Consider the following 137685-nt stretch of genomic DNA (forward strand, 5'->3'; position numbering starts at 1 on the left):
GATGGAAACGTGATGCAGTCCGTCACACACCTGAGGCTTGGGAGACGTTGGACCTTTCAACAGGACAATGATCCCAAGCATACCTCCAAGTCCACTAGAGCATGGTTGCAGAGGAAAGGCTGGAACATTTTGGAGTGGCCATCGCAGTCACCAGACTTAAATCCGATTGAGAACCTCTGGTGGGACTTAAAGAAAGCAGTTGCAGTGCGCAAGCCTAAGAATGTGACTGAACTGGAGGCCTTTGCCCATGAAGAATGGGCGAAGATACCCGTAGATCGCTGCAAGACACTTGTGTCAAGCTATGCTTCACGTTTAAAAGCTGTTATAACTGTAAAAGGATGCTGTACTAAGTACTAAGATTGAATGTCACTTGGGGGTTGAATAAAACTGATAATGCTGTGAGCACAGAAAAGACATTTGTGGTTATTTCATTATAACTGTTATGTTATATTTGTCTGACCTACAAGTGCCTCTTTAATGTAAATGTAAGCAAGATGACTGAATGATCAAAAGCAATGTCAAACTGGCCAAAACACTCAATTTCAGTGGGGGTTGAATAATTTTGGCCACAACTGTATATATATATATATATCTTTTTTTTTTAAGATAGTGGGCAAAGCCAACAAACAATTCTTTCATGTCCCTATACCCAGCTCTTCATCCAAAAATTATGATTAATAGCCTCAGATGAAGCAGTTTACTTTCATTAGCATACAGCTGTTTCAGGCTTATTGACCCTCATCAATGAAAGGTTTGGAGTAAATACCACTATTTACTATGGCTTAGTCAATAGTATAGCACTGGAGGGGATCACTTGACAGTTAAATCTACCAGAATGCGCTAACCTAGGCATGTGCGTACTGTGTATTTACCTGAAAGGACCACTTTTGTTTTTTAAGTAATCTGATGTTCAAATGCTGATGCACAAGCCTTCATCATTTACATGAGTACAGTATATTCGGATGAATGCTTCACCCTCAGTTCCCCGGGTGCAGGAAAATGACAGGGATTTTATGCAAAAGGACTTTGCAGCCTTTAGACATCCATGTGCATGAGACCAAAGATACTAGTGTTGGAAGCTAATGTTTTCCTTTAAAATGTCTGGACAATCAGTACACATTGTAAATAGATGTAATACAATAATAGAAAATAAAAGAGTAAGTTCACATTTTCACAAAAAAATGAAAAGATGAACTAACTCCTTACATCCCCCCCATCCCCACTGCACTTACCTCCATTGATAATTAGCAGCTGGTGCAGTGGTCCAGGGAGTTGGAAGCCATGATCGTCTTCCGAAATGGATCATAGTGATTGGTCACGTATTAGTGTTGCACATACGGTAAATAATTAAACTGTGCGAAGGATGGGCCGGTTGAAACCAGAAGTGTTTTATTAGGAATGGCTGTAACAAACACAGAAAACCCTTAATTACATGTGACTGGATATGTTCACTGTAATCACTGGCCTCTATACCTTACTAAATATTTCCATATATTTTCATATACTTGAATAAACATCTTTAATTGCAATACTGAATATCTAAACCTCTGCAGATATGCTAGTGACCTATTCTGCATAACAATAGCGTATTACAATAGAGAAATCACATTCCCTGTATCTTAGCGCCAAATCACATAGCTGCAATATATATTCACATTTATGCTACAAGTAATCTGATTGCATAATAGTAACAGCGACATTTACTGACCACCAGGGCACATGTTAAGTCATTTTGGCCTATTTATCATGTTAAACAGCCTCCTGCTTACCTGTAACAAACACAGAAAACCCTTAATTACATGTGACTGGATATGTTCACTGTAATCACTGTCCTGTAGGAAATAAAGTGTTAGACTTTTAGTTCCTACTTCTGTGTCTTCCTATTATCACAGGAAATAGTTCTGCCCTCTTGTGATGGTACAATAAAAATGCAATCACTAGTATCTTCTATTGACAAAGATAGATTACTGTTATATTAGGTATTAGGCTTTGGATTTTAATTTTATGGGGCTGCCTATTTTCTACACCTCTTACACTCTTCCCCACAAATTTGTTATGTCGTCCCTGACATACGTAGAATTTATTTAAGAAAACATTCTTTTACTTGTCTAGTAGTAACCATAGGAAGCCAATGGTAAGTAGTAACCAAGTTACTTGAGGAAACATCCTCCCAGTGACATCTACTCCCTATTACATCACAGCTTCCCACCAGGCCCACAGCGCTATAGTACCTGGCAAGATATAGTTGCGTGTAACCAACTATTTAGTAAAACCCCTTTCTATACATATTTGTATAGGTTACTAAGTTTAGACAAAGGTGATGAGAAACTAGGGAACATTTTATTACTTTTATACCTTTTTATATCATAATGGCGGAATACCCATTGTACATCAACAATGCAGCATAACGTTGCCATCTACTGCTCTGTACTTTTATCGGCCGACTCTGTCTCTTTGTAACATCTAGTTCCCTCACCTAAAACTGTTTCTGCTTGACCTACAATATCTGCAGTACAAATGCAATTATATTTTTCCTTACTTGAACCAACAGAAAAGTAACATATAATTATTCTGGTTTTGGTAATTAACTTTGGTATAGTGTCCCAAATAGTAAACAGTGGATCAATAAACATAATCACTTCTACCAACTTCTATAGTCTTCAGCAAAACATTCTGAACTTAAATACCAGCTAGAGTCAACAGGTAATGTAGGAATACTGTCTATAACCTGTATAGATGAAACTCTGGTAACACTACTGGGTTGACCTAAAGTGTCATATGTCAAAATCTTTGGTTGTCTCCTGTTCCTGTAGGGTTGTATTCTACATTGAGGAAGTGAATCTGAAAGGTCCTCATTCTCCTCTACATCACTTTCAACAAGTTGTTCTGTGTTCTCTGTTGCTGGGCATTCTTCTTCTATACCTCCAAATGCATACTCAGTTTGTTCAATTTGATCTATAGGCTCAGTCTCTCTGACTCCTTCTAAATCATACTCACTTACTTTCAGCTGACGTGGGTAGAACTCATTAGCTTCTGGATTTAGCTCTGTACTTTCCTCTGAGTGGTAATGCTGGGTGACTGGGATGAAAGATCTCCAGTTTCTTTGTTCGTGATCTGATTCATTTTCTGATTCTCCCTCAGATATCTGTGTAGGTTGTTGAGTTGTATTTCGATCCTTCACTTGCTTTCTTGCATTGGTTCTTTTGGGTATCTGTTGACCTTGGTCACTAGGTAGATAATCACATGGCAATAGTAAGTTGCGATGTAAAATCCTTGTTCGGCCTTTTCCAGTTTCTGGTTTGATTTCATACACTGGACTGTCTGCACACTTCTTTTTAATAACAACATGTATGGTATCTTTCCAAAATGATCTCAATTTTCCTGGACCTCCTCTTTCGGTAAGATTTCTGACTAGAACTTTGCTACCTGGTAGAAGTTCAGCTCCATGAATTTTCTTGTCATAGTGTTCTTTTCCTCTCTGTGCAGCTTGAGTAGCTATTTTTGAAGCAACCTTATAGGCCTCGGACATTCTATCTGTCCATATGTTCACATATTCAGAGTAGGTCTTGTATTTTTCAGTTACTGGAGTGTCAAACATACTATCAATGGGTAATCTTGGAGACCTTCCAAACAGTAGAAAGAATGGAGATTGTCCTGTAGCTTCACTTCGAGTACAATTATATGCATGGACTACCTTTGCTAGTGAATTTTTCCAGTCCTTTTTGGAATTTAGTGACAGGGTACGAAGCATTGATAGCAGGGTACGATTAAATCTTTCAAGTTGCCCATTACCTTCTGGGTGATATGGCGTTGTGTGAGAATTTTGGATGTGGCAGTGCTTCCCTAATGTCAAAAACAAGTGATTTTCAAACTCTCTACCCATATCATGGTGAATTCTGGTAGGAAATCCGAATTTCAAGACAAAATCATTGAATATTTTGTCAGCAACAGTTTTTGCGGACTTGTTCTTGGTTGCATATGCCTGAGCAAATCTTGTAAAATGATCTATTACCACTAAGATATACTCATATGCACCTTTACATTTCTCGAGATGAAGAAAGTCAATGGAGACCATCTCAAAAGGATAAGTTGTTACAATATTGTTCAACGGGGCTCGAACAAGCTTATTTGGCCATTTGTCTTTCAGACAAGTACATTGACGTGTGATATAATGCTCAGTGTCCCTTTGCATATGTGGCCAAAAGAATCTTTCTCTGATTAAATTTACAGTCCTTTCTACTCCTAAGTGTCCCATCTCTTCATGTAACTCCTTCCATACTAAGTGATGGTACAACTTGGGCAACACTAGTTGAGAACCAGATGATGTTTTCCGTCTCAAAATGTTATTGTCGTCGAGGTAGAGTTTGGTCCATTGTTTCATAAGTATGAAAAGATCAACAGGTTCACCTTGTCGTTCCTGTTTGGATGGAAACTTGTTTTGGCTTTTGTACTTCCATACATTTCCAATCACAGAGTCTTCCTTCTGTGCTGTTCTTATTGTCTCTTTTGGTATTTGAGTTACCTTCTTTGGTGCTGCATCGGTTGTATTGGCAATCGTCATTGGACATAGCCAAGGTATCCTTTCTATTTGATGTGCTTGAATTGCTTGGGTTATGCAAGTGATGACTTTGGGGTCTACTGCTTGTGAACATTGTTGCATGTATTGTTCAGGACTCAATGGCATACGAGAAAGTACATCTGCATCAGCATTCCTTCTCCCAGGACGATATTTAATAGTGAAGTTGAAGTCAGCTAGTTCTGCAACCCATCGATGTCCTGTAGCGTTCAATTTTGCTGTAGTGAGGACATAGGTTAGTGGATTGTTGTCAGTATATACAACAAATGATGGACAGTAATATAGGTAATCTCGGAATCTATCACATATTGCCCACTTCATTGCTAGAAACTCGAGCTTCCCTGAATGCATGTGGTAGTTTTTCTCAGCAGGTGTGAGAGTTCTAGACCCATAAGCAATCACCTTTAGTTTCTCCTCTTGCTCTTGGTATAATACGGCTCCTAGTCCTTCTTGTGAGGCATCACAGTGAAGAACAAAGGGTTTGGAATAATCGGGGTAACACATAACTGGAGGATGATTTAACACTTCAATGAGCTGGTTCAGTACTATCTGATGATGGTCAGTCCAGGCTATAGACTGATAGGATGGAAGTTGACCTTTTGACTTTGGGATTGGTCTCCTCCTCTTCTTTGTCTGGTTATCTGGTGTTGAGGTTGTGGTAGGTGTCAAACCTGCTGACAATAGTTCATAGAGAGGTTTGGCAATTCTGGAGACGTTTTGAACATAAGGGCGATAGTAGGAAATAAATCCTAATAGTTTCCTGAGTTCTCCGACAGTCTTTGGTTGGTTGTTTCTTAAGGCAAGAACAGGTGCTGTGTCAGCCGGGTCCATAGAGTGGCCTTCTTTTGACACAATCTTGCCCAGGAATCTGACTTTATTTTGAAAAAGTTCACACTTCCTGGCTGTTAACTTGATTCCGTGTTGTTGGTAACGTTGGAGTACTGACCGGACATGCTCCACATGCTCCTGGAATGATTTACTATGAACAAGGTTGTCATCTAAGTATGGCAGGCAAATCTCATCTCTCAGTCCTATTAAACATGTCTCCATACTGCGTTGGAATTCGGCTGGTGCAGAGCTCAGACCAAAGGGTATTCGGATCCATTCATACAAACCCCAAGGTGTAATGAATGCTGTCAATGGTCTACTGGCTTCTTCCATAAATCCTTGATGGTATGCTTTCCCCTGGTCTAGCACAGAAAACCATGAACTTCCCCCTAGACTGTCCAGCATGTCTTGGATTCTAGGAATTGGATGACGGTCAGGAATGGACTTCTGGTTCAACTCTCTATAATCGCAACACAGTCTTAAACTGCCATCTTTCTTTCTTACGCACACAATGGGTGAGGAATATGATGATTTTGATTCTGCAATCCATCCTCGATTTATCAGATCCTGCAGATATTCCTTAACTTCTTGGTGCAGTGGTTTCGGCACAGACATGTACGTTCTCGTGACTGGTGTACTGTCTTTGAGACGAATCTGTAACTGTAAAGAAGGAATACATCCTACATCAGAGTCATCTTTGGCAAAAGCATTGCATTCTTCCCTTAGCATTTCTTTGACGATTTGTTGATCTTCAGGAGGGAGGTGTTTCAAAGGCACTGGTGGGTCCCAGCACTTCTGTTTGTCATCCCCCACCCACGGATAAGTCTCATTTGGATTTCCAATTTTCCCTTTTGGTCCTACCTTGAGTGTCTGTGGTTCAGAGGTCACCGAATTAGTAAACACATTTGCTGATTGTTTCAATTGTACTTGAGCCGGATATGTTGTTTTTATGGGCTCTACACCTCCAATCTTTGTTTGGCCTGGTAACACAATGTCCCGTTTAGTTGTATTCCAAACTGGAATGGTCAGTTTAGAGAACTGTCCTCTTTGAAATGAGACTAGTGTCTCACTAATATGCAGTCCATCCGGCAGGTGATAAGCCTCACTCGGTGTAAACAAAACTGTCTGAGCCTGCAAGGACGGTTTGGTGTGAGCACTACACCGGATGTATGTTACAGTATTTGCAGGGATTCTTTGGTTCTTAGTACCAGTCTTTACGATAGCACCACTGGTTTCCCTACAGTTGGCTTGTAGTAAGCTTACAAGGACTTCTGCTTTGGGGTTTGGCAGTTCCAAAGCTGTTCTTAATATGTCCACAAAACCTGGGATAACTTTCTTCTCATCAGCAACTGTCTCTTTGAATGTTTCTTCAATTATATTATAGCCGATAATTGGCTTCTCAGCCACTTTCTCCTCCTCAGAGACTACTAGTGGTACTAATACCTGTTTGGTAGTATTACTGCTCGATGTAAGCTGAAAGGTTACCTCAATCCAACCTGAGAACGGAATCTCTGTCTCATTGGCTGCTTTCCCTTGGAGTACCCCTAGTCCCAGCAGTTCTTCAAACGATCGGAGCACAGTGTGTGGCAGTACTCGCTGTCTCCAGCCCTCATTGATAATGCTAACCTGAGAGCCAGTATCCCATAAGGCCTGGACAGGAGTGTTGTCTATTTCACAGTTCACAAGGCATCTCTTTCCAATAAGACCCAGTAGCTTGTTGTGCTTTTTCAAAGTGATGCCATTCACATTGGTTGGCAATTTTTCAGCTGTCGGGGATAGTCTTTGAGCAGGGCAGGTTGGCGTTTTCCTCCAGTAGTCTGCGTTTAACTTTCCAGCCAGGGCTCTGATGGTAGCTTGGGGACTGGTTTCTTTACTACTGAGATGATTTGCACTTTGGGACGCAGGTTTGGTTCTGGCACAGGTTATTGTCGGTCCCTTAACAGCAACCTTCTCCCGTTTAACTGATTTTGTTTGGCCGCTCTGCATTGTCTCGCCCTATGTCCAGCTCGACCACAGTTAAAGCAATGGTCGCATGCAGTTCTCTGATCAGTCTTTTCACAAGATTGACAAGTCCCTGTCCTTCGTCCAAAAGTTGTTCTAGGTCCTCCAAAGCCATGCTGTTGTCGAGTTCTCGAATCTTGGAGAAGTGCTTTCATATCGAATATTTCTTGTTGCAACTGTATTACTATCTTTTCAAGGTCAAAGTTACTCTTTGAAGGCTGTTGGATTGCCAGACTACTTGTTTGTGATGGAAGCAAAGGGAGGGTGCCTGGTACCTGAGAACAATGGAGGATGTTGGCCTGGCACTCTCTTCCCTTCGTCAGGTTATTGTGCTCAGATTTCTTTTGTTTCTGCTCCCTTTCCATCTCCATGTTTGTAGCCTCATTCATCTTCTCTATGAGCAACTCATCTGAGACTGTAGGATCGTCCAAATGTTGTTTTAGTTGGAACTTGATATGGCCACTTCTCAGTCCGGTGCCCACTGACCTTAAGAATTTCTTTTGTATAAATTCAGTGCCAAAGTGTTCATCTGAACCTTCCCCTTGTGTAATGAACAGCAAACGGTCTTTCAATGCAATGGCCCTAAATAGGAAGTTCTGGGGAGTCTCTTTACTATTCTGTGATATATTGATCAATTGTTGGTATAGTTTGGAAGCATTTTCCTCTTTATAATGGCTTTTTAGGATTCTCTTGAGTGGCACTAGGGTCAGTCCACTCTTCAGCTCTAGCATGCCTCTGAGACGTGACCCAGGACTAATGGCATTCACCACAGCTTCCACAAGCTCTGACTCGGGATATCCCTTTTGCAGTCCCATGTCAATCTGGTGCATGAGGTTGGTATAGGACAGCTTATCTTTCTGTTCCTTTTCACCTATCTGGCCAGCAATTTGAAAGTCCTTTCTGATTGTAACTTCTGGCAAGTTAGTATGGGAAAGTCTCTGAGCAACTAGATTAGGGTCTTGATTTGCAGGACTTCCTTTTGAGTCTTTGTCTTTAGTGCTAAGTTCTTTCATCTGTCCCTCTATCATCTTGGCCGTTCTTGAAGTTTTTCCTGTATACTGTAGTTGTCAGGGATCTCCTCGATCCCCGCCGCGATGGTCCCGGCGCAGGCGCAGTGCACCGCTCTGTGCAGGGACACGGGCACTAGGTCCGGGCCGGCTGCGGCGTTCGAGTTCGCGCATGCGCAGTAGAAGCCGCGGCCGCCCGCTGGGCACCAATGGCAGCGCAGGGCGGGATATTTAAATGGCCCTGAGCTGTCATTCAGTACCTTCTGGTCTTTCCTGCATCCTGTATCCTGCGAACCTGTACCCTGTAAGTTTTTGACCCGGATTGTACCTGACCTTGCTGCTTTCTCCTATTCTGACCCTTGCTTTGCCTGACCTCTCTCCTGAATGCCCCCTATTGGATTTGACCTGCTGTTGCTGACCTGGCGTGTGACCCGACCATTCTATGCCCACTGCCTTGTACCTTGCCGTCCTCTCTGTTACCGACCCGGCCCGTCTGACCTTGCTCATCCATCCATCCATCCATCCCTTGCAGTGGGGTCTTCTGACCTCCTCATACCAGACTCTTCCCCGTGGGAGCCTTTGGCGCATACCACTACCACTGACGGACGCACCCAGTAGCCACGACCTGGTCTCGGGGGGCTCCAAGTCCATCCCCACCATCAGGGGCCCTGGTGAACAAGCACCCTGGGACTTAGACTCCGTGCGCTGGGGACGCCTATTCAGTGGAGTGCTAGTGGTACCGCCAGGCGGTCCCTTACACTAGTATTGCTGTTTCAAATCCTTTAACTGTTGTTCTGCTTGAGGGTCTTTGCCACCATCGCTTGGTGCTTCTATGTTATCTCTCTTCTCTAACTCACCAATGAATTTGTTAGTTGCCTGCAGAAATTGTGTCACCACTTCTTCACTTTCAGTCTCTACCAGTTCATCTAACACCTCATTCACTATCCGCATGTAATGGCGCCGGGTTTTTCCTTTTGCCATACTTGCTTCGGAGGCCTTTATAAACTGGCAAGTCTCCATGAGATCATCGACTGTCATGTGAATCAGGTGTTCACTGATTTCGTCTTGCAACTTTTCGATATCCATACTCCTAATGTTTTTCTGTAATTTCACCACGGACAGCGTAGTCACTCCTTTTCACTTCTGGACCTTTTGGCGTTCCTTTCACCCGGCCCCACGTTGGGCGCCAATTTTGTTGCACATACGGTAAATAATTAAACTGTGCGAAGGATGGGTCGGGTGAAACCAGAAGTGTTTTATTAGGAATGGCTGTAACAAACACAGAAAACCCTTAATTACATGTGACTGGATATGTTCACTGTAATCACTGGCCTCTATACCTTACTAAATATTTCCATATATTTTCATATACTTGAATAAACATCTTTAATTGCAATACTGAATATCTAGACCTCTGCAGATATGCTAGTGACCTATTCTGCATTAGAATAGCGTATTACAATAGAGAAATCACATTCCCTGTATCTTAGCGCCAAATCACATAGCTGCAATATATATTCACATTTATGCTACAAGTAATCTGATTGCATAATAGTAACAGCGACATTTACTGACCACCAGGGCACATGTTAAGTCATTTTGGCCTATTTATCATGTTAAACAGCCTCCTGCTTACCTGTAACAAACACAGAAAACCCTTAATTACATGTGACTGGATATGTTCACTGTAATCACTGTCCTGTAGGAAACAAAGTGTTAGACTTTTAGTTCCTACTTCTGTGTCTTCCTATTATCACAGGAAGTAGTTCTGCCCTCTTGTGATGGTACAATAAAAATGCAATCACTAGTATCTTCTATTGACAAAGATAGATTACTGTTATATTAGGTATTAGGCTTTGGATTTTAATTTTATGGTGCTGCCTATTTTCTACACCTCTTACACTCTTCCTCACAAATTTGTTATGTCGTCCCTGACATACGTAGAATTTATTTAAGAAAACATTCTTTTACTTGTCTAGTAGTAACCATAGGAAGCCAATGGTAAGTAGTAACCAAGTTACTTGAGGAAACATCCTCCCTGTGACATCTACTCCCTATTACATCACAGCTTCCCACCAGGCCCACAGCGCTATAGTACCTGGCAAGATATAGTTGCGTGTAACCAACTATTTAGTAAAACCCCTTTCTATACATATTTGTATAGGTTACTAAGTTTAGACAAAGGTGATGAGAAACTAGGGAACATTTTATTACTTTTATACCTTTTTATATCATAATGGCGGAATACCCATTGTACATCAACAATGCAGCATAACGTTGCCATCTACTGCTCTGTACTTTTATCGGCCGACTCTGTCTCTTTGTAACATCTAGTTCCCTCACCTAAAACTGTTTCTGCTTGACCTACAATATCTGCAGTACAAATGCAATTATATTTTTCCTTACTTGAACCAACAGAAAAGTAACATATAATTATTCTGGTTTTGGTAATTAACTTTGGTATAGTGTCCCAAATAGTAAACAGTGGATCAATAAACATAATCACTTCTACCAACTTCTATAGTCTTCAGCAAAACATTCTGAACTTAAATACCAGCTAGAGTCAACAGGTAATGTAGGAATACTGAAAAATATAGATAAACAGCGCAAACATAGACCTCTATATCAAATCAACATACAAAGTGCAAACATATATAAAAAATTAATTAATAATTAATTAGATTAATAGTGAAGTCCATCAAAATTAATAAACCAAAGTTCAAAAAATCTCAAAAATATATTTTGTGCAAAAAGAAATTTTCAAATTCTTCTTCTATTAAAAAGAGACTTCCACCTTCCACCCGTGAAAACCAACATCAAATGCACTCACCAGATTTAGGTGAATGAAACGCCTTTAAGGAATTTATGGGCTCCTAAAACCTCTCTCGTATCCACTCTGTAGGAATCCTCACCTCCAGCATAGGCTCCACCATCCGACCAGCTTCTTTCCAGATGAACAGTAGATGTAAGGCAACCTCCCACGGAATCTCACATCACAGCTCCAGGTTACAGCAGAAGCTCCACAGAGACCACACATCTACAGATCCCAAAAAATGGCCGCTGGAACGCACCGCTCAGCGTGCGTTCCACTCACCGGAAGTGACGTCAGACGTAAGGATTAACAACCGGAAATGCGTCAACGCGTTTCGCCCCTCCCATCGGGCGTTCTCAAGATGTTCATTTCCTGTCTGAAGCTCCTTTACATACCCAACAGGGACCCACCCCTCCGTTCCCCTTACGTCTGACGTCACTTCCGGTGAGTGGAACGCACGCTGAGCGGTGCGTTCCAGCGGCCATTTTTTGGGATCTGTAGATGTGTGGTCTCTGTGGAGCTTCTTCTGTAACCTGGAGCTGTGATGTGAGATTCCGTGGGAGGTTGCCTTACATCTACTGTTCATCTGGAAAGAAGCTGGTCCTAATAAATATGCCTTTTTAAAGTGATTTTAATGTGAGTGGCCTTAATCCTTTTAAAGTGATTTTAATGTGAGTGGCCTTAATCCTTGATTTCACTTATGAATGGTGTTTTGCAATATTACACTATCTGAGATTTTTTCTCCCTGGTCGGATGGTGGAGCCTATGCTGGAGGTGAGGATTCCTACAGAGTGGATACGAGAGAGGTTTTAGGAGCCCATAAATTCCTTAAAGGCGTTTCATTCACCTAAATCTGGTGAGTGCATTTGATGTTGGTTTTCACGGGTGGAAGGTGGAAGTCTCTTTTTAATAGAAGAAGAATTTGAAAATTTCTTTTTGCACAAAATATATTTTTGAGATTTTTTGAACTTTGGTTTATTAATTTTGATGGACTTCACTATTAATCTAATTAATTATTAATTAATTTTTTATATATGTTTGCACTTTGTATGTTGATTTGATATAGAGGTCTATGTTTGCGCTGTTTATCTATATTTTTCACAATTTGTGTTGACCACATTGCACAGCAGCAGGATAGAACCTGAAGTAGGGTTTTCACTTGGCGCAGGAAGAATTTTTAGTAATGTAGGAATACTGTCTATAACCTGTATAGATGAAACTCTGGTAACACTACTGGGTTGACCTAAAGTGTCATATGTCAAAATCTTTGGTTGTCTCCTGTTCCTGTAGGGTTGTATTCTACATTGAGGAAGTGAATCTGAAAGGTCCTCATTCTCCTCTACATCACTTTCAACAAGTTGTTCTGTGTTCTCTGTTGCTGGGCATTCTTCTTCTATACCTCCAAATGCATACTCAGTTTGTTCAATTTGATCTATAGGCTCAGTCTCCCTGACTCCTTCTAAATCATACTCTCTTACTTTCAGCTGACGTGGGTAGAACTCATTAGCTTCTGGATTTAGCTCTGTACTTTCCTCTGAGTGATAATGCTGGGTGACTGGGATGAAAGATCTCCAGTTTCTTTGTTCGTGATCTGATTCATTTTCTGATTCTCCCTCAGATATCTGTGTAGGTTGTTGAGTTGTATTTCGATCCTTCACTTGCTTTCTTGCATTGGTTCTTTTGGGTATCTGTTGACCTTGGTCACTAGGTAGATAATCACATGGCAATAGTAAGTTGCGATGTAAAATCCTTGTTCGGCCTTTTCCAGTTTCTGGTTTGATTTCATACACTGGACTGTCTGCACACTTCTTTTTAATAACAACATGTATGGTATCTTCCCAAAATGATCTCAATTTTCCTGGACCTCCTCTTTCGGTAAGATTTCTGACTAGAACTTTGCTACCTGGTAGAAGTTCAGCTCCATGAATTTTCTTGTCATAGTGTTCTTTTCCTCTCTGTGCAGCTTGAGTAGCTATTTTTGAAGCAACCTTATAGGCCTCGGACATTCTATCTGTCCATATGTTCACATATTCAGAGTAGGTCTTGTATTTTTCAGTTACTGGAGTGTCAAACATACTATCAATGGGTAATCTTGGAGACCTTCCAAACAGTAGAAAGAATGGAGATTGTCCTGTAGCTTCACTTCGAGTACAATTATATGCATGGACTACCTTTGCTAGTGAATTTTTCCAGTCCTTTTTGGAATTTGGTGACAGGGTACGAAGCATTGATAGCAGGGTACGATTAAATCTTTCAACTTGCCCATTACCTTCTGGGTGATATGGTGTTGTGTGAGAATTTTGGATGTGGCAGTGCTTCCCTAATGTCAAAAACAAGTGATTTTCAAACTCTCTACCCATATCATGGTGAATTCTGGTAGGAAATCCGAATTTCAAGACAAAATCATTGAATATTTTGTCAGCAACAGTTTTTGCGGACTTGTTCTTGGTTGCATATGCCTGAGCAAATCTTGTAAAATGATCTATTACCACTAAGATATACTCATATCCACCTTTACATTTCTCGAGATGAAGAAAGTCAATGGAGACCATCTCAAAAGGATAAGTTGTTACAATATTGTTCAACGGGGCTCGAACAAGCTTATTTGGCCGTTTGTCTTTCAGACAAGTACATTGACGTGTGATTTCCCTTTGCATATGTGGCCGAAAGAATCTTTCTCATCTCTTCATGTAACTCCTTCCATACTAAGTGATGGTACAACTTGGGCAACACTAGTTGAGAACCAGATGATGTTTTCCGTCTCAAAATGTTATTGTCGTCGAGGTAGAGTTTGGTCCATTGTTTCATAAGTATGAAAAGATCAACAGGTTCACCTTGTCGTTCCTGTTTGGATGGAAACTTGTTTTGGCTTTTGTACTTCCATACTTTTCCAATCACAGAGTCTTCCTTCTGTGCGGTTCTTATTGTCTCTTTTGGTATTTGAGTTACCTTCTTTGGTGCTGCATCGGTTGTATTGGCAATCGTCATTGGACATAGCCAAGGTATCCTTTCTTTTTGATGTGCTTGAATTATCACAGGAAGTAGTTCTGCCCTCTTGTGATGGTACAATAAAAATGCAATCACTAGTATCTTCTATTGACAAAGATAGATTACTGTTATATTAGGTATTAGGCTTTGGATTTTAATTTTATGGGGCTGCCTATTTTCTACACCTCTTACATTAGCACATGATCGCTTTGACTGGAATCACTCTGGTCCATCTTGGTGTCCCTATGGAAAGAAAGAAAAGAAGAGAGCAGCTTTTAAATCCCCATAGCGCTGCACCAGCTGCATGGGCAATGACAGCCACAGAGGCAAATGCAGAGGGAACTGGGGGGTGGGGAGGGTGTAGGATGTTAGTTCACCTTTTCATTTTTGTGACAAGGTGAACTTACATTTTAAAGTGTTACAAAACTCAGGACTCTGCATTCACTACATTTGGTCTCCCACAGCACACACAACATGGAAATGCAATTATTGTACTCGATATAAACAGTTAAATACCTTTTCTCATCAGAAGTTAGAGCAGTCTGGTAACTTCTGTGTCCAGCACTAGCTAAAGCTGGTAGGAGGAGTTTTCCTTTCTGCTCTAGGAGGATGCAGAACCCCTGACCTCTGTCAGGACAGTGCTGATTGGCCCTGTGCTGATCACATGCACTCTCTAAAAGAAAAAAAAACCCTCTCTAGCAATACACACCAAACTGAGCCTATGGTTCAGTCTGTCTTATCAGGAGATAAGAGGTGGTCGATTGAAAAAGGGGAGCAACAGAGAAGACAGGATCAAACAGCCTTTTTACACAGTGCAGAAGATTAACCCTTTAGGTTCCACACTGAGTATAACAAGCATGCTTTACTGCATATACAGAATGATTTTACTGTTGCAGGTTTTAGTAAAAACACAGCATGGCAAAAACAAAAGTATGACATGAACAAGATCACTACTGAGACTTTCTGGAAGGTGGCAGCGTATGTAGACATCATCCAGCCTAGTATCTTTCTATACAGCCAGTGCCACAGACATTGCTAAGATATACTTTTGGGGGTGAAACATTCTCCTCTATTTTGTTCCATCATACAATGCTCTTGGATTCTGAATTTACTCCATTACTGCTATTATGATAACCTTAGAGGTTACTCTATTTTAGATAGGATACAGAACATTCTAGTGTCACCGAGTGGTTTTTATTCTCATCATATTTACCTTTTGAAGAGAATGAATTTGATAACATTTGATCAGTGGGTCATATACAATATCTGAATTGAGATTTGTGTTTCCATAGCAACGTGGCATGTAATAAAATGTCATTTGTGAAGAATGTTTAAAGAGAAGAAATGTCTCTGGCTTTTAAGAAGCCTTGGTGTCTGTGAAACAAAAGCAGATCCCTTCCCCGGCTACAGCTGCCTGTTCTTATCAACCTGGAACGGACGCTGCATCTCATTCCCACCAAAGTCTTCCACAATTACCAGTGTTGCAAATGGATTACTCAGTGCGAAGCTGTAGTGCACATTGCTTCCAGTTGTGAATAGTTTTACCTTTCGGATGCTAAATGCAATTATGCAAATTTGAATCAGAACCAACTTGAGTACAAAGAGACTGTTCTATACTAAAGTTCAAGTATTTTTTTTATATTTTTCTTGAGTTTTTTGTGAACTTCAAACAAATCTGCATAAAAGAATTCAGTGGATTGTTTTACTTTATTTAGTAGTGTAGCGCTCACCCCGAAGGAGCCACTGGAATTAACGGGCACTTCTGTCCTTACTCCAGTGATGAACCATATATATATTGGATCCACAGCACACCAGTACACCTTGTGGGAGGTTTTATAACAGGTTTAATAAGACAGATAAAACTCTGCAAATAGACTGCAAATTAACTTGGAAAATAGCAGTTAAATGCACTGAATACACAAACCTTCTATAATTGGCACAATAACATCAATAAAGACAATATTGATGTATATACCGGTATAGCTATAGATCAGTATTAACCCCCTGCAACTACAGCAACAATATTTCCCCAGCTAAACTGACATCTCTTTAGGCTCAGTCCCAAATTCACTTGTATGCTGTGGGATTGAAACACTGTATGAGTCTATGTGTTGCATAGGCCTGTGGTAGTGAATAGGTGGAGCGCTCTTAAGGACTGACATGTCACTGGTTAGCAGTTGCTCACCACATCCAAGAAGAACAGTCTCCAGGGTTTAACTCCTTGAAGGGATGATAAATGGGGCTCTCTCTCTCTGACTAGAGTTTAATGTTGTCAATTGTCAGTGCGGCACAATCTCTGAGGTGCCTCACCTGGGATAGTCACATGCCTCCTCTGCGATTTTCCAAGACTCTGACCTCTCTCTCTGCGGTGGGAGATTTAGTTGCTGTCAGTAACTGCCGTCGCTGGTGATTGGTACCTATGATCACAATTGCGGCTGACTTCAGCTGCTGTAGATAGCCGTTGTCCTTAGCAACTGCTGCCAATCTGGAAACAGTGTCAGTGTACTTCAACAGTAGGGGCTGCAGACTAGCTCCCACATGTCCACTGCAAAGGCACATGTGGCTCACCAACCCATCTCTCTTCCTGGGTGCCCCGGGAGCAAAAAACTTGCTCCCTCTTCCTTGCAAAGCATCCTGGTCACTGTAGTCCTGTGCAGCATAAGGTTACATTGTCTGCCTCTGTGGTGAAACTACAACTCCCACCAACAGTACTGCTGAGAGCTGAGCCAATCAAACTCTTTCTGACAGCATGCAGTCTTAAAGGGGAAACAGTTCTTTAAAAGGCAAACAGCAATGGCCCAGCTAAGTAGAATTCTTAGTATAAAGACAGAAACCTGTGAATACAATTATTCATAGTTGTAGGCTGCAGTGTTATTATTATTATTATTATTATTAAGTTGTGGCCCAAATCAATTACCAGCCATAAATGTTACAGATGCCAACAATTAAAAAAAAATTCCAGTGACACCTTGTATTGCTGTGCATCAAGCAAGCAATTAAAGGCAGAAAATGTACTTTAATTGGGCAAAGGCTATTAATTTTAAATGGGCATGGTTCTACAAGACGCATGTTGTTAACCTACTCTTATACTTTAACTACTTGACCTCTGGAAGGTTTTACCCCCTTCATGGCCAGGCCATTTTTTGCTATTCAGCACTGTGTTACTATAACTGGCAATTGCTTGGCCATGCAACACTGTACCCAAATGAAATTTATATAATTTATTCACACAAATAGAGTTTTCTTTTGGCACTATTTACCACTGGGTTTTTTAACACTGGTTTATTTACCACTGGGTTTTTTTTCTATTTTTTTATTATATAAATGAAAAAAGACCAAAAATTTAAAAAAAATATATTTTCTACTTTCTGTTATAAAACATATCTAATAAAATCAAATTTCTTCATACATTTAGGCCAAAATGTATTCTGCTACATGTCTTTAGCAAATTAAAAATCCCAATAAGTGTATATTAATTGTTTGTGTTAAAATTATAGAGTCTACAAACTATGATGTATCTACTAGAATTTACACAGATATAAACGCTATACTTGTAATGGCAGTGATCAGCGAATTATAGTTTGACTTTGATAGTGTGGCAGGCAATCTGGATGCTGGCTGGGAGGGACAGCGAGTGACACTGAAGTCACTAGTGACACCAATACAGTGATCAAATATAATACCACACACTGTAGTAATGACACTGGCTAGGAAGGGGTTAACATCAAGGGGCAAGGCAATCAAGGCGTTAACTGTGTGTCTAACAAGTGTAATATGTGCTGTTTTTATTCACAGATCTGCTTTACAGGGAGAAAAAACAGCCAGATCGCTGTTCTTAGTACAGAGTTCTGACAAACTCACAGCACAGGTCAGCAGGGGGCGCATGCAAGAAAGGCAGCAATGTACAGATACGTTACCTAGGCTGTGCTGCCTGCCTGCAGTAAATGTGGGCAGATGGCAAGCAGCTAATTAAACATTTATAAGAGAGCTCTAGTTATGGGGTTATAGTAGTGGTCTCCACACCTTCTAAACAAAGGGTCAGATTACTACCCTCAGACTTTAGGATGGCTGGACAGAGGACAGTGAAAGTAGAAAATTCCCCAGCATGGGACTAGACAATGTCTCAGGACTGGTGGTCAGTGGGAGCGAAAACTGACATTGTTTGTGGTCATTAGATGGAGGAATAGTGCCTCATCATTGGTATTAATTGCAGGAATAGTAAGTGCCCCATCCTAGGTGTCAGTGGGGAGAATAGTGCCTAATCATTTCTCTCAATAGGAGGAATTATGTCTCATTGCTGGTGCCAGTGAGAGAAATAGTGACTCAACATTAGTGTCAGTGGAAAGAAAAATGTCCAATCATTGGTATCAGTGGAAGGAAAAGTGCTCCATTATTGGCATCAGTGGGAGGAATGCTTTGCCACTGTTCATGTCAGTGGGAGGAATGATGCCTCCTTGTTGGGGTCAGTGGGAGGAATAGTGTCTTGTATAAATTGGAAGAATGGTACCTTGTATCAGTGGGAAGAACATTGTCCCAAGGGCCACATACAGACAAGACAAGCATTGCATTCGACCTGCGGGCCACAGTTTGGAGGCAACTGGGCTAGAAAAAAAAAACAAAAGTAAACAACAACAACAAAACAGTGTAATAACAGTAAAATTACAAACAATGCAAACACACCTCTCAAGCTTTTAAGGCAGCATTCACACTTTAGATGAGCATCTTTGGTTGCTTTATAAGCTTTTTTTTTCTTTTAAAGTGTCATTAAAGAATATAATTACCCCAACATTTCATATTCCTTATATGCCTGTACTACTTGTGTGATGAAATAGTCTGTTTGCTTTGTATTGATTCCTTTTTGTGAAATACCCAGTAAATCTGCATGTTTTCTGGGTCTGCCGGAAGAACAGCCTGCCTGTCCTACAGTGATCAGGCTTGTGCTGACACCCCCCCTGCATAGCTATTCACTAGGAAGGTTTGTGTACTGCTCTTTCTCCACCTCATCTCTTTAAACCCTTATATAGCTGAGCACAGAGGTCACATGATCACGTATAAAAAAAAAAAAAAAGGTATTTAAAAAATATATACATAAAGGAATACTTTGAAAACACATCAGATCTCAATGGGGAAGAATATCATGCTGGATATCTATACTGATATGGACTGGGTAATGTGTTAGGAACGTAAGGATGTCCCATCGTTTGATGGAAATGAAAATTATCAACCTACAGAGGAATAAATTCAAAGACACCCCGAAAACAAAGTGAAAAAATGATGCAGCAGGCTAGTCCATTTTGCTGAAATTTTATTGCAGCAACTCAAAATGGTACTCAGTAGTTTGTATGGCCCCCATGTGCTTGATTTCATGCTTGACAACATTGGGTCATGCTCCTAATGAGACGACGATAGATGGTGTCCGGGGGTATTTCCTCCCAGATCTGGACCAGGGTATCACTGAGCTCCTGGACAGTCTGAGGTGCAACGTGGTGGCGTAGGATGGACCAAAACATAATATCTCAGAGGTGTTCTATTGGATTTAGGTCCGGCGAGTGTGGAGGCCATTCAATGGTATCAATTCCTTCATCCTCCATGAACTGCCTTCACACTCTTGCCCCATGAGACCAGGCATTGTCGTACACCAGGAAAAATCCAGGACCCACTGCACCAGTGTAGGGTCTGAAAATGAGTCCAAGGATTTCATCCTGATACCTAATAGCAGTCAGGGTCCATTGTCTAGCCTATGGAGGTCTGTGCATCCCTCCATGGAAATGCCTCCCCAGACCATCACTGACCCACCACTAAAAAGGTCATGCTGAGCGATGTTACAGGCAGCATAACATTCTCCATGGCTTCTGCAGACCCTTCCTTGTCTGTCACATGTGCTCAGGGTGAACCTGCTCTCATCTGTGAAAAGCACAGGGCACCAGTGGCAGATGTGTCAATTCTGGTGTTCAATGGCAAATGCCAATCGAGCTCTATGGTGCTGGGCAGTGAGCACAGGGCCCAGTAGAGGATATCAGGCCCACAAGCCACCCTCATGAAGTCTGTTTCTGATTGTTTGGTCAGAGACATTCACACCAGTAGCTTGCTGGAGATAATTTTGTAGGGCTCTGGCAGTACTCATCCTGTTCCACCTCTTGCACAAAGGGGAAGATGCTGGGCCTGCTGATGGGTTAAGGACCTTCTATAGCCCTGTTTAGCTCTCCTAGAGTAACTGCCTGTCTCCTGGAATCTCCTCCATGCTCTTGAGACTGTGCTGGGAGACACAGCAAACCTTCTGGCATTGGCACTTACTGATGTGCCATCCTAGAGGAGTTGGACTGCCTATGAAACCTCTGTAGGGTCCGGTATCGGCTCATGCTACCAGTAGTGACAGTGACCCTAGCCAAATGCAAAATTTGTGAAAACACACACACCTCACTCAGGAATGGCTCTCTGAGTCCCAGGCCACGAGCAGCTCCTTGCTCCAGCCCTGCCTTATTTATACAACCTGTTGGTGGTCATCAGCAGAGCACAAAATCCGGTTCGGAACCACCTCTGCCATTTTTGCCCCAAAAGCCCAGAGTGGACTCCATCTTAAACTTCAAAGTATGATCACATGCGAGGTGACACATAGCATCAATCAATAACCTCGCCGTTCGTACTGTCACAATATATATACACACATATACACTGTATATATGACGTTTTGCCTTCTGTTCCTATTTTAAAATGAATGAGTTGTATTACAAGGTGTTGGGCACCATCTTTCCAAAACAGAGGACATGGATGTCTGTCTTCTTTACCAGAGTACCATCTTGGAGCATACATCTTCAAATCTCAAAATAGTATCACACGGGGATAGAATTAATAACTTTTTATTTTTTGTGGATCCACACCTTAGGGAAATTCCCTGACCATATTGTGGTTGCTATTTTGGACTTGTTGGGTGCTAAATTGCAGGATCCTTCTCCCCTTCTTTCCTTCTCAGTTTTCTTTTAGTTGAGAGACTATAAGGAAAGGGGTATACATTTAGAATAGTTTTATACTATGTTGTTGGTTGTTGTTAGTAAGGGTTCACATATGCTTTAAACTCAAAACCACGTAATACTGCATTATAAATACTATCCTTTAATCACTATATAACATTCACTTCCTCCTTTGTTCCAGTCTAGTTTGCCCACGTGACTGCTGAGTCATATTTTGGGCACATACTTAGGGATCAGAGCCAAGCTCCTCACTCTCTCCTCCTCCATGTCATTGTGTCCCTAGTCATATGCAGGGTGGGTCTATCAGGGGTAATTGATAAAGGCATCACCTCCCTGTTAGCTTCCTCACATAATACACAATATACTGTACACAGGCTGGAGGTGGCATGTCTACTGCTGTGATTGGCACCACCTTATCCAGATTTACTGAAAAGTGTGAAAAAGAAAGTCAATCATATAAAACCCTGCTTTCACTATGTTCCTAAAATAATACACAGATGTTTTAAAAAGGAGATTTCTATCACAGTTAAAACACTTTATTGATATTTATTATGTATTTTTAATTTTAATAACAAAAGTGTATTTTTTTACTGTGTCATGTGACTACTACAGAGCCAATCAGAACTCTGCAGGCACAGGAAGAGAGTTTAGACTTCCTTATAGTACTTATTTTGAAAACGTCATTGCATTGAAAGATGCTTCTCCCACAGATTTTCCCTGAAGACGGGAACAAACTGGGAGAGATCATGTGACCCCAGAAAAACACAGCACATATAAGGTATACAAAGCCAAAAGCTCTGTTTTTTTTTTCTTAGTAGCATACAGGATGGTTTACATCTCTATTGGGTTATTTATTGCCTATATCCTGCTGGGGAAATTTCTCTTCACTTTCTGTCCTGGAGATGCAACAGGAAGGGAAACTCTCATATGTGAATAGAATTCTCATCTTAAAGTGGTTGTACGGGCTGAAAGTTTTTTACCTTTATGCATGAACATAAAAAACCTTTTGTGTGCTGTTCCCCCCTCTCAGCCCCCCCAATACATACCTGGGCCTAATCTCAATCCAGTACTGGGCATGAGAGCAGCAGCTCTCCTGAGTCTCTCCCTAGTCATTGGCTTCCGCTGCTGTCATTTACAGCCATTGAAGAGGGAGTAGGGGGTGGGGCTGAGAAGCGCTCTGTGTGTCTTATGGAAACCAAGAGCAGGGCACGGGAGCGAGCATGCACGAGTGTCCCCAGAGCAAGCGGTTGCTCTGGAAGCACTCGGCTATGAGTGTTGGCTGGAGACCCGAGAAGAATAGGATTGGGGCTGCTCTGTGCAAAACCATTACACAGAGCAGGTAAGTATGACATATTTGCTTTTTTTTCTCAATTGTACCTTTACAATCACTTTAACAAATGTCCCAACTCAAGGATTTTCCTTCATGTCTCCATATGGTGACAACTCTACAATTTTGGATTTCCCAACAGTTTCTGTCTTAGTGACAATGGACACCTTGACAAATATAGGGCTGAATCTCCCAAGCAGGGTTACAGATAGGGCTGGTGCTTCTACTAGGCAGCTTCCTACGGTGCACTGCTACCTAGGGGTGCCGGGGAGCAGCACAGGCCGGCACTCTCTCTCTGTGGGATGCTGCAACATCATGATTGATCCTTCAGCTGAGGGGAGGGGTGGCAGAGGAAGATGCCGGGTGTCTGGGGCCAGTGTAGCAGCTGAGCTGCAGTTCCTTTCAGTGTTCCTCTCAGACTCAGTCCCTTACTGCAAGCCGGATGGCAGCTGCTGATCACTGTGGAGGTCCAACCCTTCTCTTCCCATACATCAGCGGAGGCGGAGCTGCGCCTGCAGAGGAAGGGCATGCTGGACTCTGATGTCTTGTGTCTGTGTGAGTGTGACCCGGCTGGATGGCCAGCCATCACTTGTGCAATGTGTCAGTGAGTGATGACATCATCACGATCCCACAGCCTGCTCTTCTAGTGCCTGCTTATCTCTGTCAGTGTTGGCGGTTGTGTGTTGTATCGGATCTGTCACAATGTGGGATTGCTCAGTTCAAGTGATATCTCTGTGTGCATGGGCTGAGCTGCCTGCTGTCACAGTGTTTTTTCTCCCCTTATTGCCTGGGTAATTCCAGCATGGGATCTGTCAGAGTATGGATCCATCATCCTCCACTCACTGCAATTGTCACCCTGTCACCCTGTCACCCTGTCAGCCATCTGTGACACTGATTTTGTCTTTTATGTGCTGGTGGCATCTTATGGCACTTATTTTTGCAAATTGAAAGGAATTTAGCAGTTTCATGTTTTGCTGATTTAATATTTTCTACTTTTTTTGGGGGGGGCGCAAGTAGCTGGTCTTGCCTAAATATAAAAATAGTCTAGCACCGGCCCTGGTCACATGCATCAATAAAAAAAAACAGGCAGGGGTTCCAAGCACTCCCCACTCTATCCTAAACTTAAAAAACAAAACAAAAAAACTAAAAATTACCTATGTATACACTTTAGGTATGTATTTCATTTAATCTAGAACAAGTGCTGTTTTTCTGTTGATATTCTTCTTTTTATGAAGGAACAAAGAGCGTTAGACAAGAAGCTTCTGGGTACACCGTGCAAACCTTGGTGATTTACAGTCCTGGGCCGTGCCCAAGTGGTGAGCTTACCTAATATCTCTTCATTCGGTCTTGCATCTGTTTACTGGCTGCAGCTGCCAACCCCTTGTGGAACAGACAGTAACAAGGATTGATTGTGGTTTGAACAATGAGACTGAGACACTCAAGTTCCACTGTAACTGGATAATGTCTTCAGACAAAGGGAATCATTTATTGCCAGCGCCTACCAGCCAAAATCTAAAACATGACAGAAAAGCTAAATGGACTCTCTCCCTCGTGTGTGTTAAAAAATAAACTTTGACTGGAGCAAAATATTTACCAAACATGAATTCTTCCTAAAGTGCTATTCATCATGTCTTAATAGGGTGTCTCTTTTGCAAAATAATTAGCAGAAGTGCACTTTCCAGAAAATGTAGGACAATGGCAGCTAATTAAATGAGACATTTTATCCAAACTCGTTTGTTATGTAGCAGACCCTATACATTCCTCTAAGTGTCTTGGTAATAGGCACAGCCAGAATATTAATGGATATTATCATCCAACTAATTGAAGTAGATTGAATTGTATGTATATAGCACAAAGGTAATGTTGACATTGTGGTTTGCCTATTGGCATAGAAACAATTGAGTACTGTCCGTGATACTTTTTTTATTTGCACTAACATACAATTTTGAGGACAAGCTTTCCGAGTATGTCCCCTTCTTCAAGGTCCAAGCAGTACTATTACAAATCACAAAGTTTAAGCAGAATGTTAGAAGGGATTGAGAAAAAAAAAAGGCTACAGATAAGATACATCAAAAGCGAGGGGGGGAGGGGGGATACTACACTCACACAGAGGGGGTCAAGCTTTAGCTAATAGATAGTCATAAAACTGTTGGATAATGGTTGAGGAATCCCATGTCCAAGTTAAGGCCGTTATCTCTTGTGTCAAATAGAATTATCATTCTTAGTTCAAATGTTTTTCTTTCCTGGATGGATTTGAATTTTCCTTTCAGAACTAAAATATTGAGGTCTTCCATATTGTGGCCTGGTTGTGTGAAATGGTGTCCTACAGGTGTGCAGAGGTCATCTTCTTTATGTTCCTTGATGGTATGTCTGTGCAAATTCATCCTTGTTTGCAACTTCTGTCCTGTTTCGCCAACATAAGATCCTTTGCTGCATTTTCTGCACTGGATAAGGTACACAACATTACTGGAGGTGCAGCTGTATGATCCGGAAATATTGAAGATTCAATAAAAAGATGCAAATAAAAAAAGTATCACGGACAGTACTCAATTGTTTCTGTCGCAAATGCGCTAATACGGCTACAATCACCTCAAGCCTATTGGCATACAAATCTTTAAATACTGGTATATTTTTTTATGGATCTAAACCTGCAAGCGCCTGTTCAGGTACACACTTTTGTTCACCTCATTTCAGTGCTGCTGCAAAGCAATAGAAGTAAAGCTGGCCATATATTCAAATGCTGTAGTCAGACTTGCAGAAATAATCCAACCACTTACAACACGTTCTGCATGCATGCATGATCTAAGTATGCTTATGCAGGCAACTAAACCAGCAACAGCAAAATGATCACCGGAAAAAAAAATCAAATACAGTCAATCACCTTCCCTTATGACAGTAGTTGGCTGACAATATACAAGTTACATAGACACGGTAGCCATACTGGTAATCATTAAAGCGGTATTAAACACAAACATTTGTTTTATTGTAGCTTACCAGTTCTTAGATTTGGTGGCTGCACTAGTTTTCTTTTCTAGGCTTTCTTTCTTTTATTTTCACCTGGTGATCCTGCCAGTAAGTCTGTTGTATTTCAATAGAACAAGTTGTCCTGCAGAGTTAGCAGTTAGAAAGTTGAGGCAAATCATTTAATACTGACAGTGGTACCTTAAATGTTTAGCTTTTAGTCACTTGTATAAAACATTTATCCCATAAGAAAAAAAAAACTGTTGCTGTAACTGCTTATAAAGTGTTAGCTGGAGTTCATCTAGAGCAGGGGTCTCCAAACTTTCTGAACAAAGGGCCGGTTTACGGTCATTCAGACTTTGAGGGAGCTGGACTGTGGCCAGTGTGAGTAGAAAATGCCCTGGCGTCAATGGGAATAAACAATGCCTCATTATTGGTATTAGTGGGAGGAATAGTGATCCATTGTTGGTAGTAGGGGAAAAATAGTGCCCCCTCATTGGTATCAGGGAAAAGAATAGTGCCCCATTGTTGGTATGAGGGAAAAGAATAGTGCCCCATTATTGGTGTCAGTGGGAAGAATAGTTCCATACCATGGTGTCACTGAGAGGAATAGTGCCCCGTCATTGGTGTCAGTTGTAGGCATAGTCCCCTATTGTTGGTATCAGTAACAGCAAATATGCCCCATTATTGGTGTCATTAGAATGAATAGTGCCTTGTATCAGTGGGTGCAATAGTGCCACAAGAATATAATTTTAAAAAATATATTGTTAAAAATACATATTTTTTAAATATATTCTTCAGATTTTTTTAACATATAAAAAAGTCATTTTAACATATATTGTTACATATATTTGTAAATGCATTCCAAAAATGAAGATTTGTATTTTTAAAGACATACAGTATATTTGAAATGTATTTTTAAAAATATTTTTCATATATTTTGTAATACAAATGCATTTCAACATGCAGCATATAAATATATATATATTTATTGAAATAAATTTTTAAATATATTGGATATGGCCAAAATTATAGTTTTTCAAATATATGGCAATATATTTCAGAAGAATATTTTTTAAATATATTTCAAATATATTTTTATTTCATATGGGTAGGCACTCTAATACAGGAGGTGTGTTAGAGGGTGGATCACCAGATGACAACAGAGGGGAAAAAGCCTAAAAAAAGAGAAAACTATTACAATTTTTGGCTTTGGGTTTTATACTCTTTCAACTTGTTCAACTGAGGTGAGGGAAATCAATTTATCTAAACTATTAAGTGAACTAAATAGACTTCTCTGAATCATCATTTTTATTAAGAGCACTTGGTAAAACCTTTAGGAGATACCGTATTTTTCGCACCATAAGACGCACTTTTTTCCCCCCAAAAAAGGGGGGAAAATGTCAGTGCGTCTTATGGAGCGAATATGGAGCGCCGGTCCGGTATTTCCACTGCCGCCGTGTCAGAATACCGGGCCGGCCGCTCAGCTCTACAGCGGGACCTTATAGAGATGACTGCTGACCTTTGGGGAGAGGGGGAGCGGGTACCTGAATTTGACAGATACTCGCTCCCACTTCCGTGGAGTTGTTCTTTCATCTTACCTGTTCCTCTATCCAGCGGCGCGGTCTTCCCGGCTTCTGTAGTGTGGGCATGACAGCCGGGTGACAAGTGCGCATGCGCAGGAAGCGGTGCTTTTTGTGAATGGTAAGGCGGCACCTGGGACACATGACCGATCCCAGAAGCCGCCGGACCAATCACAAAGCGCAAGTGCTTCTCGCTCATGCGCACTGGGCACCCGGCTGTCATGCCGAGCGCCATTACAGAAGCCGGGAAGACAGCGCGCGGCTGGATAGATGAACGGGTAAGATGAAAGAACAACTCCGCGGAAGTGGGAGCGCGTACCTGTCAAATTCAGGTACCCGCTCCCCCCCTCCCCCCCTCCCCAAAGGTCAGCAGTCATCCCCTGTACTATCCACAGTCTCTGGTCATCCCTGTGCTGTCCGCAGTCTCTGGTCATCCCTGTGCTGTCCGCAGTCTCTGGTCATCCCTGTACTGTGTCCGCAGTCTCTGGTCATCCCTGTACTGTGTCCGCAGTCTCTGGTCATCCCTGTACTGTGTCCGCAGTCTCTGGTCATCCCCTGTACTGTGTCCGCAGTCTCTGGTCATCCCCTGCACTGTGTCCGCAGTCTCTGGTCATCTCCTGTACTGTGTCCGCAGTCTCTGGTCATCCCTGTACTGTGTCCGCAGTCTCTGGTCATCGCCTGCACTGTGTCCGCAGTCTCTGGTCATCTCCTGCACTGTGTCCGCAGTCTCTGGTCATCTCCTGTACTGTGGCCGCAGTCTCTGGTCATCCCCTGAACTGTGTCCGCAGTCTCTGGTCATCTCCTGTACTGTGTCCGCAGTCTCTGGTCATCTCCTGTACTATGTCTGCAGTCCATTAGTTCAGAATTTTTTTTTCCTGTTTTCTGCCTCTAAAACCTAGGTGCGTCTTATGGTCAGGTGCGTCTTATGGAGCGAAAAATACGGTAATTATACACTGGTAGATTTTCATAGTAGCGTTCAAAAGAAATACCTTTGATAATGCCATCAGAGACATGATGACAATGCTTCAAAAGTCTTGCTTTCAAGGCAGAGGTTGGTGTGCGGTGGGGTCCAGCTGAGATCAGTACAGTGATGTCGCGCCAATCTCAGCCCATCACACTGTTTCTTTTTTTTATTAAATTGATTCAGGTGTCACACAGAAATCTCATAATGCTACAGTGCGAGGCAGTGGATTGGCTTGCACTGTGCTGCATTGAAAAAAAGTGCTGCATGAAATACTGTTTCTCAAAGCACACTGCCTGCACACCAATGCAGTGGTGTGAACCGGGCAGATAGGAAGTGAAGGCATTTTGGCTTGTCTTGTGGTGGGACTGTGCTGGAATAGCTGCCCAATGCAGGCCCCTTGCATTTTTGCTGGGCAGAAAAAAAATGCAAAAAAAGCAAAATGCGGCAGACACGCACTAGCATACATTTCAGCAGATTCTCCATTGAAATCTATTGTAGTAAAAATGCTGCTTTTTGCTTTTAAAAAAAGTCTCTGACCCTTTCTAAAGACGTAGTAGCTTAAAAAAGCATAGATGTGAACTTGTTCCATAGGAAACCATGTTAAATGGACTGTACTGCATTTCTGCAAAAAGCACTAAAAAATTTTGTTCAGTAGAAAACTGCTCTTTCGATTTTTTTTTCATCCTGGTCAAAAGTATTTTCTAGAGTTGATCTTATTAACTATTAGAAAATGAAAGGGATGTGCCAAAATCGAATATTTTCTAACTAAATAATGGCCCTCTTTAGAGCTGCAGATGGAGATTATTGATCAATGCTGTTTTTTTTGCATTTCAAAGGAGCACACTTCAATTGCATGCGTTCAAACACAAACTGCAGAACAGATTGCATTGGATATGCTTTCCCTGCAGTGTTAACAGATCTCAATAGCTGCATCCAAAGAGATACAAAGTGAAATGCAGCGTCAGGATGGTCATCCAAACTAAGATGACACAAGCCTGCTACTACTATAGTATCTCTTGGACAGAGAGAATAGCGCAGTAGCTGACTTCTTTTGTTGTGGGTCCGTGTTTTGTGAATGACGGTGTTCCTCTCCAGTTTGCTGTCTTTAACAATAACACAAACAGGCAACTACTACTGTAGTCTCTCTCCACTGAATAGCTGGCAGCTCAGTCTTTCCTTTCATTACAATGATGGGGGTTGTGCACTGTCAGTCAGAACTAATTGGGTATTCATCTGTTTGTGAGCAGCGTGGTTGGAGAGTAGCGGGGGAAAGCTGTTGATTATGATAGCTCAACACTAGAGATGAGCGAATCGAAATAGCCGAAGTGGAATTCGAGTCGAATATCGGAAAAATTTCGATTCGCGCCGAATCCGAAAAATAGCCTAATTCGGACGCGCGAATCGAAATTTTTCCGAAAATGGCGGCTGACATGTGCGGCGACGGAGCGGGGATGTCTGGGAAGGCGCGCAGACAAGGCGCGCTGACCCATAATGCATTCCTCAACGACATGTGATCGCATCAGCCAATCAGCAGCCAGCCAGCTAGCACTGTGTAATGGTCGAGCTATAAATAGCGGCCATTTTGGAATTCTTCATTTGCCTGCAGTCATTGAACAGAGGCAGACCGCTCTGTATTAGGGACAGGGACAGAGTTAGGGCCACAGAAACGATACTTGGGGACAGAGAAACGATACTTAGGGACAGAGAACTATTACTCAGGGACACAGAATTGTTAATTAGGGCCACAGAATCGTTACTTAGGGACAAAGAAACGCTAGTTAGGGCCACAGAATTCATACTCAGGGACAGACAGAATTGTTACTGAGTGCCAGAGAATTGTTACTTAGGGCCACAGAAACGTTATTAGGGCCACAGAATTGTTACTCAGGGACAGACAGAATTGTTACTGAGTGCCAGAGAATTGTTACTTAGGGCCACAGAAACGTTATTAGGGCCACAGAATTGTTACTCAGGGACAGACAGAATTGTTACTGAGTGCCAGATAATTGTTACTTAGGGCCACAGAAACGTTATTAGGGCCACAGAATTGTTACTCAGGGACAGACAGAATTGTTACTGAGTGCCAGAGAATTGTTACTTAGGGCCACAGAAACTTTAGTTAGGGCCACAGAATTGTTACTCAGGGACAGACACAGAATTGTTACTGAGGGCCACAGAACTGTTACTTAGGGCCACAGAATTGTTACTCGCACAGACACAGAATTGTTACTCGCACAGACACAGAATTGTTACTGAGGGCCACAGAACTGTTACTTAGGGCCACAGAATTGTTACTCGCACAGACACAGAATTGTTACACAGGGACACAGAACTGTTACTGAGGGCCACAGAACCGTTACTTAGGGCCACAGAATTGTTACTCGCACAGACACAGAATTGTTACTCGCACAGACACAGAATTGTTACTCAGGGACACAGAACTGTTACTGAGGGCCACAGAACTGTTACTTAGGGCCACAGAATTGTTACTCGCACAGACACAGAATTGTTACTCGCACAGACACAGAATTGTTACTGAGGGCCACAGAACTGTTACTTGGGGCCACAGAAACATTAATCAGGGACACAGAATTGTTACTTAGGGCCACAGAATTGTTACTCGCACAGACACAGAATTGTTACTCGCACAGACACAGAATTGTTACTGAGGGCCACAGAACTGTTACTTGGGGCCACAGAAACGTTAATCAGGGACACAGAATTGTTACTGAGGGCCACAGAACTGTTACTTAGGGCCACAGAATTGTTACTCGCACAGACACAGAATTGTTACTCAGGGACACAGAATTGTTACTCAGGGACACATAATCGTTTAATTAAAGAGTATGTCAGACAACATGCAGAGGAGTGGCAGAGGAGGCAATGTTTTAGGAGCGAGCAGACGTGGCAGCAGAGGAAGGGGTCGAGGCAGCACTATTCGCAGCCAGAGGCCAGTGCTCCCGGTGTCATCCAGCGGTCGTGTCTCCACCGACAACCCTGCCGTCATCGATTGGTTGGCTCAGTCGTCTTCCTCTTCCCAGGTCACCTCTGACACCTACAGCCAACGGTCGGTGGGTACGTCAGACACAACCGTTAGTTGACATGGCCCGGGACCAAGCCCACTGAAATCACGTGTCCTCTACCTGCCCCTGTCCTTTGGTGTTCCCTCACCAAGCGAAGTATCGCATGCTGTGGGCTCAGCCCCACTGTACAGTGAGGAAGAGCTAACAGAGGGCGGTCAGGAACGGGGGGAGACATCCGCCTTTTCAGCAGCCAGGCGAAGAAGTAGTGGCGAGGAGAGTGGCCCGGTAGCCGGTCTAGAGACAGGTCTGTCTCCTGACCCAGACGCAGCCGAGGGGGCTAGTAGTGAGGCGGAGACCCTACTTGATGATGAGGAGGTTGATCGCACTTGGCAGCCTCGTCGTCATCAGGCAATTTCTTCCGCATCATCAGGAGAAGAGGGTGGCAGCTTGGCAGTGAGCGAAACAGTCGGTGGGTTGCCCAGGAGACAGCAGCAGGGTCGCAGCAGTGTCAGTGGAAGCAGTGTCAGTGGAGCCAAACGGCCACGGAGTAGAGCACCAGCTCCACTGCAGCCTACCACCACGGCCAGTAGTGGTGCCGGTGTGCACGGAGGAAGCAGCAGTCAGCCAGTGAGGAGTATCGGGGGCAAAGTTTCCTACTCGGCGGTGTGGCAATTTTTCGTCAAGCCGCCCGAGGAAGTAAACGTAGCCGTATGTCGACTATGTGGCCAGAAAGTCAAGCGTGGCCAGGGGGCCCATGTTGGGACTACAGCGTTGCGGCAGCATATGCAGCGTCGCCATTTGGTGGCCTGGGAAAACCGTGATAAAGTTACGGCGGTTCTGCCCGCCCCAGCCCCCGCTCCATCACCCGCTCCGTTACTTGCTCCGTCACCCGACGTCAATCGCCCTCCATCAGCCAGTCAAGGCTCCAACACCTCTGCTGAGGGGAGTTGTCGCTCGTTGGCATCTTCTGCTCGTTCAGATGCTCCTTCTCCTGCTACTCCTCTTCACGGATTCCGTCAGCAGTCTTTCTTGGAATCCGTTTCCAAGAGACAACAGTTTGCGAGCACGCACCCGACGGTGCAAAAGCTGAACGTCCTCCTGTCCAAGTTGCTGGTGCTGCAGTCCCTCCCTTTCCAAGTGGTGGACTCAGCACCTTTCAGAGAAATGATGGCTTGTGCCGCGCCGCGGTGGAGAGTGCCAAGCCGTCATTTCTTCGCCAAAAAGGCAGTGCCAGCCCTGCATTCACATGTAGAAGACATGGTGGGCCAGTCTTTGAGCATGTCGGTCTCTGCCAAAGTGCACGGCAGCGCCGACGTGTGGAGCTGTAACTACGGTCAGGGACAGTACATGTCATTTACGGCCCACTGGGTGAACGTGGTGCCGTCACAGCCGCACCAGCAACTTGGACAGGTCACGCCGCTTTTGCCTCCACGTTTGCACATCCTTGGTCCGGCAAAGATGTCCGCCTCTACCACCTCTTCTTCCGCCGTGTCCTCAGCCGCCACCCCCGTGCCAAGTCCCATTACCCGACCGGCATATCACATGTGCAGGGCGCAACGGTGTCACGCTGTTCTGCACCTGGTATGCCTTGGCGAACGTAGTCACACAGGGGAGGAACTTCTGAGTGTAATGAACAGAGAAATCGACAGATGGCTGTCTCCGCGCAAACTGAAAATCGGAACCATGTTGACCGACAACGGAAAGAACATGGTGTCTGCTCTGCGTCAAGGAAGGTTGTGCCATGCGCCATGCATGGCTCACGTGTTCAATCTGGTTGTCAAGCGGTTCCTAAAATCCACCATCCCACTGCAAGACATCCTTAAAATGTCACGTAAACTTTGCATGCATTTCAGCCATTCCTACACCGCAAAGCACACCCTCCTTGAGCTGCAGCGGCAGAACGGAATTCCACATCATCGCCTGATCTGCGACGTTGCAACAAGGTGGAATTCAACCCTACACATGTTAGACCGCCTTTACGAGCAGCGAAAGGCCATCACCGATTTCCTGATGTTACAAGCGGATAAAGGTACTCCCCTGTGTAACTTCGATGTCAGCCATTGGCAGCTCATGCGTGACACCTGCCGCTTGCTCAGGCCCTTTGAGGAGGCCACGCTATTCGTGAGTCGGCAGGACTATGGGATGAACGACGTCATTCCTCTGTTGCACGTCCTTGAACAAATGCTGTTAACAATGGCTGGTCAGGGTGCGGTAGACGTGGCGCACAGATCTCAACGCCACATGACCCCTGTGGGGGCAGGACAGGAAGAAGAGGAGGAGGTAGAGGAGGACATTTGTGCTCAGGAATTATTGAGTGAAATGGGTGGTTTTTCCACTCAGCGGACAGGAGTGGAGGAGCAGGAGCATCTGGTAGAGGAGGAGGAGGAGGAGACAGAGGACCCAGACGCACCGTGGCAGTATGCTGTGGAGATGGAGGCAGGGAGTCCCTCGCATTCCTTGGCACAAATGGCCCATAGCATGCTCGGTTGCTTGCGTAGCGACAGCCGAATAATAACCATCAGACAGAGGGATGACTTTTGGCTGTCCACCTTGTTGGACCCTCGCTACCGTTCAAAAATGGTGGCCTTTTTCACACCTGCTGAGAGGGAGGCCAAAATAACGTACTATAAAAACCACCTATGTAGTCAGTTGGTCTCTGCCTTTGTGCGCCAACGTCCATCCTCAGACACTGTGGGCCCTGTGCGCTCGCGTTCCGCTGCCATGGCAGCAGGGGAGGGGTGGGGTGGTAGGAGCAGTGGCAGCTCCACCAGCAGCGGCTGCCTCAGTCTGCAGTCGATGATGAGTAGCTTTCTTCACCAGCGCAGTGAGGAAACTACTAACCAGCCGCAGCAGCAGCAGCAGCAGCATCAGGTGGACCTGGTGCAGGACCTCAAACAACAGGCTTGGGCCTACTTGGACAGCACCCTGCCAACCGAGGTAGACAATCCCCTTGACTACTGGTCAACGAAACTTGACCTTTGGCCCCAACTAGCTGAATTTGCCCTTGAAAGGCTGTCATGCCCGGCCAGTAGCGTGGCATCGGAGCGCGTGTTTAGTGCGGCAGGAGGTATTGTAACTCCGCGGAGGACACGACTGTCCACCCAAAGTGTGGAGAGACTCACGTTTGTGAAAATGAATCAGGCGTGGATTAGTCTGGATTTCAAACCACCAGTTCCTGACACAACTGACTAAATCCGCCATGAATCATGCCTCAAACATGTGCCACTTTGAGGTCTCCTCACACACTGCTGGTGTGTTGAATTTTTTGACATAGGGTGCTGGCAGATTACGGGCCTCCCATTGCTGCTGCCAGGCCCCTAATCTGCCATGGGCCCCTATACCGCCTCCTCATGCTGCTGCCAAGTCCAGGGTCTCTCATGGGTCCCTGTACGGCCTCCCATTGCTGCTGTCTCCATCGCCACACTCTGCCATGTGCCACTTTCAGGTCTCCTCACACTGCTGGTGTGTAGAATTTTTTGACATAGGGTGCTGGCAGATTACGGGCCTCCTATAGCTGCTGCCAGGCCCCTAATCTGCCATAGGCCCCTATATACCGCCTCCTCATGCTGCTGCCAGGTCCAGAGTCTCTCATGGGTCCCTGTACGGCCTCCCATTGCTGCTGTCTCCATCGCCACACTCTGCCATGTGCCACTTTCAGGTCTCCTCACACACTGCTGGTGTGTAGAATTTTTTGACATAGGGTGCTGGCAGATTACGGGCCTCCCATAGCTGCTGCCAGGCCCCTAATCTGCCATGGGCCCCTATATACCGCCTCCTCATGCTGCTGCCAGGTCCACAGTGTCTCATGCCATGTGCCACTTTCAGGTCTCCTCACACTGCTGGTGTGTTGAATTTTTTGACATAGGGTGCTGGCAGATTATGGGCCTCCTATAGCTGCTGCCATGCCCCTAATCTGCCATAGGCCCCTATATACCGCCTCCTCATGCTGCTGCCAGGTCCAGAGTCTCTCATGGTTCCCTGTACGGCCTCCCATTGCTGCTGTCTCCATCGCCACACTCTGCCATGTGCCACTTTCAGGTCTCCTCACACTACTGGTGTGTAGAATTTTTTGACATAGGGTGCTGGCAGATTACGGGCCTCCTATAGCTGCTGCCAGGCCCCTAATCTGCCATGGGCCCCTATACCGCCTCCTCATGCTGCTGCCAAGTCCAGGGTCTCTCATGGGTCCCTGTACGGCCTCCCATTGCTGCTGTCTCCATCGCCACACTCTGCCATGTGCCACTTTCAGGTCTCCTCACACACTGCTGGTGTGTAGAATTTTTTGACATAGGGTGCTGGCAGATTACGGGCCTCCTATAGCTGCTGCCAGGCCCCTAATCTGCCATAGGCCCCTATATACCGCCTCCTCATGCTGCTGCCAGGTCCAGAGTCTCTCATGGGTCCCTGTACGGCCTCCCATTGCTGCTGTCTCCATCGCCACACTCTGCCATGTGCCACTTTCAGGTCTCCTCACACACTGCTGGTGTGTAGAATTTTTTGACATAGGGTGCTGGCAGATTACGGGCCTCCCATAGCTGCTGCCAGGCCCCTAATCTGCCATGGGCCCCTATATACCGCCTCCTCATGCTGCTGCCAGGTCCACAGTGTCTCATGCCATGTGCCACTTTCAGGTCTCCTCACACTGCTGGTGTGTTGAATTTTTTGACATAGGGTGCTGGCAGATTATGGGCCTCCTATAGCTGCTGCCAGGCCCCTAATCTGCCATAGGCCCCTATATACCGCCTCCTCATGCTGCTACCAGGTCCAGAGTCTCTCATGGTTCCCTGTACGGCCTCCCATTGCTGCTGTCTCCATCGCCACACTCTGCCATGTGCCACTTTCAGGTCTCCTCACACTGCTGGTGTGTAGAATTTTTTGACATAGGGTGCTGGCAGATTACGGGCCTCCTATAGCTGCTGCCAGGCCCCTAATCTGCCATAGGCCCCTATATACCGCCTCCTCATGCTGCTGCCAGGTCCAGAGTCTCTCATGGGTCCCTGTACGGCCTCCCATTGCTGCTGTCTCCATCGCCACACTCTGCCATGTGCCACTTTCAGGTCTCCTCACACACTGCTGGTGTGTAGAATTTTTTGACATAGGGTGCTGGCAGATTACGGGCCTCCCATTGCTGCTGCCAGGCCCCTAATCTGCCATGGGCCCCTATACCGCCTCCTCATGCTGCTGCCAAGTCCAGGGTCTCTCATGGGTCCCTGTACGGCCTCCCATTGCTGCTGTCTCCATCGCCACACTCTGCCATGTGCCACTTTCAGGTCTCCTCACACACTGCTGGTGTGTAGAATTTTTTGACATAGGGTGCTGGCAGATTACGGGCCTCCCATAGCTGCTGCCAGGCCCCTAATCTGCCATAGGCCCCTATATACCGCCTCCTCATGCTGCTGCCAGGTCCAGAGTCTCTCATGGGTCCCTGTACGGCCTCCCATTGCTGCTGTCTCCATCGCCACACTCTGCCATGTGCCACTTTCAGGTCTCCTCACACACTGCTGGTGTGTAGAATTTTTTGACATAGGGTGCTGGCAGATTATGGGCCTCCCATTGCTGCTGCCAGGCCCCTAATCTGCCATGGGCCCCTATACCGCCTCCTCATGCTGCTGCCAAGTGTCGGGGGTCTCTCATGGGTCCCTGTACGGCCTCCCATTGCTGCTGTCTCCATCGCCACACTCTGCCATGTGCCACTTTCAGGTCTCCTCACACTGCTGGTGTGTAGAATTTTTTGACATAGGGTGCTGGCAGATTACGGGCCTCCTATAGCTGCTGCCAGGCCCCTAATCTGCCATAGGCCCCTATATACCGCCTCCTCATGCTGCTGCCAGGTCCAGAGTCTCTCATGGGTCCCTGTACGGCCTCCCATTGCTGTATCTCCATCGCCACACTCTGCCATGTGCCACTTTCAGGTCTCCTCACACACTGCTGGTGTGTAGAATTTTTTGACATAGGGTGCTGGCAGATTATGGGCCTCCTATAGCTGCTGCCAGGCCCCTAATCTGCCATAGGCCCCTATATACCGCCTCCTCATGCTGCTGCCAGGTCCAGAGTCTATCATGGTTCCCTGTACGGCCTCCCATTGCTGCTGTCTCCATCGCCACACTCTGCCATGTGCCACTTTCAGGTCTCCTCACACACTGCTGGTGTGTAGAATTTTTTGACATAGGGTGCTGGCAGATTACGGGCCTCCCATTGCTGCTGCCAGGCCCCTAATCTGCCATGGGCCCCTATACCGCCTCCTCATGCTGCTGCCAAGTCCAGGGTCTCTCATGGGTCCCTGTACGGCCTCCCATTGCTGCTGTCTCCATCGCCACACTCTGCCATGTGCCACTTTCAGGTCTCCTCACACACTGCTGGTGTGTAAAATTTTTTGACATAGGGTGCTGGCAGATTACGGGCCTCCCATTGCTGCTGCCAGGCGCCTAATCTGCCATGGGCCCCTATACCGCCTCCTCATGCTGCTGCCAAGTCCAGGGTCTCTCATGGGTCCCTGTACGGCCTCCCATTGCTGCTGTCTCCATCGCCACACTCTGCCATGTGCCACTTTCAGGTCTCCTCACACACTGCTGGTGTGTAGAATTTTTTGACATAGGGTGCTGGCAGATTACGGGCCTCCCATAGCTGCTGCCAGGCCCCTAATCTGCCATAGGCCCCTATATACCGCCTCCTCATGCTGCTGCCAGGTCCAGAGTCTCTCATGGGTCCCTGTACGGCCTCCCATTGCTGCTGTCTCCATCGCCACACTCTGCCATGTGCCACTTTCAGGTCTCCTCACACACTGCTGGTGTGTAGAATTTTTTGACATAGGGTGCTGGCAGATTACGGGCCTCCCATAGCTGCTGCCAGGCCCCTAATCTGCCATGGGCCCCTATATACCGCCTCCTCATGCTGCTGCCAGGTCCACAGTGTCTCATGCCATGTGCCACTTTCAGGTCTCCTCACACTGCTGGTGTGTTGAATTTTTTGACATAGGGTGCTGGCAGATTATGGGCCTCCTATAGCTGCTGCCAGGCCCCTAATCTGCCATAGGCCCCTATATACCGCCTCCTCATGCTGCTGCCAGGTCCAGAGTCTCTCATGGGTCCCTGTACGGCCTCCCATTGCTGCTGTCTCCATCGCCACACTCTGCCATGTGCCACTTTCAGGTCTCCTCACACTGCTGGTGTGTAGAATTTTTTTGACATAGGGTGCTGGCAGATTACGGGCCTCCCATTGCTGCTGCCAGGCATGTAATCTGCCATGGGCCCCCGTACCGACTCCTCATGCTGTGACGTTGCAACAAGGTGGAATTCAACCCTACATATGTTAGACCGCCTTTACGAACAGCGAAAGGCCATCACAGATTTCCTGATGTTAAAAGCGGATAAAGGTACTCCCTGTGTAACTTAGATGTCAGCCATTGGCAGCTCATGCGTGACACCTGCGCTTGCTCAGGCCCTTTGAGGAGGCCACGCTATTCGTGAGTCGGCAGGACTATGGGATGAACGACGTCATTCCTCTGTTGCACGTCCTGGAACAAATGCTGTTAACAATGGCTGGTCAGGGTGCGGTAGACGTGGCGCACAGATCTCAACGCCACATGACCCCTGTGGGGGCAGGACAGGAAGAAGAGGAGGAGGTAGAGGAGGACATTGGTGCTCAGGAATTATTGAGTGAAATGGGTGGTTTTTCCACTCAGCGGACAGGAGTGGAGGAGCAGGAGCATCTGGTAGAGGAGGAGGAGGAGGAGGAGACAGAGGACCCAGACGCACCGTGGCAGTATGCTGTGGAGATGGAGGCAGGGAGTCCCTCGCATTCCTTGGCACAAATGGCCCATAGCATGCTCGGTTGCTTGCGTAGCGACAGCCGAATAATAACCATCAGACAGAGGGATGACTTTTGGCTGTCCACCTTGTTGGACCCTCGCTACCGTTCAAAAATGGTGGCCTTTTTCACACCTGCTGAGAGGGAGGCCAAAATAACGTACTATAAAAACCACCTATGTAGTCAGCTGGTCTCTGCCTGTCTGCGCCAACGTCCATCCTCAGACACTGTGGGCCCTGTGCGCTCGCGTTCCGCTGCCATGGCAGCAGGGGAGGGGTGGGGTGGTAGGAGCAGTGGCAGCTCCACCAGCAGCGGCTGCCTCAGTCTGCAGTCGATGATGAGTAGCTTTCTTCACCAGCGCAGTGAGGAAACTACTAACCAGCCGCAGCAGCAGCAGCAGCAGCAGCAGCATCAGGTGGACCTGGAGCAGGACCTCAAACAACAGGCTTAGGCCTACTTGGACAGCACCCTGCCAACCGAGGTAGACAATCCCCTTGACTACTGGGCAACGAAACTTGACCTTTGGCCCCAACTAGCTGAATTTGCCCTTGAAAGGCTGTCATGCCCGGCCAGTAGCGTGGCATCGGAGCGCGTGTTTAGTGCGGCAGGAGGTATTGCAACTCCGCGGAGGACACGACTGTCCACCCAAAGTGTGGAGAGACTGACGTTTGTGAAAATGAATCAGGCGTGGATTAGTCTGGATTTCAAACCACCAGTTCCTGACACAACTGACTAAATAGGCCATGAATCATGCCCCAAACATGTGCCACTTTCAGGTCTCCTCACACTGCTGGTGTGTTACATTTTTTGTCATAGGGTGCTGGCAGATTACGGGCTTCCCATAGCTGCTGCCAGGCCCCTAATCTGCCATGGGCCCCTATACCGCCTCCTCATGCTGCTGCCAAGTCCAGAGTCTCTCATGGGTCCCTGTACAGCCTCCCATTGCTGCTGTCTCCATCGCCACACTCTGCCATGTGCCACTTTCAGGTCTCCTCACACTGCTGGTGTGTAGAATTTTTTTGACATAGGGTGCTGGCAGATTACGGGCCTCCCATTGCTGCTGCCAGGCACCTAATCTGCCATGGGCCCCCGTACCGACTCCTCATGCTGTGACGTTGCAACAAGGTGGAATTCAACCCTACATATGTTAGACCGCCTTTACGAACAGCGAAAGGCCATCACAGATTTCCTGATGTTAAAAGCGGATAAAGGTACTCCCTGTGTAACTTAGATGTCAGCCATTGGCAGCTCATGCGTGACACCTGCGCTTGCTCAGGCCCTTTGAGGAGGCCACGCTATTCGTGAGTCGGCAGGACTATGGGATGAACGACGTCATTCCTCTGTTGCACGTCCTGGAACAAATGCTGTTAACAATGGCTGGTCAGGGTGCGGTAGACGTGGCGCACAGATCTCAACGCCACATGACCCCTGTGGGGGCAGGACAGGAAGAAGAGGAGGAGGTAGAGGAGGACATTGGTGCTCAGGAATTATTGAGTGAAATGGGTGGTTTTTCCACTCAGCGGACAGGAGTGGAGGAGCAGGAGCATCTGGTAGAGGAGGAGGAGGAGGAGGAGACAGAGGACCCAGACGCACCGTGGCAGTATGCTGTGGAGATGGAGGCAGGGAGTCCCTCGCATTCCTTGGCACAAATGGCCCATAGCATGCTCGGTTGCTTGCGTAGCGACAGCCGAATAATAACCATCAGACAGAGGGATGACTTTTGGCCGTCCACCTTGTTGGACCCTCGCTACCGTTCAAAAATGGTGGCCTTTTTCACACCTGCTGAGAGGGAGGCCAAAATAACGTACTATAAAAACCACCTATGTAGTCAGCTGGTCTCTGCCTGTCTGCGCCAACGTCCATCCTCAGACACTGTGGGCCCTGTGCGCTCGCGTTCCGCTGCCATGGCAGCAGGGGAGGGGTGGGGTGGTAGGAGCAGTGGCAGCTCCACCAGCAGCGGCTGCCTCAGTCTGCAGTCGATGATGAGTAGCTTTCTTCACCAGCGCAGTGAGGAAACTACTAACCAGCCACAGCAGCAGCAGCAGCAGCATCAGGTGGACCTGGAGCAGGACCTCAAACAACAGGCTTAGGCCTACTTGGACAGCACCCTGCCAACCGAGGTAGACAATCCCCTTGACTACTGGGCAACGAAACTTGACCTTTGGCCCCAACTAGCTGAATTTGCCCTTGAAAGGCTGTCATGCCCGGCCAGTAGCGTGGCATCGGAGCGCGTGTTTAGTGCGGCAGGAGGTATTGCAACTCCGCGGAGGACACGACTGTCCACCCAAAGTGTGGAGAGACTGACGTTTGTGAAAATGAATCAGGCGTGGATTAGTCTGGATTTCAAACCACCAGTTCCTGACACAACTGACTAAATAGGCCATGAATCATGCCCCAAACATGTGCCACTTTCAGGTCTCCTCACACTGCTGGTGTGTTACATTTTTTGTCATAGGGTGCTGGCAGATTACGGGCCTCCCATAGCTGCTGCCAGGCCCCTAATCTGCCATGGGCCCCTATACCGCCTCCTCATGCTGCTGCCAAGTCCAGAGTCTCTCATGGGTCCCTGTACGGCCTCCCATTGCTGCTGTCTCCATCGCCACACTCTGCCATGTGCCACTTTCAGGTCTCCTCACACTGCTGGTGTATTCCATTTTTTGTCATAGGGTGCTGGCAGATTACGGGCCTCCCATAGCTGCTGCCAGGCCCCTAATCTGCCATGGGCCCCTATACCGCCTCCTCATGCTGCTGCCAGGTCCAGAGTCTCTCATGGGTCCCTGTACGGCCTCCCATTGCTGCTGTCTCCATCGCCACACTCTGCCATGTGCCACTTTCAGGTCTCCTCACACTGCTGGTGGGTTCCATTTTTTGTCATAGGGTGCTGGCAGATTACGGGCCTCCCATAGCTGCTGCCAGGCCCCTAATCTGCCATGGGCCCCCGTACCGACTCCTCATGCTGCTGCCAGGCCCGTAATCTGTCATGGGCCCCTGTTGTCACTTGTTGGCATATTCCGCTCGTTCAGATGCTCCTTCTCCTGCTACTCCTCTTCACAGATTCCGTCAGCAGTCTTTCTTGGAATCCGTTTCCAAGAGACAACAGTTTGCGAGCACGCACCAGACGGTGCAGAAGCTGAACGTCCTCCTGTCCAAGTTGCTGCTGCCAGGCTCGTAATCTGTCATGCGCCCCTGTACCGCCTCCTCATGCTGCTGCCAGGTCCAGAGTGTGTCATGGGCCCCCATACCGACTCCTCATGCTGCTGCCAGGCCCGTAATCTGTCATGGGCCCCTGTACCGCCTCCCCATGCTGCTGCCAGGTCCAGAGTGTGTCATGGGTCCCTGTACGGCCTCCCATTGCTGCTGCCAGGCCCGTAATCTGCCATGGGCCCCCGTACCGACTCCTCATGCTGCTGCCAGGCCCGTAATCTGCCATGGGCCCCTGTACCGCCTCCTCATGCTGCTGCCAGGTCCAGAGTGTGTCATGGATCCCTGTACGGCCTCCCATTGCTGCTGTCTCTATCGCCACACTCTGCCATGTGCCACTTTCAGGTCTCCTCACACTGCTGGTGGTTTCCATTTTTGTCATAGGGTGCTGTATGGCCTCCCATTGCTGCTGCCTCCACCGCCACACTGTGGCTCCACACTCTGGTTTTGGCCCCGTGACTGCCCAAATGAGTGAAGTGTGCGGTGATTCTAAGATCGACGGCACTCATCTGCATGTCATACTGCCTGACAGTATTATTTCTCTTCCCCAGCAGACTCCAAGGGCATTTAAATTAAAGGTACAGTGTTCAGCACTAATATTAAGTCTCTCTGAAGCCTAGAAACACCCTTTTTTAAGTTAAATTCACAGCGAATATATTCGACTCGAATCGAAATTTTTCCACGAATTCGCCGAATCAGTCGAATCGAATTTTTGAATACTTCGCTCATCTCTACTCAACACCCACTGCACAGATTTGAACTGGACCAAGTGCTATGTGCACTTGGTTCACTGAAGAATTTATTTAAAATGTTCAACTTTGGCGATATTTCTTAAATATGGACACTAGTGTTGTGGATGAATACTAAGCTGGCTTGCAAAAGTAATATTATAAAATGAATGTATTGTTGTCGATATGCTTTGAAACCCTATTGATAAGAATAATACCTTTCTGCGTAGTCGTAATAATCATCCTAGATGCCTTATTGTGAGGCTTCTGAAATGCTAGTATGTAAGAGAAAAATGTGTAACTTTCTCTTTGTAGAATAAGGATGTGACATCGCAAATTTGAAGAAATTACAAGGCCTGCAGGGATTGATTTGAAATCTTTTAACGTCAGAAAAAAGTAATATTTTAGATAAACACTTCCTTTTGCCAATTTGTAAAGAAACTGCTACCAAAATATAAATATTCAGTTTGTAAACAACTTATCTATGTATAACTGATGAACAAAAATCATCCCGAGACCTTGCAGTTTCCCCAGTGGGTGCTGTAATCTTGCTTCTTGCACAGTAGAAAGAAGATTAACGTGTATGTGAACCCTTACCTTGTAAAACAACCCATTAAGTTTGAAACAGAAATTAAAGGCAAAATGTTTGTGTGTATACACTGCTCAAAAAAAGTAAAGGAACACTTTTTAATCAGAGCATAGCATCAAGTCAATTAAACTTATGGGATATTGATCTGGTCAGTTAAGTAGAAGAGGGGGTTATTAATCAGTTTCAGCTGCTTTGGAGTTAATGAAATTAACAACAGGTGCACTAGATGGGCAACAATGAGACAACCCCCAAAACAGGAATGGTTTTACAGATGGAAGCCATGGACATTTTTTTTCCTACTCATCTTTTGTGAACATGTTTCACTACTTTTGCATTTGGCTAGGGTCAGTGTCACTACTGGTAGCATGAGGCGATACCTGGACCCTACAGAGGTTGTACAGGCAGTCCAATTCCTCCAGGATGGCACATTAATATGTGCTATTGTCAGATGGTTTGCTGTGTCTAGCAGCACAGTCTCAAAAGTATGGAGGAGATTCCAGGAGACAGGCAGTTACTCTAGGAGAGCTAGACAGGGCCGTAGAAGGTCCTTAACCCATCAGCAGGCCTGGTATCTGCTCCTTTGTGCAAGGAAGAACAGGATGAGCACTGCCAGAGTACTTAGAAAATTACCTCCAGCAGGCCACTGGTGTGAATGTCTCTGAACAAACAATCAGAAACAGACTTCATCAGGGTGGCCTGAGGGCCGACGTCCTCTAGTGGGCCCTGTGCTCGCTGCCCGGCACCATAGAGCTCAATTGACATTTGCCATTGAACAGTAGAATTGGTAGGTCTGCAACTGGTGCCCTGTGCTTTTCACAGATGAGAGCAGGTTTACCCCGAGTACATGTGACAGACGTGAAAGGGTCTGGAGAAGCCGTGGAGAACGTTATGCTGCCTGTAACATCATTCAGCATGACTGTTTTGGTGGTGGGTCAGTGATGGTCTGCGGAGGCATATCCATGGAGGGATGCACAGACCTCTACAGGCTAGACAATGGCACCTTGACTGCCATTAGGTATCGGGATGAAATCCTTAGACCCATTGTCAGACCTTACACTGGTGCAGTGGGTCCTGGGTTCCTCCTGGTGCACGACAATGCCTGGATTCATGTGGCGATAGTCCATTCGATGCCACCAGTTTGCACCTTAGACTGTCCAGGAAATTATGTAATTAAATTTCAGCAAAATAATTTTACTTGCTGTGAAACATCAACGAAATCACGGATCGAGATGATCGTTTGCCCTATTTTTTATAGTGTGTACCAGGCTTAGGACACAGTAGCCACAGATACAAGAGAGTGACCACTACTTCAGTAAACAGTATAGTACATAAACAGCTACTTACACTTAGTCTATGCGTCTCTAACAGTGAAGTCCAGTGTAGGCCTGGGTGCACAGACAAACAACTGGAGAGATCTCTGTGCTGGCAGTTCCAGGGCTGGTACCACAGGTAGATGGCTGGAGATGCAGTGTGACCCCACTTGAAGAGCAGTACTTGGCTTACAAACAGACAAGAAGCTGCCAGCAAATAAACAGGATTCTCATGATTCCCCATTCTAAAATTTTAAATTACAACTAAACCCTTTAATATTCACTCCCCCCTCCACTGATGTGATGCTTGCATGCTCCCTCCCTGGCATCTTCTTCTTCCCAGGGTTCAGCTATCTTGATTGGCAGGGATGGGATTGAGTAATTCCTGTGCATGCACATGTAAATTTGCTAATCCTGACACTGAGGCATACTGAGAATGTACACTGAGCTGTGCATGCAGAATAGACATAGTATGTTTCTTCTACAAAAAAAGATCCTATCTGCTTGCAAGTTTTTCAGTTCAGGGCTACGTTTTTTTTTAAAACACCCTTTTTCTTTTTTCTGCTATATATATTTAGCAAGCTTGTGCTCATTTGCCCAGTATATGTAAGCAATGAAATATAAAATCCTCTTAGAGAATGCCACAGGGAAAACATACTAAATTGGACTTTGAGTGATACTATATTTTTTTAATTACATTCAAAGAAGCCCAGATTTACACAATGTGTATAATCTGCTTCTTTAAATGTATGTATTTTTGTGTAGCTGGCCGATCCCAAAGCCACTGCCCCCCTCTTCTGTTTGCAGGTGTCTCTTTCTGGTAGTCACTCCTAAAGGAGACACCCATTCGTGCACCATCCTCGATGGAGCTGTTTGTTTCCATTGACAGCCCTACTACTGCCTCCTCCTCCCAGCTCCTGACTGACAACTGCAGGAGTCGATCGCTTGTCTACACTAGCCTTCCCTCTGCAAGCAGGAAGAGGCACAGATCAGTGGCTGTGAGGAGGACAGGTAAGTGTTTGAGGACAAGGGAGGTGGAACAAGTAGTGGGGATTTTTTTTTAACCTTAATACTGTAAATGCATTAAAGCGGTTGTAAACCAGTGGTCTCCAAACTGTGGCCCACAGGCTGGATGGGGGCATTTACTTGCTTTTTTCTGGCTCTTGGGGCACTGTTTCTCCCACTGATACAAAGCACTATTCAAATGACACCAACGATGGGGCTCCAGTCCTTCTACTGACACCAACAGTAGGGCATAATACCTGCAACTGACACCAATAATGGGGTACTATTCCACCCCAACACCAACAATGGGGCACTGTTCATCCTCCTACTGACCACAGGTGCTATGTATTTTTTTTCTCCCATTGACCACTAAGCCTGTAGCATTGACTACTCCTACTTGCCACAGTCCAGCCCCCCCTAAAGTCTGGGGGACAGTAAACTGGCCCTGTCTTTAGAAAGGGTTGTTGTAATCCCTTGAGGGGCATAGCTGACCAGATTTTTACAGAAATGTTGATATTCTCCTGCTTCTTGACAGAGATGTCCCAAAGGTACAAAAGGCTCGCCAACAAATCAATGAGCCACATGACACACCACATTCTCAACACCTGGACCTAGGCTGGGTCATCATAGGCAACCTCTGTCTGGGTGATGTCAGGCGGTCTTTCATAGTTTCTTTATTCAACACATGCATCCTGCCAAATGGTCACATCATCTATTTCCAACAGTGCCCACATCACTAATATGTCAAAGAAAAACTCTGCAGTAAAGGCAAGGCCTACAAGACAACAAGGCCCTTCATTTCTGGGATAATAATGACAGCACCACAGTGTTTGATATAAGAAAACAATGAGCCAGCATGGAAGATGAGGAGTTCCTAAAAATTATGAACAAAGAGTTCTATCAGGGCAATTGCAACAGCTGGGGGGGTAACACTAAAGTGTTGTGCCTCCAGAAAGAAACTACCAAATAATGTTCAACATGCAGAGGCACAATTTATTTCTTAACAACACACCCTGAACAGAAAACCTGAGATGAAAAAACAAACACTTTGTTGACTTTATGTAGAAAGTGTTTGCAAGAGATCATGCTGAACTTGCATCATGTTGGAATGTTGATGCCTCCCATGCTTTGGTATGTACCATACTCACAAGCCAGATGAGATTAGGGTGGTCTTAGACTCATTTGCTTGATATGACAGTGTTTCCCTCAGCGAGGTCCTTTTCACTGGGTCTAATCTAAACACAAACCTTATAGGAGTTTTGTTCCACTTCCAACAAGAACCAGTTGCTGTTATGGGTGACATTCAGCAAATGTTGCACTGTTTCATCATGCAAGAAGACAACTGAAACATACTCAGGTTCTGATGGTGTCACAACAACATCAGCAATAATGTCATAAACTACCAAATTAAAGTACATGTTTTTGGTAACAGCCCTCCTCCTGCTGTAAAAATTTATGGGCTGAGAAGAACAGCTCAGAAAGATGAAAAAGAATTCAGATCTGATGCACATGAACTTGTGGAAAGGAATTTCTACGTAGACAAGGAGCTCAAATCTCTGCTACAGAAGAAGTAATTGATCTTCTCAAGAGAACTCAGGATGTTTTCCACTGCCAACTCCATGCTTTACAAAATTGTCACTAACAGTGACAAGGTAAAAAAAGGCCTTTCCATTTGATGACCATACTCTTAGTGTAAGGGGATTCGAGCTAGGAACAGATCTTTCCCTTACGCAACATAGCCTCAGATTGCTTTGGGATGTCAAACAAGACACATTCAACTTGTGACAAGCTCTTCACAAAATGAGGAGTTTTGTCTGCTGTGAACAGCATTTATGATCCTCTGGATTTTATGCACCCTTTACTGTTCAGGGTAAGATACTTCTAAAACAGCTTACTTCTGAAAACACAGATTAGGATACCATATCACCCAGAGAGAAGCAACAAAGATGGGAATTGTGGAAAGAATCTCTAAATGCACTAGAACATCTTCAGATACCATGTTCTTACATTTCTGCATCTCTATCGAATGTCACCAGAAGACAGATCCATGTTTTTTAACGTTTTCTCTATTGCTTCCATTGAAACACTAACAGCGGTAGCCTACCTTATTTATAGATCCAAGAGACAAAGTAAATGTCGGTTATGTCCTGGGTAAGGCCAAGCTGACCCCAAAACAAGAACATACCATTCCAAGGCTAGTGAAGCCATGTTAACTGTTATAAAACATGAAATAGGCTTTGGAATAGATTGTTCACAGTTACACAGACGGCAAGATAGTGTTGTAGTGATACATACATAATCAAACAAAACAATTTTATGTGTATGTCAGTAACAGGGTAGAAAACATCAGAAAGTTTCTCCAATCCCAATCAGTGTGCCTATGGACCTCACCGCTGCTGATAGCGGCACTCATACAGTACTAGCCTTTGCTTTTCTGAACATTTCATGGCCATTCCCATCTGACTTCTTGAACAATTAACCCATTACAGTTCCCACTTATTCTGCATTTGAACTGGTTAATCCTGAAGCCTATAATAAATCAGAGCCAATACCATCACCATCAACACCTCTGTGAAGTTAAAGAGGAGGATGAGCTTTCACCATTTTGAATGCTTTCCAAAGTGGTATCGTACAACTCATACTTATGTTGCTCATCAATTTGCAACCAATACTGAAGACCACAAAGAGTGTCTTGATGACACACCTGTAAAGGGCTTCCCATCATCAAGGAAATTTTACAAGCAGAAAAGCTGGAGTTCAACATGAAGTGTACTCACAGGAGATTGATAACATATTAGAGGGACTCAACCCTTCTATGGATAGCCCACTTCACAAATTGATTGATTGATCATGACAAGTGACTTTGAGTTGGAGGTTGCATAGAGAAGTCCAATCTGGTAAATGAGGTACAGAATCCCCTTATTTTTTTCAGATCAACATCACATCACTGCACTGCTGATTGGGCATCACCATGAGTAACTTCAGCAACATGGACAACACTACAGAAAGAGCTGTAAGATCTTCAGGGTTTTGCATTGTTGGGATGAAATGCATCATCCTACAAAAATGTGTCAAGTGTCAAAAATTGCAAGGAAGGCACCAACAACAGCAAATGGCAAAGCTCCCAGCTGACAAATTAGGCACAAAACCTCTCTGTTTCTGTTCTGTAGTTACATGCAGGGCCTATGGTGGAGTTAACAATAAATGTTGGGTCTTGTTGTTTGCAGATTTAAGTATTCATGCAGTGCATATTGAAGCGATAGAATCGATGGACTGTTCTTTTGGCTATACTTCTATGGATCACAGGAGTGCACTTTGTTTGGCACTCCTGTGATCCATTTTCACCCAACAGTCACTCAGCTGGTGGGGGACAGCTACAGCTGGGATTGGTGCTGCAGCCATCTAGGAGAGTATGATTTTTTTGGGGTTTTTTTTTTCTATAACCATACTTCTCTTTTAATGCCTTTTGAAGATCTGTTCCTGTATGAGGACCTGAAAGTTACAGAGATCTAACTGTGGAGCTAATTTTACAGTGGAAGAAAGGGAGGAAAATGTCTTGAATGACAATCAATGTAAATGGGAATTCAACCAACCAAATTATTCTCACATGGAGGACTGCAAGGAGAATCCTGGACTCTATGACACTTGATCTTAAATCCTTCCAGCTCATCCAGGAGATATTAGTCACCCTTCTTGCTGAGGTGCCAGTGTCCAGTGTTGCTTACCCCAGTCACGCTCCTCATACAGAAAATTGGGATACCTGCCACTCTTTTTGAAGAATTTGACTGCCCTGATGTTCATAGACAACAGTGGAATCAGGTTCAGAACCTGGCTAATGTCTTCTGGAGCCATTGGAAGAAGTACCTTTGCAATCTTCAAGGTTGTGGCAAATGGTAAACTAGCAAACCCAACCAATATGTGGGCAACGTATTCCTCTTGAAAGAAAAGGATGTCCACCGCAACCATTGGCCTAAAGGTCTTGTTACAAAGACTGTGACAAGTGATGATGGAAAGGTTTGGAAAGTGCGACTCTACTTGAGGCATATCAACAAACTGGTACTTCTTTTGCAAGAGGATTTCTCTTCTAAACCAACAACTTGATTCAAAAGGAGGTAAGGACTGGTGCATGTTGCTACCTTCCCTTCTTAAGATACCATCATAAACTATCCTCTATACCATCTTACAGACACCAATAGTGATTTTAAAGATTTACAGTATGTTAAAGTTTTAGTCTTCTCTTCACATTTGAACTTGATTCTCAATTGCTTAATATTTGAACTCATAGATTTCAACAGGGAGTATCATGTTACGCATGTATTGTTGCTTGTTTGCCTTTAAATAATTTTGTCCCTTTCACCCTCCGTAGCTAGGAGTTGCTCTGTATAGCTAGTCTCACCCTCTTTTCAGTGTGCCTTTAGTTTATGTTCTAGCTGTTGTAGCTAGACATACTAGGGTTTTTTGACCTCTCTAATCTTCATCTGTGAAGATCTGCACAAGTTTTGGATTGAATCTTTCTACAATCTGCAAGATGTCATTTGGACTGAGTCACAGTCTGCTAATTCTACTGAGACAGTAAATTAAAGCTATCTTGTCACAACTGGATCAGTTATAGAGATCACACTTCAGTCCATAGCTTGGAGAAGCAGAAAAATTCCAAAAATGTAAACTGAGGGAGTGGATATATATTTGGAGCAACCTTCTAGAGATCTTACCTCCCAGCCTTTAACTTGAGAGGATGCCAATCCAATGCGAGTCTTGTCTTTGCCTTTCTGACCTTCCTACATTATAGTAGTCAATATGCTATTGTCTCCTTGCCATACACCTCCTCCTTCTGTTACTTTACAGTAGAGACAGATGTAGAGATGAATGGAATGAAAAATATCTTGCAGCTCACCATGCTTTATGATTCCTACAAAAAATATTTTGTAGAATAGAGTTGGGTCCATGCACACTGGGCTTAAAAAAAAACACTGCTTCTACTGGAGTTTTGAGGGGGGGGGGTGGTCTGCCTGTCAAGCAGCTCAAACTGTAGGTCCATGCACATTAGGATGTTTAGAGGCATATTTTAAGCTCAGCATTTAGAGGCAGAAAAAAACCCTTCTGGATTGCATTTTTAGAGGAATTTTCATACAGAAAAAAAAATTTGTTAAACGCACCTAAATTTGTGTACAAAAATGCTCTATGCCAAGGGAACCGGTTTTTTTTTTTTTTGTGCATTGTGCATGGACCAAAAAAATGAAGGACGGAGAAAACCTGGGTATGATGATCAAGTTAAACTTTTTCAATTATCTACTAGTGATGCAATGGATTGTAGTTGTTAGTCTCTGCTAATCAGAGTTCATCTTCTTTAAATAAAGTGTACAATATATTTTAAAACAATCGTCTGACATGTCTGTATCTAAACTTAAAGATCTGACAGCTGAATGAGACATTGGGACAAATGTATTGTTTCCTGCTAGCTGAGACTGATGAATGTATTGTAGCATATTCTCTACCACAGCACATTGTGATTGGAGTTTATATATTGGAACAGAATAAGAAAAGCAAGAACTGGCAGCAAAAAATAGCTGACTAAAGAAATGGGTATGTAGTAAAAACAAGCAAAAAGTGAAAACAAAGCAAATCTAGGACAGTTGTACGACACATACAGACAATAACAGCCATGTTCACCCAATTATATTTTAGAATCTGGATGCTAGGAGGTCAAAATGACCTACCAACATCCTGCATCTCACAAACAAGATCTCTGCCCTGGAGCTGCCAGCTACAATTTCCTTGACCATTACAAGGATGTCTTAAGCAAGCTATAGATGGTTTGAAGTTTAGCCAATTCCTGCTAAATAGGCCCAAACCAGAGCCATGGGTGGCCCTGGAATCACCCTGTATCAGTTGAACAGTGAATGCATCTGATAGGTAGCCATGGTTATCACATTTGCTGACTACAATAAATGGACATCAGATGTGGGAATCAAATGAAAATCGAGCTGTGTATGACTAACCTTAGGCAAGCCATAGATGATGCGAATTTCTTTCCTGCAACACAGTCATTGTTGATGGGACAATCCCTTCCGCAGCGCTATTGTATTCTGCTGACAGGAAGCCTTTCTTGCCAGCAGAACACAGTGAACATTGCTAGCAACTATAGCCGCTGGCAGTAATCGCATGCAAAAAAATCTAACAGGATGGCTGTACTGAATGGATCAACCTCAGTACAATTAGCCTGCAAGTAGATGGATGGAATCATGGCTAAACCCCTGCTGAACTGGCCGAGATTCAACTCATCTATGACCGGCTTTAGTCATGCTTCAGGGCTTTCCATCTCAGAAATAGTTTTACATCACAGAAAATGATTAAAGAAAGATACAACTAGTTGGTTTTATTGATTGAAGATGGAAAAAGACTTAGGATTTCCATTAAACAGATCAGACCTCTTGGGATTTTGGGTTGCCAAGATTTGTAGAAAAAAAAAAAAAAACGTGAGTTTTAGGAAAGCATACTATAAATTACCATTCTAATCTGAGTGAAATGAAAAGCTTTATTGGAATATTCCAAAGTACAGACCTTTTTCAACATACTCTATATAATATTAACTTATTGGTTTGCTAAGCCTGGGTCTCCTGCTGCTGCTACCCTGATTACTAGCTCTTTTAATGCACCAATAATACCTGCCCCACCCTGTACTGCTCACTTTCAAGATGGTACCTCAGTGTAAAGAAGTTCATGTAAGTGCATAGTCTATACAGTGCCTGAATAAAGGGATCCTGAAAGGTCCTGCAACGTTGGTCTGTGATGCATGTTGCTTCATGTAAATAAAGGACAAGATAATAACTAACTATACCAAGATGTGCTGGTGGAGATCCTAATTTTCACATTATACACATTTGCCACATCACTTTCCTCTTACTCATCTTCCCTCTGGGAGAATGTGCTGTGTGGCTGAAATGGATTTTGAGTCTCCCAATCATATTGGTGTGATTCCCTATTCCTATATACCTCATAATGCACATTTTAACTTTGAAAAGTCTGCTGGGAACCTATCTAAAAGTCTGGTGGTTGTCTGCACAAGTCTTGTTGATGCACAAGGCGTCTGGTATGACAGACTGCAGGGTTTCTGTAGGTGTAAAGGCTCCATGTACAGGATTGCAAAGATGAATAGGTTGGTTACAGACAATATTTCTACTTCCCATTCCTGCACATTTATGGAATACCCATACAGCATTCTGTAAGATGTAATGTTTTGGATCCCCAACTGAAGGCAAGTTGATAAACTAATTTATATTCATAATTATTATGGCTAGATTTTATGAACAGGTAACTATAGCAGTTCCTTTTACAGATCCAAACATTTGTTTATTGTTAAGTGCTTTAGGTTAAGACCAGTACCAACTGAAATAGAAATCACAATTATAAATGTAATATTATGTGAATGCATTTTAGATTACCTCATCTGGTCCCTCTGTAGATTCTTCTCCAGGATCTCCCTGCCACTGCTACTGTCATCCTAACAGTAGGGAATCAGGCTGAAGGCGCACTAAATCTAGATGGAGTGTGGGAGCTGCCTAATTTTTTTGCCTAAATGTGGGTGATTGGTTGCTAGGCTGCAGGGCAGTCCTAACGACCAATCACTTACTTGTTAACAAGAACTCACTTGTTAAAGCGGTTATTATTCTCTTTAAAAAAAAATACTCTAGCTGCTGACAGGACACTTACCAGTCCAAGGATCCAGCACCACCCTCACCTGGGCCAGTTCTTCATCAGTCTTCGGGTCCCAGGTGCTGGCATGTTTACTAAGGGAAGCCGGCAGAGAAAATAATATGCAGTGATGTTGCCATGATGTAAACAAGGGACTTTGATGTGAAGGGGTGGACCGAGGACACCAATGTAAAGGGGGATACTGTGATGTGAAGGGAGCAACTGTGGTGTAAAGAAGGGATTGTGACAGGAAGTAAGGGACCTGTGATGTGAAGGGGTGGATTAAGGACACTGATGTAATGGGGGATGTGATGTAAAGGGAGGGGGCTATGATATGAAGGGGGAGTACTGTTAAATGAAAGAGAGGGCTGAGATGTAAAGGGGGGAAACTGATTTGAAACGGGGGTGTGATGAGGAGGAAATGGATGTATAAAAGGGTACTGTGATGTGAGGGGGGGTTAAGCAGTGGTGTGAAGGGGTGGTACTGTGAGGTTAAAGGGAGGGCTATGATGTAAAAGGGGGAAAACTGTAATGTGACAGGGGAGGCTGTGATGTAAATGGAGGAGTGGGGAGACCGTGATGCGATTGGGTGACTTTGATTTGAAAGGGGGGCACTGATGTAAATTGTAGACTGATGTGAAGGGGGGCTGTGATGTAAAGGGGTGGGGGAGTCCGTGATGTAAAGGAGGGGAATGTGATGTGAAGGGGTAAAGTGATTTGAATGGGTAAAGTGATTTGAATGGTAGAATGTGATGTAAGGGGGGGAGGGAGAGAAGGCCAACTGAGGACACTGATGTAAAGGAGGGGGGCTATGATATGAAAGGGGCAGAGGACAATGATGTAAGAAGGGGACTCTGATGTAAAAGAAGAGGGGAGTTGTGATGTGAGCATCGTGCAAAGTTTTGCACCTCTGCTGAAAGAAAATTTTACTGACTGGACGCCCATGCATTTTAATGCAATACCCCTGCTTTAAACCACTTAAAGGTTGCTGGATAGCTCTTATGGTATACTTTTTACTGAAATGCAGTACATTTCACACTCATTTTTTTTTTTTTTTTTTTTTAAATCAACTGCTGTTTTTATTTTGTATTTCAAAAAGGTCAAACTCAGAAACTTCTAAACAATCTGCATTTAGATACCATATCATACATTTAAAAAAACTACACAAAATACAATTGCTTTAAACATTTCATTTTACTATAAAAATAGATTGACACTTTAAAGTTGTGTATTTTTTAATCATTTCAAATAATTGTTTGCATCTGAATTTAATAAACACCTTCCGAATCTCAGTTATTTGGAAGTCCTATAATTAGCAAGTTAGTTAGGAATGGTATTTTGTAGTAAATTGATCTTTAATAAGAGTTACCATCAACAATATTTCACTGCTATATATCAGTTTAGCATTGTGTAATTTGAAAATGTCCCATTTTAAAATCTCTGTCCAGCCAATTAAAGCTTGTTAACAGGTTTCCCAACCTGTAATCTCCATTCTTTGATGGGCGGCCCACCTACAGCTGCCAGCTTCTTCAGTAAGAAGGCAGGCTTCATACTTGGGACATCTGCGTTGGCCTTGTAATATTTTTCCAAAGTGTTAAACACTTTAGGTAAGCCAACAAAAGAAGCATAATACATGGGACCTCCTCTATACTTAGGCCAGCCATAGCCATTGTTGTATATAACATCAATATCCTCTGGACATGAAGCTATTCCATCTTCTAAGATGCGGAATCCTTCATTAGCAAGTGCATAGACACATCTTTCCACAATCTGTTCTTGATTTGAAGGCTGTTGTTTAATTTGATGAGTTTTTCTATATTTCTGCAGAAAATCCTTCACCCATGGGTCTGGTCTTGCAGTTCTACCCCCTGGCTTTTCATACTGATACCAACCTTTACCAGTCTTTTGTCCAAACCTTCCTGATTCACACAGTAAGTCAGCAAGGGGACTGTACCTGTTTCCTAGCCGCTTTCTAGCAGGAGTACCCTGAGGAACGTTGGCCCCAGTTAGACCTTTTTCTGTTCTTGACCTCCAGCCAACATCCAAACCAGCCAGATCCATCATCCGAAAAGGACCCATGGCAAAGCCAAACTCTTCCATGGCTCGGTCCACGGTTTCTGGATAGCATCCTTCTTCCAGTAGGTAACTTGCTTGTTCAAGGTATGGACCCAACATTCGATTACCAACAAACAACGGGCAGTTACCAACCAGCACTGTTACTTTTCCCAGTATTTTCCCAAGGTTCATAGCTGTGGCAATGGTAGTGAGTGATGTTTGCTGACCTCTCACCACTTCTAAGAGTTTCATTATGTTGGCAGGGGAAAAGAAGTGAGTACCAATGACTTGGTTTGGTCGGTCTGTGACAGATGCAATTTCATCAATATTAAGTCCAGATGTGTTAGTGCACAGGAAAGCATTAGACTTACAGACAGAAGACAGTTTACGGAATATCTCCTTTTTCAGCTCCATATTTTCATAGACTGCTTCAATAACAAGATCAACATCTTGAAGTTCTCCAAAGGCAAGTGTGAAGTGAACAGAGGCCAATTTACTACCAGGAGAAAATCCTTGCTGTTTTAACTTTTCAGCTTCACGCTCTAGCAGACTATTCACTGCTTTCTTCCCCATTTCCAACTGATGTGCGTCTTGCTCAATGGCAATGACAGGGATATTTGCCTTTGATAGCGATATGACTATTCCTCTTCCCATGGTCCCCAGTCCTAAAAAATAAATAAAAATGTGGATGAAAGATATGGATATTGTGAAAATATAAGAACATTTATTTGCATTTGCTTTCCTGAATTCTATTGTATGTATATACAGTATATTGCTGAACTCTAAGCTGTACCCATTTAGTATCAGATTCCAAAGTCATGTTACAGGGAACAGTAATAGGAAATATAGGGGTTACTAAAGGCAAATAGACTGTGCACTTTGCAAGTGCAGTTGTACTCATTTTCCCCAGAGCTTAGTAAATGTGATGTATTCTTTACAAAGTTAAGCCTCATCTCATTCACTAAACTATAGGGAAAATTAGTGAAGCCTGATCTCATTCACTAAACTCTATGGAAAATCAGTCCAACTGCAAAGTGCATAGTATATTTGCTTTAGTAAATCATCCTCATTGTGTAAACATCCGATGAACATCAAACAAGTCATCTAGTGTAGGGGTCTCCAAAAACTTTTCTAACAAAGGGCCAGTTTACTGTCCTTCAGACTTTAGGGAGGCAGAAAATGTCCCAGGCTAAGCATTAGTGAGACTAAACATGGCCTCAGGGTTGGTGGTCAGTAGGAGGTGGGGTAGTGTCCCATCATTGGTATTAGTGGAAGAAATAGCGCCCCATTTTTGGTGTCAATGGGAGGAATAGTGCCTCATATCATTGGGAGCAATAGTGCCCAAAGGGCCAGATTAGAGCTAGCTAAGGGCTGCATCTGGCCCTCAGGCTGCAGTTTGGAGACCCCTGATCTACAGCATACCTTAATCAATACCCAAGAGATACCAAGCAGACAGGTATCATCATTAACAGCCTTTTAATTTAACCACGTCTCGTATGAAAGTCCTAAAAAAGGTTTTCATATTGCACATTTACAGATGGACCACAACTTTTGAAATAGTTATGTCTACTTCATGCACTGATGGTGTCTCATAAGGAGGAAATAAACACTTTCCTCAGTGTTGTTAAAAAAGGTTTTGCAGACTAAATCTAAAATTACAATGGTTAGGTGAAGAGTTATTCTAACAGCAATCTGGCTATGTATTAAGTGCAGAAACCCGTACCATATAATCAGTAGCTGCTTAAATATCCTATGGACAGGATGAAAAATCTACATTCATAATGGTAGTACTTGTGCCAATATAAAGCCATTGTGCCACATTTCAGGCAACCCAGAAACTAATAAATGCTAGTAATGTTAACCCTATCATCTAGGCTATATACAGTACTGTGCAAAAGGCTTAGACAGCTATGGAAAATTATATTTAAAGCTACTTATCAGGGCTGTGAATGTATATTTTATCAGGAAAATACTCTGTATTAGTATATATTTGCATATATTCTATAATCAAAAGTAACAAGAAATGTTATATGTTGTTGAAAGGTTAGAACACAGCTGTAAAATTAGATGTTTACACAAAGAAGGCTACAAGTCAACAAAAGACAGGCAATCGACCATACATTTCCAATATGGTGTTTAAGCACTCAAAGCAATTTGTAAAAACAAGACATTTCAATCTTGGAAGTCACCCAATACATCCTGGTTTGATGCATTTATGCCACCAAAAATTACCATGCCAACCTTCTATTTCCAAACCCTCCCAGGTTACTGTCCCTTACTTTGCACTCTGATCGCTCCAAAACCACATCTTATCCTATTTATGAAACCGCTACCCTAGATTAGCTAAACTATCTACAACACACACACACACTACTGGATCAGGGATTCCTAAATATATTCAATACTTACATTAGCTTCCATATTGGTGCTTTACATAAAAGGAGACACACCCTTCTGAGTAAGGGAAGAGGCACCATATAAAATTCTACCATTGCACTAGACACTATACCGTGGATCTGGCTCAATCTTTAGACCCCTCAAACCTTAGCCCTATGCTCAAAAGCAAGATGTGGGACACAATTAAAATAACTAAAGTGGTTGTAAACCTCTGACATGAAATATGAACAAAAGCATATTCCTCTATAGTGTGTTCTTGTCTCAATCCAGAGCACCAGGTGTCATTTTACTCTGCTGCCTTGTTCCCCTGCTATCTGAATGAGTCACTTCTGACAATTTTTTCTGAAACCAAAAGGTTAAAAAGTGACAGTGGAAAGAGTTCCAACACACAGCCCATGATTGACAGCCTCAGCTCTGTTCCTGTGTGCTGTGTGAAGGGGGGGGGGGGTGACCCTTCCCTCCAATCAGCTCTGAGGTCCGCAGAGTGTAGCTTTAGCTCCCTGCCACCTGCTTTCTGAAACATTGGACAAGTTGTATAAATTCTGCACTTTGAACAGCTGTAGATACAAGAGGACTGCAGATAAACAGGTACAACATGTGTAGGAGGATTTGTTTAATCGCTGTGCATCACCTAAGCCTAGTCACTTTCCCAAGTATATGTAACTGTTTACAACCACTTTAAAGTGATTATAAAGGCCGAAAGGTTTTTTACCTTCATGCATTCTATGCATGAAGGTAAAAACCTTCTCTGTGCAGCTTCCCCCCCAGCCCCCCCACCCCCAATACTCACCTAAGTCCCCTCTCAATCCAGAGATGTGCACTGGAGTCTAGGCTATCCTAGGACTCCCTCTGCTCATTTGCGGATACAGCAGAGGGAACCATTGGCTCCCGCTGAGGTCAATCACTGCCAGTGAACCGATGAGGAGAGAAAGAGGGTGGGGCCAAAACACAGCACCATGTGTGAATGGACATGTATGTGTGTGAGGGGCCAGGATCGTGGGCAGGGAACCTGAGAAGAGGAGGATCAGGGCTGCTCTGTGCAAAACCACTGCACAGAGCAGGTACGTATACCTGCATAGAAGTCTATGCTATTCCTCATTTACATTTATACTTTCTATTTAAATAGTTTTTATTACATTTTTAAATAAACTCCAAATTAGTATAAAAGTATATGAAATTTAAAGTTCATCCAGATGGTTTCCAGAAATCAAAAGCATCATACATATATGACTGTCAGGACCTAAGTACAAGATACAACCTTTAACACATATAAGCTCCATACAGAGATCAGCCTGCATGATCACTTCAACTGTTGGGTGTATAATGTAGAAGCCTTGGTGATAAATTGAGGAGGGGGAGAGGAGGGAAGTAGGACAAGGGTGTATGAAATTGAGGTGGGCACCTGTCAAGGTCCTACCTTTTCCCTGAGGTTTTGTTACTCCATGTGCTGGCGTCCATCTTGGATTCTGCTGTGCATGGTGGGAATCCTTTTATGCCTTCAGGTCTCTGAGGTCCATCCCCCAGAGGGGTGTGGCTGATGACATATAAGCCTGTGGCCCGCACATGCTCTTTGCACTTGTGTCTTGTGTCTTTGTCTTCCTACAGCTCTGTGTATACGCTCGAGACTCTTCTGGTATCTGACTCGGCTTGTGATTAAGACCATTCTCTGTGTTTTCCTTCGATCTTACTTTCCGTTGCTGAACCCGGCCCGTGACCTGTGATTCTCTGTCTACTGTTCTGAACCGTTTTGTCCCGTTGTTGTCGACCCGGCTTGCCTGACTACGCTATTGTCATTCTCACCAGCTACACGCCATTGGCGGCGGCCATTACCTCAGCCGGGGTGTCTCGGGGGCCGCGACCTGGTTCCTGGCTGCGTCAAGTCCATCCCCACCATCAGGGGCCCTGGTGAAGGGCAGCCTGGGACTTAGACTCCGCGCCCTGAGGGACTTCGGTCTGTTGGTGGTGGTTGTCGTCAGCCAGTGCATTACCCTGCCACTAGGCCTACCTGTCCGTTCCACAGCCCCGCCCTGACAGCAACACTGAAATGGTGGAAAGCCAGGTCCGGCTGCAGTGTATATGATAAAACCTGGTGTGTCTAAGAGACCAAAAACTTAGTGATGGCTAGAGCAGTATACAGAGTCAGATAGCCAACCGGTCCTGCACATAGCGTGGAAAGTGGTGGGAATAGAGAAAAGGTATGAAAAAAGATAGAGAGAAAAAGAGAAAAAGAAATGAGAGAATAGTGCTCCTTTTGACCCGCCCCTAATATTTATATTGGTGGCTACAAATATCTAATCCAGGGATTCCAAACCCTCTCAACTTTTGATTGTTTGTCTTTAAAAATGCCAAGGTCAATTTTGCATGGAGCATGATCCACAATATTGTATTTTTAGTGACAGAGTAGTTTATTGCCAGGGATTTACACACTCTGGCTATGGACATTTTAGCTGCCGGAAGGGATATAATATAATAGAATGCCTAAGTGTTTTAAGGGTCTAATCCGAGAGGTCACTAAAAAGTGCCGTCTTAAAGTTTTTAGGTATATTGACCCCAGTCACTAAGTGAACGAGTGTACACATTCTAATCCAAAAACATTGGACCCTCGGGCAAGACCACCACACAATACATGGTACCCTAAAAAAACAGAGGGCAAAGCATCTGGGTAAATGTTTGCAATTATAGAAAGGACTAGATACCACTGGAAAAATACTCTATAGATAGCATCAACTAACAAAGTGTTCATAATCCCCCTGTGCACCATATCAGACCATCTAGCCCAGTCATCCTCGTCTATGTCCTCCCCCATTTCTGTTTCCCAAGCTCTCTGATATGCAAGTTTCTCCAGAGGGCTAGAAAAGAAGTAGTACAACTACGAGATACCTCCTTTTGTCCCAGCTCATCTCATACACCTAGAAAAAAGTTCTGCTTGATATTTCATCCATAATTTGCTTAAGGGGGGGGGGGGGGTTGACCGGAGAGGGTGATAGTGTATGACTCAAGATGGCTCTAAAATCCTTAGAAGGAAGATATAACAGGAAGTTGACTAGGTGTGCAGCGCCCACTTGAGCCTCAAGCATAATCCAGTTGGGTCAGTATGGCAAAGAAAATATTTGCGTAAATTGTATTAGCTGGGATGCTTTATAGTACCTCTGGAGGTGGGGAACCCTCAGACCTCCTCTAGATTTGTGGACAAACAAGGTTGAGCAGACAACTCAACACCCGCCTGAGCTCCATATAATTTTAAAGATCAGCAACTGAAGATTTTACAAGTAGAGAGACATTATTGGTATCAGTAGGGACCGGAAGTGACATAATGTTCCAGGGAAGGCAGTAATTTTAAGAGGTGCTATCCTGCCCATCCAGGAAAGAGTGTACAATTGCCAAAGTTTCAGTTCAGTTTCTATAGAAGAATATAAAAAAAAGGCACATAAAGTTTCAGTTCAGTTTCTATAGAAGAATATAAAGGCACATAAATAGCTTGATGTAGCATAGAGATGTCCAGAGTACGTTTCACTCCAGGAGTTTGGAATGGGTTATGCAGGGTTACCATTGGTTCCGTAATAAACATCAATAGATTGTCCGCGAATTGGGCACATTTGTAAATTTTGATACCTCTAGCGATACCGCTGATATCCAGCATTTATACTTTTGTGGAATTCACACAACCTTTCTACTATTCTCTTCTTTTTACAATCATTAAAATGTGTTACTGCAGATTTCCTATCATCGCATACACATGAGCACACACTCATACACATACAAATGATTTGTAATTCGGCCCTTCCAATCCATTGATCCAGACGAACTCTGCCAGCCAGCAATTGGACACTGAATGAGCAGCAGCAGCACATAAATGAGCTCAACCCTCTGCACTTTTCTCCTGTATGCATGTTCACACTGTTAGAATGACTTACCCAAACTATACAGACCTTAAAAGCGGAACTTTACCCATAACAACTTGATAAAAAAAAGAATGTTCCTTAGCAAGAAACACATATTCCATGTTAATAGTTATGCTACCTTATTACCATGTGCTATAAATTGCCTCCAGCATTGCTGCCGTTTCTTGTTGCTGGAGGCTACCATTTTGCTGAAGCCCAGAGCCCCTGAACATCAGTAAATCATAAAGTGGAACTAAACCTATCGATTTAACAGTTTCAAAAAACAGTTAAATTCCTGGAATGCTAACATTTTCTTGTTCTCTTAACCAAACTGTCAAACTATCAAATGGCTGAGGTCATAACTGGTCACATGTGCAGCATCATGGCAGTTGCAGATCAAACAGAAGCAGCTTCCTTGACTGTAAAGGATAGGAGGGTTTAATTCTGCTTTAAGGATGTCAGCAGATCGGACTCTAGAAATGTCAGTGCCTAAAAATGCCTTAAAATGGAGAGCAAATAAGCATGTACAGAGCAGGGTGAGGCAGTGTATTACTGGATTTTAAACAGTGTACACACTTATTTTTAAATGTTTTACATAACTATACTTGCTAAAGGGGCAAGCCTCAAGTGGTTTAACAGGACTTAATGTTTTGAGTAAAGTTCCACTTCAACTTTCTAAGGAGGTTGTCCTTCCCCCTCCCTGTCTGGATTCTATACAAGGGACTACATAATTTTTCTATCAAGAAAGATTCAGGTGCATAGGCTAGTAATACATAAAAATAACTTTCATAATTTTTAGTGTAACTGTATTAAATCATGTTTTATTTATATCTGCCTGGAGTTCAACTTTAATTGAGTCAATATCCAGTTTTTTTATAATTTGATTGTATCTTTTGTTTCAGAAGCTCTAGACATCTCTGCTGAGCACAGGATATTCTGGCTTGTTTAGAGAACCAGATATTCTTACTAATAATACAAACAGGCTATTGAGAAAGTACAAAAATGATGATTAATTGCATTGATATACATAAACGCTTTCAAAGGCCAGAGATACTGCAGTGAGACACCATTTAGTGTACGATATGAAAAATTAATATGTCTCTTACATTTGAATGCAGTCCGGCTGCTGTGAAGCTTTTTCTCTTTTATTTTTTACATTTCAGGTGTCAACAAACATTTCATTTCCACAAGGTCCTGTTTGAACTAGTGCGATAAGGTAAATTTTAATTACATGCTTGCTGTGACCGAGTCAGTCATATAAAATGAAATTATGTGGTTTTATACCACAGCCTAAACATTTCTATTTTCTTCTTTCTACCAAAAGAAAAGGTTTTGTTATCTCTGTTGCAAAATAAAAAACAAGAAAAACTTTTTGATCGTTGTGATGGAGGGTAGGCAGGACAGAACACAGCAAAAACACTTGTAGCCCAGTACGGGGGGCAAACAAAAAGTCTCTATAGCAGATTGTAATCCAACCGGGGGAGTTAGGGGGTGGTCAACACGGGAACAGTTCAAGTAAAACAGGGAAAAGCATATGCCCACGGATCTGACAGGGTGCCTGGTCTCCCAGGGATAGAACGTAAGGCACAGGTACCTGTTGGGGTCTGGAATAGGCGGGTGGTCTCTCCTGTTGGACTGGGGTCTCAGGCAACAGGCAGGCGGTCTCTCCTGTTGGACTGGGGTCTCAGGCAACCAGCAGGCAATCCCCCCTGGACTGGGGTCTCAGGCAACCGGCAGGCAATCCCCCCTGGACTGGGGTCTCAGGCAACCGGCAGGCAATCCCCCCTGGACTGGGGTCTCAGGCAACCGGCAGGCAATCCCCCCTGGACTGGGGTCTCAGGCAACCGGCAGGCAATCCCCCCATGGACTGGGGTCTCAGGCAACCGGCAGGCAATCCCCCCATGGACTGGGGTCTCAGGCAACCGGCAGGCAATCCCCCCATGGACTGGGGTCTCAGGCAACCGGCAGGCAATCCCCCCATGGACTGGGGTCTCAGGCAACCGGCAGACAATCCCCCATGGACTGGGGTCTCAGGCAACCGGCAGACAATCCCCCATGGACTGGGGTCTCAGGCAACCGGCAGGCAATCCCCCCCGGACTGGGGTCTCAGGCAACTGGCAGGTAATCCCCCTTGGCTTGGGGTCTCAGGCGACTAGCAGGCAGTCTCCCCTTAGCTGGGGTCTCAGGTAGGTGGCAGGCGATCTTCCCCATAGGCTTGGGGGTCTCAGGCAGAGTCTGGTGGTCACGAGGGTCCCGCCGCACCTGGGCTCCCTCCGTGACTGCAAAGCGGAATGGATGACCGGAGCGCTTGGCATCAGCTTCTTAAGCTGATGCAGGATTCTCTCTGGTCGTCTTGGCAACCGGGGCAGGACAGAGCCGATGTGCCTCATCGCCCGGCAATGAGGCACGCCCCCCTGGACACAGACCACGCTTCTCGTGAGCGCGACTTTTGTCCAGGGACATCCACAAGCGCGCTGTGGATGATAGGGCTGGGGTGGAGTCAGTGTGACGCCACAGCCCGGAACATCCCTGCGGGAGGTTTGCACCTCTCCAAAGAGATGTGTGAACCTCGCTTCCTTCTCCTCTCTGGCCGTACCTGAGGAGGTGAAGATAGCGGCAGGGGTGGTGAAAGCCGCACCTCTCGTCCTGCGCGGCAGGACGAGAGGTGGAGGGGGGTCAATTGGCAACATGGAGAAAAACAGGTTTGGAGACAGGGGACACAGTGAGGGGGGCCAGGATGACACTGGGCCCTGGGGACATCAAAAAGGACCTGGTGTGGGAAATTGGTTAATGCAATTTGGGGACATTTAGCAAGCTGGCAGGGAGGAGGAAACTACAGTAATTGAATTTGGGCCATTTGGCAGGAGGACACGGAGGACATACAGTAATTGAATCTGGGGATGTTTGGTAAAAGGAATTAATAAGAGGATTAAGCCAAATTAATAATTGGCAGGGCCCCTATACCGTGACACTCGTATCAAACCGGAGCGGTCCTGTGTCCTATACACACTTCTTGTCTAATGAGTCTAATTAGCCCACCAAGTTTATTTATTGGACTACTGAACAATGCAACCCTATGTTGTGAAGGTGAATAGATGGGAAGAGATTTGGTAGTTTCACAAAAGATAATGGGCAGGGCTGACATTATTTAGTCCACAAAAATGCTTTGTGTTGTTAGCCCATGATAGGAATTAGGAAAAAAGTGAATTTCTGGCAGATCAGCAGGTATTTTATCTGTACTTGCAGAGTCTTTAAATAGATAAAACGTGGAAATGTGCATGTATTGCACAAATGTACTGCATATAATATTATTTTGCCTTGAAATACACTATAATGTGAACCATTTAATGGTGTGGCCTGGTTGGAGCCCAGTCTGATGCTGTCATGCACCTTTTTACAGGGTTTTGCAGAGATGTGTGACTTCCAGGACATCTCCCTTTTCCATTAGATGTCTAGAGCTGGGACGAGATCTGTCCTTGTCTGCATTCCAAGTGGTTTCTACATAAGGGGACCTTGAGTCTTGAGCGGCACCTGTAAGTTTACTTTGGGTCATAATGTGAACCATGTTTCCTGTATGATCCCCTACATTAAAAAAGAACACCATTTAGGATTAAACTCACTAATGAGCTTACATAATGTGGTTATAAAGGTTGCAGATACATTCAAGGCACCTTTATTCAGAAAAAAGTGGGTTGTAGGGGAATAGGATTTCAATGATGGACAACATGCATTGTGTTAAAACGGCACACAAATGAAAATGTTTGCATTTTTTTTTGGGACAGATAGAGCTTTTTTTTGGTAGTATTTAATCACCACTGGGGTTTTTCTTTTTTGCTAATCAAACAAGGCAAGTAGTTAAAGTGTAACGCCCTTTAGGTTAGCTAGATGGAGTTTGTGGTTTTGTTTATTTTAGATAGAGGTGGAGTAGCAACCTGGGATGAGCCAGCCTAGGAGTGAGGCAGGAGTTTACCTCAGGACAGGCTCGGTAGTTCTACAGGTCAGGGCTTCTGTAGCCCTCCCATCTTTCCATAAACCTGAGAACTTTTTGGAACAGGGGAGGAGGGGGGGGGGGGGGGAGAAGTCCAGATCTGCATGTTTGAGGGACCTTGGCCAATCCCCTGGCAGGAGGCTGGGAATGGTGACAACCCTCAAATATGACAGAGCCTGGGGAGAGAGAGGAATCAGGTGGAAGATGGATTGAGAGAAGGCTGGATTGTGGAGACTGGGAGGGGGCCCCAGGGAGGTTGCTGGATGGGAGGATCACCACTGCCTAAAGTCTCCTAGGGAGGAAGTCCTGAACAGCAGGGAAGAAGCCAACCCAGCAAAAGGCCCAAGAGCAGCTACCAACCCAATATACTGACAGGACAGAACCATGTGAGTATTCCTACACCCCCTGGGCCGTATAAGGTGAGAGGGCGGTCAGGTGCAATACCCAACTAGTCTTCACTTGGGACTGCTTAACTGCAAGCTCTTGGGACACCTTTGCTCAAGGATACCCTCAGCACAGCTGGGTGAAGAGGAGGATTAATCTAGGGTCTGAGGAGGTACACCAGAAAGGGACAGTGCTTTACTTTTTTGCCAGATCACCTTTCTTTGTACATAGTCGTTAAGTGTGTCCTCCAGTTCTACAGTTCCTTGGGCATCCTATATACCCCTAGATCCCATCCAAGTTGTTTATCCCTTAACAACCATCTCAAGGGCTGTTTTACTGACTCTGGAAATACAAGTGTGGAAAATGCAGGTTGCCTGGCCATGCAGAGCAAAGGGGACCCAAACTAAACTCAGCTACTACTAAGGGTAGTGCTACAAAAGTATAAGGCAAAAAACTTTAAGAAAAATTTGGACAGAGTGGAGAGGGATTAGAACCCCTCTCAGTTTTTATTGCTGTCTGTGCCTCCATTAAGGAGATTTACCCTCTCCATTTGTCCTGTTTAACATTATAATTGAAAGGGAAAGTAAAAGAAAATCCAAAATTTTGGGCTGTCCCCAGAAAAGTAATAGAGGGGAAATCTTCCCGGGGGGGGGGGGGGGGTACTAGTTCTGGTGACCGGGGGGCCCCAAGGGATTTTCTTTAACTTCCTTTTTGATTAGGAGACAGGAAGTGAAGGACAATCTCTGCAATGGGTCACAAATGATGAAACAAAAATTGACAGGGGTTATATCCCTCCCTTGCTCTATCCAAAATGGAAAAAAAAAAAAAGAAAAAAAAAAAAAAAAAAAAGGTTTTGCCTATAGCTTTAGTTTAATTTCCCACAACAGGCCTAAACATTTTTCTTCCAAACTGGTGCACAAAAACAAAAAAAAAAAAAAAAAAAAAAGAAGCAATACAGGTAAACTTTCACTTTTCATAGTTATGACCCAGTTCAGTGTTTTTCTGATGTTCTTCAGTCTTCGTAGTGTTTGTTAAAAAGGTTTGCTTAATATAAATAACATATTTCTATTTTTTTACCTGCTTCTGTTCTAGACAATTTTAAAAAGGTCAACCAAACAGAATATTTTACAAGGATATTGAGGTTGATGCATAGCTTGTCAGTAGATGTGTCATACCACCAATAAGTCTATTTCCTTCAAGTCCTGTAGGAAGTTGTGGTCAATGAGAAGAACCACAACACCCAGTGTGGGAAGCGTATCCAACACACCCAGATGTGTTGGATAGCAGTGGGGCCCTTTCACACAGGTGATCCAATCAGGCCCACCTGTCAGTTTTTCAGGTGGACCGGATTGGAAGGATTCCTATGGACTGGCAGAAATAAAAAATTTAGGATTGTGTCCTCTTTCGTTTGGGTGGGCCGGAGCAGAGGCAGCCAGGTGTAAACAGACCGCAAAGTCCATTTACACCTGGCCACCCACAGATCAGGGTCTGTCTGTGTCTGCTCTGCATAAATAGACACAGACCTGTCATCCACCCCACTTGACTCAGGTTAGGAGGGGATCAGCGAACAGATCCCCTGCTGATGGGAATAGAAAGGTGCCCATGCGAAAGGGCTCCAAGTTCATTGACAGGCAAGCATTTAGTTATTTTTTCACAGGGCGTCACAAATGGAGTTCCATTTGAATAGCAACAAGGTTGCTTTAAGTGGCATGACAGATGCACCAATGGAGTTTGGTAATGATTTCCAACATAAAACTGGATACATGAAGAAAAATGTGTGTTGTTTTGCTAAAAGGCAAATGGGCTGTTCCTTGCAAAATGCAACTTCACTACAGTCACTAAATTCTAGGGGAAAAACTTCACTTTGCAAGGGAAGTTTCGTTTTGCAAAGAATACCCAGTAATGTGCACAATTGGTTAATGGAGGACATCAGAGCTTTTCCTCATGAACAAAGCTATAAACAAACTTTCATTAGTATAGCTACAAGGCCACTTTATGTGGTGGGACAGATGTACCAATGGATTTTGGTATGATTCACAACAAAAAAAATTACATGCAATAAGAAAAATCAGGATTGATTTACCAAAGACAAAAAGGTTGTTCTCTTGGCAAGGGAAGTTGCATTGTAAGAGGTATTTTCCCCAGAGCTTAGTGATTGTGGAGAAGTTTCACTTTGAATGAGATTTGAGATTCACATTTACAGTCATCACATTCCTGTGCAGGGCAAAAAACCCAAAAAAACAAAAAACCCCAGCATTTTTGCTTGCACACGATTGGATAATGAAATCAACAGAGTTTCACCTCATTCACCAAGCTCTGAGAAAATTCCCTTACAAAGTGGACAGAATATCAACCCCCTATTCTCATCAACTGCCATTTAGGCTTAAAATATATTAAACATGAATCTAACCAACATGGATTTGTTGGAGACTGCTGAAGTGCTATAATAAGGCATTAATAAGGCGACGGAAGCAAGAAACGGAATGCCTTCTGTAGGGAAAATATAATTTTCTGCAGATAGAAACAATCAAAATAACAAACAATGAACCAAACAAGCAATAATTCATGACTGATGTTTTAGATTATTCAATAAAGCAATGCAAAGAGCGCACATAATGTGCAAAGAGAAGAAATCTTTAGTAACTAGATTACACTTTACTTCAGGTCAGCAGAAGACTTATTTTGGCTGCGTTGTGCGAGTTCCTACTCTTTGAATAAATTTGATGAGAAAAGGGGTAATTTACAAACTGAGATATCATGAGAAAACCACAAGAAAGTGACTCAATTTTTTCAGAATTGGAAGACCCTACTAGGCATATTTCTGATGTTCGCCAACAGCTGAGCTGGCAATAGACTGAAGCTGGCCAATTTAAACACAGAAAAATAACAGGTCTTTTTCTTATCCATAAACCTACCTGCAACAATTTCAAATCTATATTACCATATAATAAATTGGAACATTTTCTTTTTACCCCACCTTCTTCATCCCTTTAAGCTGCAATTAAAGCTGAATACATGAACCATTTTAAATACCTTTTTTTTTTTTTTACTTTCAGTCTTTAGATTGTGAGAAAATAACATACGGAAGTAAGCAGTCACAGCTAAAGATCACTCTATTTAGCTATATTTTTAACATTCTGCTATACAGAGCAATGGCATGTGTGAACATAATCATACTGCAATGTGTTTTGAGTGCACACACTTTTAGTTAAACAAAATATGCAATCAAGCTAATAAATACTCTTTAATGATTAATGATTCCTCCAACTGTTCAGGGTAATCTTAAAAAGCGAACATAGCTAGATTAATTCTCAGTTGAATTATTTTCACAGGCACATGAGTGATTTTGAAAAGAAAAAAAAAACAAAAAAAAAAAAAACATGAATGTGTCATGTTTGTCGGGAGGAGCTGCCCACCTAACGTGGCAACAAGGGTAACTTTTGCCAAGTTATGATGCAAAGCGTCTGTACACTCACCTTCACTTGCTGTGCAGCTTAAAGGGGGGGTGGTTTGAGGGGCTGTAAAAATGCAACCACATGGTTTTGCTGCCCCCTGCCAAAAAGTCTAAACAAGGCCTATAGGCATGTACTAAATTAAAAAAAAAAAAACTAAAGTCTAAGGCCCCATACACACTGGGCATTTAGCCTCTGTGCATAAGATTCTGGTGTTTTTGTGGAAGGCACAGGTGCATGATCCAGCCAGTTGCTAGCAGCCTGTAAAATCTATGAGAGGCTGAAAGCTGCTGCAGTTGGACAGGGCTGGATGGTACACCAAGTGGTATTAATATTTAGGGAAGTATGCTCCCAGGGCACTATGCACCACAGAAGCTCAAGGGCCTTCGTCTCTGGGTACATACAGAACTAAATGTTAGGACCACCTGATGCACCATTCAGCCCCGTCAAGTCACAACAGCTTTCAGCTTCTCGTAGACTGTAGGCTCGCTCGTAGGCTGACGGCAACAGGGCTGGATGGTGTGCCTGTGCGTTCCACCTACACAAAAACACCAGAATCGCATGCACCAGGATCAAACGCCCAGTGTGCATGAAGTCTAAAATAAACATGTAGGGCATGCATACAGAATAACTTAAAGCGGAACCTCAGCCAAGCATAGCAAGATAAAATGAACAGCACTTTAAAAATTAAATTACAAAACAAGCTTTTGCTTCAATATTCAGTGTCAGTCCAGAGATTCCCCTTCCCCAGTACATTTTTGTTTCTGCTGCTAGATGTCTTTAGACTGATGGCTGGCATCATTCAACCTACTTACTCTGGGTTCAGGTCACCCTAGACCTACCCCAGCCTGTTACTGGACACTGAAAGGAGAAGCAGCACAGTGATGAGCACTTCTCTCTATCACTCAACATGCTTATCATCAGCACATGAACCAACTAGCTCTTTGAACTGCTTCACCCTCTCCAAATCCAGCTTTGCTGTACAGAGATTGCAAGAAGCCGATACCTGGTAAAATGTAGGTACATAAACTGCTTGAATTTGATAAATTCTGTATAAATGATAACAAATAATATGTGTATTCTATATCAGACTAGAGTTCAACTTTAAACCCGCAGTTAGATAACAGACATTTATTTAAAAGCCCTACTCTCCAGAGCTTCTCAAAATACATACTCCTTCAATGGGAAGAATAGACACATCATTTGGTGCTGGGGCGTTGCCATATAGGTGGTGTGACTATGCTTATCCAACTACTAACCCTCAGAGACAGTATTTGAAAAGGAAATCTAAAGAGCTCCAGCAGTGCTCTGGAACGGTTGCAACCAAGATGTGATAAGGCACCTTGTGGTGCCAGTTCTGAAAACTGCAACCTTAATTTATATTATATACCACAAAACAAGCTTTAAAAGGAAAGGAAACATACTGAGGAAGTATAGAGTTTACCATTGCTGACCTTCCCTTTTCTGAAACTACTAGTTGCCTGGTTGTCACGCTGATGCAGAAGTTTTAGTACTTTTACGAACTAGGAATAGGTACATAAGTTAGAAGCTCTGCCTTCACTGTGAATTGTCTGATCTGCGTGCTTGTTCCAGGTCAGTATTGAAGATAATGGATCAGAAGACTATCCAAGCAACAGTATTCATAGGTCTCTTTTGGCAGAGGTTTCCTTTAAAAAAGATACCCAAGGGAAGTTCTATAATACAGTATATGGGCAGGAACTGGTGAAATAGGAAGCCGAGAACCATGAACAATTTATCCAAACGTTTCCCTGGCTATGGGTTGTTTAGTATTTCACATTCTCAGTGCGAGAGGCAGGATACGCAGTCATGGCCAAAAATATGGGCAACCCTGCATTTCTGTCAGATAATGAAACACTTTGCCCATAAAAAAATTGTTGCAATTACAAATGTTTAGGAAGTCTCATCTTTTTCTTTTGTTTGTATTGGTAGGACACAAAAAAGTGAAGAAACAAAAAGCCAAACTGACGTATTCCATGCAAAACCCCAAGAATTGACTGGACAAAATTATTGGCATCTTCTCAAAATTGTAAGAGATAATTGCATTCCAAGTTTGTGATGCTCCTGTAATTTGTAATTAAACTCACCTGTATCAATTAACAGGTGCTGACAATATGGGAAATTACACTAGCAAAAAGTTAAATATTTCACACTGAGAATGTGAAATACTGAGAATGTGAAAAATTTACTCAACCTTTCTGTTGTGTGTCTCTGTATACCACATGGAGCATGGAGAAGAGAGAGAGCAGCAAAGAATTGTCTGAGGAGTTGAGAACAAAAATTGTGGAAAAGCATGGACAATCTCAAGGTTACAAGTCCAGCTCCAGAGATCCTAATGTTCCTGTGTCCACTGTGTGCAACATTGTCAGGAAGTTTACAGCCTATGGTACTGTGGCTATTGTTCCTGGATGTGGACAAGAGAGAAAATTTGATCCAAGATTGCAACAAAGGATTGTTTGAATGGTGGATAAATAACCTCAAACAACTTCCAGACAAATTCAAGCTGACCTTCAGGCACAAGGTACAACTGTGTCAGCTTGCACTATACGTCACCATCTGACTGAAAAGGGACGCTATGGTAGGAGACCCAGGAGGACCCCACTGCTGACACAGAAATATAAAAAGCCAGATTGGAGTTTGCCAAAACTTACCGGAGGAAATCCTTTTGGGAGAATGTGCTATGAAAAGACAAAACAAAATTACAGATTTCTACTGTTTTAGGAAAAAGCAATGAGGCCTTTCAAGAAAAGAAAAAACAGTCCCTATAGTCAAACATGGTGGCGGTTCATTGATGTTTTGGGGTTGCTTTGCTGGTTCAGGCACTGGATGTCTTGACAGTGTGCATGGCATTATGTAATCTGAAGACTACCAAAAGAATTCTGGGGAGCAATGTAGGGCGTACTGTCAGAAAATTGGGTCTCCATCACAGGTCATGAGTCTTACAGCAGGACAAAAGCACACGTCAAAAGCAGACAGAAATGGTTTCAGACAAAGCACTGGAGAGTACTGAACTGGCCAGCAATGAGTCCAGATCTGCAGCCCATAGAGCATTTGTGGGGAGATCTCAAAACAGCAGTTGGGAAAAGGAACTCTTCCAATCTGGGAGACCTGGAGCAGTTGGTGAAAAAAAGAGTGGTCCAAAATTCCAGTAGAAAGGTGTAAGAAACTCATTGATGGTTACAGGAAGTCATTGATTACAGTTACTTTTTCCACAGGGTGTGCTACCAAATATTAAACTGAGGATACCAATAATTTTATCCAGCCCATTTTTGGAATTTTGTGTGGAATGTGTCAGATTTGGTTTTTGTTTCCTTACTTTTTTTTGTGTCATACCAATACAAAATAAAAAGAAATAAACACGAGAATGCCTAAACGTTTGTAATTACAAAATTTTCTGTGCGAAGTGTTGCATTATCTGACAGAAATGCAGGAGTGCCAGTATTTTTGGCCATGATTGTATATGCAGGACAGTCTTGAAGAAGCATGTGCTCATTTCCGGAGGCCAATCCTAGAAGGGGCATTCTTACCTAAAATCCAGATTGCACCCTATTTTCTCTTTGGCAACAGCCACTCAACCTTTTTTTTTAGAAATAATTTGGTTTCAAACTTATCGACAGAGGAAAGAGGCAGAGAAGGTAAGTATCCAGTTTTAGAAATTGTAAAGGGCTATCCTCACTGCTCCCCTCAAATCTAACTTTTTTAAAATGCAATACAGGTTTTCCATCAGTCCACAGGCTGAACTCGTTGTGGGCCCTTTGTCTTCTTCCTCAACTGCAAGCAGTTCTGTGTACTGAAAGCAATAAAACTCCAACTTCTTTATTTTAGCATTACAAAAGTTCCTCAACATCACAGCAACACAAACGAAGGGCAAATGTCAACATGTTTCATGCCGAAGGTGCTTAATTGTAATAGGTTATGTTCATATTATGACTAAGTGCCTTTGGCAAAAAATGCATTAACATTTGCTCTTCTATTGTTAAAATGCTACAAAAAAGAAGTCAGAGTTTCACTGGCATCAGTGTGCGGTCATTCATCCTTGTCCTTTTGATTTTCTGTGGTTGCAAGCCAGACCAGCACCTGACTAGTTCGTAGGGCTAGTTTGAGGCAAATTGACCTGGAGCGCTGTGGGATTGTGGTTCTGTGTACTGTGTGCAGAGGCTGTGTGATATTGCTGTCGCAAGTAGGTTGTAGGATGCCAGCGATCAACCTGGAAGACTGGCAACATCTAGCGGCAGACTGAAGGTGAATACTGCAGCAAAACAAAGACAAGCAAGCGTAAAATATACTATATACCGGCGTATAAGACGACTGGGCGTATAAGACGACCTCCTACTTTTCCTGTTTAAAACGTAGTGTTTGGGCTATACTCGCCGTATAAGACTACCCCTCTTCCAGTGCACGCCAGTGGGAAGAACCGTGCCCCATCATTGGTGTCAGTGGGAGGAATAGTGCCCCATCATTGGTATTAGTGGGAGGAATAGTGCCCCATCATTGGTGTCAGTGGGAGGAATAGTGCCCCATCATTGGTGTCAGTGGGAGGAATAGTGCCCCATCATTGGTGTCAGTGGGAGGAATAGTGCCCCATCATTGGTGTCAGTGGGAGGAATAGTGCCCCATCATTGGTGTCAGTGGGAGGAATAGTGCCCCATCATTGGTGTCAGTGGGAGGAATAGTGCCCCATCATTGGTGTCAGTGGGAGGAATAGTGCCCCATCATTGGTATCAGTGGCAGGAATAGTGCCCCATCATTAGTATCAGTGGCAGGAATAGTGCCCCATCATTGGTGTCAGTGGAAGGAATAGTGTCCCATCATTGGTGTCAGTGGAAGGAATAGTGCCCCATCATTAGTATCATTGGGGGGAATAGCACCCCATCATTGGTGTCAGTGGAATAGTGCCCCATCTTTGGTGTCAGTGGGAGGAATAGTATCCCATCATTGGTGTCAGTGGGGGGGAGGAATAGTGCCCCATCCTTGGTGTCAGTGGGGGGGGGGGGGAAGGAATAGTATCCCATCCTTGGTGTCAGTGGGGGGGAAGGAATAGTATCCCATCATTGGTGTCAGTGGGGGGTGGAATAGTGCCCCATCATTGGTGTCAGTGGGGGGTGGAATAGTGCCCCATCATTGGTGTCAGTGGGGGGGGGGGAATAGTGCCCAATCGTTGGTGTCAGTGGGGGGGGGGGGGAGAAATAATGCCCCATCGTTGGTGTCAGTGGGGGGGAGGAAAAGTGCCCCATCGTTGGTGTCAGTGGGAGGAATAATGCCCCATCATTGGTATCAGTGACACCAACGACGGGGCACTATTCCACCCACTGACACTTGCTGACCCCTGTTCCAGTATGGTGCTGCTGCAGCCAGCATATGTGGTTGCAGCAGCACCTAAGCACGGCACACTTACCTGCATCTCCACTCGATTTTCGCGGGGCCGCTCAGCTCCGCCTCCTCGCCGGTGATTGGCCGCCTGTGTGCCTTTCCTGAGCTACAGTTCTGGCGGCCAATCACCAGTGAGGAGGCAGAGCCGAGCAAACATCCAGTGGACGAACCGAAGGAAGGAGCAGCCGCGCTTCCTGGACCGGATCGTCGTGGGACCGGAGCCAGGTAAGAGACAGCAGCCCCTGCCCACCCCTGTACTTAGTGTCCCTTCTGTTGGAAGGGGGGGGCGGCGGTGGCACCGCGCCGCCTCCCTAAAAAGTGTCAGCATGCCGTTACCGGCGTATAAGACGACCCCCGACTTTTGAGAAGATTTTCAAGGGGTAAAAAGTCGTCTTATATGCCGGAAAATACGGTACTTCTCCAGTAGGAATGTGGGGCAATGCTGTTCCGGCACTGAATATATGTAATGACAAGGGGTGGTGGGGTGTGCTGAAAGGTCTATTGATGCTGGTTGCTTTGGGATCTGTTTTTGTGTGGGGAAGCCATTGTTGCTGGAAAGGATCTACACCTGAGGGAGAGGTCTTGTCCTGCTGGCTGCTGGGAGATCTGTTGTTGCTGCAGTGCTCCATTGTTGCTGGGGGGGTCTATTTTCCTGGGGGGGGGGGGGAATCTATTGATCTACTTAGTACCACAAAATGAGGTTTGGTTCTGTATTCTCTAAACGGAGTGGTACTCGGGTTACCTGTGAGCTTTTCTTTAGATCCTGAACAATTCTTCTGGCAGTTGTGGCTGCAATCTTTCTTGGTCTACCTGACCTTGGCTTGGTATCAAGAGATCCCCAAATTTTCCACCACCTAATAAAGATGGAAAAGGGTCTAAAAAGATATCCAAAGCCTTGAATATGTCAGTCAGTACTGTTCAATCACTTATTAAGTTCCATTACCTTGTTATGCAGATCTTTTGACAGTTCTTTTCTGCTCCCCATAGCTCAGTACACCCATGTGAGAAAGAACTAACTCTGGCTATTTTTACACAGACACCAACTGCAATTTAAAAAGCAACAGATTAGGAAAATTAACCTTTAATTGCCATTTTAATGTGTGTGACCTTTTGTTTCTGTACCAAGACCAAACATTCCAGCGTATGTAAGCTTTTGATCCTGGCCATTTGGAAGATTTCTGTTGTCATTAGGATTTTAAAAAGGTGCCCAAACAACTATGTGATAATAAATGGCTTCATATGATCATGATCCTTAAATAAAAGACAGTTTTTGGTAGGATCAGTCATTTTTTCAATATCAATGCCAAAATTTCACGATTTCTGCCAGGGTATGTAAACTTTTTAGCACAACCGTATAATATATAATTTTTTTGGCCATAAACTGAGTTAAGTTTCAGTTTTAAGATGGAAGTGTTAAAAGTTAAGAAGTTCACTTTGTGTTAATTTTAGGATTAAGGCTAGAAGGGGTAAGGTAACTAGGCTAAGTGTTATGGTCAAATAAATTTTCAGGGTTATGTCCAAGCTAAAACATCAGAGGGAAATTTAGGCATACCTAAAGTAAAAAGAATATCCTAGTAAGAGCCTTGCAATACTTACCCATTAACCACTTGGCAACCATGTTATAGCCAAATGACAGTTACAGCATGGTTGTCCAGTTCTGGGAGGGCGTCATATGACGTCCTCCCAGAATGCGCCCTCCTGCGCACCCCCCAGCGGCGCACACCCGGCAATCTCTGTGAACGCTGTGTCCTACGGACACAGCTGATCACGTGGTGTGGTAAAAGGCCAATCACAGGGGCCTTTTACCACGTGATCAGCTGTGTCCAAATGACACAGCAGATCACTGGGTAAATGCAGGTGCTGGTTATCGGCTACACTTTCCTCACGCTGTCACAGCATGAGGAAAATACTGCCGATAACCAGCAATTGTCAGAAAACAGATCCACACTGATCATTAGTGCCCAGCAGTGCCACCCACCAGTGCCCATCATTGCTGCATATCAGTGCAGCATCATCACTGCCGCCTATCCGTGCCCATCAGTGATGCGTATCAGTGAAGCCTCATCAATGCACATCAGCGAAGGAGAAAAATTACTGGTTTGCCAAGTTATATAATAGAAACAAATAAAAACTTTTTTTTTCAAATTTGTTTTGTTTATAGCGCAAAAAATAATACACCCAGTGGCGATTAAATACCACCAAAAGAAAGCTCTATTTTTGTGAAAAAAATGCAAAAAATTTTATATGGGTACAGTGTTGCATGACTGCACAATTATCATTCAAAGTGCGACAGTGCTGAAAGCTGAAAATTGGCCTGGGCAGTTAGGGGGTACAAGTGCCCAGTAGGCAAGTGGTTAAGCACAGCAGACTTCCCAGGGTCCAACTAGCATGCAGCTTCTCATATACTTCTATTTCCAGGTACTATTTAAGGAAAAAGCTCCAAATGTCTAATTCTGATCCACTGGTAAACATTTCAAAGGTCTTTGTTATTTTTGAAGACGTAGGATGAAATCGTAGAGCCAATTTCTGAATTTGCTACTTTAACAATTAAGGGTTAATTTAGAAGTAAGGTTTGTTTTAGGCTTTTGGTGAGAGAAGGGTTAATTGTTAGGTCAGGTTTGAGGTTTGGAGTGAATGCAAGTTGGATGAATCTTTTTAACTTATTTCCAGTAAGTCAAATCCGCTTTGGGCTACTGGCGCCAAAAAACAATTTACTTCCTTTTTTCTGTTACAGGTCATGCTACCGCTGCCTTGTTAGAGGTTCTATATTGTATTTTGTCAGAATCTGTCAAATGCCCAGACTTAGTGACAGTGAAAGAACAAACCGTTCAGAAGAAAAAAAAATTCAGAAGTGCGAGAAACAAGTTGTTTATGCAGGATTTATCCCTAAAAAGTCTGAGAAAGGCAACACTGCGCTTTAATTGGTCTGTTTTTATAGACTCCAAAGCCATTATAGAAATCATAGTGTGCCTATTAGATAGTACTTGTGCAGAGGACTAGTTTAGGAATTAATGCATGAGCGGAACGAAGGCAGAAAGGAGTGGTTGTCTGTAGACCAGTTCTTATTCAAAATCTCCAATCACACCCACAGCAAGTATAGCAAGTGCAGTATAACAACCATGTAGCATAATGGAGATTATACTAAACAATAAAAGCAGAACTCCAGGGAAAAAAAATAAAACATAAACAGAAGTTCAAAAATCTCCATTTATATGCCCCACATTTACAGACTACATTACTTTCATAGCTGCAAGCTAATACTTGTTCACAACTCAGCATCTCTAAAATCATGGTAAGAGAATTCATCCCATGTGCTGGACAGCTATGCTATAGGGGAAAACACGTCACACAAGTACACCGGTGTTCTCCCTTATTGTAAGCATGGAAAAAAAGTCCTTGCATTGCTTACCTGCCCTCTTATCTGGGTAAAGATCCCTTTAATGGTACAGATTCTACTTGGTTACTGCAAAGGTCCAGGTTGAATTAGACTATCTACTATTAGTTATAGTATGACCTTGATAAATTAGAATCTTCACAGAAATATTTGCAATTTGTCCAGGTCTACAAGCCTCCTTATCATAAAGTACTATTTCCACAAACCACAAATTGGTCACAGCTTTTATAAAATCTGCTGTGATTAAGAAGCATTTTGAACACACATTCTTTGCCAATTTCTTTCTATAGCCATACAAATGTTCGTTTTAAAGCTCCATGGAAACAAGCTATGCAGCTCTGAAAGCCATATAAGGTCCCATAAAATGTGAAATAGTAGTTAAAGGAACAATAACAGTATCAGTAACAGATTAATAAAGTTAAATAAGGCTTTCTGAATTGCATCTGGTGGGTGTTTAAATATTTACTAGTTATAATTGTATGCTATTGTTCTCTTCTGACATCTTACTCCAATTCCAGTAATTTCACGCTATATTAGGTTAAAAGAGGCAAGAGAATGAACATGGAGATACCACAAAGCTGAGGGATTTTAACACATTTGTTGTCTTGTCCATGAATCCAAAAGTACTGGAGGGAGCTACACCTTTTGAAAACACAAATTACTGGCGATACCATTGATTTTAGTCCTGCAACCCATCTTTTTCCTTTCAGTACTGCTCCTATGGCCTGCTCCACTAAAACCCTTCTGAAACACCTCACTAACTGCACTGCTGCACAATAATCCCGCAACATTGGCAATCAGAGGCCGTTCTAACACTGAAATAATGGACTGACTATGTAGACTACATTCAATGCAATTCAAAAATAATTGGTCACTATTCAAACATATGCCAATTTATAAAGAACTAGAAAAGCTACAATTTCTGGGGAAATTGTGTGAAGTGTTCTTGCCTCCACCAGTAGTCTACAACTGGAGTTGGCAGAGTAACTGGGTGGAGTGGCTTGAGTATCTATTGTGTGGTTGGAGTGGCTAGAGTAACTGTGAAAAGGTTGGACTGGGCAGAGTAACTTTATGGAGTGGGCAGAGTAACTATGTGGAGTGTTTGGAGTGAGTAAAGATAGTAAACATTACACTAACCAATTGACTGATCAAATTTAAAAAGTGCACATGGCAAGCTTGATAGAGTGAGAAATGCATTTCAACTTTTATTTTTCAGCTCACACTCTAGCTTTTGTCACTCTGCTGCCTGCTCACACAAAAAAAAAAAACTGCTCCAACTTGCTCACTTCACTGGTGGTTGCCATCTTCAAACGGTTGTAGTTTAAAATTATAAATCCTACACCGAAGAGCTTTATATTGTGAGACCCAGACCTACATTATGATGCATAGTATGTCTCTGAAATATTAAAAATGAAGGCACAGTCGCAGTTTATAAATTGCCCTTCAAATCTGAGGTGGCTAGAGTGGAGTTTCAATGAATGTGAATCAACAGCATGAGTTGCAAACAAATGGTCATATTTTGAAAACTATCAGGATTATGGCTTAGCCGTGGACATTTTTAGTGGCAGCAGGGATAGCTGAACGTTTTGATATAAGATTTGTGTAGGTGGGCTTGAAAATGAGGGAGTGATGGCAGTTTCGAAATCATGTCCTGATTTTTCAGCTCACACTCTAGCTTTTGTCAGCTCCCACTCTAGTTTTGAACATTCCGCCATTCATTCCTATGGGACCAATTTCACCACCAAAACGCCGATATTTCGTGAACCATTCGGCGAAACGTTCCACAAAGTAATAACACACCAATCGGGAACAATCCGCACGTTTCGGTATATTACTGGCTATGTAGGGTAAAAACTGTGGGAGGAATTAGGGTGGTAAATTTTGCTATAATAATAATAAGAAGAAATATGTGAGATAACAGTAAGTGGTCTTGCCATGCAAGAACACTTAAATATAGCAAAAGGGGTGAAGAGGAGCAGAATATACTATAGTAAAACTATAAAAAGACTGCGGATCATGGATATCCTTTTTGTTCTAAGGACAGGGCACCTGAACGATGATCTCAGAGGGGATTCTCCCATACCCATCTCTGGTAAGCCGGGCTCTTCCTTCCATACTCCATTATATGAAAAGTATAGATTATAGATTGAGATCTCCTATACTTTTGCGCTGTAAAAACCTATTCTAAGTCTTTTTGGGATAGCCTTTGGATCTGAAGAGTAATTATGGACCAATACCAAAACAAGCTCAAGCACATATGGGCAACGCCTCAGTGATGCCTTTAGATGCTATACAATGTAAAACTCAATGAGGAGATATGTGCCAAAAGAGTTCTGCAAACAAACACGTCTCTAGTATTTAGTAAGGTGATAAACAAGCTTTGATTAAAGAAAACCTATGCAGGTAAAAGCAACACGTTTTCTTTAAATTATCCCCCTTCCCGTTCCCAAAATGCTCACCTTTTCTTTGCTTCCCCTCCTCTCTGGTCATTTGCTAGAAGAAAATTTGTAGGAATCCACTTATAATAGAGAGAGTGGATATCACTGTACACTCTGTTATACTTTACAGTACTGCTGCATACCTTGACCTGCATTTTGCAGCCCATTCATAAAATGCAGTGCCTACAGTACCTTACAATGTTCTCCCTAATTAATACTTACGGGCTTCGTTTTCATTTATGAATGTTACACTCTGCTGGCTTCAGGCTCTTGAAGCCAGCAGAGTTCAAAGTAGGATTTTAAACCACTGGGAAACTGGAAAACATATGAAAAGGAGCTGGGAGCAATATATGCTAGCTGGATAGAAGATGACATAATATTTACAGTATTTGCAATATTTTATGCTTATCTGACAACATATTTAATATACTTATTTTTAAAATATAATTATTTTGAATTTGATGTTTAGTCCTAACAACAAAAATACAAAATGTGTTATATATTTCCCTTAACTAACAATTTCCAGATAAAATCTTCAACAAAAATATTTGTTTTTGATGCACACCATAGTTAAATCATTCAGCTAGTTATATTTCCTGGGGACTCTCAAAGGAAGATTTTCCAATGTCCTTGTACTCACCGAGCAAAAAAAAGTATGATACGACAAAAGATGAGCGATAATGAGAAAATCTAATGGCAAACCAAAACAAATCTGGGTGGAGTTTTCCCTTTACAAGCAAACATAAATCAACTAACTGCCTTGGGTAGATTAACAAATTTAAAATTTTCTGGTGAAGTTTCAAATGCCTTCAAGCAACTACTCCTTCAAATGTTAGATTTTATTTGAATAGATATCATGGATCAGTCCAAAAAGTTCTTTATATGATAAAAGTGACATTTTACAATATTAACATTCTACTTTAATGTGGAACGTGCACTTAAATTGCTTGCAACATTAAAGTGAAACTGCACCTGAGCATCACAAAAAAAAAAAAAAAAAAAAAAAAAAAAAAAAAAAAAAAACCACACAACACAACACAACACAAAAAACAAAAACACAATTTAATTAATTTATAATATTCAAAACAGACTCACCCATCCATCCATGTCTTCATATTTTAGTTAGCTGAGAAATCACTTTGAAAAACACCCACCTAACATTTCTACCCATGACCATCTTGAGTAAGGGCAGATGGTTCATGTCACATTTACTTCCTGGAATTCATCTGCCCTTAGCTCAAGCATGCAGAGAGGACAGTGTGCCTAGCCGAGAAAACCCCTCTTCCCCTCCAGAGATGTTTGCTTAGAACTGGAAAGCAAAAAGTAACTAAAGAAAGTAACTAAAGAAATTTAAAAACATGTTTAACATAAGTAAATACGACATACCTTCCCATCTCATTTCTAATGCTAGCAGCATAAGGAATAAAAATAGTCAATGTTGATTGAGAGAGTGATGTTCCACTTTAAGAGCAATTTGATATTTAAAAAAAATAAATAAAAAACATTGAATATTAAAACATAAGAAATGAGTGTGTTGATTCCAACCTACCTATGACAGCAGCTGTACGGACAAGCTTTGGTTCCTCAGAGTACCACCTTGCACCTGAGGGATGGCTCCATTTTGCAGCCTCCCTTTCTGAGAAGAAGGCATACTGCTGGGCTTGAGGCTGGCCTGTAGCCCACAGAGACAGGAACAGCTGCCTTTCCTTTTCCACACCACGATGGTAAGGCAGAAGGACGGATGCTCGCACAGCTTCAATACAGGCCATGGGAGCCTGGGCACCACGGAACTGCTTCTTTGTTTTCTCCACTGTAGTATCTAGAAAGTCCTCCATATTGAGATTAGAGGAGATACGGAGAGTACTCAGTCTCCGTTTATTCAATGGAAGTCCTAAAATGGAGGGAGAAAATTAATTGAAGTAAATAATTTATCTAGTGCAGTCTTTTGCATGTAGACTATTCATGGTTTTTAATTTTGGTTACTTCCTGCTGTAAAGTTCACATTTAGAAAGTCCAGCAGGCTCAGATAGACACGAACTACCATGGATGAACACAGACTTAGGTTCTGAGATTTGTTAATGTGGACGGATGGATGCAAACTGGCAGATATCAGAGGAGGAGGACAGACTTAAGATATGATGGTGGGACAAAAGCCACTCCCCCACCTTAGAAAAGTTCCACCCACTTTTGAGTCATTCCAAAAGTAGGTGGGGCTTACCACAACAGTGGACAGGCCTTACTTGACAGTTCAACAGGGCTCAGACTGTGTTCATGATGTCAGAACCTGCTGATTACACAGATATAATTTACAGATAGCTCACAGAAGAGTCTATTATACACAGTTAACAAACAATTACCATTATAAAACAAAATGACAACAGAAAATTAAACCAATCTGAACAAAGCATATTCCAATCATAGATTAGTCATATAGTGTTGTATACATAGTGGCCCAATTGGTTTAATGCCACTCCATTTTAGTTCTCTATAACTAGTAGCAATTTTGAATTCCTACAATACAACGTAACAAGCTAACATTATGTAAAAAGAAAAAAAGTCAAATATAATGTCCTTCAGGGTTTCTGTCACAATATCCATACAATTCTGTTTGAGGAATCTATATAAAACATTTCTATTGCCAGTCTGCCAGCCAAACTCTTAGCAGCTCAGAACTGCTCTGAATCACAGCTTTGGAGAACAGAGTGAGTGAGCACAACTGCTGACAGAATGACTTGAAGAACTTCAGTTTTCCTGCTATGAACTTTGAAAATCATTTTCTCCACAGTGACTGCAGCTACAGAGATCGGGTATAACTTTCTTGAATAGCCATAGCCTAGCCGCAGGTGAACTTTAACAGACAAAAAAGACAAAGAAGAAACCTAAGAAAGATGGAGGTTGTGATTGACATGGAGCAGAATATAAAAGAAACTGTACACAATCCATATATAGTCTGGAACTGAACAGTGATGTTGTCTAGCAATTTACCAAATTGGCAGTCATTTGGCAAACCCTCCATACCACATTAAATTGTTTTAACAGCACCAACTTTCATACAAATCAGTTACAAAAATAATCATACATACATACATACATACACTTCCACCTGATGTTCTGGTTTCCAAACCCAGGCACATACAAAATACGGAATACCATACTTTTCTTATTTTAAACATCTGGTAAGCATATAAATTACCAAGGCAATGAAAAAAAAAAAGCTGTTTTGCTGAAAAATGCTTCCATTTATTAATTACTCTTATTTTTTGTAGCACTTCTCTTCTTGCTGCAGGCTGCGAAATACACCAATGTATCACAAGCACATCCAAAATCATAGGATGCTCCTTAACCCCTGGAGGAGAGAGGTGACAGATGGAAACAGCTCTTTTATCTCATTCAGTTTAGGGAAGCAAAACAAGTGACAGCATTTCTTCAAATGTTCTGCTGAGACATGAGTATGGGCTGAAAACTGGTGGCTGCTAAGTAGTTCAACTAAATCTTTCTATCCTAAGGAAAAATATCTGTTCCAAACATGATGGTCTCAGTCCATTCCTCAAACAGTATTACCAGCTGTGAAATGGTTTCTTTTCTGTCCCCTCTGGCAGAGATGGAAAAGTATAGTCTTCACACATTAACTACACAGCACTTAGGGGCTTCTTCCTCTTACCAGACTCATTATTAATTTTTACGGGTCTGATTTCCAAAATGAAAAATAGATCAAAAAGAGTTGGCAATAGTATTTAGATTCAAGATGATGTTTTCCAAGTGCAGGTTAAAATTTTAAGGACAGCTGAAAGGAGACATGGAGCAATATGTCTATTGTTCATTTGCTGGCTGTCATAAGTAATTCCCATTGCGCCTAGTGCACGAAGAGTACATCTAGTACACGGAGTTGCTCAATAAAGCGGTTTGATAAAAACTTGCAGGTGATGTGCTGTTTCATAGACAAGAGAGAATCATACTGGTCTATCTACTTACAATTTGCAAAAAGGCCCTTAAATAATGAAAAACATTGACAAATGTGCATGTATTTGACAAACTGACAAGCTATGCATTATGACATTTGTTTTATTTTCGCTTGGATTTTACTTACCACCAAGGTCTAGCAACCCTCTTTCTTAAAGTGAGGGTTTACTCATAACAACTTGATAAAAAATAATGAGGTTCTTTAGCAAGGAACATGCATTCCACATTAATAATTAAGCTACCAAAATTAGTGTGTGCTGTAAATTGCCTCCAGCATTGTTCCTGTTTCCTCCTGCTGGAGGCTGCCATTTTGTTGAAGCCCAGAGTCTTGACCAACATTAAATCTTTAAGCGGTCAGCAGATCGGCCTCAATTTTGGCACAGTGCCTAAAAATAGAGAGCAACTAAGCATGTGCAGAGCAGGGTGAGACAGTGTATTACTGGATTTTAAACATTATAGGCACTTATTTGTAATGTTTTACATAGTTATACCTGCAAAAGGAGCCATGCTGAACTGATCTAGCAGGACTTAATTGTCTGATTAAAGTTCTACTTTAATAGGAGCAATCTACTTCATTTTCTATGCAGTTTTTGTGCCAGACAAGACAAAGGGCAGGGGAGCTAGTTGTGTCCCCTTGCTCAGCACTCTGAAATAGAAAAGGGTGTGGGTGGCAGAGATGGACCCAGAGTGGGTCTATCTGCTTTGGTAATGTGGTGCATGCCATTGTTGCCAGTTTCCTGGGCTGAAGTTTTGGGCTGACGCCATATGATCTAGACGTGAACCTGTGCTTTGCCCATGGAGGACAAAGCAACAAGTTCACGGTACTTTCCCCTTTTACCTTCTTTTTTTTCCCCTGCTGCTCATTCATATATGGAAAGCAAATGGCTCAAATGGATTCCCAGTCTGAGCTTACATAGGAGCTGACTATCTACCCACCTCCATGGGAAAGTTCTGGGCCAATCATCAATTACCAACTCTGTCCCATTTAGTGCGTCACATGCTCTGCCATATGCTAAAGTAACAGGTAGTTTCTTTGCTCCTAGCATCCATCTCTTTTACCAATTTATATTAGGCTTTTAGATAGTTCTAGGATTATAAATATTAGAAAATGTTGTTTAGACCAGAGTTCTGCTTTAATTTATTTAATTTGTACATTGCCAGCACTGTCAGCTTTATTGCTCTAAAATTGCTATAGAGAAGCCCCTTATACAGTCATGGCCGAAATTGTTGGCACCCTTGATATTTCTCCAGGAAATCATGTATTTCTCACGAAACGTATTGCATTAACACATGTTTTGCTATACACATGTTTATTCCCTTTGTGTGTATTGGGACAAAACAAAAAAAGGGAGGAAAGAAAGCAAATTCGACATAATGTCACACAAACCTCCAAAAATGGGCTGGACAAAAGTATTGGCACCCTTTCACAACTGCGGATAAATAAGAATGTTACAAGCATGTGATGCTCCTGTAAACTCACCTGGGGCAAGTAACAGGTGTGGGCAATATAGAAATCACACCTGAAAGCAGATAAAAAGGAGAGACGTTCACTTAACCTTTGCATTGTGTGTCTGTCTGTGCCACACTAAGCATGGACAACAGAAAGAGGAGACGAGAACTGTCTGAGGACCTGAGAACCAAAATTGTGGCAAAATATCAACAATCTCAAGGTTACAAGTCCATCTCCAGAGAACTAGATTTGCCTTTGTCCACAGTGCGCAACATTATCAAGAAGTTTGCAACCCATGGCACTGTAGCTAATCTCCCTGGTCGTGGACGGATGAGGAAAATTGATGAAAGATTGCAACGCAGAATAGTCCGGATGGTGGATAAGCAGCCCCAAACATGTTCCAAAGACATTCAAGCTGTCCTGCAGGCTCAGGGAGCATCAGTGTCAGCGCGAACTATCCGTCGACATTTAAATGAAATGAAACGCTATGGCAGGAGACCCAGGAGGACCCCACTGCTGACACAGAGACATAAAAAAGCAAGACTACAGTTTGCCAAAATGTACTTGAGTAAGCCAAAAGCCTTCTGGGAAAACGTCTTGTGGACAGATGAGACCAAGATAGAGCTTTTCGGTAAAGCACATCATTCTACTGTTTACCGAAAACGGAATGAGGCCTACAAAGAACAAAACACAGTACCTACGGTAAAATATGGTGGAGGTTCAATGATGTTTTGGGGTTGTTTTGCTGCCTCTGGCACTGGGTGCCTTGACTGTGTGCAAGGCATCATGAAATCTGAGGATTACCAAAGGATTTTGGGTCGCACTGTAGGGCCCAGTGTCAGAAAGCTGGGTTTGCGTCCAAGATCCTGGGTCTTCCAGCAGGACAATGACCCCAAACATACGTCAAAAAGCACTCAGAAATGGATGGCAAAGAAGCGCTGGAGAGTTCTGAAGTGGCCAGCAATGAGCCCAGATCTAAATCCCATTGAACACCTGTGGAGAGATCTTAAAATTGCTGTTGGGAAAAGGTGTCCTTCCAATAAGAGAGACCTGGAGCTGTTTGCAAAGGAAGAGTGGTCCAAAATTCCGGGTGAGAGGTGTCAGAAGCTTATTGATGGTTATAGGAAGCGACTGATTTCAGTTATGTTTTCCAAAGGGTGTGCAACCAAATATTAAGTTAAGGGTGCCAATACTTTTGTCCAGCCCATTTTTGGGGTTTTGTGTGACATTATGTCATATTTGCTTTTCTGCCTCTGTTTTATATTTGTTCCAATACATACAAAGGGAATAAACATGTGTATAGCAAAACATGTGTTAATGCAATACCTTTTTTGTGTGAAATACTTGATTTTCAGGAAAAATATCAAGGGTGCCAACAATTTCGGCCATGACTGTAAATGCTGTACTGTACCCAGCATTCTAGGCAGTAATTCCATTACCCACACTAGGAAAATGTTTTTATCTCATATTACACTGCAGTAATCCTTGGTAAAGATAAGTATAGCAGACAGCTCAGATCTAGCACTCATAGCTAGACTCAAGTGTGTGTATAATTACATTTCAATTAAATGATATGCAATTTAGGTGGCTTGACTATAATGCCTGCACAGAGAGTATGTCATTTTTATTTCCTCTTTTTTCCCTAAGAAAGGCCATACATATCTGCTATATACCTATGTCAAATCGTTTATAGAACCTATTTGAAAGAAGAAAAAAAACCAAAAAAAACCCCCAAAAAAAACAAAAAAAAAAACAAAGGATGCCACTCCAGTAAAAAAGCAAAAAACAAAATAAGCAATAAAATGTGCATAGACAAACACTTTCACACTGCCGCAGGCTTCTGTTTTTCATCTGCACGGCTTATGAAATGGCATATTAACAATTTATATACTTACATTGAGCTATATTACAGACAGGACATTCAGTTTACATAGGCTGCCAAGAAGCTCACAACCAGTGCTAGGCTTTGTTTTTTCACCCTCAAAAAACTAAAAGGCATGGATGTGCCATGTATTACATGTTTATTAAGACAAATAACATTTTTGTGTATATATATATATATATATATATATATATATATATATATATATATATATATATATATATATATATACACATACATATACATATACACACACACACACACACACACACACACACACACACACATACATACATACATACATACACACACACACGCACATATACACAAAAATGCAGTTTTGCTGGTTCAGTGCTGTTGGCTCCTGCTTTGTTAGTCCTGCTTCCCTTAACCACTTCTAGGCTGCCCGCCGCAATTTACTGAGGACGGGTGGCAGCTACAGGACAAGCAACGTACCCATACGTCACTGTTGCTTTACAAACACAGGCAGGCGCGCAACCCTCCCCCCCCAATGTCTGCTGTGTCCACCGGACACAGCGGAATGGGAATCCTGGTAATCGACATGATCACAATGACAACAAAGCTTTATGAATCAATCTGTTTCATAAATGTTTTGCGTCTGTTCTTGGAGAGCTGTGATTGGTCCACAGCTCTCACATGGCACATGGGGTTAATCACATCACCCTGTACCATGTGACCAATCACAGATCATTGTATTTTGAACTGTCATGAACTTAACACATTCATTACAGTTCAAAGCAAGGTTTGCATTGCAGAGCAATAATCTTCATTGTAAAAACAAAACAAAAGAAAATATCCCTGATAAACACCCCCCCCCCCCCCCCCCAGAGTAGAACAATGTTACTATGGTAACATTGCACTACTCTGATGAAAGTATTTAAAAAAAAAAAAAATATAGCAAAAGATGAGAAAAATTGTATTTTTTTTTAAATTGAGAAAAAAAATTTTAATTAATGAATTTTTTTTAAATACCATATAGACCGTGCAAAAATGGTGTAGACAATATAAACTTGATATCAATAATCATAATAATAAATAATACACATGTAAACTAGTTTATCTGTGCAGTCCCAATATGTGAAAATAAAGTGCAAATGTGCTAGATTCTTGATTGTGAACTCCGTATTAACGTGACAAGTGCTCCACTGTGCTCAGACTGGTGCCCCACATGGATTTACACTCACCATCATCCCATGACCACCTATCTTTAGAATGGTCACTAGTGCTTTTGTTGGGACTATCTCTAAATGCCACATATTAATTGGTGACCGATGTTCCTCAACGTTGTTAGTAGTAACCGATGTGTCTTAGATTGTTAGTTATACAGGTGATCCTTCTTAGGGGATAGTTAATACCAGCACTACTCCTCTCCTCCACAGGAAATAATATAAGTGTTCAGCATAAAACAGACATCCCATAGTGTAAACTGAAAACCTTTACTAGTGGGGATAAATAATTAAAATGCAACTCACAAAAAAAAGTGCCTATTACTTGGCACTGAGTGTGTTCAGCTCTGTTTGTATATGGAAGAAAAAAAATGGCCGCCACATTCCAGCGTGCGTTCAAAAGGGCGGAAGTGACATCTGCGTAAGTTGCATCATCAAATCGACGCATTTCAACCAATAGATCAGCATCAGGAAGTGCAAGAACCGCCATTTTGGAGATGGTATTTATACCTTCAATTGATAGACCAATTGCTTAATTATAATTCAGCTTGTTTTCACTTATAAATGCATTGGATATGGCTGCAACATTACTGGGCACACTCTGTATCTTACAAATCTTGAGCTAATAGGCAATATTAAAAGTACAGCAACATTTGCATGGCAATATATTAGTGGGGCTCTTAAATAGTGTCTTCAAAATACCTATTCACCAATGCAATATCTAAAAACGATCTAGAGGGAGAGTACCTCTATATAGTAATATATTAGTATAAATAAAAATACAAGTAGGTAAGTAAAGGTGTGTTAAATATGTATATTATCAGTCTATATGAAAGAAATTTTAGAGGGGGGAACATTCATTACCAAATACACCAACATCCATCTAGAATCGATCTTAAAAGGGAAATGTCCCTATATAGATTAGACTAGCTAGAATACAAATACAATGTAGGTTTACATTACATTAAAGCTGTAGTACTTTTAAAGGGGAATATGTCCTACAAACAGCATAAAATAACAAAATATCAATGTAATCTTAAAGGGGAATCCCTCTATATATTAAAAACGAACATAAAATACTTCCCCTAAGGATAGGACTGTGTTTAAAAAGATGGAATCTAAATGATAATTGAAAAGAAATATTTAAAAAACTGTACCAGCATTAAAAATTCATCAAAAAACTATTTAAATCTATCTCCACATTTAACCCTTCTGGTGATAAAGTCTTAAGCTCATATATCCACTGAGTTTAATTTTTTGAGATCTCTCTGATCATATATGATCCTGTCCAATGCCCCTCTATTTTATCTAATTTCAACACCCACTGTTTTATTCTCTAGGGCCTCTGCTTTAAAAAAAAATATATATATATAAAAAAATGTTTGGGGGTTCAAAGTAATTTTCTATTTTTTCAAGTAAACAAAGTGTCAGAAAAGGCTCGGTCTTCAAGTGGTTAGAAAAGTGGGTGATGTCTGGCACAAGCTTCTAATGTTGGCCCTGAAATGCCAGGATAGTAGTAGCATCAACACCCTCCCCCCCAATGAGCCCTTTTTTGGAAAACAGACACTCCAAGATATTTGCCAAGAGACATGGTAAGTATTTTGCAGATCTTACTTGTTGACACAAGTTTTTGTCATTTTCCAAAAATTTGTGTCAAAGAATAAAATGTTCCATGGACTCAACATGCCTCTCAGCAAATTCCTTGGGATGTCTACTTTCCAAAAAGAGGTCATTTGGGTGAGTTTGTACTGTCCGGACATTTTAGCACATCAAGAAAAGTAAAAGCTGCATAAATTCCAATATATATACACCATAGTTTGTAGACACTATAACTTTCACACAAATCAATTAATACACATGTATTGGGAGTTCTGCTTACCAAAGACATGTAGTAGATACATTTTGGCCTAAACTTTGAGTTTACTGGCTATTTTTCATTACTGAAATTAAGAAATATTGTGGGTTTTTTTTCAAAATTTTCTTCTGTCTTTCTTCGTTTATATCACAAAAAATTAAAAAAAAGTGATGGTCAAATACCACCAAAAGAAAGATCTATTTGTGTGAAAAATGGACATAAATTTCATTTGGGTACAGCATTGCATGAACACCAATTACCAGTTGAAATAGTGCAGTGCTCAATAGCAAAAAATGGCCTGGTCATTAGGGGCGTAAATCTTCCAGAGGGTAAGTGGTTAAAGTGGAACCACACTGCATCTGAGCACCAGAAACGCTATTCAATTCATTTTTAATATTCAAAGCAAACTCCCCCATCCATCCATGTCGCCATGCTTTATTTTGCTGGGAAATCACTTTGAAACATCTCCCCCTAGCATTTCTGGCTGTGGCCATCTTGAGTAAGGGCAGATTATCCATGTAACATTTACATCCTGGAATTCCTCGGCCCTTTGCTCAGGCATGCAGGCAAGAGGGTGTGCTTAACTGACAAAAGCCCTCCTCCCCTCCTGAAGATTCCTGGGATGTATAACGACATCTACTTAGGCCTGGAAACCAGCAAGTAATTGAAGAAATATAAAGAAAAAGTTTAAAACAAGTATATATGATATCATTTCCTATCTATTTATTTATGCTAACAGCATAAGGATTTCAAATAGTCATTGTTGACTAAGAGAATGAAGCTCTGCTTAACTTTCTGTCTTCACAGGAAAGAGTTGACAGTGGACAGAGAGTGCAGTCTCCAGTTGGTCTGTTAGCCTTAAGAAGATAGAGGTCTTCACTTCTACTGATGCGCACAGTGTAGAGATGCACATTTCTAGTCCCTGCATATAAAGGTGGCTCCACGGGATGCTTCAAGAGAAAGGAGCCACCCGGAAACAGGAAACCTGGGCTAATGTTCATGGCACCAGCCTAACTAGAACTTTGGAAAGAATTTAAAGATGTATGGCCAGCCTTACTGATTAAATCAAATGCTAAAAGTGCTTAAAATAGAGGGTTTAAATATCACTGTAATGTTTTTCTCATAAATACTTAACTAGATTAAATATTGTAATTGAAGTTTTTTTGCCTACTGCAGAGTTACAAAGGATTAATAATTGTGGGATCCATTGGAATGAATGTTTGAATTACTGAATAAATCAATTTGCCTCCAGACCATCAAAACAAGATTGGGCTTGGCAGTTGTAATAGTCCTTTTATTTTGCAAATGAAACTGGGATTTCCTATTGAAGAAAGGGAAATCCACATTTGTGGTGAACAGGAGCAAATTTTACTGAAGATGGTAAAGGTATGAGTGGTAACTGTGCACTACAATTACGATGAATGAACCAACTAATTGGTGATGAATGATCATCAAACTACTAACTGCTGCTTTATAAATAACTCCTTAGAAATAGGCAAACAAAATATATATTGTTTATTTTCTAAAGCGGATATCACTAATGATAGCGTAATATCTCCCTCTACAGGTAAAGAGTGGAACTGCAACTGCTTATTTACAGCATTATCACTGTTATTTCACCTTTTCATATCTAACAATAAAAAGGTAAAACAACAAAAAAAGGACTATACTATACCCGTTTTGTATGGGAAAAAAAAAATTACTTTTTTTTGTTTTTAATGCTACTCTTTTATCAGTCAGAAATCACTGTTTTATTCATACATGCAGTATTGTTTTTATAGACAGGTGAAAAGAACTTTTCAGATGCAGTCATATCTGCTATTTTTTTTCTGAAATTGCAAACCAGTCATAATGCTAATAGACTCTGTTATGCGATCTTCTATGCTTCTATAATGCTTTAATGTTGCAACAAATTAGATTCATATTTTAGACCCCCAGCATTAAGCTTTACATTATATTTGACGGTGCCCCATTTACACCTGATGTCATATCGCTTGAAGTTTGTTGCTTAAAGCTCAAAAAAGTATATCTTCTTTGTGGCAGAGTTGCATGTGTTTTGCCCCTATAGGCTTCCATAGAAGCGCCTGAACAACATGCAAGGTCCTGCCTCTCTTCTTCATAGAAACCAGCTTTTCATTGGCTAAAGCCAGAACACTCAAGACGAAAGCACTTTAAATGCATGTACGAATGCTCAAAAAAAAAAAAAAAAAAAAAAAAACCCTCCAAAAAACACCTGAAAATGGCAAAAGGCATAGATCCCCCTGCTAATAAGGTACCAGACCCACCCTTGAGAATTTTTTGGCTGGAGGACTGCAAAATATAACACTGACACCATCCCATATAAACTCGGGGGGGCAATAAAAAAAATTAGGTACACTTACAGATCAGTGTCATCCAGCAGGCGAATAGAAAAAAAGATTTTCTATTCCAATCCTGTACGGGGCTCTTCTCCCATTTCCTTTTGGGAAGCAAACATGCCTTTAAAACTAAAGGCCTGCATGTGACAGACTAAACAAATAATAAATCCAGTTACTATGTGGTACACAAGTCTTATAGACTTTGCTTTCTCTGACCAAGCCAATTTCTCCTTTAATTGGGTTACACTCGCTCCCCCTCCCAGACACTGCAGCTCACAGTGGGAGGATTCCAGCAAAAGAGGGAGTGCTGACAATCTAGAAAGCAGTGGGCAGGACTGGGTGTGGCCAATTGCTGATTGACAAGCTATTGGCAGGCAAAATCAGCAGTGACAATGTTGATAGCCACTCCACCCACATTTTTTTCAGCCCACTGTAGTGCAATCAGACACGAGAGTGACAACCGTGCTCTGAACTGCGAATGCAGATGTACTTATTAAATGCAGCAATCATATTGGACTATGACATACTGGAATTTTCCATAGTCCAGTCCATTTAATAGCAGCTTCACGAATACCTACTGAATGAAATAAGCAACAATAGTGCAAGAATTCTCCCAATATCCCTTGGTCCAGTTATTATTATGGTACTCTATTAGAATCTATGTACAATCATGCTATAAATAAGTTGGAAATCTTTGTATTGACAAAAACGGAAAAAAAAAAAAAAAAAAAAAAAAGGGGACTTTTTGGTGCTAATTGCATAGGAATAAAGCGGCTTCCACACTGATCTATTTTTTCTTCCAAAAGCAGGGGAAAAAAAAAAGAAAAAAAAACCCACGTGACCGTGTATTCCTACAGAACTCTTCACACTAATACATTGTGGGTCTGTTGCATCTTTTAAAATCCTGCTTGCTGCATTTTTGGTGAAATCAATGGACAATGCAGTAAAAACGCATTGCATTGCATGCTTGGTGCAGTTTTTGAATCACATGTCCTGTAAAAAGCACACCCCAAACGCAGTAAAAACACGGCGAAAACCGCATAAGCGTTTTTGCTACGAATCACTGTGAAAGTAGCCTAAAATTGCAACTCTAACATTTTTGATAAAAAGTTAAATAATGTTAAAACCATCTTTAAAAATCCACCAGAGGTGCATTGTAGGTCACCCTAGATAGAGCATGAATCCCACCCTGTAGAGTATATTTCACATCTGTTAGATCAGAAACAAAAGCTTTATATGTCACACTTATGTTATAAATAACATAGAGTATAAATTTCCAGTATTTTAGGGGTTCTCCATCTGTGAGATGTAATTAAGGGACCTTTTTTAATCATTTCTTATGTAATTTTCTATGAGTTGGGTTGGGATGCCTCATAAGTCCATCCTTTTTTCCCCACACTTTTAAGAGATTCCCCCCCGTGTCCTTCCTATTGTCATTGCACTTCACAAACCATGACTTAATCAAGAACAGGTACCAGGGGAGCTGTCAGCTTAATCTGTACATTACTAGGGATCAGTGATGTACATAGAAATGGTCAGGGAAGGAAGGGGGAACACCAATGCATAGAATTCACTTTTAGAATTCATTTCCAGCTAAGTCTTTATAATCTCAGATCCCACTGTTGGTAGTTTTTAGCTCAGGAGGTATTCTGGTATTTTTGCAGGATTGATTTCAGTGTTGGCCAGGATGACCAGAAGCTCTGAGGGCAATAAATCTACTCTATTAAGCCTGCTCTTCTTACTACACAGCCTGCAAATGAGGATCTTTGACTAGCAGCAACTATTCTGAAGTCTCCTGTACATTTAATGTCATATCTTGATTGGAAATGTCACAGGAGGATGGGGTCAGTGTCAACAGCAACCCTTGCAATCATAAAAGGAGAAATGTGGGATTTGAAAAAAACAAACACGCATACTCACCTCCATGCTACAGCTCTCCCACATCAGCACTAACACTAAAAACTGAGTGATCACATCACCACCGATTGCTCAGTTCTTGGTCTGCTCAGAGCTGTCAGTCACTGCTCTCTGCTCTGCCCCTCAGCACTCACTGGAAAACCGGTCTGGAGAGGGGGTGGAAGCAGCTTGCTCAGGCTCTCAGCGGTGCACTAAAAGGCTGAGCTTGCTGCCAATCAGGCATCCAGGTGGATCCTGATAATATTGTCAAGATCCTTCCTGGCCCTGGAGCGGCTCCAACACTCCAACTGATAGTGGGCAATAGCTGACTCTGGGTCACAGGAGAGCACAAGTAACTGTACTCCTGTGATCCACAAAAAAAAAAAAAAAAAAAAAGTACGGCCAAAAAAAGTTTGGCCATACTTCTCTTTTAATACAGTGATGGATATGTGTTATCTTCACATGCAGGCAGATCTGCAATGTTAAAATTGCTTCAACAGCCTCCTTAAAGCAGAGAAAGAAAGAAGGAAAGAAAGGAAAGAAAAACAATAAATGTGTCTTCTGCAGTTTTTTTGCCATAATGTGTTAGTATGTACCAAAGCCCTCCAGCGCAGTGCTGTAATGGCTCCCCTGACGCTTCCATCTTCACCTGGTCTTTTTTGGGGTTCGCGGACTGCGGCTGTTTGAATGGTAATGGCCCGTGATGACGTCACACTTGTGCATACGCACGGAAACCATGGTACAGCGCTTTGCATTGCACAGCACACTGTATGCACTGAATGCAAAGCATCACTGTGCATGCTATTGTCAATGTGCATATCTTCTAATTCAGTGGTTCTCAACCTGTGGGTCGCGACCCCTTTGGGGGTCGAACGACCCTTTCACAGGGGTCACCTAAGACCTTCGGAAAACACATATTTCCGATGGGTAAAGAGCAGCTACTGTGTAGAAAGCAGCTGCTGTTTTGAAAGCAGCAGTATTGGAGGTAAAACGACACTTCATGAATTATAATTACTGGGTAAATAATTTTATGGTTGGGGGGGGGGGGGGGGGGGGGGTCACCACAAAATGAGGAACTGTATTAAAGGGTTGCGGCATTAGGAAGGTTGAGAACCACTGTTCTAAATGGTGCACATTTAGGATGTATTCATTGTACCTACACGTAAGCTTGATTGTAAGCTTACCTATCGGTACAAGTTTAAATACAGGCTTTACTACCGCTTTAAACAGTGCCCCCGTCCACCCCCAGGCTTTAAAGCAGCTGCATGGGCTGCTACAGCGATTTGCCTGTTTTATCATCATTTGTCCTTTTCACTGCACTCTTGAATATGGAAGCAGAAGAAGATCTGGCGCTCAAAAGTATAGATAGATACTCCAATGAAAAGAGGAAAAAGATATGTGTTATACAAGATTGATGGTATGATTCAGCTATTCAGCTCAGACTTACAATAAAAATCATATATGCGCACAAATGGTAAATAAAGTCCATAAAAAAAGTCTCTGAATACTGGCTGGAAGTAAGCGTGGTTAGTGGCAGCCGTCCTATAGAGCAGGGCCAGGTCTATAAGCAAAGATGAGAAAGAACAGGAAAAAGGAGGAGCCTCCTGTTCCTCTTTTTTCTACTCTTCTGAATATGAACGCTTTTGAATTCAACAAAAGCAACAGAAAAAACACATTGACAGCACATTTCACATTGCTCTTTGTGTTTAAAGCCTATACTCGAGTTTATTTTCTGTGCTGAATGACCATGAACTTAGGAACATTCCTGCTTAGAAGAAACTTCACAGCAGCCTAGTACAACTGTCTTCAAAACCATAAACATATTTAGATACGTTCTATCTGCAACACGTCGCTTGGAAAGAGGTGTGCCCCGGGAAAAGGTTGAGAACTATTGATCTCTTTGCACAAAGTTCAAATTTCATTTCACCAATAATCACCACGAAAATCCTGCTGTCAGTATTCTTGGGATTAGAGATTTTTTTCAGTGAAATAAAAAAAAAAAAAAAAAAACCATATAGCTCAATGTTTAAATGCTGTAGTCTACCCAAAACTGATAAATGTATCTAAAACTAATAACACAAATGTAATATATTGCAGCTTTTTCAGTGTTTTTTCCTTTTAGGGGTGGTTGATACCCTAGAAACGCAGTCTGGATGTGTTTCTGTATGCACGCTTTTGATGCGTTCCGGTGAGTTTTTGATAAGCTCAAGTTAATCCCCCCCCCCCCCTCTTTTTCTTCAACTTAAATAAGGATACATGCGTTGCGGTGCATTTTTTGGTTCTTTTTTATGTGTTTTACTGCGTTTCAGTAAAGTTCAGTGCAGAAAAATGCAGCAGTGCTGATAACAATGCGTATGCACAGCACAGCACTAGATTTCTGTCAGGATCAACTGATATTTTTTTCAACTACTATTTAAAGTGGTAGTAAACTCTTTTTTAATAATTTAACTTACAGGTAAGTGTATAATAAAGTTTACCTGTAGGTAAAATTAATATCTCCTAAACGTGAACCGTTTAGGAGATATTAGCTCTTTCTGATGGCTGGCACATGCTGTGCTGTTCCTTCAGAGCATTGTGCTGTGGCCCAGGGCTCCCACATGCATGCGTGGGAGTGACGTCATTGTGGCTCAGCCAGTCAGCTGGCCAGAGCTCGCAGACCCGGAAGGAAAACCGGGTGAAGATAGAAGCCTTGGGGAGCCATGACAGCGCTATGCTGGAGGGCTTCGTTTCAAGGTAAGTCCTTCATAATGTGCTAGTATGCAATGCATACTAGCACATTATGCCTTTACCTTGCAGGGGATGTTTTTTTCCTTTTTTTGATGCGGTTTACTACCTCTTTAATTGACCAAAATGGAGTAATTAAATTATTTATTTGTATAAGTTGATAATAGAGCGCTGGGAACGTAGGAATAAAGCAGCTAGCATAAAAGGTAACCTTTGGAACCCAAATGAGAACATGTAAAACAAGATATGCAGCGCTAATAAAGTTAATAGGAACAAGTGGAAAATCAGAACATGAATAGCATAATAACATATGTGAAAAAACTCAGTCCATATCGCATGGTGAGATAAAGTGATAGGTGCAATTGTCCAAATAATCCATGGTCAGAGATAATCGTGACTCTTGTGATCTCGCGATTGTACAAATAATGCACTAACCAGATAGCGCAAGAGATGCGCATGGAGCAATTAAGACCCGCTCCTGGTGCTCTGGACTTGTGATATTAGGAGGATGTCATCTGCAGGTTGGCCACCAGATGTCATCAATCCAGGTATATTCGTAAGTCATCCACCAGAAAAATCATCAGCGGGGGAGGGGGTAATCACACATCACTCCAAACCAACAGGAACCTTCAAAAGCGGGCTCCCATGCAATAGATGAGACCCAGAGAAGCTTCTAATAGTGTAGTATATCTTTAATAAGCAAAACTTACAGCACGTACAGTTTAAGGATAAACTTACATCCAGAAAAGAATCTGGCCACCAGGGTGTCAGTCAGGATAGCCTTGTGGTATGAGTACACAGGTCAGGGGCACCTCCCTAACGCGTTTCGTGTAAATAACACTTCCTCAGAGGGAGTGTGCCCATGGTAAATGATTGTGCTTATATAGAATTGTAATTGGCGCGCAATTGTGCATTCCTGCGTCGCCGATTCCGGTTCGCGCATGCGCACTAGTGACTTAGCGGCCATTTTCCCAGTGATTTGAGTACATAGACGGAAAACGGACTTTCGCGCATGCGCAGTGAGCGCTCGCGGCCATTTTCCAAGAGTTCATAACTAGGGAAGGCATTCGCGCCTGTGCAGTGAGCGTTCGCGGTTGCCATTTTGTTGGTGCCACAGTGTACACATACTGAAAAGCCTCCTAAACAGACGCCCAGCATCAGGAGCACCGAGGATTCTCTCTACTCCCTTTACAATAAGCTCACAATACATTTTATTGAGGGTGAGCTTAGGACATTAAAAACATAAAAAATATATAGAAATAAAAGTGTATATAAATTATATAAATACTATAAACATAGACTAATGGAGATTACGAGCAGTGACATCTGGTGGATGGTTAGGGTATTTACTCCAACATGCCACTCAACCTATATCACTACATGATTAATAGGAATAATATTCCGCTGGCATTAATGTGTAATATACATGCAATGAAATGGTCTTCACACCATTGCCAGAAAATATATTCATAATGAAATCAAAAAATGGATTGGATATCCAATCAGAACAATCCATAACAAGTAAATAAGTTAATACTGGTCACTAAAAACAGTACTATGAACCATATAAGATTAGTGTTTCCAAATCTCCCCAAACGAATGGGTGCAGACAGTTAAATATATACATATATGGTAAAACAACCTTATATAAAGCTAAAAAGGTAGGAAACAGTAACCTCTTTAAAATTTGGATAAATAAAAATAAACATAAAAATCGTGAAAGAAAATATATCAAAGACTGGTAGCAATCCAAAAAGCCTGTCCCCTACTACGATAGTTCGCGTATGAATAATCGACTAGTATAGTGATCAAATAAATAAGCCCCCCGTATAGAACACCTTGACAGTAATAAATTAGCTGGTATCGATGAAGCAGTTTACATCTAGCTCTACGTTTAGCCCTTGTGGTGCTTGGGTGTGTAACAAAAAAATCCACTTCGTTTCTAGCATTGAAACGGCTCTTCTCTTATGTGTGCCTCTCCAATTCTTATTAACAAAGTCAATGCCTGTGAATTTCAGTGCGTGTGGATTCCTGTTATGATGTTGGCGAAAGTGCATGGACAGTGAGTGATCCTTAAAACCTTTTTTGATGTTAGATAGGTGCTCATGCAACCTGTCTCTCAATCTCCTCGTCGTTCGTCCTACATATTGCTTACCACAGGTACAACTCAGGAGATATACTACATGGGAACTGTAGCAAGTAATAGTCGATTGTATGTCATAGGATTGGCCAGTTATGTTCGAACTAAAAGTTTTCACAGATCTTTTGTGAATGCCATTAAAAGGTGCATAACATACATTTATTACAAGGAAAAAATCCCTTGGTGTTAAGGAAACCAAATGTAAGAGGCTTAGGAGGGTTGACAATATTAGGAGCTAGCATGTTTCTTAATGTTGGGGCTCTCCGGTAAGTAATTTCCGGTCGATCTGGAAGGGTTTCACCCAATACCGGGTAATTTTTTTAAAGCTCACCCTCAATAAAATGTATTGTGAGCTTATTGTAAAGGGAGTAGAGAGAATCCTCGGTGCTCCTGATGCTGGGCGTCTGTTTAGGAGGCTTTTCAGTATGTGTACACTGTGGCACCAACAAAATGGCAACCGCGAACGCTCACTGCGCATGCGCGAATGCCTTCCCTAGTTATGAACTCTTGGAAAATGGCCGCGAGCGCTCACTGCGCATGCGCGAAAGTCCGTTTTCCGTCTATGTACTCAAATCACTGGGAAAATGGCCGCTAAGTCACTAGTGCGCATGCGCGAACCGGAATCGGCGACGCAGGAATGCACAATTGCGCGCCAATTACAATTCTATATAAGCACAATCATTTACCATGGGCACACTCCCTCTGAGGAAGTGTTATTTACACGAAACGCGTTAGGGAGGTGCCCCTGACCTGTGTACTCATACCACAAGGCTATCCTGACTGACACCCTGGTGGCCAGATTCTTTTCTGGATGTAAGTTTATCCTTAAACTGTACGTGCTGTAAGTTTTGCTTATTAAAAGATATACTACACTATTAGAAGCTTCTCTGGGTCTCATCTATTGCACGGGAGCCCGCTTTTGAAGGTTCCTGTTGGTTTGGAGTGATGTGTGATTACCCCCTCCCCCGCTGATGATTTTTCTGGTGGATGACTTATGAATATACCTGGATTGATGACATCTGGTGGCCAACCTGCAGATGACATCCTCCTAATATCACAAGTCCAGAGCACCAGGAGCGGGTCTTAATTGCTCCATGCGCATCTCTTGCGCTATCTGGTTAGTGCATTATTTGTACAATCACGAGATCACAAGAGTCACGATTATCTCTGACCATGGATTATTTGGACAATTGCACCTATCACTTTATCTCACCATGCGATATGGACTGAGTTCTTTCACATATGTTATTATGCTATTCATGTTCTGATTTTCCACTTGTTCCTATTAACTTTATTAGCACTGCATATCTTGTTTTACATGTTCTCATTTGGGTTCCAAAGGTTACCTTTTATGCTAGCTGCTTTATTCCTACGTTCCCAGCGCTCTATTATCAACTTATACATTTACCTATTACCTCTAATTTGAGCAGCAGGGTTTTTTGGGTAGACGATTTATCATTGTCACTATTACTACTATTGTAATTATCCACCATGGATATATTTGAATATAGATCCAAACGCTCCTTAATCACAGATGATGTTTTTACTTATGGGGAAGAGCCAAATAGTAATCTACATGGCCTTTTCATTCATCTGACTAACCATACCACTTCTGAAATACGCACTTTATGGGACATCTCCTTCTTGGAGAAATATATCAAAGAAGGGAATGGTCCCAAGGTCACTCAGATGGGAAGTACCACCTGAAACCGACGACATTAACAGTGAATCAGAGTGGTATCTCTTTTTTAATAATATGGGCATAGACCTGTTGAAGTTCCTCATTCTCAGGAAAAAAAAAAACTGGCCCATTTAGATAAAGAGATCAACAAGACACGTGAACTATTAGTACCTTACATGGATAATGAGGAGTATAAGTTAGAATCTGAGAAACTGAGATTGCTTCTGGAAAAAACAGACAAAAGAACAAAAAATTAAGAAGAGAAAGAAGTATGTTAGAGACTACTTTGATTATAAAGAAAAATCTGTCTTTAAGTGGGAAGCAAAAAACTATGACTTTGATTCCATGAACAAGCCAGATTCTCAAACCACATTGGCTCATAATAATAACCACACTAGGAATACTTATCAAGGGAAGGGTGTGGTGCACCCAAAAACTCCCAGTAATAGGCATAGAAATTTGTCCCATTACACACCTAGGCATGATTATAACATAGCCACTTATAACAGATTTGAAGCTTTGGATTATGACCAAGATTCACGAATTGGAAATAGGGATATGAGAGCACATCCCCTTAATGACCATTATCATTACTCTAAGGGACCTAATAAGCCCAAACAATATCAATCTAAGGGGGGTCCCCGACCTAAGCCAAATGGTAAGAATAAAGCACAATATAACAATCAAAAAGGGGGGGAATCTTACAACACCGCACGATGAACGGTATGACCAACCCCCTAGGAGGACCCCTTCAAGAAATAGACATAGGGATTCTGAATATCGTACCTATAACGATACATATGCAGACTACCGACATAATCAATTTTCACCTTATCCTTATTATAATCCTGATTACGGAACCCCCACAGGACAATTATACCATAGCCAGCAATTTAGACCTAATGATTATGATGCTCCCAACCATCATCATTTTTTAGGGAAAGGCTCAGGCAGAAAAAGAAGCCTACGACAAGAGGAAAGCGAGGAGGAGTCAGGTCTAATAGACAAAAGAAGAAAAATTTAACTAACACAGGCATTTTTAATCTCAGTGGTCAGACCCTTACGGATAAAGAACTGGAGCTCCTCAATAGAGGTCTTAAATTTGCCCCTCCAGTGAAACTCAATAAATTCAATACATTTATTGATATACAGAAATTCATTCGTAAGTTATCTCTGAAAAGATATTTCCTTAGCAATCCAATAAGCAGAATTCCCCAAAATACAGGCAACACGGGTTTTATAAACACGAATTTAAGAAATGCGTCACTCTTTAATCCACAGGCCCATTCTCACATTAGCATTTTCAAAAATATGGTCATTAAGGACCTAGACAAATTGCAAGTGAGAAAATGGAATAAACCATATGACCGTAAGCAGATTGACACCATGACTAAAGATTTACTTGAAAATAAGAATCTGGTGATCCGACCTGCCGATAAAGGGGGTGGCGTAGTTGTAATGAATAAAGTGGATTATACGTCCCAAGTACAAAATATTCTTGATGATAAAGATACATATATGGAATTACAGAGAAATCCTTTGGTAGCATATAAAAAAAATTGTAAAATCTCTAATTAAAAAAAGGATCGGATCAGGGTATTCTCAATAAAAAAAGAAAGGGATTACCTATGTCCTACGGCCCCTAGGCTTCCCATACTCTACTGTCTACCCAAGATCCATAAAGATCCCATAAACCCCCCGGGTCGCCCGATAGTAAGTGGAATAGGTTCCCTCTGTTCCCGTGTTGGTGAATATTTAGATTTTTTTCTACAACCTCTAGTTTGGAAAACACCATCCTTCCTTAAAGATTCAAAACAGGTACTGATGGATATAAAAGACATCCACATAAGCAGTCACACTCTACTAGTCACAGCGGATGTGTCAGCATTGTATAGTAACATAAAGCATGAGGATGGTTTAAATGCTGCTGAGTTTTATCTTAATGAAGCCACTGAGATCCCACATCCTCAAAAGCGTTACTTGCTAGAACTATTGGAATTTGCAATGCAACAACTACTTCTGGTTTAATGCTAAATATTACCTACAGCGGACAGGAGTTGCCATGGGCGCGAAGTTTGCGCCGAGTCTGGCAAACCTCTTTATGTCAAGATGGGAAGAGGACATAATATATTCTAGAGACTGGCCGCATTTAATTTTTTATCGAAGGTTTATTGATGACATCCTACTTCTCTGGGAGGGTGACATATTTACGTTAAACAACTTTTTTACCACCCTCAACCATAATAACAATAATATTAAACTCACTTTTCAGTATAGCAACAGTGAGATTAATTTTCTGGACTTAACTTTATGCAAGAATGGGGCATGCATTTCCACTAAGACCTTCTTTAAAGTAACAGACAGGAATAGTTATATTCCTAAAGATAGTTGTCACCTCCCGAGATGGCTAGACAATATACCGAGGGGCCAATTTCTCCGTGTTCGGAGGAATTGTACGGAAGCAGATGACTATAGAACACAGGCTAACATACTCAAAGGGAGATTCATTGAGAAAGGCTACGACGAGAATATCTTAGAAAGGGAAGTGGCTAATATCGATAGAACGAATCTCCTGACTTCCAGAAGTAAAGTTCAAAACAGAGAGGAAATGTCCCTTTATTACCAACTTCTCAACACAGCACAAGGAAGTGGCCAATATTATTAAAAAAAATTGGAACATTTTAAAAAATGACCCGGTATTGGGTGAAACCCTTCCAGATCGACCGGAAATTACTTACCGGAGAGCCCCAACATTAAGAAACATGCTAGCTTCTAATATTGTCAACCCCCCTAAGCCTCTTACATTTGGTTTCCTTAACACCAAGGGATTTTTTCCTTGTAATAAATGTAGGTTATGCACCTTTAATGGCATTCACAAAAGATCTGTGAAAACTTTTAGTTCGAACATAACTGGCCAATCCTATGACATACAATCGACTATTACTTGCTACAGTTCCCATGTAGTATATCTCCTGAGTTGTACCTGTGGTAAGCAATATGTAGGACGAACGACGAGGAGATTGAGAGACAGGTTGCGTGAGCACCTATCTAACATCAAAAAAGGTTTTAAGGATCACTCACTGTCCATGCACTTTCGCCAACATCATAACAGGAATCCACACGCACTGAAATTCACAGGCATTGACATTGTTAATAAGAATTGGAGAGGCACACATAAGAGAAGAGCCGTTTCAATGCTAGAAACGAAGTGGATTTTTGTGTTACACACCCAAGCACCACAAGGGCTAAATGTAGAGCTAGATGTAAACTGCTTCATCGATACCAGCTAATTTATTACTGTCAAGGTGTTCTATACGGGGGGCTTATTTATTTGATCACTATACTAGTCGATTATTCATACGCGAACTATCGTAGTAGGGGACAGGCTTTTTGGATTGCTACCAGTCTTTGATATATTTTCTTTCACGATTTTTATGTTTATTTTTATTTATCCAAATTTTAAAGAGGTTACTGTTTCCTACCTTTTTAGGTTTATATAAGGTTGTTTTACCATATATATATATTTAACTGTCTGCACCCATTCGTTTGGGGAGATTTGGAAACACTAATCTTATATGGTTCATAGTACTGTTTTTAGTGACCAGTATTAACTTATTTACTTGTTATGGATTGTTCTGATTGGATATCCAATCCATTTTTTGATTTCATTATGAATATATTTTCTGGCAATGGTGTGAAGACCATTTCATTGCATGTATATTACACATTAATGCCAGCGGAATATTATTCCTATTAATCATGTAGTGATATAGGTTGAGTGGCATGTTAGAGTAAATACCCTAACCATCCACCAGATGTCACTGCTCGTAATCTCCATTAGTCTATGTTTATAGTATTTATATACACTTTTATTTCTATATATTTTTTATGTTTTTAATGTCCTAAGCTCACCCTCAATAAAATGTATTGTGAGCTTATTGTAAAGGGAGTAGAGAGAATCCTCGGTGCTCCTGATGCTGGGCGTCTGTTTAGGAGGCTTTTCAGTATGTGTACACTGTGGCACCAACAAAATGGCAACCGCAAACGCTCACTGCGCATGCGCGAATGCCTTCCCTAGTTATGAACTCTTGGAAAATGGCCGCGAGCGCTCACTGCGCATGCGCGAAAGTCCGTTTTCCGTCTATGTACTCAAATCACTGGGAAAATGGCCGCTAAGTCACTAGTGCGCATGCGCGAACCGGAATCGGCGACGCAGGAATGCACAATTGCGCGCCAATTACAATTCTATATAAGCACAATCATTTACCATGGGCACACTCCCTCTGAGGAAGTGTTATTTACACGAAACGCGTTAGGGAGGTGCCCCTGACCGGTGTACTCATACCACAAGGCTATCCTGACTGACACCCTGGTGGCCAGATTCTTTTCTGGATGTAAGTTTATCCTTAAACTGTACGTGCTGTAAGTTTTGCTTATTAAAAGATATACTACACTATTAGAAGCTTCTCTGGGTCTCATCTATTGCATGGGAGCCCGCTTTTGAAGGTTCCTGTTGGTTTGGAGTGATGTGTGATTACCCCCTCCCCCGCTGATGATTTTTCTGGTGGATGACTTACGAATATACCTGGATTGATGACATCTGGTGGCCAACCTGCAGATGATATCCTCCTAATATCACAAGTCCAGAGCACCAGGAGCGGGTCTTAATTGCTCCATGCGCATCTCTTGCGCTATCTGGTTAGTGCATTATTTGTACAATCACGAGATCACAAGAGTCACGATTATCTCTGACCATGGATTATTTGGACAATTGCACCTATCACTTTATTTCACCATGCGATATGGACTGAGTTCTTTCACATATGGTATTAAGCTATTCATGTTCTGATTTTCCACTTGTTCCTATTAACTTTATTAGCGCTGCATATCTTGTTTTACAAATTATTTATTTGTAATAGTTTTTATACACTTTAAATTTTTGGTTGGATTGGTGATTAAATTCTAATGCTTGGCCCAGTAACTAGATTTCTGCAGCTGGGTTTGTAGCTCTGCCAATCTCGCATGTCCTTTCTCATCACCAGTAAGTGTTTTAGGCAACAAGACTCCAACAACTATTGAAGTATTGGTTTTAAGTACTCTGTACTTTAAACATCTAGACTCCTGCAATCTGTCAATTATGTTTCATCAGCAGGGTTCCCTGTGTTGAGAACATTACTTACAGTGGTCTTCACTAGCAATCACATGGGTTTGTTTACAAACAAACCTGCCAACTCCAAGTGTCAATTAGAATTGCACATACAGAGGTGCAGTCACCACTGAAGTCAGCAGGCTGCAGCTTTCATTGTACAATACAGAGAGTAAATTAAAAACTACCTGACATAGACTTGAAATTCCCTAGCTATTTCTATTTGCTAACATTGTCAAAACAGAACTGTGAATATGTGATATTTCACATATGTATACAGTTAGGTCCTTATATATTTGGACACAGGCACAATTTTAGTTTTTTCAGGTATTGACCAAAACATTCAAGCTATAGTTATATAATGGATATGGGCTGAAAGTACACACTCTCAGGTTTAATTTGAGGGTATGTACATTAAAATTGGAGGAAGGGTTTAGGAATTACAGCTCTTAAGAGTAGCCATCCCCCCTTTTTCAAGGGACCAAAAGTATTTGGACGATTGAATCAAAAGCTGTCACATTTTTCAGTACCAAAAGCAGTAACCCCGAGCCACACTCGGGATTACACTGCAGTGTAACTTACCTTGTCCTGCGATCCCCAGATGTCCCCCCACTGTGTCCTCCAGCCATGTCCTCCAGCCGATGCTGGCATCATTCTTATGGGTCCCCTTCCCTGCGAGCGTCACGACGCAGGGGCGTGGAACCGGCGGGAGATTCAAAAAAGTAAAAACATGACATATACACAATACATTGTAATCTGTTAGGATTACATTACTGTATCAAACCATTGCACTTCAGTTTTGTCCCTTTCTGCCTGGAAACTTGAGAACGTCCATGGCGTCCAAAAAGCATCCCTTTAGGTCAAAAGCGGTTTTAGACCAGCTAAAAAAACAGCAATAGTGAATTAAAATCTATTGCAGAATTGAGCGATAGTGATTCGTGGGGAAATTCGTCATCAGACACTGAAAGTGACAACAGCGACGAGCTTAGTGATGTGCGAACTTGGTGCTCTATTTCAAATTTCAGTGTTTTTGGTTTTATTACATTATTAAATTAAAATTTATTATTATATTATAATTTAGGATTTCGTGTTTCAAACTTTATCATACCCGGGATGTTTACTAGACTCTTGTTTGGATAGATTAAAGTGAGTTTTTCCTAAGAATTACAGGCCTACAATATAAAACAACAAATTTCCATGCAAAACAATGTACCGATTTGACATTCAAAAATATTGACATAATCAGACCGCCAGGAAAGTTAAGAGCAACATTTGAAGACTTCCTTTTTTCCCACAAGTTTTTGCAAAGAAAGAAAATGAAAATTAATTTTTACAAAATGGTCAATTTATTAGGATATTTTTCACACACAGCATAGGCATACTTAGAATTACACTGCAAAACACATTCTGCTACTCCTCCCGAGTATGGGAATACCACATGAGACTTTTTCAGTGTTTGGACTGATTATGTACTGGATATTGTATCTTGTGTATCCCACAAATCAACGACCTGAATCAAAAACATTGTAATGTACTGTAATGGTACAAGTTGTCAGGGAATATAGCTTAGTGTAGCTTCACCTATAGCAGGCCCCGTTCAAGCCAAGCAAACCTAGCCTAATGGTACATGGCTATCCCAAGGAATGCCATGTTCACTTGTCAGAAAGTATAGGCGGCAGAAGAAAGGAAGAACAAAAGAGTTTCTGTGGCTCCAACAGTGCAGTTGTCCGCAGTGGGAAGGTTGGGACTGGTGTCTCACCGGAACATAGTCAGTCAGACTTGCATATGGGTCAGTTCAGGAGAGACATAGTCATTAAACAGAAAAATGCGTCATTCCAGACAGCAGGCAGAAACTTGGTCAATAAACATGCCAGGATCAGTACAGCTGGAAGGCAAAGGCAACACTGCACTGGTGTGGTGGTGATCATGAACACGGTTGCTGGCTGGTCTGGGACTTGTGTAGCATACAAGAAAATCCACCAAACAATGGCTCAGAAAGAAGAAATGTGGGGATATGGACTGGTCTACTCAAAGCCCTGATTTGAATCCTCTTAAAAAAAGGTTGAGGGGGTGGGGGTAAAAAGGGGGCAGCTCATGCAAGGAAACCTACAAAACACTGTGCAACTGAAGGAAATTTTGCATAGAGGAGTAGTCAAGAATTTCACAAAGTTAATAAAAAAAAAACAACTGGTGGCCAGTTGTGGGGAAAGCCTACAATAAGTCAGTTTCTGCTAAAGCCTCTGAGCTCATGGGTGCTCTTATTTTTTCCACAGTACATAATTGCACCTATTTATATTTTGGTTAAATAATGATTGAAAAGGCACATTTTCTTTGGGTTTTTATTCAAGTATAAAATCTTGAATTAAGCTCTAATAGATGACTGTTCAAATATGTTGGAAAAAAAATAATAACCAAACAATTTCTATGGGGTGTACTTACTTTCAATGTTGTCAATAGATGCATGGCATGATCTACAGCAATATTTTTTGCAATAAGTGCAGAATGTACCAAACAAGGTGTGCTTGGGGATAGATTGTTGACAACGTTTCCAACACCAGCAATAAGGTAACTTTCCAGATCACTGGACGATTTTTGGAGAAAATCACATATATTATCCTGTTTCCCCATTCTCTTGTCTTCTCCCCTCTAGAAACCGGCAGACATTCAGCCAGTGTGTATGGCAGCCTGTCCGGCTTCCTTCGCACGGGAATGCTGGAAAACCAGCAGTGGACTATTATCCAATGCATTCTGGTGGGGGGCAGGGGGGTTGCGTCAGGGGGACTGCTGTGTGTACCAGGCTTAACTTTGTCTGCAGTATCAGACAATGCAGCGATAAGCACTAACAGCCTCATTAAGTTAACCAAAGCAAACTATGTTATAAGTCACTTGAAGTACTTTGAACACCACTGTTCTGCAGTTTATTGCAAAGGTAAGGCATGATTCTAGGTGTATATGTTAATGCTTAACTGATTACTGACTGGGTTCTTTGTGTTTATTATACCCTGAATGATTCTAGCCTGCAGACTTTGGCCGTAACTCTTTAAAACCCAACTCCAGTCAAAAATTAAACTTAAATAAGTAGTGCATTGTGCATCAATTATCTTACTCCTCAAATCTTTACGCCAAACAGGTCTTCTCAAGCCATCCTCCAGTGTAATGGATCAAAGCCACAGTTTCCTCTATAAGCAAAGCGAATATCCTGGGGACCAGACATTGTTCTCTGCTTATTATTTTATTGGGCACTGGTCCCCTTCTGCCCCATGAGTTCTCCTTTCTTATGAGCCAGTGAGAGAGAACCTGGCCACTGGAAGTGTTGCCTCCACCAACAGGAACTCTGTACATCAAGCAGACAGTGACGTGGACACCCAACCATAGAACCCCAGGAAGTAAAAAGGGAAGAAGAGAGCAGGATTGTCACATGACCATGGCTTCAGTTAAATAAAATGGCCATTTGGATAACTTTTTTTTTTATATTATCCAATACTTACAGGGGATGGGAGGGAGGATTCTGATAACATCCTGGGGTTAGTCTTATGTTTTTTTGGTTTAACTTGTTTCTTAGATACTACAAAACATTTTGGGCACATTGTAGTATTTTCCCTCTTTCTCCCAAAAAAATAAGGAGCAGATGAAGACAGAGATTCAAGACAAAAATCAGCATTTGGGTTACACTACTGTCAGGTGCTCACAATTAAAATGACAGCAATTTCCAGCTAACAATTGATGTGTTTGGCTCCCATTCCCCACACATTTACCTCCTGGTCTCAACAAGTGCCTATTACACATAAACATGCCAGGGGTGGACTGACAATTCATGGGGCCTCCGGGCAATAGGGGGATCATGGGTCCCCTGTATCCTTGCCCAAACTCAAAAAAGCCTATGAAAAAAAAAATAAATAAATAAATTAATTAATTAAAAAAAAAAAAAAGGTACCAGGGGCATCTCATGGGGACCCCGAGTTTCCAAATGGTCAGTCCGCCCCTGAAACATGCACATTCCCATGCACGCTCTACTAATCGAGCATGATCACATGGAAGTAATTGCATGTATGTGGTGTAAAGTACAATTACCCACTAAATTAGACTTGCCCACCTCACGGAATGTAAATCTGTTTATACCTGTACCTAAATGAATAAAGAGTTTGATATAACACAATACAGGAGGTGATAAGTGAATTCATAAGTCCCAGATCTACTTACCAATAACCTTTTGGGCCAACTGTATAGCTGCATCCACAGCACTCCCCTGCACAACTTCATCAACAATACCCAGATTTAGCGCTTCTGTGGCAGGAATGTGCCTTCCTGGAAAATAATTATAAATCAGACCCAAGGTCAGCGTAAGTAAAACAGGGTCCTGTACCCAACTAATGCTGTCAGTAAAGCTCAACTAAAACATTTTACACAGGTCACATCATTTTTACCAACCCACCGAAATAGCAACTTACTAAAATAATATACTGTATATCTAGCTGCCAAACAATTAGCCAGCTGGAGCTCCTCATGAAAGGAAAAACCCCTGCCAGCCAAAGAAGTGGACATAATGTAACTACTCCCCAAAATGTTTATTCCCATGTTTCTTTTAGTTGTGCTTGTGTATGTGGGTATTGTATATATGGAAAGAGAACTGCATATACTGTATAGCATGCATGCCTGAAATATATTGGGATTAAGCCTTAAACAATAGAAAAAAAAATAATGTTTGCTGAGGAAGTTCAAAACTAGCAGAATTATTACCTCTGGGCTAAAATATAAAGGGATAATAAACCATTGTTTGTTCTTTGAATAACAAAAATTTAATACTTACCTGCTCTATGCAATGGTTTTGCACAGAGCAGCCCCGATCCTCTTCCTCTGGGGTACTCCTGGCTACTCCCCCCCCCCCCCCCAATTCTCAGTGCTCCCATAGCAAGTGGCTTAGTAAGGTGAATACTCATGCAGGCTTGTTCCAGAGTCCCACTGCCTGCATCCATTGACACAGCTTCCCCCCCACTGCCTCATCATAAGATTTGATAGACAGCAGCAAGAGACAATGACTCTTGTTGCTATTAATCTACCCAGTGAGGAGGGAGAGAGTGGAGAGATGCTGCGCTCATGCACAGCTCTGGCATCAGGATCGGGTAAGTATAAAGAGGGGTGGGGTTTCAGAGGATCCTAAAACACAGAAGGTCTTTTACCTTAATGCAGAATATAACTTTAGGACTTTAGAACCTCTCTAACCACTTGCCAACCACGCTATGGCCGAATGACAGCTACAGAGCGGTTGTCCAGCTATGGGAGGGATTCATATGACGTCCTCCCATAACATGCCCCCAGTGGCACACACCTGACGCTCTCTGTGATCGCTGTCTCCTACGAACACAGCTGATCACATGATGAGGTAAAAGGCCAATAACCGCAGCCTTTTACCATGCGATCCGCTGTGTCCAATGACACAGAAGATCACAATGTAAATACAGTTGCTGGTTATCAGAAGCACTTTCCTCACGCTGTCACAGCATGAGGAAAGTGCTGCCGATAACCGGAAAATGACACAAAGGACATCTGCACCGATCATCCATACCCAGCAGTGCAACCCATCAGTGCTGCCCACCACTTGCGCCCATCAGTGCCCAGCAATGTCGCCCATCAGTGCAGCATCATCAGTAGTTCCGCCTCATCAGAGCAGCCTATCAGTGCCCATCAGAGCAGCCTATCCACGCCATCTCATCCATGCTGCTCATCAGTGCAGCCTCATCAATGCACATCAGTGAAGGAGAAAAAAATTACCTGTTTGCAAAATTTTATAATAGAAACAAAGAATAACTTTTTTTTTTTATTTTTTGCTGGTTTTTTGTTTATAGTGCAAACATTAAAACAACCCGTGGCGATTAAATCCCACCAAAAGAAAGCTCTATGTGTGAAAAAAAATGACCGCGCAATTGTCATTCAAAGTGTGACACACTGAAAGCTGAAAATTGGCCTGGGCACGAAGGGGTTAAATGTGCCCGGTAGGCAAGTGGTTAAGCTGGCCATATTAGATTTTCAAACAAATGTTCGTAGGAAAATTTCAGTACATTCAATAGTTTCTTTATCAAATTGTTCGACTGTACAGTTTAGTAGAAAGTAGAGAATTTTACAGATAAAAATTTGTGTGCAGCACTGTGTGAACTATTGCATACCCTCTATCCCCTATATTACACCTTAGTTTCTACTCAAATTAAAAGCTCACACTGACACACTCATATAAAATGTACTATACTTAAAATTAAAAATTATATTACCACACTTTTCTCACAATGCAATATCATTAAAATACAAAATCTATGTACATCATAAATGCAATACCATCAAGTACAACAACCTGTGTGCCTCATATCTCCAGAATCTCATAAAATATAAGAATATACATCAACTGAAAAATACAATATGAAACAAGTCCCATATATTCAATACAGTCCTTCTGGTGTTCCTTCAGTTTGTGTGATAAACCGCAAAAATTGAAATGTATATACAATTCAGTACACTCAGTGCCTTCTCACTTATTAAATTGTGCACCTCCACCAACACATCAGATGTGCTCTCACCTGGAGCTTTTAACATCACATTTAATGTTTGGTCAAATAGCACTTGTGTCAAGGGTAGATCACATCCTCCATGCAAATCCTGCTCCTCCTTACTCCACCGCTCAGCATAGAAAGTACATAGGCAAAGAATAGTGCTTTATCCTTAAAAACACTTTATTCTGGATTGGTAACACGAGAACGCTGATAGATACAAACAGTACTTACTGTTGATTGTTTTGCTGGCTAAATCTGGTGAAATCAAGCACCAGAGATATGTGAGTGGCTAATTGTAAGTTTTTATGTGGGAATGAAGTGTTTTGAAAGATAAAGCACTATTCATTTCCTATTTACTTTCTATGCTGAGCAGTGGAGTAAGGAGGAAATTTTTTTGGCAAGCATGTCACCAGTGACAATACCACCAGAACATATTCCTCCACTTGACAATATTTTCTCCAACACCACCAGATGTTACAGGACGAAAACTTTACAATGTACTCTCAGGAAAATTGAGGGACTTCATCAGTATAAAAAAACAAACAAAATATGCACACTCAGGCTAGGTTTGCACTCATGTGGTGCAGTACATTGCATGTGATTCGCACAGGAACCGCACTCCTGTGCAAATCACATGCGAATTGTGTGCGGTGCGATTTGAGCCATACATTTTGTTAAGTTGCAGGACCCTTTTTTGGGTCTGCACTAGAATCGGATCACATGGGTATTCACACCTATGCTATCCAATTCTGCACATCGCACCGCGTTTTGCGGACCGATTTCAGGGTGTTGTTAACTTAACACACACACCCGCAGCGGTTCACAGGAACGGGGTGCGATTCTGATGTGGTGCGGAATTTGCACAGAAAACGCTGTGAATTCCGCACCGCATCAGTGTGAACCCAGGCTTAAGCACTACAACGTAATCAATATACTGTATGTGTTGTCATATTAAAAAAGTCACCTCGAACAATCACATCTAGAGCAGCAGGAATGCCTATCAGCCTAGGCAGACGCTGAGTTCCTCCGGCTGCTGGTAGAATGCCAATTAGCACTTCAGGAAGACCAACCCGGGACTGTAATCAGAAATGAATAAAAAAAATTTAAGAATAAAATTTACAACTAACTTTTTGCTTCCATTTTCAATAATAACCAAACAGTACACCTATCACATATAAAAAGGGAGCAACCTTGCTTTGGCTGTAGCTTGGGGTAGCCAGCCTTGCTGGGTTTTTTTAGTGCAGGTTGAGAGAGTCTACATATACAGGTTTATAGGTCAATACAGTCCAAAAAATGACAGTTTGATTTAAAAAAAAAAAAAAAAAAAAAAAAAAAAAAAAAAAGAAGAAGTGGTATATGTATAGAAAATTATTACTTGAATTGTAAACTGGTTAGACCTCCCATAATGTTATTCAACTGTATGTATGACTGTAAAGTGCTATAACAATACACATTTACCTGTATGTCTGCCACTCTGTAGTGACATGCCAGGGCTAGCTCAAGCCCTCCACCAAGTGCTATACCTTCAATAGCTGCCACTACAGGCTTCTGGCTAGCTTCAATGGTGCCATTTATGTCTTCTAAAGAGACAGTTTTAATAGCAGAAGTGCCAAACTCCCGTATGTCTGCACCTGGAACCAGAAACAAACCAAACTGTACTGTATGTAAGCAGAAAATCTGTGCAGAGTACCTAGTGTACAACTAGTGACAGTGAGGGGTACACACCTCCAGCAGCCCCTATAAAGCAACAGAAGATCCCTCATCCCACCATTATTATTATACAGTATTTATATAGCGCCAACAGTTCGCTCAGTGCTGTACATTACAATGGGAGACAATACATGAGACAGTACAATAACAATACAGTGCAATACACGAGGGGTTAGATGGCCCTGCTCCTTGGAGCTTACAATCTAGGAGGGAGGGGATAGTGGTACGGGAGGAAAAGCTGTGGGGGATGGAGTGGTAGGAAGAGTGGAGGAGATCGGCAATTAGCAGAGGGCGGGGTAGGCTTCCCTGAAGAGGTGGGTTTTCAGGGTGCGCCTAAAGGAGAGGAGAGAAGGTGAAAGTCTAATGTATTGGGGTAGGGAGTTCCAGAGGATGGGTGATGCCCTTGAGAAGTCCTGGAGGCGGGCATGGGAGGAGGAGACCAGGGAACTAGAGAGAAGGAGGTCTTGTGAGGAGCGGAGAATGCGTTTTTGGTGGTATTTGGATATTAGGTCTGTGATTTAGTTTGGGGCAGAATTATAGACAGCTTTGAACGTCAGTGTTAGCATTTTGAATTTGATCCATTGGGCAATTGGAAGCCAGTGGAGGGATTGGCAGAGGGGGGTGGCGGAAAGGAGCGGTTGGTAAGGTGGAGGAGTCTGACCGCTGTATTCAGGATCGACTGAAGCGGGGATAGCCTGTGGTGAGGCAGGCCAGTGAGGAGGGAGTTGCAGTAATCGAGTTGTGATATGATGAAAGAGTGGATGAGTTGCTTATATGCACACATACATACATACATATACATATATACCAAGCACTGGTAGACTTCATTCTGAACATTTAAATGGATAAGTTCTCATCAAGAATGGTACATTAATGCTGAAGAACTCAATTCACCAGCAGGTAGTACTGCATGTAAACTCTGAAGCCACCCAGTAAAAATTCATGATCTAAGTGAGACGTTATCCCCGATACTACTATAAATTGGAAAACACTGCGGTACTCAAGGGTTCTCACCCCTGCAGGGTGAGGTGCCCCTGGTTAAGTTTGGCCAGAGAAGGCTGATATCCAGTACTCTCTGGATTGCTAAATTGCTATTAGGGACCTGGAATTTCAGAGGTTCAAAGAAACTTGGGTGGGAAGAGCCTCCAAACCCTGACTACCAGAACTTTGGTCCCGAAGGGGAGAAGTCCCAGGTAAGGAAGGCTTGAAGGACAGCAGAGGGAAGCAGCACCTGTTTCAGGGAAGTGAGTGGAGGAGAGGCTCACAAGCTGTGTGGCAAGTGTGAGCTCTCAGACAAGCTGAGACACGGGCTACTAACCCCCATGTGCCCTGCCTGGCACCCTTACTATGAAGGAGCCTAACCCTGTATGGGACCGAAGATTGGCAGTGAGCCTGTGGTTTAGTTTTGTGATACTAGGACTTGGGCTGTCTACTGACTTTGGCTGAAATCAGCGGTCTTTTGCTTATCCGTGATTCAAATAAATGAACCGATTTACTTTTACAAAACTGCCTGACGGTCACTCCAGAGCTACCCCAGATCACACAAGAAGCTGAACTGATCATACCTGCACTGAATTTTCCATTGGACCCGTTCAACACAATGGCCTCCACTGTGGGATCTTTGCTGGCTTTGCCAAATTCTTCAACCAATGCATGGCGGACTGATGAGCTAAAACATAGAAAATACAGGATTTACACAGAAATAAAAAATAATCAAGTCCGACCAATACCAAAATATATATTAGGTTAGCTCTCTAAAAGAAACTGAATAATTGGGTTGCAGTTTCAGACCCTGGAAGAGCCGTTAATTTGCAAGACAGCTCATCTCCTAAGCTATATATCAGGAGTAATTTATCTGTACCCACCCTACTTTACAGCATATGTCAAGAGGTTCCATTCCTTTGATGATGTGCGTGCGCATGTAACGCGTAAGGAGGAGCCCTGGACGTCGTAACGCTACGTCGCCGGAGCCACGTGGAGGCCCGGCAGCCATCTTTAATATCGACAGGGTTAGTTCATACTATACCTGGATGCTATTTTAACTTCTAATCGCGATTTGGATACCTTTGAATGTTTACAATAAAGTTCTTTTTGATAACCTACTACACTATGGGCATCCTTCCCTAAACTCCTGAGAGTAGTACTTATTTTCAGACCCAGGCACCATACCAAGAGGTGGAAGATTCCTGTAAACAGGCAGTTCCACCCAGCCAGTCCCTTTGAGGAAACCTCTGGTTACCTGGATCTTATTCTTCTTCACTGAGTCCTGTCATCACACGGAAGGGAGGATTGCCCAGGCTGACCAGACCTTTGACCAGACCTCTGATGAGGGATTTTATACAACGTCATACCCTTTTTATTTCTGGTGAGTGCACATTTCTATCATTTCCCAAGGAGCACCACCAGTACCTACTAGTTTCTACAGTCACAATTCATAGACTCTATGGACGTTGTTTTGAATTTATTGATTTCTTATATGTTAGCGCTGCACTAATTTATATTAAAGCTGGTAGAGACATCCCCAAAAAGACTTGCAGCTGTAATTGCAGTGAAAGGTGGTTCTACAAAGTATTCACTCAGGGGGGCTGAATACAAATGCACGCCACACTTTTCACATATTTATTTGTAAAATATTTTGAAAACCATTTATCATTTTCATTCCACTTCACAATTATGTGCCACTTTGTGTTGGTCTATCACATAAAATCCCAATAAAATACATTTTGGTTGTAACATGACAAAATGTGGAAAATGTCAAGGGGTATGAATACTTTTTCAAGACACTGTACAAACATAATGCAAAGCAGGAGCACTAACTATTAAACTATTGTGCTAACATTCTTCTGACTTTCTAGATCTTTAAGCTTGTTTGAGATCAGTGACTCTGAATCTATTGAACTAGATCAACAAAAGGCAGTTTATCTTATGACAGGTCTACTTTGAAAAGAATGTACAATATTTTCACTATTTTATAGCTATGCATTTGAAGGAGACCAGTTTAGGCTCTATTCACACCTGTGATGGTACAACAGCTTGCCAATATTTTCACATGTTCATTTGCAGCACACCCATATTATTTCAGTGCAAAAAAGGAATGCAAGCACCATTTTTTAAAATGACGCAGCAACATGTTACCATGCGTTTTGGCACACAATTTTTCTTGCGCTTTAGCAAGGCGAATTGGGATGCTATTAAGAAGAAATGGCACCACAGCACACTTGCAAAAAAAGATGCACAGTTTACTTACCACAACTTTATCTCACAAATGTGAACAGAGACCTAATATAAACAATCTGACCAGTGTGCTTTAATGTAAAATATTATTTTTGTTACTAAGCAGGGAGACTGATTGCAACAAAATGTAAATCAAACACATAAAAATTATGCATTTCTGATAATATTTATATAAATATATATAACTTGGGTCCTATGTTCTAGACTGGTGCCCCCACCCTGTTCCTTACCCACTTGATACAACTTTCTCACCCCTAGGTGGTTCACACCAGACAATACTTCTCAGGGAATAATGATACATGTTTATATCGCCCCCAGCCAAACGGTGGGGAATTCATTTCACGCAAAAGTATTACTGTAATCAACTGTGAACCATATTGATGCACATTGTTTTGTATTGTACTAAAATCTTTCAATAAAAACATTTGAAATAAAAAAAATATGCATTTCATTTAATTCTAAGCACCACACCATATTGCAATGTGCTGCAATGCACCGATATTATGTCCAGCCCTGATGCCCACTGCAAAGTCTATGAAAGGCTAAAATATGCTGATGCAGGAAGTGGGCATACATCCCTGAATACATAGGGGTCCTTGACACAGGTACCACTCAGTACAGTGTCCAGTTGCAGCATATTTCGGGCTGTCACAGAATGGCTGCGGGCAGCAGGACTGGACAGAGCACTTGTGCCTCCTGGACATACAAAAACACCAGGACTGGACCCACAGGGGCTAGATGCTCAGTGTGAATGTGGCCTTAGGTAAGCTAAATACTTTAAGAGCCTGTACAAGCACAGATGAAGAACAAAACCAAGGAAACAGATCCTCAGATCACATAACCCAGAGGTTACAGAAATATGAACTCCCTTTGTCCTTGTATTATACACAAACAAGGCATGCTCCAGTCTGCTTAGTAAATACAGAGTTGTAAGAAGTAGGACTGAGCTTTAAATGTGCATGATCATTCATAATGCCAAAAAATGACTTTGTCAGGAGTTACTATGGAGTGATCAGGGGTTATAAGTGTCATGTACAAATGAAGAAGGTTAGTACAATACACAGACGATAGAAGTGGGCACTATGATTACCTGAGAGCATTGACAGGTGGATGATTGATGGTGATCACGGCAACTGTATTCACGAGCCGTCTTGTGGCTGCCATGTTCACAGTGTTCTATCAAGGAACAAAGTACAGCTAAGTAAAGAGGTGAAAAGGCATTGGAAAACCCGCCCCTCTCCCTCAGCCTATCACAGGACGGCCTTAATGACAGCTGTCCAATCAGAAGCTCAGTGGGTGGGACTAGGTTGGTTAGACAGCACTGCGGGCTCACGTGTGTTGTTTTGTGTTTGTACTGTGTGTGAATTAGACGTGTCTGTAAAATATATTCAAAGCAAACAAAGCCCAAAAAACAAAGATGTAATATATTACAGCTTACCGATCCTTAGATGCATTAGCTGCATTCCTTTTTTTACATCGTTTCCCTTTGTTTCTTCCTCTTTGTGTTTATATGGTGTGTGAATTGTACGTGTCAGAGTATGTGTAAGCTGGGACTTGTAGTTCCACAGGCACTGATCTATTTCTTTAGTAACACAATAGAAGTGTCCGATGAATATTCTCTATGTAACAGTATTACTATGGGGACTTTGTGATATTTTTACATTATACCACGCTTAGTCACTTTGCTTTTCTTTTATGTGTTGTCATGTCAGTTCATTTTGGTCTATTTACTTTATACCACCACCCAGGGGTGGACTGACAACTCATGGGGCCCCCAGGTAATTGGGGATCATGGGGCCCCTTTGTCCTTGCCCACACTCAAAGCACACCCAAAAAAAAGCCTATAAAAAAGGTACCAGGGGCATTTCATGGGGCCCCCTACTGACCCTGGACCCTCGGGCAGTGCCCAGGTGCTCGAATGGTCAGTCCGCCCCTGCTACCACCATATTCTTCCTTCCCTTCCTGTATTCGGGTAAAATCTGAGCTGTGCTAAAAAAAAAAAAACTTGGCAAAATCTATTTAAAGCAAACAAAACCCACAAAACAAAAATGTAATATATTGCAGCTTCCTGATCCTTAGATGTGATTGTAGCCTCCTAGATTGTAAGCTCGAAAGAGCAGGGCCTTCGAACCTGTTGTATATTGTTTTGTTACTGTATTGTCTCATGTACTGTCCCCCACTATATTGTACAGTGCTGAGCAAACTTTTTGGCGCCATATAAACACTGTATAATAATAATATAATAATAATGTGATGGATGCATTCGTTTTCTTTTCTTTTTTTCTTTTTTTTTTTAGTTTTTTCCCCTTATTTCTTCTAGTGATCCTGCCAGTAACACACCTCGTGTCTTATGGACGGAGATTTACTTAAGCTGGTTCACTCAGAATCTCTTGCACCTGTGCATGGTAGGCAATCAGCTTTTAACCTCAGCTTGATCAATTAAGTTTTAGCCTTGGTTCACACTGATGCGGTGCAGAATTCGCAGCGTTTTCAGTGCGAATTACGCACCGCGTCACAATCGCATCCCGTTCATATGAACCAATGCGGATGTGTATGTTAACAACACCTCGACATTGGTCCACAAAATGCGGTGCGATGTGTAGAATCAGATCGCAAAGGTGCGAATACCTATGCGATCCAACTCTAGTGCGGACCAAAAAATGGTCCTGCACAGTTTTGGTGTGGGTGCGATGCGAATAGAGCCATGGCTCTAATCGCACTGCATACAAATCGCATGTGATTTGTACAGGAGTGCGGTGCGGTTCCTGTGCGAATCACATGGGATTTACTGCACTGCTGTAGTGTGAACCTAGGTTAAGCAATAAAACCTGGAAGCTGATTGGTTTCCATGCAGAAGTGCACAAGATTCTGAGTGAACCAGCTTTAGTAAATAAACCCCATGGTGCAGGGGCGGACTGACAACTCATGGGGCCCCTGGGCAATAGGGGATCATGGGGCCCCTGTGTCCTTGCCCAAACTCAAAAAAGCCTATGAAAAAGGTACCAGGGGCATCTCATGGGGCCCCCTACTGACCCCGAGTTTCCAAATGGTCAGTCCGCCCCTGCCATGGTGTCTCCATTCTGGATGAAGTAGCAAAGCAGAGACCTTTGGACAGCATAATTTTCAGTCTGGGGAGAGGGTAGCGTAAAGCTGCTTTCACACTGATCCATTTTTCTTCTGCTTTTTCCTTAAAAAAAAATCAGAAGGAAAACGTGTTGCCATGTAATCCTATGGAACTCATACTGATCCCTTGTGGGCCAGCTGCATTTTTTAAAATCCTGCTTGCTGCATTTTTGGTGCAGTAAAAAAAACTGCACCAAAATCGCACCTCCCCATCGAAGTCAATAGAAAATTAGTCAAAACCGCACCTACATTGTATTTTTGGTGTAGTTTTGAGTCACATGTCCTGTAAAAAAAAAAAAGCACCACAAATGTGGTAAAAACGCATATGCATTTTTGCAGCACTTTTGCTACAAATCAGTGTGAAATACTATATAAACCATTACAGCAACAGTTTTTTCCTTTTAGGATAAAGGTTTATACATAAATGAATAAAAGCTGATCATTGTAAGCACCCCTGTCAGTGTTAAATGGTTTGTCTCAAACATCTAACTGCTACTTTTCTGGACATATTGGTCTGTTAAAGGAAGTTGAAAAATAACAGACTTACTGGTGGAATTTCCAGGTGAAAATAATAATAATAAAAAAAAAACCTTAAAAAATAAATCTAATGCAACTGCCACATTTAGGGCTAATTCACAGCCGAACGCAGTGCCAGAAAAGCGCATTCTGTGTGTGTTTCCCGAACTGCATTCAAAACACACTGTCTTTGGGATCTGCTGCAGGGGCCGATACATTGTTAACAGCACCCCAAACACAGACTGCAAATGCAGTGCTTGTAGACACCAGATCACATGGAAAACAAAAACAGGACGGAAAAAGTGCCAAGGATCCTTATGTCTCCTGTTTTTGTTTTCACAGAAGCCAGTCCCCCAAATCTATTCAGAAGACGGCAGCCTAATGTAGCCAGTTCATTTTATTTGCCTAGGGTCCTGCTACACCTCTGGGATTTAACACACCATAAGGCTAGATTCACTCCTATGCAGTTTGTATTTGATCCGTTTCTGCAGTGCGTTTTGTGCTTTTGCACATGCGTTTTTGCTGCGTTATTGATGCGTTTTGTAATTTTTTTCTTGTTGCTAGGCGGATTAAAACGCAAAACACATCACATGCTTTCCTGCAGCGTCTCCATTGAAGTCTATAGAACCAAAAATGCAAAGTTTTGCATGTAAAAAAGTCCCTGACCCTTTCCAAAAAACGCACCAGGTAAAAACACGAAGATATCAATGTGTCCCATTGGAAATCAGGTTAAATGGACTACGCTGCAGAAAACGCATAGGTGTGAACCTAGACTAAGTGTTTGTATATTACTGCTGTGATGTCTTTTTATGATACAATTTTTTTAATCTAACGAGCCAGGTTACTTAGTAGCCAATCTTTGGCTAGTATCTAACCCTTTTTTTCCTCCTTTCATGATCTGTTTTGGATACGTGCGCCACGGGCAATTTTTTTATCTGATCACAGTAGTATCATGCGATTTGATGCGGCACATTTTTCAAAACTGGTACATGCATTTATGCGTTCTGGTGTGATTTACACTGCAGGGGGGCGCACAGGGATTGCACAGGAACATGGACTGCATTCTGTTTGATTCCGGTGTAAAACTATAATCAAAATAAAAAATGACATATATGAGACAGTTTGTCACTAGCATTAACACAGCAGTCTTTGTTTTTCTTAGTCTCCTCTGTAACATTCTTTATTACCTGGTGATCTGGCCAGTATGTCTAGTATTTTTCAGCTTTTATTAAGAGCACATTTACACTAGTGGTTGATGGGCGGGAAAACCCCGTGGTGGAGCCTCATTTTTACTGCCCCTCAACTTCTCTCCCTTTAGCTGCAGATGCAGCAGCCAATGATGTACACATGATGTGGTCGGAATGCTTTACTTCATCGCCACAGCAGAAATTATACTCCCTGTCATTTTTGGCGGGTGTAGCACCTACTCATCAGATCATCCCCCACAGTTATTATCTTTTGTATTGCTTGACCCGCTCCCTTAAATTGTAAGCTCTGACAAGTATGGCCCTCTGATTCCATCCGTATTAAAGCAGAGTTCCACTCACCTTGTAAAAAAATAAAAGTCAGCAGCTACAAAAACTGTAGCTGCTGACTTTTAAAAAATAGACACTCACCTGTCCCTTAGTCCCAGTGTCCTCCCCCCAGCCTGTTTCACCGGCTGTCCAGTGTTCCCAGTGTTGGCATCTTCAGTGTGGGCACCCAGCTGTGACAGCTTGCTGATTCACAGCCAGGCACCCACTGTGCATGCACGAGAAGCGCTGTGCTTTCTGAATGGGCCCATAGTCTTCTGGGACCTGTCACATGTCTCAGAAGACCATAGGGAGGGAGGGGGAGGAGGACAACTTCCACTTCCGATCGCCTAGGCGATCGTAATGGAAGTGGGAGTGGGTACCTGTCAATTTGGGGTACCCACTAACCAAAGGTGCCAATCCTTAATGGGGAGTGGGGGACCTGTCTTTAAAGCAGAACTTCCCCTTTTGGGTGGAGCTCCGCTTTAAATTGTTATGCAATACTGTTTGCCCTCATGTAGTAAAGCACTGTGCAAACTGTTGGCACTATATAAATCCTGTATCACAATCATTTCAAAAGTCATTTGGAAAGTGGAAGAAAAGCCTAACTACTTTATAACTATTCGTATTAATGTTCCTTCCCCCCTCCTTCTACCTATCATGCACACCCTGTAAAAAAAAAAAAGATATGCATACTTACTTCTTTTTAGCACGTGATCTTGCAGCTCCAGCTCAGCTATGTCAACTGCTGCAAGGGAGAGAAGGGAGCACCAACTTGTTGGAACTGCAGGATCATGTGACTGGGCTGAATTTAAAAAAAAGTTAACAATACAGATCTTTTTTATACAGATTATGAAGGATAGGTGTTGGGGTGGGGCATTTTTCGAATAGTTAATATTCGAATAGTTATTATTCGAATAGTTAAGGGTTAGTTTACCTTTACCAAAAACTGCCTATGCAGATAAAGGATGTCTGTAGATAAAAAAAACAAACTGTGCAGCTTTGACCAAAGTTGAATAATGTCCTTAGTGTTAGTGTAGTTGTAAGGCCTAGCTATTACTGTTCGCCTACTGCTCTTGAATGCTGAGCTCAGAGCTACTTTAACAGGGGAGAGAAACAGCATGTGAGTGGGTTTGAATCAGAGAAAAAGCTTGCTCTTTCAAGAACAGGGCTGTGGATAAGGGGGTACCACCAGTCCTCCTGTACGGGGGCCGAGGCCAGCTGGGGGGCCCAGGCAGCTGGGTGAATCGGATGTGGGCAGGGAGGGTGAAGGGTGCGGCAGTGGGGCTATTACTGGAACCGATCCCCTGTATAGCTCTCTCTGCAGCAGCTGGAAGCTGGCTTCTCCTCCTCTCCCTCCCACTGGTATTTAGTTGTTGCAGAGAGAGCTATACAGGGGCTATGGTTCCAGAAAAAGCCCACCACACCCAAAACCCACCCTGTACACCATATGTTCCTCCCTGCTGCCCAGGCCCCCCTGTGTGCCCCCACCTCCGCAGTGCTGCCTGCTTTCCTCTTCCTCCCACCAGTAGCTGCAAGCACACAATAGGAACCTTCAGGATGGAGAGTGGGAGAAGGGTCCACTAAATATGTCACATTTACCAGCCCCTTTCTCTCCTGAATGAACACAATGAGTGATGGTACTGATCACTCACTGTGTTAATTTATAACTAAAGCATGGTAAACTGTGTATTTGGGGGGGGGGGGCCTGTCCGGTTGTCTCTATGAGGCCCCGTGGTTTCTAACAGCAGCCCTGTTCAGGAGGCAGTGTTTTTTGTTGAAGTTTATATGAGCTGAAATTCGTTTTTATAGTTTTGCACTTTGTTGCATTTTAGAGGCTAGGTTCACACTGAAGTGGTGCAAGTTTCTTCAGTTTTCCAGTGTGAATCAAGGAACACCTCCGATGCAAATAAGATGCGATTTAGTTAGGATATCAATGCATTTTGTATGCGATTTCCATACAGTTGCAATTTTGTCTTTATGCCATAGCAATCTCTCTATACAGCTGACACTTGGAATTGCATTACAACTGATTAAAACGCACTGAAACAGCATTGCATTTTAACAGATAAGTGTTTTCCATTCAACTCTATTGAGCTCAAATTGGGATCGCACAACTCCAAACACGCACACGACCCTTTTTCAAAATGCACTATATAGATGTGAATGCTCTCCATAGGAAAACATTTAATTTACCATGTCTTGCGAATCAGAGTGGTCTAAACCGCATCCAAAACCGCAGCAGTGTGAACCAGGGCAACTTCAATGACAAAGTGCAGGTCAGTGAAGCATTACAGCTATTTGGATTATTCTCACATATGCGCCATTTACCTCTGATTTCCTGAGGTCTTGTTGGTTTGGTGACTCGCTATTTAACCACTTGACCTCTGGAAGGTTTTACTCCCTTCATGACCAGGGCATTTTTTTGCTATTCAGCACTGTGCTACTTTAACTGGCAATTGCTTGGTTATGCAAAACTGTACACAAAAATTACATTTTTTTTTTATTTCTTTTGGTGGTATTGATCACCATAGGGTTTTTAATTTTTTATTATATAAACAAAAAAAGAACTGAAAATTCTAAAAACAAATTCTACTTTCTTGTATAAAACAGATCCAATTAAAAGAAAATCGTAATAAGTCTATAATAATTAGTTTTTGTGAAAGTTATAGCATCCACAAACTATGGTATATAGATTTGAAAATTGAGCATGGTATATATACTGGAATTTATGCAGCTATAGATGCCATACTGGATACTAGATGCTAATACTGTCGCAGGCAATCTGGCGCTAACAGGCACTGGCTGGGAGGTACACTATCTGAATAACAGACACTGACATCAATAGTGACACTAATACCGATATCAGATGTACTAATGACACTGGCTGGAAGGGGTTAACATCTATGGGCGATCAAGGGGTGAACTGTGTGCCTAACAAGTGTAAAGTGTGCTGCTTCTACTCACAGAGTAGCTTAGCAAATCCAAGTGAGCCTGTCCAGTGAGAGAGAGTCGGGTGGAAGCAGGAGAGAGGAAGATGTGAGGCTCTAAAGAAGGAGGCTGCGAGGAGGTCCAGTGGGATGGGGCCTACCTGCAGGCCTGGAGCTGGAAAGGGAGAGAGCTTGGAACTCACTGGTTCCTTGACAGAGGACCACCTGTATGGGAAGGAAGGAGCAGCCCAGCTGATAGGCCTGGTAGCAACAGTCAACACACAAGCAGCACAGGAGAGGATCTAAATGAGTACACCTGTAGTCCCCGGGCGGATAGGAGAAGGAACACTCTGGTGGGAAACCAGGTTAGCCCCCTACTTGTGACTATTCACCCCTTTAAAGGGACAGGAGCTGGATCCCCTGCTCAGGGATACCTCCAGATTGTTGGGTGAAGAGGAAAGGTTCATCTGGGTTGGTACACTAAGGAGACACTGGCTAGCTCTCCAACAAAGACTGTGCTGCAAAGAAGGCTTATAGATAATTCAAGGAAGTTGTCCTCAGTTTATCAGTACCCTTGAGCATCCTGTACACCCCTAACCCTATCCCAGTTCAAATCCCCTAAATAAAACAACAAAACAAAAGCCTAAGGACTGATTTCTGACTCTGGATGCAAGTTTTTGTGAGTATGTGTGATGCCTGGCTTTGCAGGACTATAGGGGGACCCATATCTTTTAGCGACTTCTAAGGGGTTAGTGCTGCATGCATATTGTTTTGCAAGTTGCTGGCACTTTATTAAGCCGGCCATACATGGGTCGAATTCCAAAAGAATTTTCTTTAGAAAATCTTTTCTAAGAATTTTCGTTCTAATTTCATACCATTAGTGGGTCATAGAAACGGACGATTTTCGAGCGACCATTGAATCTGAGTGATCGGGCATGTTGGAAATTTTTTTGAAAAATGAACGAATTTTGAATCAATGATGGGAGAATCATGCGGGAAATATAAATGAAAATGAAATGAACTGTGACCTGGAAAGAAAAGAAAATTCTTGCCCACGAAATGTCCTTTCTGTAACAACACAAGGTGAAACTGAAGACTTGGTTGGCCGAATTTCGAAATCAATGGTGGCACCAACGGGTTATAAAATGCATGAAAATTCTGATTTTCTAAAGAAAATTCTTTCAGAATTCGACCCATGTATGGCCTGCATTAGTCTGTTACATGTCTTTCTTTCAGATTCAGCACGGACATATCACGGATAACAATGAAGTCATTTTGGACTCCTCCATGGGGCTTTTACTTGGTTAGAAAATTTAAAGTATAGGCAAAGCCAAAACTTTTTTTTTTCGGTTTTGGATTGGAGATGGATTAGAACTACTGTTACTGTAGGTGTTTTTTTTATTGCTGTCTGTGCCCCCATTAGGGAGATTCACCCTCTCTATTTGTCCTATTTACCATTATCAATGAAAGTGAAAGTAAAAGAAAAACTCATATGTTGGGTTAAAAAAGAGAGAAAAAAGAAACAATCCTCCTGCGCTGCTAAATGGCTGTAATCCCCACCAAGTGGCTGCAGACACCTAACTACATTCCAAATAGTGAAAGCGATAAATGAATAGCATAAATATCAAAATACAATATGGCGGGCGCTGTATATAGCAAAAACCAGCTAGCACAAGAGACAATGGCAAAAAAATCTCACAGTAACATATGTGTATAAAGTGCAGCACTAAATCATATTGTGAAACATCAAAGAGTTTACACATAATTGCAAACAAAACATAAACATCAGTGAAGCAATAATTAAATAAAGTCCATACGGTGAAAAAATAAGTGCTGGTGTAAATTACAAACAATGTGACATATTATAATCCATATATGTGCCAGTGATACTGCAAATTGCAAAACAGCAACTTATCCAGCTCCAATACAGTGTCAAGGGATCCAGTGAACACTCCACCACCACTATGCACTCACCAGAATGCTACTGGTATAGTAGCAATGATCGATGTGCATGTTCACAATCCTGGGCTGGAATGTCTGGAATACTGCCTGAAACATAACTATTTTTGGCATAATCAAGACTACTATTGGCAGATCAAGGGAATTGCGATGAGAGCATGGTTTGGCCAATCTTTTTATGTCCCTTTGGGAACAGGAAGCTATCTATAATAGCTTTAATTCCTTCGGAGGGTTATTTAAACGCTACATTGATGATGTGATCATAGTCTGGGAAGGAGAAAAAGCTGGACTGGAGGAATTTCTAAATCATCTCAATACAAATGTTAAGAACATTCATTTTTCATGGGTTGTTGATGAAACGAAGATCAATTCTCTGTATCTTGAGATCCTATTAAGAGATGGGGGTCTAAGGACAAATATGTACTTTAACCACTAGCCTGCAGGGCACTTATACCCCCTTCCTGCCCAGGCCAATTTCCAGCTCTCAGCACTGTTGCACTTTAAATGCCAATTGTGTGGTCATGAGACACTGTACCCATATGAATATTTTATAATTTTTTTTGTGACAGATAGCGCTTTATTTTGGTGGTATTTAATCACCTCTGGGTTTTTTATTTTTTCTTAAGCAAACCAAAAACCACTGAAAATTTTGAAAAAAAAAGTTTTTTCTTAGTTTTTGTTATAACATTTTGTAAATAAGTGATTTTTCTCCTTCAATGAGGTGCACTAATGAGGCTGCACTGATGGGCACTGATAGGCTGCACTGATTGACACTGATAGGTGGCACTGATGGGCACTGATGAGGAGGCACTGGTAGGTGACACTGATGGGCATTGACAGGCATCACTGATGGGCACGGAAAGGCAGCACTCATATATGGCACTGATAGGTGGCACTGATAGGCGGCACTGACTGGCACTGATAGGCGGCACTGATAGGCAGCACTGACGGGCACTGATAGGGGGCACTGATGCACACTGATAGGCGGCACTGACTGGCACTGATAGGCGGCACTGACTGGCACTGATAGGTGGCAGTGATTGGCAGCACTGATAGATGGCACTGACTGGCATTGATAGGTGGCACTGACTGGCACTGATGGATGACACTGAAAGGCAGCTCAGATGGGCACTGATATGTGGCATTGATGTGGCACTGATGGGCACTGAAATGTGACACTGATGTGGCACTGATGGGCACTGGCAGGTGCATTGATGAGCACTGAGAGCTGGCACTGATGGACACTGACAGGTGGCACTGCTGGGGCCACATAGATCATCAGGGCACACGGATCATCAGTGCTCTGATGATCTGTGTACATGTCCCCTCCGAGGAATGCCAATTACCGGCTCTCCTCTCCTCACGAGCTGTCAGCGTGACAGCTCGTGGGGAGAGAAATGCCGATAACCGGCATTTCCCTGTTTACATGTGATCAGCTGTGATTGGACACAGCTGATCACATGACCAAGACGACATCTTCGGCTCTTTCCGTGGATCGGTGATCTGCTGTGTCCGAGGGACATAGCGCACCACCGATCGCCGCACTGCGCTCCCGGAGCTGCGCATGCGTGGTTATAATGGGAGGACGTCATATGATGTCCTCCCAGAGCGAGAGAACTGCCTTGCGTCCGTCATATTACTATATGGCGGGCGGGAGGCGGTTAAAACAGTGGACAGAAATGGTTACATTCCTTTTGACAGTTGCCACTATCTTCCATGGTTATTGAATATTCCGAAAGCACAATTTTTTCTGCTACGACGAAATTGCACCTATGAAGATGATTTCCAAAATCAAGCTAAATTAATAGGAGAACCCTTCATTAAGAAAGGTTATCAACCTAGTGCTATTGAGGAAGTAATACAAGATGGAGTGAAACTGGACCGAAAAAGTTTGATTGAAGATAGGAAGAAGGAAGATGGGCTGTGGGACAAAACACCCATTATTATGGATTTTAATGTACATCATAAGTTGAGAGAATCTTTAAAAGATATTGGCCATTACAGAGGGCGGCTAGACAATTAAAAGATGTTCTGCCAGCCCAACCTAAGTTTGCCTACAGGCGGGCCCCTAACTTAAGGGTCAAATTGGCAAAAAATGTGGTGGACCCCCCAAAGAAAAACAAACAGGTCACTTTTTTAAATAGGAATGTTTTTTTCCTGTGCAAACGGTGTTATGCCTGTGGCCGAAATGTTAGAAGGAATACTAATAATTTAAAATCAAGGACTTTATTACGTGTAGATCAGTGGGAGTGGTCTATGCTCTCCAATGCTCTTGTGGCTTTTACAATATATCAGGACAACGAAAAGACCACTATGGAAAAGACTGAGGGAACATGTCCAAAACATTAAAAAAGGTTATTCCAAACAGTCTTTCTAAGCATTTCACTACCTATCATGACAAGGATCCCTCTTTATCTGTTTGGGGGATTGAGAAGTTTCAACCCCATTGGAGAGGTAATAATAAGATTGTGAGTCAGGCTGAATCACAGTGGATTTATACTATAGAAACTTTGGCCCCCCAGGACTTAATATTGAGTTTGATATTAATTGTTTTATCAGCGATTTTTAATTATATATATTATGATCCGTATATCCATCCATTAGCTTGTCCCTCTTACTTTTTTATTTTTATTTTATATTTATTATGGTCATTCACTGTTTATTATTTATTTTTTTACTTATTTTTACTTATTTATTTTTATTCTTATTCACTTTCTTGTACATGACTGCTGTCCTTTTTTTATGGGTTTAACCCTCCTATACATGCAGCTACCCCCTGCAGCTGGTTTTACACTTTTATACATCCATTTTTAATCATTCCATCATTATACATCTCACAAATTGCTCAAGATATGTGTGTGTTTTTTCATATATTTTATGTGAATTAGCATTTTTGTTCTGTTCCATCGTAAGTATGTTGTTTTTTCAATTATTTTTATGTTTGGATGTTATTTGGGTCTAATTATGCCCCTTCTCTGTGTGGTATATGTACCACATCAGTCGGATCTGTCCTAGTATTTGTTTTTCATGTTTTGTTTCTTGCATAAGCGATTGCTCTGCTTAGCTCAGTCCTTCTGCTTGTACTTCAAGAAAATGTCCGCTGTCTTCCGCCCCATTGATGATTTGCAGCTGTGGGCTCTCTTTATATGAAGTCCTCTATCACCACCTTCCGAGCCCTGATGAAGTCACGTGACTTGTGACGTAACGCGTAGGATGGAAGTGTGATGACTCTTGGTACTCCCAACAACATACACCTTTCTGTAGTTTGTTGCAGTGCTTTTGCCTTTATGGGTCTGCGGACCCCAATTTTAAATGTGAGTAGTTATTCGGTGTATTTTTTACAATAAATCTTCTAACTTACTACACTATGGGAAGTTTTCTTGTTTAATCTTCCATGTGGGGATACTGGAGGTGAAAGAGATCTATGGCCATATCCTTATAAGGACATCTGAGTTACGCCTGTGAGTGCTTGCCATTTTTACCGGAGAGGAGTCCTTGTTTTGTTTACTACTGAGTTCAACTCTCATTGCGATCATCATTTGAGTGTTTTATATGCCTTTTGACCTCTGGCGGGTCGCAGTCCAAAGGTGAACGCGCACGCTAGCTGGTGGAGGATTGTCTGTTTGCAGTGACCACAGGATGTCTCACGGCTTGTGCTGAAGATTCACTGTGTCTGTTGTTCTTGGGACAATTACATGTATTCTGGGACTTATTTACTGTGTCATGCTTTGTTTATTTATTTATATATTTGTTGACCACACATTCACTGGTTTATCACTGATCCTTTGGTTACACTTTGTGGCTATGTGGATGGTTTATGTTAAGTAGTTCTGGCCACGTTTTTTTTACACCTGTTGCTGTTTTTTACATTTGTTGTTTTATTATTTTTCCATCTTCACACTTGAGGATGGGGTATATTTCATCTTATACACTTCATTACATTCATTATATGTGTATTGTTTATTTATATATTTATGCACTGAGTAGCGCAGCACCAATCCACTATTCATATGTTGTGTTGTTGCCAGAAAAGTAATATAGGTGAAATGTTCCCATGGGGACACTAGGTCTGTTGACTTGGGGGTCCCCAAGGAATTCCTTTAATTTGCAATGATTTTCTTTCACTTCCTGTTTGGTTATGGGACTGGAAGGGAAGATAAATCTCTGCAATGGGACACAGATGGTGAAACAAAATCTGTCAGAGGTTATAACTTTCAATTGCTTTATCCAAAATGAAAAAAAAGGTTTTGCCTATATTTCTTCTTTAATTTGCAAGAATTTCCTCTCGCTTCCTGTTTTGGCTATGGGACAGGAAGTGAAGGTAAATCTCGCCAATGGGAAAAAATTCTGACAGAGGTTATAACCCTCTCTTACTATCCAAAATGGAAAAAGTTTTGCCTCTAGACCTACTTTAAATGAGAAGTACAGCCAAAGCACTTTTGGCTGTACTTCTCTTGTGGATCACAGGAGTGCAGTTCATTCTGCACTCCTGTGACCTGTTTTCAGCTGACAGCGGGCTGAGGAAGGATTGTGACCATATGGTCGGGATCCACCCCAGAGTCTGGAGTAGCACCTAGCTCAGTCTCTCAGCGAGCTACTCCCTCCTCTCCACGACCCTGCACTCCAATGAGCATGGGGGGTGGGTACAAAGCAGACTGCGGTGACTAACAGTCACTACTCTCTGCTTACAGAGGTGATGAGAACTCAGTGATCAGCAGTCATGTGATCGCTGAGTTCTCACCCTTAGAGCCGGCAGGGGACAGATGCAGCATTGGAACGATGCTGCATCCACCTATGTGAGTATTATTTAAAGCAGTGGTCTCCAAACTGCGGCCCCGGGGCCAGATGTGGCCCTTTCCTAGCCTTTATCTGGCCCTTGGACACTATTTCTCCCACTGACACCAATGATGGGGCACTATTGCTCCATTGACATCAATGATGGGGCACTTTCCTTTCACTGACATCAAGGATGAAGCATTCCACCAACTGATACCAATCCTGATGCACTATTCTTCCCACTGATACCAATACTGGTGCACTATTCCTCCCACTGACACCAATGATGGGTCACTATTCATCCACTGACACCGATGGCGCACTATTCCTTTCACTGACATCAAGGATGAAGCATTCCACCCACTGATACCAATGCTGATGCACTATTCTTCCCATTGACACCAACGATGGGGCACTATTCCTCCACTGATGCCAATGATGGGGCCACTATTCCTTTCACTGGCATCAAGGATGAAGCATTCCACCCACTGCCACCAATAATTGGGCACTATTCCTTCCGCTAATACCAATGATGGGGTATTGTTTATCTTTTCTACTCACAATGTTCACAGCCCTACCCCTCAAAGTCTGGAGGACAATAAACTGGCTCTTTGTTTAGAAAGTTTGAAGACCCCTGACTTAAAGAAAAAATCTTTCCCTTACTTCCCTTTTAACATTTAAAACTAACAAACTCTCATTTGTTTTCTTTGTATATATCATGCAGTTCTATTTAACCACCTCCCGTCCGGCCTTTTATATATAAACGGCCGGGCAGTGGCAGTGCAGGGTCGGGTGGCCGTTTATAAACGGCCTCCCCGCACCCTGCTTGTGCGCGCTCCCTGGGAGCGCACAGCATCGCGATCCGGAGCCCGCTGTGTCCTCCGGATGAGGACACATCGTTGAACGGGACCTCTGTAGGAGGTCCCAATCATGTGATCACTGATTGGCCAATCAGGGATCACATGCAGAGTAGTAAGCAAGATGTCACTTGTGACATTGCTTACTACATGTGAAATCTGTGAATGATCACAAAGGTCACATGGTACAAAGCTATTCACAACAGCCTTGTACCATGTGACAAGCTGTGACCAATCACAGCTCACACAGTAGTTCTCAATGGCTGCAAGAATGCAGCCAGAGAGAAGGAGAAATGATTGCTTTTACATCCTTTATGGGTAAAATTTATTTATTTCAGGTACTTATATAGCACTGTCCATTTACACAGCGCTTTACACATATATATATTGTACATTCACATCAGTCCCTAACCCTCAAGGGGTGTACAATCTAAGCTCCCTAACTAACATTCATACATACACATACTGGGGCCAATTTAGACAGGAGCCAATTAACCTACCAGCGTGTCTTTGGGGTGTGGGAGGAAACCGGAGTACCTGGAGGAAACCCATGCATGCACAGGGAGAACTTGCTTACTATGTGTGAAATCTGTGAATGATCACAGAGGTCACATGGTACAAGGCTATTCACAACAGTCCTGTACCATGTGACAAGCTGTGACCAATCACAGCTCACTCAGTAGTTCTCAATGGCTGCAAGAATGCAGCTGGAGAGAAGGAGAAATGGTTGCTTTATGGGTTTAAAAGCAATCAGTGTAAAAAGAAAAAAAAAATCTTCATCACCCCCCACAAGTAGTACAGTGTCACCATGGTGACACTGTACTGCTAGGGTGACAGTATGTAAAAAAACAAATATAAAAAAAAAATGTAAAAAAAAGTTTAAAAATTATAATTTTTGGTTAAAAACTAATTTGGGTTATTTTGTTTTACTAAAAATATAACGGAATAAATGTTGGCCAAGATTTATGATGAAATACTAATTATTTGCAAAATTTTATAAGAAAAACACTATTTTTCTAAATTTTTGGACTTTTTAATTTACATAGCAAAAAAATAAAAATCCCAGTGGTGAATAAATACCACCAAAATAAATCTTTATCTGTCTCAAAAAAATGCTAAAAAATTCATATGGGTACAGTGTTGCATGACCGCACAATTGTCATTCAAAGTGTGATAGCACTGAAAGCTGAAAATTGACCTGGAAAGGAAGGGGGTAAAAGTGTCCGGACATGAAGTGGTTAATGCTGGTGAGTACAATGGAGGAGGACCACACATAGTAACACACTCCGCACAAGTCATTTAGTATTCCAGCTTAGGCTACAAAACCATCATTACCAGACAGGCCTATGACGCTGAAGCTGCTGGTTGCCATGGTTACTAGTCGCCACCCTCACTTCCTGTCCTTTGAGCTTGTGCTTCCCCGGGCTCAGCGGCCCCGTGTTATTAGTTCCGGTATGAGCGGTGTCCTCCGCTGACTGCAATCATGCGCTCGCTGGCCGGCTTCTTCCTGGTGCTAGGCTGCGCTACCTTCTATCTGTATGTGCTGAGCACCCGGCTGCGCCCTGGCAGAGGTCAGGTAGCCGAGAGGTGGGTGCTGAATGGGTGGGAGCAGGCACAGAGGGTTAATGCAAGGGAGTCATGGGGTGCCTCCCATTGGGACTTCACTGATCCAAACAATTACTGATACCAATATTACTGAGAATCCTCATCAATTGGATGTAATCTGGTGCTGTATTTATTACCAGTATAATGGCATTGTCTATATTTATTTCCTGTATTAATGGGATTGTCTGTATTTATTACCAGTTTGGCTCTGTTTCCTATATTTATGGCATTGTCTGTATTTATTTCCTGTATTGATGGTCAGTCTGGGCTCTCTCCTCCTGCAGGATCCTTCTCAGCCTCCGCCATGCACAGGTCACTCCAGGGTCCACTCTGATTGCTGCTGTCAAAGTCCATTCCAGGGAGATCTGGGATGAGGTCAGGGTTCAGGAACTGACAGAGAGAGGAAAACTAAACTCTGATTTCCATCACAAAGAAAAACAAACTGATCTATCTTATTTTTCAGAAGGTGGTTTGTGATATAACAGTCATCTGATATTTTGAAGTCCGTTTTTGTCCAGCGATAACGGGACAAATGGCAGGCTGGTTAATGAACTGCAGCGACAGACATTTAGAAATGCATTGATGGAATAAGTGGGATCGCTGACAAGTCCACAGATCTCCCCAGAATAAATGTATCAAGTGACATGTTGAATCCTGGACATGAAAGTGATGCTGGCGATCCAGGGTGGCCGGGCCAAAGCTAAGTTTAGGAGAAGCGTGTGTATGTGAAATCAGATAGGGAATGACATGTTCAGATCAGACGGGAGGGGGCAGAAGGCTCATATGGGAACATGGCAAGTCTTGACTGTTTACTTTATGGAATCTCATAGTGCATACAAGACATGGGATCATTCTGTGGTGTTATTGGGAGAATTCTAATTTCAGTGTTTGGTTTTCAAATTTGAATTAAAGTGTATGCAATCCCTAAAATAAAAAAAATGTACCGCCATTAGAATTTGAGAGCTATGTGATTTTGGAGTGCATGTTTGCTTCGGTGGCTTTGTGCCTGATGATTAGTTTGCAGAATCCAAACCTATGTGTGTGAGCCCTCCAGAAAGCGGTCACCTGTATGGGCAAATCATCTGTGACCTGAGCATTCCCCAACCTGCAGCCTTATGTATGCATAAGGGACATCTTGACAGATGTCAACCCATGACAATGTGAGGCTAATTTACTAAAACTGGAGAGTGCAAAATCTGGTGTAATTGTGCATGGTAGCCAATCAGTTACTAATGCCTGGTACACACAATGAGAAAACCAGACAAAAATAAATGCATTCAGGGCGATCGTCCAATAATCTGATTGTTAGTACACAGCGGTCGAGAGCAAATCACAACAGTTCATGCGAAACTATCCAAAGGGACAAGCAGGAAAATTTTCTTAATAAAATAACAGAACAAACAATATGCATGTAATTAGTATTTGTATGAAAAAAATCAAGTGACCGGGACCAAGTATACGTTACAATACAATACTGTACATCACTTTTGAAGTTGTATTCTGTCTTACAAGATTTTATGTAACTTTAGTAATCTATTCATTTTCAATACGAGGCCAGCATGCAAAAAAAAAAAATGGACGATCATTTATCAGATATTCTCATTGTGTACTAGACAGTACTTCAGCTTGTTTAATTCAGTTTTGACAAATAACCTAGCAGCTGATTGTTTTCTATGCACAGCTGCACCAGATTTAGCACTTTCCAAGTTTACTAAATCAGCCCCTGTGCCAAAATATGCATTATTACACTCATTGACATTCAATAAAAACTACAATATATTGGAATGTGCCTTACAACCAAGCAATGCACGCTATTATTTGTCAACACATGTTGACATGCATTGTGGTGCATCTCCATTTATTTCAATGGAAAAGGAATCAGGAGGAAAATCACATAAGTG

At 42.5% G+C, this 137685-nt stretch overlaps 2 protein-coding genes and 1 long non-coding RNA gene across 4 annotated transcripts in view; 1 reads left to right on the forward strand and 2 right to left on the reverse strand.

Moving 5' to 3' along the window:
- Positions 1-9647: 9647 nt before the first annotated feature.
- LOC149474107 (uncharacterized) lies at positions 9648-10272 on the reverse strand. Its single transcript, XR_016312156.1, has 2 exons — positions 10049-10272; positions 9648-9681 (listed from the first exon to the last, which is right to left on the reverse strand). It is a non-coding gene; the product is annotated as an uncharacterized LOC149474107 (long non-coding RNA).
- Positions 10273-54544: 44272 nt separating this feature from the next.
- EHHADH (enoyl-CoA hydratase and 3-hydroxyacyl CoA dehydrogenase) lies at positions 54545-119716 on the reverse strand. Of its 2 annotated transcripts, XM_089671653.1 has the most exons (7): positions 119598-119716; positions 116839-116942; positions 115022-115194; positions 114528-114639; positions 111225-111329; positions 82296-82637; positions 54545-56089 (listed from the first exon to the last, which is right to left on the reverse strand). In XM_089671653.1, exons 1-7 carry the CDS (start codon positions 119669-119671, stop codon positions 54822-54824), a joined length of 2178 nt encoding a protein of 725 aa, XP_089527779.1. In that variant the 5' UTR covers positions 119672-119716; the 3' UTR covers positions 54545-54821. The 2 variants fall into 2 exon arrangements, with proteins under 2 accessions (XP_089527779.1, XP_089527787.1); XM_089671661.1 differs by lacking the exon at positions 115022-115194.
- A 15896-nt stretch (positions 119717-135612) lies between these two features.
- The window catches only part of TMEM41A (transmembrane protein 41A), an 8091-nt gene continuing 6018 nt past the window's right edge, over positions 135613-137685 (forward strand). The window contains exon 1 of the mRNA XM_089671673.1: positions 135613-135766. Coding sequence (XP_089527799.1) covers positions 135663-135766 — 104 coding nt within the window. The 5' untranslated portion in view covers positions 135613-135662. The remainder of the gene's footprint in view (positions 135767-137685) is intronic.

This window comes from Staurois parvus, unplaced genomic scaffold, assembly GCF_062004578.1.
Source record: "Staurois parvus isolate SC_StPar_1 unplaced genomic scaffold, SC_StPar_1.0 ptg000011l, whole genome shotgun sequence".
Lineage (NCBI taxonomy): Eukaryota > Metazoa > Chordata > Amphibia > Anura > Ranidae > Staurois > Staurois parvus.

Coding starts and splice junctions, on each gene's coding strand:
- EHHADH (XM_089671653.1), bottom strand. CDS start 119,671: ATGGCAGCCACAAGACGGCTCGTGAATACAGTTGCCGTGATCACCATC. Junction 82,638..111,224: donor GTTGGCCCAAAAGGTTATTG/GTAAGTAGATCT, acceptor CCTCCATTTTAG/GACTTCCATTGAATAAACGG. Junction 56,090..82,295: donor CCGTACAGCTGCTGTCATAG/GTAGGTTGGAAT, acceptor TTTATTTTTTAG/GACTGGGGACCATGGGAAGA.